We start from the raw sequence: 109,818 nt of genomic DNA, 5'->3' as shown, positions 1-109,818 counted from the left end.
CGACTCTTAAGTCATACATACTCTCTCAGTCTTGTCCGAATCTTTGTCACCCCATGGACTGTAGCCCACCAGGCTCTTCTGTCCGTGATATTTCCCAGGCAAGAATACTGGAGTGGGGTGCCATTTCCTACTCCAGGGGTAGGAACGGAACCAGCCTCTCTTGTGTCTCCTGCATTGGCAGGCGGATTCTTTACCACTGCGCCACCTGGGAAGCCCAGCAGTTATTATTGAGCCCAGCTCAACATATTTTAATTAATGCCGTCAAGCATTTTTTAAACCCCACATATTACGTTGTTTATAAAAATCAGGGTTTGTTTAAATTTGCCCAATATGTCAGCAGTTTATTTGCTTACTATTTCTTGCAACTCAACTCTTCTAAGAGTATTCTTATCTAACAGCATTTTGGGGCAGTTCCTTTAGTTCCTATTGTATGACTGACTTTGGTAAATATTTTATAAAATATTAAAAATAAGCATTCTCTCATTGTTGAAAAATATATTTTATTGTTGGTAGACATCTGTGTGTTTTTTTAAATAAACTTTTTTTCTATAATTATTTTACTTTGCTTTCATTTCTGATAGTTTCACGGAGGACGCAATTCTACATTGACATTTTCTCAGACCTTTGAAGATATTCCTTGTTTTCAGTTACTTTCTAATAGTTTTAGAATTTTCTAAAATGTCTAGGCTTTCTTTACTGGCCTATACTGGGCCCATTTCTTCTTTCCTCTTCCTTCATTCTTTGCTCTCTCTTCCATCCTTCATTTCTTCTTTAATAACTGAGCCCACTACATGGAGGGGAGCAAGGTAGTCGTCCGTGAGGTAGATGAGAGATGGAGAACGCAGAAGATATTGGAGTCTGGGGAAAAGGATGAGGAGGACATTCAAGCAAGGGTGGGCTGGCAGTTTGAACCTAGTGTGAACTGTCAGAGCTCAAGCAGGGTACAGAGGACATGTACAAAGGAGGAAAGCAGTGGTGATTAAAGATTACATAAGGGTTTATCCAGTAAGATTACATAAGAGTTTATCTAGTAATACATTGAGAATAGTGGGAATTAGGTTTCTCCCTGCTCTGACAGGAGTTACAAATATGGAAAGGGAAAAAGTATAACTAGTTGTAGGATTTGGGGTTGGCATTGTTTGTATCGCTGTAAACTCATAATTTCAATATATATAGAAATATAGATAGATGTGTGTGTGTGCGTGCGCACGTGTGCGTGTGAGTGTGAAGTCCTCAGCTTCATCTACAGAGCAGAGAGGGCCTAAATCAATGACAACCCAATAGCAATGAGAACAACTAGCACTCAGATCGTGGTTTCCTAATACCATTCTCCATTAAAAAGTCCCCTTAGGAAAATGGCTAATTCCAAAGGTAGGGCAGCAATAATGACTAGCCTAGAACATTTATTATGACAAAGTTATGGAAGTGTTCAAAAAACGATAGGTGTATGACAAAAGGACATAGACCAAAAAGAACACAGACCAAAGGAGACTAAAAATAACCTGACAACCAAATGATATATGCTATACCAGATGGAATCTTGGAACAGCAAAAGGACATTTTATGCATATCAGGATAAAACAAGTGATATCTGAATAGAGTATGAAGTTTAATGAATAGTAAAGTACCAATGTTGATTCCTTAGTTATAACAAATATGTCATAGAAACAGAAGATGTTAACAGTGGGGAAAACTGAGTGAGGAGTGTACAAGGAATTCTCTAAAACTGTTCTAATTTTTTTTAATTATTTAAAACTACAAAAAACAGAAGCCAGCTTAAAGATCTCCCACTGATCATGATTTTTATATCAATAATAGTACTTAATTATTAGTCATTGAATAAAATAAAAAAACCTTAAGTCTATATGGATATAAATAAATAGAAGCAAACACTTTGCCTTAGAGTAGAATGCCAGCTAATAAATGTAGCAGCAATAGTGGAATTAGAAAAATCTGTATTAAGCAACCATCATCACAATTATGTATTTAGCAAAGAAACATCAATACATGCTAAACCTAGAGAGTGAAATTTGATGAGGAATAGATATTTATTTAGTTTCAAAAGTACCTACCATAAAGTATCAATTCATTACAAAAGAAAACAACTTGATAGTGGTAAACCCAGCACGTATCACTTAATCAAATGATCAGAGTTACCATGACCAGCAATGAGAAAGACTGAGCGGGTACCACGTGATAGAATGGCGTGCAAGGAACATAGCACTTCTGTGATATTCCTGGGAAACAAAATACATTACTTGAATTTTATCATGAGGAAAAATCATACATCCAGGTGGAAGGACTGAAATCTTCAAAAGTATCAGCCATGAAAGTCAAGTAAAGGCTGAGGACTGTTCAGGTAGAAGGAGATTAGGAAAATAATGTCAACTAAATATGTCAACATGATCACAGATTGTACCCTTTCGCTTAAAAGGACATCACTGCCTGCCAACGCAGGGTACATGGGTTCAATCCCTGGTTCTGGAAGATCCCACATGCCTCGGGGCAACTAAGCCTGTGAGCCACAACTACTGAGCCTGCATGTCACAACTCCTGAAGCCTGTATGCCTAGATCCCATGCTCCACAACAAGTGACGCCATCTGCCACTGCAATGAGAAGCCTGCATACAGCAACGGGGAGTACCCTTGCACAGCAACGAAGACCCAGCGCAGCCAAAAGTAAAATATATTTTTTTAATTTTAAAGGATATTACTGGAACAACTGGCAAAATTTTAATTGAGTTGTTGGATTACATAGTAATAATAGATGTTGATTTTCTGATTTTGGTGGCTATATTGTGGTTTTATGGGAGACTATCCTTATTTGTAAGGCATTATGCTCTAAAGTATTTAGAAGTGATAAGGGATATGTCATCAACTTACCCTTATTTAGTTCTGGGGGTAGGGGGGATATTTTTACCATTCTTGAATGCTTGTAAGCTTGAAATTATTTGAAAAATTTAAAATGTATCTCTAGCATTAATTTAAAAGGCCCAAGTCATCGGTAACCCACCAGCTGATGCTTGCTTCTCTGAATTCTTGCTCCCACTTTGTGTCTGCCTCTAGAGATGTTTTTTGCAGCTTTATATTTTTTAAAGATTTTTAAAATATTGGGAGAGGATGGAATGAATTGGGAGATTAGGACTGACATACACACTACCATATGTAAAATAGATAGCTAGTGGAAACCTGTGGTATAGCACAGGAGCTCAACTCCGTGTGATGACCTAGAGGGGTAGGGTGGGGGAGGGAGGGGTATATGTATAAATATAGCTGATTCACTTTGCTGTACAACAGATACTAACACATTGTACAGCAGTTATATTCCAAAAATAAAAATATCATAGCTGGCATTTTTAGGTATTTCATAGCTTCTTCCGGCCATAATTTTAGGATATGCAGGCTGGCAGTTGACCAATAGGATCTATTTCCCCCATATTTAGTACTAGCATTCCCTGAGTATTTCACTACACACATGGCCACCAAGCTGGAGACTTCATTCTCCAAGATCCCTTGCAGCATGGTGCAGCCATGTGATTCAGTTTGGGCCAATGGGACATGGACAGAAATAATGGTACCACTTCCAGGTTATACTCCTTAAAAAAAAAAAAAAATGCACACTGGCTACCCTGCCCTTTTCTTCCGACTTGCTAGTTAGGAGATGATACCAGGAACAGTTGCCTTGACCCAGTGGTGGAAACCACAGGAGAATCTGGTAGAACCACCTTACCGTCTTGGACTATGTACTCCTAGACTGTTTCTTGAAAAAATGGTTAAGCTACTTATTGTGGTGGTTAAGCTACTAGTATTTAATCTTTGTTAAGGTGCTATCCTAACTAATAAAATTTAAATGAAAGGACTGACGTACCACCTGATCTGGGCGAAAGGTGAAAGGAAGAAGAATAGAGACTCAAAACCAAAATAAAACACTTCTGGTGCTGGCCAAGATGGAGTAAGCACACACAGCATTTCTCTTCAACTGACGGTAACTGAACAGAATATAGAAAGCAAGTAGGACTCTGAAAAGCAAACAATAGCAGGGGGATTAAGCAAGTCAAAACCTGAAGAATGATTAGCATAGTGATGAATTTACTGGTGAGTTTATTCCTCTTCTGGTTTGCCCTGAGGACAATCTAAGATCCAGAATGACACATAGAGCATAAACTCAAGAGAAAGCCCCTCTTCTGGCCAGAGAGACAGGAAAAGGGTTCCCTGTGAACTAGAGTGAGAAGGAAAAGCCTTTTTTTGTCCTTCTCCCCCACCCTGGCGTGCTCCAAGACCAGCTGCAGTCATGAACTGCAGAGTGACAGTAGTGATGGTGGTGGTGTTCCAAGTACCTGAGACGCTGAGAGAGCCTGTCTTCCTGGCCAGGGGAAGCAGGAAAAGGCACCCCACGGTCAGAAGAGTGTGGGACGAATCTCTGTTGTTTGTTTCTGTCTTGACACTTACTGCTCCTCTTCTGGTTTGCCCTGGTTTGCTAAAGCTCCAAGAAAAACTCTGGCTTTATAGACAGAGGACTAGAAATAAGAGACTGGAGAACGTTAAAGAAATTCCAGAGAGGAGAAATCTGGAGAAAGAAATCCCTTAATTCTATGTGTGAATCGACACAAGTCTCAGGTTTACTCCCAAGCCGCACATGGGAAAAACAGATCCAAAGAAACACAGGCTTTGAGAATTACGGAAGAGCCAGGCAGAGCCCTTGCAGTCAGGTCTGATTGACAGGGAAAGCTTTTGGAAGAGAAGAGGCTGACTCTTCTACCCACAGATGAGATAGAACTTGCACTATGAACATCAAGATTTTGCTTGGTCAAAAAAAAAGTCAACATCCTACAATGGATCTTAACAAGGTGGGGGAAATAGTCTGGTTACCAGTCAGGACCTAAACATTCCTCAGTCTCCTGGTCGAATACCATTATAATACAATCTCAACACTAATGAATTCCAGCCAACTACAAAGTACTATGAGAGGGAAGAATTCAATTAAAACTATGTTTATCAAACTGAAAATTATCTATTTACACTAGCAGACTGTTAAATCAGCTCTGTTCAATCTAATCAGAAATGTTTAATGAAATAAGAAATCATCAGTATCCATTGCAGATGGGTGGGGTAAGTAGAGCCCTGTAAACTTTTATCTCATTACGCATGTGCACAAGTTCTGTGTGTCAATATGAAATGTATTTCTTTTACTGAATCTTACTCAGAACATTTGGAAAACTACTGGAGTGTGTGTTTTCTAACAGCCATTCCAATTCCATCACACTATTTTTATGTAGGGTCAAAGAGGAAGGCAAAAGTGGGCATAGTTCCCTAGAACTGACAGGGCATTTTCAAAAGCAAAGTCCTTCACTTTGCTCACTTATGATAGTTTGAGCTTGTAATAACATTGAAGGAAAGCTGTTTAGAGTAAGAGTTCTTAACCTGTGGTCCAGGTGTTCTAGGATACCCCTAATCACATGCAACATGTTGTATATGAAAATGTGCTTATTTTTAGGAAAGAGTCCATATTTTCCATCACATTCTCAAAAGATTCCCGACTGTCCAAAACATTAAAAACCACTGAAATTGGAACTCCTTTGATACATTAAGCTGGTCTGGCAGTACCATAGCTCCAGAAATGATAGAACTTGAAGACAGTAATTCAAATTGATTTAGAAAAGACATTCTGTTTGAGTCTGGCCTAATAGCAGGATTGAACTAAAACAATATTAGCAGTTAAGATCAGTGAACAAGGTACCAAATTAGGAAAACTTGCTCCAAAAAAAAGACTGTGCATTCTTTTTTTTGTATGAAATCAGCTGTTTTAATTCAGGACTATAATAAAATTTGATTCTTAGAGACACAGATATAGAGAACGCACTTGTGGACACAATAAGGGAAGGAGAGGGTAGGAAGAATTGAGAGAGTAATATTGAAATATATACAATACCATGTGTAAAGCAGCTAGTGGGAAGCTGCTGTATAACACAGGGAGCCCAGCCTAATGCTCTGTGATGACCTAGAGGGGTGACATGGAGGAGGCAGGCCTGAGAGGGAGGGGATATAGTATACTTATGGCTGATTCATGTTGTTGTATGGCAGAAACCAATACAACATTGTAAAGCAATTATCCTCCAAATAATTTTTTAAAGTTCATGAACATCAAAAAAATTTGATTCTTAAAATGACTGAATGATTTTTAAAAATTAGCTTTTATAACCTACCTCACAAAACCACGTCTCCATCTTAGTCTCAACAGACAGGAGCACAGGGCCTTGACATCTGTTGCCATGACTCCTTGTCAATCTTTACCTAGCTATTTCCTATTTCTCCTTAAAAACTCAGCTCAGGCCTCATCTCTCTCAAAAGCTTTCCCTGTCAAGCTAACCTGACTCAAGGGCTCTACCTTGCTTTTCCAAAACAAGCAATGCACAGCACTATTAGGTATCTGCTTTGTTGCAGGGAGATTTTCCAAGTCATATCTCTGCACTATACCGTGAGTGCTCCCAATGCAGGCAAGGACTGAAGAGGTCTTAATCTCCAGGTCACTAGCTTGGTGCTTGACACAGACTGAGAGTCAGTACTGCTACCCAGGGTAACACATTATAAGTTCAGGGATTTCCCTGGTGGTCCAGTGGCTAAGACACACATTTCCAATGCAGGAGGTCCAGGTTCGGTCCCTGGTCAGGGAACTAGATCCCACGGTTCACAACTAGAAGATCCTGTATACTGCAACTAAGACCTGATGCAGTCAAAATAAATAAATACTTTAAAAAAAAATAAATTATAAGTTCAGTTCCTACAGTAAAAATATCTATGAATTTAAATCTTTTCACCCAAACATATCAAAATTGCCTAAAGTCTTTTTTTCTTTAACAAGGCAGTCTATTCATACAACACTATTATAGGAATTTATTATTTATTAGAGACAGAGAAGTATTCCAAGGGTGTGGCAGGGATGGGTTTTTCAAGCAAGTCAAGCAGTCCTGGGGACAGGCTATTGTTTCAAATATTGGGGATGATGGAACCCCCATGGAGGGGTCTTCTGGGGAAATGGAAGGAAGAGGTTAATACATGATGTAGGAGGGGAGAGCTCCAGACAGTTCCAGTCACCAGAGAGCATACTTGTTTCGATAGAAAAAGATAACATCAGCAATGAAATTTGCCCAATATCAATTTAAGTAAATACATTCCCCTTAATTAGTCAAGCCTCAAAACGTTCCTATTTTGTATTTGCAATAGGGCAAACAATGTTCTAGATTGTTGTTGTTTAGTCACTTAGTTATGTCTGACTCTTTGTGACCCCATGGACTGTATCCCACCAGGCTCTTCTGTCCATGGGATTCTCCAGCAAGAACACTGGAGTGGGTTGCCATTTCCTCCTCCAGGGGATCTTCCTGACCCAAGCATCAAACCCATGTCTCCTGCGTTGGCAGGCAGATTCTTTACCACTGAGCCACCATGGAAGCAGAATGTTCTCAGTGTCTTCCCACATGTTTCTTTCTAAGAAAAACGTTGCAGGCAGAAAGCAGTGTCTAAGGGACTTTCTGCCTAGCTTTTACATATCAGAAATCCCGACATTGCTCTGCTTTGTTAATTGTTTCACCTGAAGTGGTAGGACAGGATAGGGAGAGGAAAACCAAAGGGTAAAGGTAAGTGAAAAAAGTTTCGGTTAAGAATACATAAGCCATAGGAGGTGAAACGGAGGTTCAAGGAGGGGACATACATATACCTATGGCTGATTCTTGTTGATATTTGGCAGACACCAACACAATATTATAAATCAATTACCCTCTAATTACAAGCAAGTAAATTTTAATTTTTTAAAAAAGAAAATATTTTTTAAAAAGAGCACATATACCTTAACTGAAAATCAGTCCCTCAACACGAAGCTCTTCCTCAACCATAGCACATACAGCTTAAGAATGGATGCCAGGTATACATCTAGAAAAATGGTACTGATGAACCTATTTGCAGGGCAGGAGTAGAGATGCAGATATAGAGAACAGATTCATGAATACAGGGAGGGTAAGAGAGAGTGGGATGAATTGAGAGGTAGCAATGACAAATATATACTACTATGTGTAAAATAGACAGCTAGCGGGAAGCTGCTCTATAGCACAGGGAGCTCAGCTCCGGGCTCTGTGATGACCTCGAGGGGTGGGATGGGGATGTGGGAGGGAGGGAGACTCAAGAGAGAGGGGACATATACATACATGTGTGTGTCTGATAACACTTTGTGTTAGTGAAGACTAACACAACATTGTAAAGCAATTATACTCCAATAAAAAAAGTAATAAAAAAAAATTGGATGCAATGAGAAAAGAAAGTGGACCCTGGCAAGCTAGCCAGGCTCCCCTCACAGTATTCACTTATCCAAACCATAAACCTACGGTCAGTAGTGGTGCAGAAACGGGCAGAATGGTGGAATGGTTGGCCAGAAGCTCACCAAGGGAAAAATATCCCTGAGATCCCAACAAGTCCCAGGTGTGTCATCAACTAGAAAACTCCAGAAGCATTGCTATGACCACTTGAGGCAAATAGCCTGACCTACCTTTGGGAGGTTCACACATTTCCAGCCTTGGGAAAATCCAGGGCTGGGGGAAGCGTGGTTGATTCACCATCACAAATTGTTCTGCACAGTCAAAACTCGTAGGAAGTATTTATTATGACACTCTTCGTTATAGGTGAAGAAAAATAAAGGTTCCTAGACAAAGTCACAGAGGGGGTGGTGGGTTGGGTCAGCACTCCCCTTGCAACCACAGTGAAGCGGGGTTCCACTTCCCAGTCCAGGCTCCTTGGTGGGCCTGGGGCGGGTTGGGAGGGAGACAAGCAGGGAGAAGCCGTCTATAGGAATCCGATCTACTCCGAAAAGCACCAGAATGGCACAGTAATTTTTTTTCCTCTAAAGTAAAAATACGAAGTTTCACCATCACCCTTAAAAAAAAAAAAAAAAAAAAAAGACTTTCCCCAGGAGACGCAGGCCCAGACTCTGGGTTTTATACGAACAGCCGGGAGCCGTGCATGTACTTGTTCAGGGGCCACAGGTTGCTCTCGCCCCTGTTGGAGGTGCGCCTCTGGCACTGCTTGCAGCGCCGGTACTTCTCACATTGGTCCAGCAGGAAGAGCTTGTCGGAGGCCCTGTAGAGACGGAGGAAGAGTGGTCGTCGGCCAGCGCCCCTTGAGTCTTTGCTGCGCGCCTCGCCTGGAACCTGGAGCCAGGACGGCGTGCAGGAGCAGCGCCGGGTCCCTGCCCTCCAGGAGCTTCCGGTCCATCCGTGATCCCCCGCGCTTCCACCTGCTGGTCACCCCAGGAAGGGCATCTCCCGCGTCTCCTTCCCGGTCAGTAACAGGCTCTGAGTAGTACCTTCCCGTCTGACCCCAAGTCCTCTCCCGTCACCCAACCTAAACCCTCAGAGAACACAAGACCAGCCCCGAGTCACACAGTCAGCGCCAATGGGAAAACTCCAGGGCTTTGGTGTTTGCTGCTTGGCCCTGTGTGGGTCCTTAACCTGTCAGGCTTCCCAGGAGACAGCTTTTGAGAGAAGATCAAGCCATTGAGCTGCTGGTTATCAGCAAACAGTGAAGACAGGGAAGACTAGATTTCAGTGAAAAGACCCAGAGGGCCAGGAGCCTCTGGAGAGTGGAGGGCAGGAGAGGAAGTGGAGACAGAGAAAAAGGACAAAAGCAGTTGAAAGCAGAGATGAAGGGATGGCAGTGGCTGCTTTTCCACTTCAGCCATTTTCCTCCATGATGCAGGACAATCTCCACGGTGTTTCCTCCTACCCTATCAAAATTCCTGTACAGGTGGGATTCTGTGAAAAAAAACATCAATGATAATCCTCAAAGGAAAAAAAAGACGGCCTTATCAATGGGCAGGGGAGACCTACTTGGCTTCTTTTGGGGATAGGAAGGAGTATCACAGGCTAACTGCATACAAAGTGAAAGTGAAAGTCGCTCAGTAGTGTCCAACTCTTTGCCACCCCATGGATTATACAGTCCATGGAATTCTCCAGGCCAGAATACTGCAGTGGGTAGCTGTTCCCTTCTCCAGGGGATCTTCCTAACCCAGGAATCGAACCGGGGTCTTTTGCATTGCAGGTGGATTTTTTACCAACTGAGCTATCAGGGAAGCCAACTGTATACACGCGAACCTTAATTTTGCTTTTACTTTGTTTTCTTTTTAACACCAACCAATTCTTCCTCCCTGTCTGCCATCCACTTGAGTCCCTGCCCACAGCTTGGCCTGGGTCTTCAGGTGAGAGGTCCATTTTGCTGTGTCCGTGGAGCAGTCAGGCCATCCTGCCACTCAAACATATGTTGTGTCTCTATCCTTTATCGCGACATTAACCAAACCTTCTTCCAAAATCCAACTAAAATCTCCCTGACACTAATCTCATTGCCTTTTATCTGCTTTTTTCACAACATTAAGAAAACGGTTTAAAATATCCAGCTTCCCTTTCTCTTCCTCTTCTCTAGGCCAAACAACCCCACTTCTTTGAAATCTGTTTTCCACATCATCCCTCATACTTTCATTATCACAAAATATGGGTTCTGCCCATTAGAAAGATAGGTGAGGAATGCCTTAAAATCTAAAAGGAAAAGGTTAGTTACAGGTCAAGATCCACTGTAACAATTTTTTATGATAAAACTTTGTTGATAATTAGCAGTTGAATGTTACTTTGGTATTTTCAGGTTTTTGTAATGTTTGATTGTATAGACTTTGTTTCTTCAAATTTTTAACATTCTGTGAAATGGTACCTTACATGTGTAAAGCATTTTCAATTTTTAAAGTATAATGATTTTCTATCTTTATTTGATTCCCCAAATTCCTGTGTTAGCCAAGCCAGGCAAACGTTTAATTTACTCACCTTAGAAATAAGAAAAAATAAGGCAAAAAGTATTAGCTGCCTCTCCAAAGCTAGTGTTAATTCTTAAAAACATCTAGATTCCCTGACTCTAGATTGTAAATAGATAGCAGGGGAGAGTGAGCAGAAATATAATACATTTCAGGAAGGTGTTCTTGATTGGGCATCTCACTTTTCCGATTGCTAGTCTTAACCACAACCCCTTGATTCTGTTCTTATGAGGCCATTCCATAAGCCTAACATGTGTTCAGGCAGAAACACTCTGTTCCTATTTCCAGCTAATTATTTCCAAAGAGAATTTCCACCCTCCTCCCCTCTCCCCAGGCCTCCCTAGCCTCCACAAAAAGAAAACAAACCTATTACACAGAGGCAAAGATCAGGACAAAGTTGGCAAACATATAGCATACAACACAGCAGTCTCCGTCCCAGACCACAGCAGTATTTCCCACTGAACCCAGAATTCTTTCCTCCTCACTAAGCTCTCTAGGCAGTCAATGCTAATAAACTGAAGTTGACACTTAAAACCTATCTGTCATCCCAGGATTAGCAGGAACTAAACAAGATGCAGAGGGGATTTGCTTTGCAAATAAAACTTCAGGTGCAATCAGGTATTACCGCTCAAAAGCCTTCTCCTCCAAGTCTCGCTGCTTCTTCATGACAGCACTCCTTTCCCAATCATCCTGTAAGCTTTGGTTGATTCTGTTCACTCGCTCAAGCTCAGCATTTCTGTCTGCCAAGTGCCTAGAGAGAACAGAACAGTCTGATTCCATTTGTAATACTGGGAAAGGCATGCACCAGCCTGAGGAGCCCCATTCCTTTTATTCTAAGTTAAACAGAAAACTTCCTGGTTTTGTTCCCCACCCTTTGAAACAGACTAAGAGACATGACCACTGTAAAAACATGGTGAAACTCCTGCAAATAATTTATGGATCTAAGGCCTTTCATCATCAATCTGGGTTTAAATTAGTAGTATTAAAACCTCTTTCCAATTAAATTCAGCTTTTAAAGCCATCTATTTCCTTTGAGGCTAATTTAGCTGATCTGAAGATTCATCTCACATGGTTTCCCATACTTTGTTTCTTTCCTTTTAGTCCAGACTCTCAGCTGTCAGTAGCTGGCCCACCAGTTCTTCCAGGAATTTTACAAGACAATGCAGACAGGCATACAAATGAATGGTTAGAAAGGGGGAAAAAAAACAAATGACTAGGCAAAAGAAAGTGAATGGAGAACGGATCCAACATTGTGAAGAAGGTTTAAAAAAATAGTGTTTGATGAGGGTCACGTCATCAAAGAAATGACTGCAGTATAATATCTCCCTTCAAGTAGAGTGTTCCAGCATTCCCAATGTTGTTTCTACCACTGATCTCCAAAGACATACTCACGACTGTTGTGAATCACCCCAAACTGGCCTCAATATAAATGTGTCTCTTTCTTGCCAAGCTAAAACTCTTACAGTCAGTTCTCATTAAATTCTGGAAGGGACTTCACTGAATATGATTTAGCCTGCTGCTCTGAAGACTCTTGTGTTACAGGCACCAACCGCCACTAGGTGTCAGGACCCGCCAATAAAAATCTGTCACATGCTTTGTGCTGGTTTACTTATTCTAAAATAGCACGGCCACATTATCCTCTAACAAGGGTTGATTCAATAGCTATTCTGTGGTCATTATGCAGATTAAGTAGGATAATGTACATAAAGTGCCAATTCCTATCACACAATGGGAGGTCAATGACTGAATGGTACCTATTATATACATTTTTTCATAACCTTTTTTATCTTTTCAGTTTTTTTAATTGGAGTAAAAAAATAAACCACGTAAAATTGACCTTCTTAACCATTTCTAAACATACAGATATATGGTATTAAGTATATTCCCACTGTCGTGCAATCAGTGGGAATATATCTAACATATATAAAATACCTTTTTTCACCTTGCAAAATTGAAATTCTAAACCCATTAAACAACTTCCTATTTTTCCCTCCCCCAACCCCTGTCAACTACCCTTCTACTTTGTTTCCATGAATTAGACCACTCTAATTACTACTCTAATTACCTTATGTAAATGGAGTCATACACTGTCTTTTTTTTGTGGCTAGTTTATTTCACTTAACATAATGTCCTCAAGGTTCATCCACATTGTTGCATGTGTCAGAACTTTCTTTTTAAGGCTGCATAATATTCCATGTATGTGTATGCCACACTTTATCCATTCATCTGTGATTGGATATTTGGGTTGCTATTTCTTGGCTATCATAAATAATGTTGCTATGAACATAAGTATGCAAATATCTCTGAAAGAGTATGCTTTCAAATCTTTTGGTTTTATACACAGAAGTAGAATTATGGAATCATACAGTTCCAGAAAAACATCTATTTCTGCTTTATTGACTATGCCAAAGCCTTTGACTGTGTGGATCACAATAAACTCTGGAAAATTCTGAAAGAGATGGGAATACCAGACCACCTGACCTGCCTCCTAAGAAATCTGTATGCAGGTCAGGAAGCAACACTTAGAACTGGACATGGAACAACAGACTGGTTCCAAATAGGAAAAGGAGTACGTCAAGGCTGTATATTGTCACCCTGCTTATTTAACTTATATGCAGAGTACATCATGACAAACACTGGGCTGGAAGAAGAACAAGCTGGAATCAAGATTGCTGGGAGAAATATTAATAACCTCAGATATGCAGATGACACCACCCATATGGCAGAAAGTGAAGAACTAAAGAGCCTCTTGATGAAAGTGAAAGAGGAGAGTGAAAAAGTTGGCTTAAAGCTCAACATTCAGAAAACAAAGATCATGGCATCCTGTCCCATCGCTTCATGGCAAATAGATGGGGAAACAGTGGAAACAGTAGCAGACTTTATTTTTGGGGGCTCCAAAATGACTGCAGATGGTGACTGCAGCCATGAATAAAAGACACTTACTCCTTGGAAGAAAAGTTATGACCAACCTAGACAGCATATTAAAAAGCACAGACATTACTTTGCCAACAAAGGTCCATCTAGTTAAGGCTATGGTGTTTCCAATAGTCATGTATGGATGTGAGAGCTGCACTATAAAGAAGGCTGAGTGCCGAAGAATTGGTGCTTTTGAACTATGGTATTGGAGAAGACTCTTGAGAGTCCCTTGGACTGCAAGGAGATCCAACCAGTCCATCCTAAAGGAAATCAGTCCTGAATATTCATTGGAAGGACTGATGTTGAAGCTGAAACTCCAATACTTTCGCCACCTGATGTGAAGAGATGACTCATCTGAAAAGACCCTGATGCTGGGAAAGATTGAAGGCAGGAGGAGAAGGAGATGACAGAGGATGAGATGGCTGGGTGGCATCACCAACTCAACGGACATGAGTTTGAGTTTGGAATGCTGCAGTCATGGGGTCGCAAAGAGTTGGACATGACTGAGCAACTGAACTGAACTGAACAGTGATTCTAATTTTTTTTGAGAAACCACCACAGTTTGCCATAGTGGTTGTACCAATTTACATTCCCACTAACAGCAACACCACTTTTAGGAATTTATCCAATAGAAACAAAACAACCAGTATAAAGATATATAAGAAAAGTGTTTAATGCAGAATTGGTGTAATAGCAAAATACCTGGAAATAAACTGAATGTTCATCAATGGTGCAAAGGTTAAATTATAAACCATATTATATATTATAGATAGTATCCTGTTATTACAGAAAAATGAATTTTATATATATGTACTGGCAAGAATACACAGAAGAACTGTACAAAAAAGATCTTCATGACCCAGATAATCACGATGGTGTGATCACTCACCTAGAGCCAGACATCCTGGAATGTGAAGTCAAGTGGGCCTTAGGAAGCATCACTACGAACAAAGCTAGTGGAGGTGATGGAATTCCAGTTGAGCTATTTCAAATCCTGAAAGATGATGCTGTGAAAGTGCTGCACTCGATATGCCAGCAAATTTGGAAAACTCAGCAGTGGCCACAGGACTGGAAGAGGTCTTCGTTCCAATCCCAAAGAAAGGCAATGCCAAAGAATGCTCAAACTACCGCACAATTGCACTCATCTCACATGCTAGTAAAGTAATGCTCAAAATTCTCCAAGCCAGGCTTCAGCAATACATGAACCGTGAACTTCCAGATGTTCAAGCTGGTTTTAGAAAAGGCAGAGGAACCAGAGATCAAATTGCCAATATCCGCTGGATCATTGAAAAAGCAAGAGAGTTCCAGAAAAACATCTACTTCTGCTTTTTTGACTATGCCAAAGCCTTTGACTGTGTGGCTCACAATAAACTCTGGAAAATTCTGAAAGAGATGGGAATACCAGACCATCTGATCCGTCTCTTGAGAAACCTGTATGCAGGTCAGGAAGCAACAGTTAGAACTGGACATGGAACAACAGACTGGTTCCAAATAGGAAAAGGAGTACGTCAAGGCTGTATATTGTCACCCTGCTTATTTAACTTATATGCAGAGTACATCATGAGAAATGCTGGGCTGGAAGAAACACAAGCTGGAATCAAGATTGCGGGGAGAAATATCAATAACCTCAGATATGTAGATGACACCACCCTTATGGCAGAAAGTGAAGAAGAACTAAACAGCCTCTTGATGAAAGTGAAAGAGAAGAGTGAAAAAGTTGGCTTAAAGCTCAACGTTCAGAAAACTAAGATCATGGCATCTGGTCCCATCACTTCATGGGAAATAGATGGGGAAACAGTGTCAGACTTTATTTTTGGGGGCTCCAAAATCACTGCTGATGGTGATTGCAGCCATGAAATTAAAAGACGCTTACTCCTTGGAAGTAAAGTTATGGCCAACCTAGATAGCATATTTAAAAGCAGAGACATTACTTTGCCAACAAAGGTCCGTCTAGTCAAGGCTATGGTTTTTCCAGTGGTCATGTATGGATGTGAGAGTTGGACGATGAAGAAAGTTGAGCGCCGAAGAATTGATACTTTTGAACTGTGGTGTTGAAGAAGACTCTTGAGAGTCCCTTGGACTGCAAGGAGATCCATCCAGTCCATCCTAAAGGAGATCAGTTCTGGGTGTTCATTGGAAGGAATGATGTTGAAGCTGAAACTCCAATACTTTGGCCACCTCATGCGAAGAGTTGACTCATTGGAAAAGACCCTAATGCTGGGAAGGATTGGGGGCAGGAAGAGACGCGAACAACAGAGGATGAGATGGTTGGATGGCATCATTAACTCGATGGACATGGGTTTGGGTAAACTCCGGGAGTTGGTGATGGACAGGGAGGCCTGGCATGCTGCAATTCATGGGGTCGCAAAGAGTCGGACATGACTGAGCGACTGAACTGAACTGAAATACAAATTAATGGCACATTATTAGGTTAAAGAAAGTTTGGGTTGTAGAGTAATACATAAGATCTCACACACCTCATTTGCAAAATGGAAGGAAAAATATATAGTGTACATTTTTTAATACGTTTGTAAAAGAAATAGGAAAAAATGTAGAAGGCTAATCTTAACACAGACTACTTGGTAGGAGAGATTATTAGCCTTTTAAAAAAAAAAAATCTCTGCACTCATTCATAATTTTAGTGAGCATGAATTGTTATATTTTTAAAAAACAAAAACAGGAAAGTTTAAAGAAAAAAATGTAAAACAAGTAAAATTACATCAGCAGGCATCTTTGGATCACACAGACTAAATCATTTCTCTCTGAAAGAAAGTGACCTTCTATTTGCCACAGGAAGACCTAAATTCACATCTTGAGGTGGACTGAAGGTGGGCCAGTTGGAAAAGATAAGAGAAGTAAGAGAGACTGGAATAATCAGTAAAGGATATATAAACAGAAGACAGGGACCTGGCCCATACAGAAAAGGAAGTTTATGATCAGAGCTCCGACAAAAGAGATAACCAAGTAAAGACCACAGTTCATGTATGCTCAGAGCTCTGATTTCCAGAATGTTCTCACCTTCAGCACCCCTGCACCAGCAAACATCAGCACAGCTTACTATATGCACAGTTCTCTGCAGAAGGTATTTAGTGGAGGATGAGAAAGGATCTGAGTTTCATATCTTTGTGTTCACTTGAGCAGGGCAGCACATTTGTGACTCACATATAGACAATGCTGGGGTGGACAACTCTTTTCAGACATTGTCCTATACAGGGAAAGAAAACTATGGAAAGTTAACTTGAGGGAGAAGTAGGATCAAGAAAGTTTGTTTGTGACTTTGTGGTTATTGTTTAGTCTCTAAGCTGTGCCCGATTCTTTGCAACTCCTTGGGACTGTAGCCCGCCAAGCTCCTCTGTCCATGGGATTTCCCAGGCAAAAATACTGGAGTGGGTAGCCCATTGCCTTCTCCAGGGGATCTTTCTGACCCAGGGATTGAACCTGTGTCTCCTGCATTGGCAGGTGGATTCTGTACCACTGAGCCACCTAGGAAACCTCAACCAAGTAATACATAGTTCCAAATGGACATCCTTCTTAACCAAACCTGCAGAACCTAGATGTCACCTGTGAACTTAGCTGCCCAATAGAATCACCAGAAAGCTTTTAAAACTATGGAATGCTAAGTACTTCAATTTTTAAAAAAATTGGAGATTAGAGTACTTTTACAACTCTACAGTAAGAAAGCAAACAACACAAAATAGTAAATATAGCAAATAAATAATGTGATAAGAACAGGTATGAGACTCAAACAGATACTTCTCCAAACTTATGGTTACCAAAAGGGAAAGGGAGTGGGGGGGGATAAATTAGGAGTTTGGGATTAACAGATACAAACTACTATATATAAAATAGAAAAGCAGTAAGAGAACTATAGTCAGCATCTTATAATAAACCATAATGGAAAAGAATATGAAAAAGATCATTCATTTGGAATTCATTATTGGTTATCTTACATCATTATATATATATATATATATGCTTATAGAAACATGTATACATAATATTTCTTTTAAATGGGTCTATTATTAATTTAAAAGCTTTTGTCCATAGGTTGAATTGTAGGGACGAAAAAGATAGAGCATAGAACGATATTTTGCACATGGTAACACTTCAGTGTGTTCACTATTATGATTGCTTCTCTGGAGGGCATGAGAGGAGGAGGAAAGAGCCAGAGGTCTCACTCTTTGTGTGTCCTCTGAAGCATTAGCAAATCCCGCTTTTGGTCCACCAGCTGGTGCAGGATGGCTCTCCTCTTGTGGTTAGCAGCAGCCTCCATCTGATGCTTCATGTAATTCTGGTCTCTCTTTCGCTTTTCCACCATCATCTCACCCTCATTCTTACCAAAGATGGGCTTAGAAGAGTCTGGCTCAAACATGGGCAGCTGAGGGCATCTGTTTTTTATCTGAGGCAGGGACACACAGAATGCAGATTATGGTTATACCAGGGACTAGACGTCAGGAACAAGGCTGTGGCATAGCAAAAACCAGCACCTGGGTGGGAGGAACAAGGGCCTCAAAAAACACCAAATGGATAACACAGAAGGGCATTCATAACATTACAGGATTCACACGTATTTTTAGAATGCTATTGAAATACTGCATGCCTTTTTAGGGGAGGGTGGGGATTCCAGCTTTTGTATTTTTTCCCTATTACACAAAACAAAGTAGGAAAAATAATAAAGGAATAAAACTGCAAAAGTAGTTAATTGGTAGAACACACAGACACAAAAATCTGGATAGGAGGAGGAGCTTATTTACAACAAGGAAACACATGTAAATTACAGTAGTTTGCAGTGTATATGGGAAACGTTAAAAAAGTTAAACATGTGCTACATGGACATCACTGTTTACAGCAATATTAAAGGGGAGAGAACACTTATTTGGGGACAGATATACCCACAAGGTCCAGGTTTTACAGCATCCGGGCAATAAATGCACAAAACTGTATTACAGCTAGTTAATCAGTTTAAGAATCATTCCCAGATATGTCACGTTTCCAGCCCTTGGCAGTTCATTCCTACAGATTTCAACTACTCCATCCGTGGGGACCAAAAGCAGCCAGAAACACTGCACAATTTTAAAGTAATAATTGTCTCCTTACCTGGGCATCCAGAGCTCTCTTGTAACACTGTGTTTCTTCCATCTTATCTTTTATGTATTTGGCTCTTTGCGCAGCAAGTCTGGCAGTTACAAATAAGAGAAGGTGAGGGCACAGTTTGTTACAGAGTCTTTCGTAACACAGATTAACATCAACAACACATGTTTAATAAATATTAATAGGAATAAGAACCTGGTAAACAAAAAGTGATATTTTTTTCCTTCCAGGAACTTTTACTTTAAGAAAAGAGTAATCCAAATCCATAGGCTAGTAGACAAGGACAGCTGCTGCTGTTGCTAAGTCACTTCAGTCGTGTCCGACTCTTTGCAACCCCATGGACTGTAGCCCGCAAGGTTCCTCTGACCATGGGATTCTCCAGGCAAGAACACTGGAGTGAGTTGCCATTTCCTCCTCCAGGGGATCTTTCCGACCCAGGGATCAAACCCAGGTCTCCCGCATTGCAGACAGATTCCCTATCACTGAGCCACTGGGAAAGCCCGCAGACAAGGACAGACAGGTAGAGAATAAGTAACTGACCAACCATATTTTCCAAATGCACTGCCAGTAAGTCAGGCACCCCTTCTCCCCCCATGCTTAAAAAAAATCTAGATAGGAAAGCAGAAAATGTCTATAACACAATAAAATGATTCATCACAAGATTTATTTTTAAGAATGATCTTCCTATTGTAACACGTATCTGTTTTATGCCACCTCCACATGATCTGAAAAGTGAATAAAACAAAACATATGCATTTTATAGAAAACAGCTTTTCGGCCACAGAATCTAGCTGCTTATTTGTTTTGGAGGTCTCTCTCTCACCCCAGCAGCCTCCTTAATTTCCCTCCAGTAGCAGAAGTGTATCCCCTCTAGCATGTTTGAACTCTTCGGCCCTGGCCCTAACCTAGGTCTCTGATAGCCCATGCAGGACCAATCAGATTCTTTCGTAAAAATTTGGAATTGAGGTTGAAATTCATCCAAGTGTCAGCGGAATACAGACAATGTCAACTAAGGAGCTGTGGATATTAGCAGATGGAAAGCGTTTTTTACAAGGATTTTAGACCCTGGTTTCAGCCCTCCTGGGTCTCCCATACATTTCTGCCCTTGGGTTCCACAGGACCCCCTTCTTAGTTATAATAAAACTCAGTTTGCCTTGAGGTCATCTGGGAATAACGAAGCCTGCTCAAGACAAGTCCTTTCTGTCACCTACAAGGATTAGTGACCACAAAACAGTTCAAAATGGGGACTTCCCTGGTGGTATAGTGGTTAAGAACCTGCCTTCCAATGCAGGGGACACAGATTGGATCCCTGGTTAGGGAACTAAGATCCCAAATGCCACAGGGCACTAAGGCTGCAACTGCTGAATCTATAGGCCCTAGAGCCTACACACCATGGCTAGAGAGAAGCCCACAAACCACAACAAAGACCCAATGCAGCCAAATTAATAAAGTTTAAAAATAATAATATCTCGCTTCAAAATACTAAATGATACTCTGTAATCAAAATGATTATAAGCAGCCATCGTTACTATAATGATAGTTATAATAATGCTGGCTTTTTCATGTTTCCAATGAAGTGTTATGCTATGGTACCGGCTGCTAGCTGGGTTAATGTGCACAGCTGTACTAACGGGACTACCAGCGATGATTTAGTCCTACAGGGGAAGAAGTGTCCCGTGAGCATTCCAAACCCGTCTTTTCAGAGACTCACTCCTCTGTGAGCTGCACTTGTTCCAGGCGGTCCATCAGCTCTCCGTTTTGCCTTTGCTTTATGTCCTTTTCCCGTCTGTGATCCATTTGTCTCAGGAGACTTTGGGAATACTCCTCTTGCTTAAAAGCATTAATCTCAGGACTGAGTGGCCGTTTATCAAACAGGAAGGATTTCTAGAATGAAAGAAAAGCAACTCATTTATTCTAGAATCATAAAAAGCATCAAAGAAAGTGAAAGTGAAGTCGCATGGACTGTAGCCTACCAGGCTCCTCCATCCATGGGAATTTCCAGGCAAGAGTACTGGAGTGGGCTGCCATTTCCTTCTCCAAAAAGCATTAAAGAACAAAGGTAATCATTCGGAAGACTAAAGTCAACCAGAAAACATTAAGTTATCATATTTGCCCAGTCTTCAACATGGCAAATAGCTAGTGACCCACAGATTAATACAAGCGCAGTTAAGGATGAATCTGAATAGTACTGACCACAGCCCCATAACTGAGAGGGAGGTGAAAAGGGACTTCAAGGAGTAGGTCCTCCACTAGTACTTACACATTCATACTGAAAGAAGAAGGAATTCTGAGTGAGTGCAGAAACATCAACAGGAATGCAAGGGGGTGGAAGAAGGAGAATATAGCACCTACTTGGGCCTGGCCAATCTCAACACTGGGAACCCAGCCGTGACCAAGGGCAGAGATCAACAGAGAGCCTCACTCTCACTGATCCCACATGCTGGTGCAGGAGACAGCCAGTCAAGAAGCAACAACACGCAGATAATTTAAGATATTAATGTGTGCTATGACGGCTTCCTCGTGGCTCAATGGAAAAGAATCCACCTGCCAATGCGTAAGACGCGAGTTCCATCCCTGGGTCAGGAAGATTCCCCTCGAGAAGGAAATGGCATTCCACTCTAGTATTCTTGCCTAGGGAATCCCATGGACGGAGGAGCCTGGTGGGCTTACAGTCCTTGGGGTTGTAAAAGAGTTGGACATGACTCAGTGACTGAACAGCAACAAGGTGCTATGAGGTCTTCTTTATCATAGCAAGTAACTGGATGGGAACGGGGTTAATTGGTTATTAGGGAAGGCTTTTGCTAAGGTAGTGACTGGGTCACCTCCACTGCAAGTATCAGGGACCCATACAGAAGGAATAGCAAGTGCAAAGACACTAGATGAAAACAAGCAGAAAGAAGGTCTCTGTGGCTGAAGCATAGTGAGCAGGGGGAGAACACGGCAGGTGGGCTCAAAGAGAGAGGTGGGCCAAATCAGGGGGATGTGAGAGGTCAAGGTCAGGTGTTTAGACTTATTTTAATTCAATGGTAGGCCATTAGAGGCTCTATATGGAGAACGATCTGTTCTGGTGAACAGTTTTAAAAGATCACTTTGGCTTCTATGTGGAGACTAGATTGTAGGAAGGCGGACAGCGAGCCTAACTAGGAAACCATCACAAAAGTTGGACCTTCTAGAAATGCAGCTTGGGCTAGGGTCGGGTACCATTGAAGGTGAAGAGATGCTGGATACATTTTGGAGGTGAAGGCAAGTGGACTTGAAGATGGCTGGATGAAGTGAGAACAGAGGAGAAGGGATCTGGGATCACTTTAGGTAAGGGTTTGTGCAACTGTCTGGCTGGTGATGCCACTTGCTAAAATGGGAAGGCTGGGAGAAGAACAGGTTGAGAAGGGGAATCGAAACTTCTGTTTTGATCTTTTTCACTTTAAGTATCTACAGTTAAAACAAAGAGGAAATTCAAATTGGGCAGTGATAAACATATAATCTGAACCTTAAATCTACCTAAGAGGAGAGAGAGATTGGGCCTATAGCTCAAAAGCATGGTGCTCTCTCTTCCTCACTCCCTGCTGCCCCTGACCGGAAGGTTTTGCCTCCATTCACTTCTTGACCTAACTCCTGTATGCCAGGAAGTCTTCCCAGATCTCTGGTCTGGGTTAAGTGACTCCCCTCTCTGCCCTGTTCAAAGATTTACCATAGCATTTAGTTTATGTCACACTCTTGTCTCTTTCGGAGAAGGCAATGGCACCCCACTCCAGTACTCTTGCCTGGAAAATGCCATGGGTGGAGGAGCCTGGTAGGCTGCAGTGCATGGGGTCGCTAAGAGTCGGACACAACTGAACGACTTCACTTTCACGCATTGGAGAAGGAAATGGCAACCCACTCCAGTGTTCTTGCCTGGAGAATCCCAGGGACAGGGGAGCCTGGTAGGCTGCCGTCTATGGGGTCGCACAGAGTCAGACATGACTGAAGCGACTTAGCAGCTTGTCTCTTTAAATCTGTTTCCCCCATTATCCTGAAATGTCTTTAGAGAGGGACTTTGTCTTATTCTTCATCTTTGTATTCTTAGCTACTAGTACAGTGGCCAGCACAAAATAATTCAGTGAAATGTTTGATGTTAAATAAAGAAAATCTATTTTATTAGATGTACATCCAGAGTGTCACATTACCTAGACAGTGAGGTAAAAAGAAGCAAGAACAAGCAGAAATAAAGGTAGGCACATCATGATTGAAAACAATTAATGGCAAGGCAGGTGGCTCACCTCCATCTGAAGCTGGACTTCTCAAACTTATTGTGTCCAACTCTTTTGCGAACCCATGGACTGTAGCCCACCAGGCTCCTCTGTCCATAGGATTCTCCAAGTAAGAATACTGGCGTGGGCTGCCATGCCCTCCTCCAGGAGATCTTCCAAACCCACAGATTGAACCTGCATCTCTTACATTGGCAGGCAGATTCTTTACCACTGAGCCACCTGGGAAGCCCCTCTCAAACTTAAGGAAGCTACAAATCACCTAAATGTATTATTGAGTAGATTCTCATTCTGTGAGGTGTGAGGTGGCACCCTAGATTCTGTATTGCCAGCAAACTCCCAGGAGATATTTGTTCTCTATTTAGATCATCTGATCCTGGGGCAGGAATTTAATACACTGTCTCCTAACCCCACCTCCCCCAGGTCCCAGCTGAGAATTACCATCCTTGACAAGCACTATAGTGACCAACAACAGGAACTGTATTGTGAACGTGAACATGTGGAGACAGACACAGGACCACTCCTGCTTTAGAAGGAAACTTCAACCTTGCACAGCCTTACCACTTTTTAAAAATGGCACAACATGCAAGATGAGTAGACCCAAATGCTCACAACTAGGGCAGGTATCAGCAACAGAAATTTTGAAAAGATTCTTACATAAAATTCAGGTTTCTCATTCTTGTGGATTCTTATAGCTTCAGCAACTCCAAGATTATAGGCAGCATTCTTTTGATTCTGTTCTCTACTAGCCAGACTTCTCATCTTTGAAAAAAATATCATTACATGTTGAAATAGAGTCTTTAAAAATTTAATTCTACTACATTAAAATAACCCAAGTAAGGTAGGAACCTGCCTTTGGGAGGTAATGGTACTTTCTGATATGTTTATAATTTTTTTTTTTAAGTGGGCTTTTGTTTCCCATTCTTGGACTCTAGGCACCACTTCTACAGGGACAGTAAGAAGGAAGAAAGATTTCAGGAATGGTTCCCTATGATATCACAAGAAGGCAGTAGGGCCAGTTATTGAAAAGTTCAGAAATCAGGATAGAGCAAAGGTGAAGGTGCCATTCCACCTTTACTCAAGATAGGCCATGAATCTGAAGGAAAAAGACTTGCCTGGGGCTATATTTTATGATAAATCAAAAATAAAGCCATATACATCCAGGAATTCCACCTTTAAAACTCAGTCCTTAGGGAGTGGAAAAAAATCAGTAGCAGGTGCAAACACCAACTGCATGGATATTCATCCCCGGGCTTCTTATTATTAGTGAAAACTTGGACATAACCTAAGTTCAAATTTAGCAGTAGGTAAATGATTAAATACACTACCGTCAAGCTACACGTTGGAGCTTTTTAAACGGCATTTGGTAATAATGTTCTCCTGCCCCATGTTAAACACTCCTTACCAGAAGTGCGGAAGTACCTGCTCTTTGAAGATAGTCTCTTGGTCTTTCAACATGAGATACTCCTGGATGACTCGCTCATCTTCCATCTCTCTCCTCCTCCTCTCCTCAGTGTAGTACAGTGGGGAATTTCGCTGTGCTCGTTGCAAGCATATGTAACACATTTCCTATAACATCGAGTTTCAGGGCAAATTGATTTTTACCTTTTACTTTTTTTTTGCTCTGCATTTCCTTCCCAAGCTCTCCAAAGGCTAGGGGTGTCAAGAAGTAGACTTCATAAAAGGATGTATTCATGGTATTATCCAAATGGAACTTTTCAGAGAGGGCCCCGCAAATATTCCAGAGGATTTATTCAACTCTTACTTGAATAGCTGTGTTTAAAGTAACTGAAAATTAGAGATTTCCCAGACCTATTTCTGTTAACTAGTGGATTTTGACTAGTAGATAATTTATCACAGTCCCATTATAGGTCCTGTGTACTTGAGCCATACCCGTGTATTAAAGAAAGAGCAATTCCTCGAATTATCTTTGAGAAGCAGAAGTCAGAAGGAGATTCTGTCTGGGCTCTGTCTCTTTGAAGACACTGTACCTGTCCTGCCCTATGATGGTCCTTGCAAGAAGTGCCTGGAGAAATTTTAGGCTTCATTTCATGATCATTTTTCAGTCCACCTGGAGATGATACACTATAAAAACAATGCAACATTAATTAATATTAATGTAGCCTGACATCAATTATAATCAATGATGAATGATAATTTTAGAAACAAGTATAAATACAAGAGGGCTTCCGAGGTGGCACTAATGGTAAAGAACTCGCCTACCAATACAGGAGACATAAGAGATGCAGCTTTGATCCCTGGGATGGGAAGATCCCCTGGAGGAGGGCATGGCAACCCATTCCAGTGATCTTGCCTGGAGAATCCCATGGACAGAGGACCCTGGTGGTCTACAGTCCATAGGGTTACAAAGAGTCAGACGTGACTGAAGTGACTAAACATGCATGCACACATAAATATAAGAAAATAAAAAATATCTCAGCAGTTTTCTTTAGAGTATCTACATGTATAGAGATTAAAAACCTAACCTTTATATCAGATAAACTCAGGTTCAAAACCCGGCTTTCTTTATTAGAAGTTGACTGGCATTAGACAAACTGGATAACTGTACAAAGTCTCAGTTACCAATTCAGTGAAATTGGATAAAACTTACTCATTCTACAAAAATTTGTTGAGTGTTTACTAGGTGTACTGCTCTCAGCATGGGAGAGGCAGTGAAGAACAAAACACACATGCAAAAAAAAATGCTCTGTCCTCATGGAATTAACATGCTGATGGGAGTAGACAGTCAGTAAACAAGACGAATGAATTATATAGTCTGTTCGATGGTGATAAATACCATGCAATGCTGGAGGAATGGAGTATTAAATCATGAATACAATGGCCAGGGAAGTTCTCACCAGAACGGTGACATCTGAGCAACTTGAAGGCAGTAAAAGAATAATAATAATCAGATATCTGATGGAAAAGAATCTAGTGGAGCAAATGAGTGCTAATGACTAGAAGTGGGAGCATGCCTGTGTTCAGTGTGGCTGGAGGAAGTAAGAGAGAGAGATCAGAGATCAGGCAAGACATTGAAGGCCATGGTAATGACTTTAGCTTTCACCTTGGGTGAGAATGGGAGCCATATCCAGTATTAGCAAAGCTACAGAGAACACAGCAATTCTTCATATTTCTGTTACTGGGAAGATAATTTTGGGTATCATCTACCTGAGGGTAACTGGTGCATGGTACCATGCATGCTAAGTCACTTCAGTTGTGTCCAACTCTTTGCAGCCCCATGAACTGTACTCCACCAGGCTCCTCTGTCCATGGGATTCTCCAGGCAAGAATACTGGAGCAGGCTGCCATGCCCTCCTCTGGAGGATCTTCCTGACCCAGGGATCGAATCCACATCTCTTATGTCTCCCTGCTTTGGCTGGCGGGTCCTTTAAAACTAGCACCACTTCAGAAGCCCTGAAGATGATTGGTAATGCATATCAAAAACATGAAAAATGGACTCATCACTTATCTCTGAAATTTCACTTTAAAGCTTCTTTCCTATAGAATATGCAGGTGTGTGTAAAGAATTATGTGATTATATTTGTTTCAACATTTATAAAAAACTAAAAATCATCTACGTATACAGGAGATTTGTTGAACAAAAGGTTTAATAAATGAGATGAGCAATCATTTGTTCATGTTTTAGAACATTTAAAGCCATAGGGAAATTTTCACCACTTAAATTGTTACGTATAGCAAAGGTTCATATGATATAATCTCAGTTTTCTTTAAAATGTATGTACATGTTTCAAGTATAAATACATGTCCATGTTATAATATAGATGCATTGAAATGAAGGATATACACCCATAACATTACAGAAAACTTCTGTTTGGTGGGGTTATGGGTGATTGTTTTTGTATCTCTTGCTTTTCTCATTTCTTCCAAAATTTCTTTGACAAATGCATATTACTTTAGTAATCAGCACACAAAACAAAAACAAACAAACAAGAAAAAAACATTGGTTGTTTGGTCAACTTCTATAGGAAAACTTTACTACTAATCACTAATAATTAGTAATTAGAATCCCAAAGGAAATCAACACTGAATATTCATTGGAAGGACTGATGCTGAAGCTGAAGCTCCAACAGTTTGGCCATCTGATGCGAAGAATTGACTCATTAGAAAAGACCCTGATGCTGGGAAAAATTGAAGGTAGGAGGAGAAGGGAATGACAGAGAATGAGATGGTTGGATGGCATCACTGACTCGATGGACATGAGTTTGAGCAAGCTCTGGGAGTTGGTGAAGGACAGGGAAGCCTAGTGTGCTGCAGCCCATGGGGTTGCAAAGAGTTGCACAAACTTAGTGACTAAACAACAACAAAGCCATGTTTAGCAAAAATGCTTTCCAATTGGATCTAAACATGAACCTGTGTCATATTATAATATCCATACACAGAAAACAAGAGAGGTTTTCCCAAATTCATAAGGGAAGTTAGATGTTTTCTCCTCTGTGCTGTTTTGTTTCCACCTCTGTGGTAGAATTTATCCTACTGAATCATAATTTATTACTCTGGTTTTCCCACAGGTTGTGAGTGCTGGTCATCATTACCACCTTCATCACCTGGCGTGCAGGTGTATGCTAGATGCTAGAATGTAGTACCAGGAATAGTGGATGAAGGAATGAATGAAAAAATGAATGCTTATTTAAAATTCCCTACATCAAGATAGGGTGTGAAAATATATTTAGTAAAATGCAACAGAAAAAAATACCCAGTGCATTACCTTTCAAGGTTCATATTCTTCCCACCACTCCCATTCTGCTCCAATTTATTTGGCAAGCTGACATTTGTCCCTTTGGCAGGAGAGACAGCTGGTCTATCTTGAGCTGTCTTGGGTGATAAAATCTCTGTAGAATGAATGAAAGCAAGTTCCTTTCAACTCTAAATCAGTGGTTTGTATGTAACACAGATATTAAAAACTCATAATTTTACTTGGGAAATTTTTCACATAAAATGCACTTTCTCATTTTAAATTATTGTCCCTTGCTCTAGTGTGATTAAAATATCTATTTTGCTGTATACTTATTACATGTAAAGGCTCTGGCTGGGCACTTTAAAAAATACAAGAGGCAAGTCTCTGCCCTTGAAGATCTTTCAATAAATATAGTTGGAGAGGAAAAATAAGATACAAACAGAAAACACGAGAGCTTTCATTTGTGGAGGTCTTTCCACCTGCCAAAAATACTAAGTGTTTTATACACATTATATACGTAGCAACTCAGGACAAGGATGCAGCATATCTGAATGTCAGATAAACAGTGCCATCTTTAACAGTCTGACAGAGGAGATGAAGGGAGCCAGTTCAGAATCCATTGATGAGAGAAGTTTCCATGGAGGAAGTGAGATGTGAAACGGCTACTAAGAGAAACAGAGACACAGACATAGAGAACAAACATACAGACACCAAGGGGGAAAGGGTGAGGGGTGGAAGGAACTGGAAGATTGGGGTTGACATATCCCAATACTACTACACTATGGTACTATACTATGTACTACTGATGCTATGTGTAAAATAGATAAGTAATGAGGACATGCTGAATAGAACAGGGAACTCTACTTAATGCAATTACTGCGGTGACCTGAATGGGAAAGAAGTCCAAGCAAGAGGGGATACATGTACAGATACAGCTCAATCACTGTGCTCTTGAGCAGAAACTAACACTGTAAGGCAACTATACTCCAATGAAATTTAATTTAAAAAGAAAAAAAAAAAGGCTGATAAGAGGAGAGTAGGATTGGGATAGACATAAGAAAAGGAAGGGAATTCCAGGCAGGAGAAGAGTGAACAAAAGCTTGAAGTCAAGGAAGAGCAAGGCATGTTAGAATATGAATAGACAATTTAACTCTAGAAAGAGTCCATAGGAAACTGACAAGTGAAGCCAAAAAATGAAAGTGTGCATCAGGCTAAAAGCTGATGTGTAACCCTGTAGGCCACACATCACAAAACCAACATTCACAAGCCAACATTTACCCATTGATAAATGTTTTTTTTGGCCTAGTTAGCTTTTTTTTTTTGAATGTCAATTAGTAGTGAACACTGGACTCAGTGGGAGAAGGCAAGGGTGGGATGATTTGAGAGAATAGCATTGAAACATATACATTACCACATGTAAAAGAGATGACCAGTGCAAGTTCAATGTATGAAGCAGGGCACCCAAAGTCTGTGTTCTGTGACAACCTAGAGGGGGTGGGGTGGGGAGGGAGGTGGGTGGGGGGTGGTTCAGGATAGGGGGACACATGTATACCTGTAGCTGATTCATGCTGATTTATGGCAAAACCATCACAATATTGTAAAACAATTATCCTCCAATTAAGATAAGTTAAATAAAAACAATTAATAGATTTCACAAGTCAGGATTTCTGCTTCTGTTGAAAAATCAGGCAATTTGCTACCACTTGGCTTACATTTCCACAAATCAGTAATCTGCTAGAGGAATAAGTCTCCAAGTATATAGTCTGGCAACCCCTGGGAATTCCCAGGAGTCTTTCTAAAAATCTTTGAAGTCCTAGGATTTTCCTCACATGCTTCAACCAAAACAATATATTACAACAGATATGAGAATCTGCTATCTTCTATAAATCCAGGTGTCAAAGATGTAAAACTACCACTCTTCATTTTTCATAAAAAATATTGATGCTAACATGTCTCCCTACCATGTGACACCCAGCCCAGTTCATGCATTTATGTTACCTGCCTGTATCTTGCAGGCAGCTGAGTTTTGAGTAGTGGGTAGTCAGCAAAGAGATCACAGTCTAAAAGTCTAAAAGTCTGAGTGTCATAAAGTGATTAGGGTGAGATACAGGATTCCAGGAATAGGAGATGTTTGTTAGAGAGAATACAGTGATTATTCATGAAATGAACTTTATTTTGGCCCTATTGCTAAGCAATATGACATGGCTCACAAGTAGTAAAGAGTCACAGATTATACCCAGAAATCAATGACCTACCTAGGACACCTTCTTCTTTGTCTAACTGGTCTTTTAATTTGTCCTTCCTCTGTCCATTCTGTCCACCTTCTTCTGCAATGGTCTCCATAGGTGGTTTCTTCTCCATCTCCTTGGGCTCAATCCTGGGAATGAGTCAAGACGTGTCCATAGGCAAATGTGTAAATCTCTTAATTCTGAGAAGCAGCCAAGTGAGCTGACGGATTCTGAATGAAATAAGCTTACGTGTCTCAAGGTGGGGAAGTGCTTTTATTTGCTGAGTACGAATCATGGACTCACTCTCTTTGGGTTTAAGCCTGGGAGCCAACCAAGGCCCTCCCCCCACTATACTGAGGACCCCAAAGAAGCTCTTATATAGCTAAACTGCTCTGAAGTCCTGGATTAAAGTTTTTGGGTTTTGTTTCAGCTTGAATTCGTTTGTCCTTTCTAGCTCTGTAAGCAGATGCCACAGTCCTGAAACAGTGGATGGTGGCCGCTGGATAACTTGGAGGCATGGATTCAGGGCCTGGTAGGCAGGGTATGCCCAGAAGTGAGCACTCCTCTCCTCCCTCTTCCTCCTCCTCACTGCTCCATCCTCTCCCCAGGCAAAAGTGAGGGGCTTACAAAGGTGAGGGGGAAGGAGTTTGTTCAGTTGATGTGAGTAACTGCAGCTTTTCTCTGGTCCCAGGAATGGGGTGCTGGGTTACAGGTGGGAAGGAAGGGTGGGGCAGGCATAGTGCTTGCAGTAAATTCAGAGGCCAAGCTTCACATAAAGGAAACGCCTACAGTTGCTTTGAGGATTCAAGTCCTCCTGTCCATTGCCCGGCTCTCTTAACGGACAGGACCCTCCATCTTTCCCTTAACTAACTGCGATTATTTCCCTCCTGGAGTGCTTAAGCCAAACTATGTCCAAGGGGACAGCCAAATTTGCCTCCCAAAATATAATCAAAATAAAATTATTTTGAATCCATGGACTTATTTCTAATGGGTAAGGCAACATGCTGCAGTGGAAACAGCACCGAGACAGTCAGGGGCCACAGTTTTATTTCCGACTTGGCCCCCCTGCTGTGTAATCATTTCATCAGAAGATGAAGGGGTTGGACTAATTAATCTTTAAAGCTTATTCTCCCCCTCATGCTGATTATGCTGAGGTCTGTATCATATAGCTTTTCCAGGAAGGACTGGTTCCAAACCAACAAATGGAAGAGGATGTCACAGACGGCCCCCTCAAAAAATGAGAAAATACTCTGAGACACTGGTTACTATTTCCCAAACTTCCTTTACCCAAAATTCATAGTAGTTACTGGCACAGCAATTAAGATTAAAAATATGATTAAGAGCTCATAATGGGTAAGTAATGACCAAACTGGAAATAAAACCCAAGTCTCCTGACTCCTATTGCAGTGCTTTTAATACTGCGTCCTGAAACTGCAAATGTGACTGTAGCCATGAAATTAAAAGATGCTTGCTCCTTTGAAGAAAAGTTATGACCAACCTAGACAGCATATTAAAACGCACAGACATTACTTTGCCAACAAAGGTCCATCTAGTCAAAGCTATGGTTTTTCCAGTAGCCATGTATGGATGTGAGAGTTGGACTATAAACAAGCTGAGTGCCAAAGAATTGATGCTGTTGAACTATGATGTTGGAGAAGACTCTTGAGAGTCCCTTGGACTGCAAGGAGATCCAACCAGTCCATCCTAAAGGAAATCAGTCCTGAATATTGATTGGAAGGACTGATGCTGAAGCTGAAACTCCAATACTTTGGCCACCTGATGTGAAGAACTGACTTATTTGAAAAGACCCTGATGATGGGAAAGATTGAAGGTGGGAGGAGAAGGGGATGAGAGAGGATGAGATGGTTGGATGGCATCACCAGCTCAATGGACATGAGTTTGAGTAAACTCTGGGACTTGGTTATGGACAGGGAGGACTGGCGTGCTGCAGTCCATGGGGTCACAAAGAGTCGGACACGACTGAGCAACTGAACTAACTGAAGTAACACTTCACTTGTTAAAAAAAAAAAAATTAAAACTACATGCTGAATGCCTAAAACTAACACAACACTGCAAATGAACTATACTTCAATAAAATTTTTAATTAAAAATAGAATTAAAATTACAATTAATTTTGCTCCTTTATAAAATTATAATACATATCTCAAGTGGTTGTAGTAAACATTAAATGCAAGAGTATTAAGAAAGTGCTTAACAATATCTGGCAACTAGTAAGTGCTGCATAGATGATTGCTATTATTATTGTCATTATTATTATCATTGTTTTTATCATTATCATTATTATAATCAGCAGCATCAGAAGCCATCAGAAACGCTCACTATGCTGTTGGGGTGAGGCTGTACCTTGTCTTTCTAGCTCCTTCCGTGGTAAAAATCAAATCTTAGACAGCTGTTAGTCTAGAGTGCATGATGAGGAAGGGACTAGGTCAGAGGAAGGGGTGAAAGGTGGAAGAAAGCCTAGTGGATGAGAAAAATTTTACTGATACTTGCAAGGACTAAGGTTGGTGAGAGGTAGTAAGAAAATTCCCACGTAACCAAGAGTAGTTTTTTTTAAAAAAAGAGTATTCTAAGTGTCCGTTGTTTTTTAACTTAACTACAGAAAGTGAACGCAATAAACTTATTTGCTGGAACACTGAGAGAGAGAGAGAGAGCAAGAGAGAGCTGCACTAGATGGAGTGTGAGCTAGAAAACTCAGGAGCGAAACACTGTCCAACTCCGTCAACAGGTCGGCAAGGATGGCCATGCCCAGAGGCACCTATGGAGGAAAGCACTGACCTTGGAAATACAAGCACGCTGCTGGGTTGCTTCCCCGAGTTCTCTCTGCTGGACAACACTGAGTCCACCGTGTTGGGCCTCTGGAGACAGGGAGAAAGACAGGTTACCTTTGGGCTGTGGTCCAGCACACAGACAGTCAGAGCACAGGCTGCTCGAAGGCCTCAGACCACCAAGATACTCGCCACTGTTATTTCTGTTTAGGGCTCAAAGTCTAGAGCTTAACATCCAATGAGGAATGATCTCATTTATCAAAGAAGTCATCTTGCTTGGTGCCATCCCAATTTCATTGATGCTGCCTTTTCTCAAACCATTTCCTCCTTGGAAATTGCCCTCAGGGTTGACAGCTCCTCATCTTCAAGAGGACAGCCAACTTCTTGAAACTCTCGGGAATATGCACAAGCTGGCTAGTTCCACTCTTGACCTAAACAACTCTAAAACTGGGTAGATGAGAGAAGGACTTTGGAGTCACCTATCTTCATGTTTAAATCCCCACACTGCTAACAGCAAGAAGATCAAACCAGTCAATCCTAAAGGAAATCAACCCTGAATATTCTTTGGAAGGACTGATGCTGAACCTCCAATACTTTGGCCAGTTGATGCAAAGAGCTGACTCATTGGAAAAGCCCTGATGCTGGGAAAGGCTGAGGGCAAAAGGAGAAAGGAGTGACAGAGGAGGAGATGGTTGGATGGCATCACCGACTCAAGGGACATGAGTTTGAGCAAGCTCCAGAAGATAGTGAAGGACAGGGAAGACTGGCATGCTGCAGTCCATGGGTCACAAAGAGTCAGACATGACTGAGGAACTGAACAACAACCACAGCTGTAAAGCTTTAGACCCTAGATATGTGGGATCAAATTCACAGGACTTTTAGGAGGTACTATATATAAGTGGCTAGCACATAAAAGCACTCCACAAATAGTGACTATTACGATTATTATATATAATATATATTTATTATAATCTACAAATTGTATTTATAATATAATTTATAAAATATTTAATAATTGTATATTATGTATAATAATCACATTATTAAATTATACTAGTATAGAATAACATGTAAAATTATTCTTTTTGGATTAATGATCTAGTTTACAAAAAGCTTTGAAGGAGATTCTAAAGATTGAAGTTTTAAAAATATTTTGAGCTAAAACAGCATCACTGAAATTAGCACACAACTTCCTAAGAGAACTCTTCTACAAGACAGCACTCAGGTTTACGTTATGGAACATTTAGGGGGAAAAACAGTCACTCTCATGACTTTACAGCAGTTTCCCAAAATGTGTTTTACAAGCATTAATGAATATTGACTCAACCTAAAGTTCCATGATAAATACTTTCAGGCAGTTAAAGCCGCTTCTTTCCAGCCAGACTTCTCAGGTCCTTTAGCATACCTATGTGCTTTGGCCTATAGAGCTTTTTTTATAGGAAATCCATCAAGAGCAGTTCTTTTGGAAAACTCTCCTTAAAAGGTACATCTTAGAGTACAGCAGGCCAAATGAAGCATTATCCTGTCTTTTAAACATGTATCAAAGCTTGCAGAGTTCTGCAGAATCCCTGAGGGTGAGGCCTTGTTTCTGATTTTGCAAATCCTGCCCATGTTTTAATGAAAATGAGAGGGTGATACTCGTGTGTGTGTGTCTGCACTCTGCACACACGAGGTTGGCATCCCTCTGAGTCATCCTGTATGAAGCCAGAATGTGGAGAAAACACCAAGGGCCTAAGTAAACACGACTCCATCTCCTAAACCTCTATCCCAGAGCACCTCAAAAGGAGAAATTAGAAGGGAGAATTAAACCATATGTATAACATTTCCTTTCGTAGCTTTTTCATTTAAAAAAGAAAGTCAGGCTTTTGTTCTTACAGGTCACAAGATTATATAACATTCATGATAATCCAATTCATCCATACCAAGTTAGTACATTCAGATTCAATTAGTTCTCAACAAGGACCTACTTGTATATATAGCATCTAGAACTCTGCTCAATGCTAAATGGCAGCCTGGATGTGAAGGGAGTTTGGGGGAGAATGGATACATGTATATGTATGGCCAAGTCCCTTCGCTGTTCACCTGAAACTATCACAACACTGTTAATCAGCTATACCCCAATGCAAAATAAAAGGTTTAAAAAAAGAGTTTCAGTTAGACCTGTTGAATGATTGTTTCACTGCCTCCTTAAAGTCTACAATGTCCAGCTTAGCATGAGGTTCACACCATCTATACCAGTTAAAATGGTGAGTGGTCAACTATGAAATTTCTTCTAAACAATGCAAATTAAAAGCTGAATATACACTTCTATGACTTGAATTAGATTTTTCTGTAGATTTTCATTAAAATAAAGTGTGTAATCAGTAAAAAAAAAAGAGTAGTTAGGAAGTCTTGGCTTAAATTTCAGTTCCACTGCTGAACTCCCAGACTTCAGGTTCCCACACAACCCCTCTGAACCCCATTTTTCTCACTGGTAAAATCAGGATAATAGTTGTGGTTTTATTATGTTTTGAGAATAAAATGAAGTAATATATGTAGAAGAAAACTTTTTAAACTATAAGGTACTATCCTATAAAATGTTCATAATTACGAGTTTCTACTACTGTTTATAATTTTTCAGTTGGCATTGACACAAAACTTAATTCCTTAACCCATCTACCTTTTTTGTCAAAGAGTTAATCATCTATAAACAAGCACTTCTTTGACTTGGGGTAACTGCCATTTAAAATATGTCATCCTTGTTGTTGTTTTTGTTTAGTCGCTGAGTCCTGTCTGACTCTTTATGACCCCCTGGACTGTGGCCCACCAGGTCCCTCCGTCCACAGGATTTTCCAGGTAAGAATACTGGAGTGGGTTGCCATTTCCTCCTCCAGGGGATCTTCCTGACCCAGGGATTGAACCCTTGTCTCCTGCATTGGCGGGCAGATTCTTTACCACTGAGCCACCAGGGAAGCCCTTGTCAGTCTTAAAGATCACACATTTACAGATTCAGAAAGGGATTAGGAGAAGGAAAACATTAATTTACATTTGCTAGGGCTTTCGCCAAAGCCCCGCTTCCATCCATTGTACAAAGGAAGTCCTTATAGAATCTCATTTTGACTTTGCTGTCTTTGATCACGAGGACCCCGATTCCTTTGAACGTAAACTCCACGTTTTGTTTGATGGAAATGGATCGTGATAAAAAAAGCACCGTCTCCTTCACACATCCTTCCACTATATCTCTGCTAAATGGACCCTCCAAGGATATCATGACAAAATTAAGTGGAACTATTGGGATATCACCTAGAGGAGAAAAGACAGTTGGGATGAGAGGAAAGAATTGGAGATTATAACAAAGACATATCATACACACTCACAAATAATCACTTGATTCTCACTTAATACTTAAAAACAGAACTGTACCTGTGAAGTCTTTAGTTGTACTCTATTAATAGATAATGCTCAATTAAATTTTCCCTAAAAGTAGAATGTTTTTGCTCAGAACAAGAACAATTAGCTTTCTAAACAGTGCTCCAGACAAGCTTTTCATTTTCTCTTGTTGAAAGAGAAAACCCACACAAAGCAATGAAGACCCAGTGCAGTCAAAAATAAATAAATAAATTTTTCAATGGTCGAAAAATTCATCAAATTTACCATATAGAATACAGGCATAAAATTCTAAGTATAGCTGGTTGGTATTTGTTTTTCCAATATATCATTTTCCAGTAGAAAGTTACTTTGCAAATTAACTTTCAGAGATGTTAACATAAAGGCAAGTTCTAGCCTTTTCACCTGTTGGCATTGGGGGTAGACGAACTCTCTTCATCCAGATATAAGCCTGATGCAGGAAGGCATGATAATGAAAATCAAAAGGAACACAACCAGAGATTAGGAGGGAACCCACCCCCACCCCCACCCCAAGTAACCAGAGCAGGTATCACACAAAGGCACACACTGAAACTGGAATGCAAGTATCCTGGGGAAGGTGTCATGTCTCCCCCGACGTCTCTAGCATCTGGGACAAGGCCTGACATGTCGTTGGCCCTCAGTAAATATTCGTGGAAGAGGAAAAGGAAGGAGGGAAAAGGAGGGAGAAAGGGAGGGAGGGAATAAGGAAGCAAAGGAAAGAAGGAAGATTTTAGGATGTGAGAGGTGTATAAGGTATTAAGTCTTTACAGAATTATTAACCTTCTAACAACGTTTACATTTTAATAATTTAGATGATATACAATAGATATACAATAGAACAGTTGATCTTTTCCCAGTTGATATTAACTGTGATTCTTCCAACCAGTGACCCTAATTAACTTTCTCTTGTTTACAATCACTTTTAATTTTTTAGATCTGAAATATGAATAAAAATCTATATGACTCAGTGATATGGCTTTTATATAAATTTGCCTTGATGTCGTATCTGGCCTTGAGCTACTGAGGTTGAAAATGACCTACAAGAAGATTGTATATTATTCCCTACCTTGGCCCCTCCCTCTGACAAAGGTACCACATGAAAAGAGAGCTTCTCAAAGCAGAAACCAGTAAAGCAACAACTGGCCATGCATTGCCCTTTCATTTTCATCCCCAGGCTAGTCACATTCTGGGAAAGTCTTTAAAATAAAATCTATTTACCAGGAGTATATACTCTGTTTTGTTTGAGTCCATGGATCTGTACTAACTTCTCTGCCATGATAAACACGGGCCTCTGAATTAGGAAAATCTTCTTGTTTCCCACCTCAAGCTTTTGTCTCATGAAAGTGAAAGTTCCAAGTCCCGGAATCTGAACTCCCTGAAAAGACAAAGGGAAAAAAAAAAAGCAACAAAAAGGATTCACTGAAATGTAAAGAAAAATAATCCTTAGCACTGTTATCCCAAAGCACATGAAGAAATTTAAGCTTCTGCCTTAAAATTCAATGCTCTTTATGACCCATTACAGCTTTAATATTTCACGACTCTAAGTTTTCAAAGAAGTATAAAATGTAATATCTCAATCCACAGTGCTTTTCTGATCCGTCATCTCCATATCATTCAAAGGCGGTGAGGACTAAGAAAACATATATGGGGACTTCCCTGGTCGTCCAGTGGCTAAGACCCTGCGCTCCCAGTGCAGGGGGCCGGGGTTTGATCCCTAGTGGAGGAACTGTGTCCCACAGGCCACAACTAAGGCCTGATATAGTCAAATAAATAAAAATTTTTTAAATGTATGGATGCCATCGCTGTTTTTAATCTTTATCTAAGATTACTCTTGTCCTAAAAAGAGATGGAAATACCAGACCACCTGACCTGCCTCCTGACAAATCTGTATTCAGGTCAAGAAGCAACAGTTAGAACCAGACATAAAACAACAGATTGGTTCCAAATCGGGAAAGCAATACGTCAAGGCTGTATACTGTCACCCTGTTTATAACTTATATGCAGTGTACATCATGCAAAATGCCAGGCTGGATGAAGCACAAGCTGGAATTAAGATTGCTGGGAGAAATACCAATAACCTCAGATATGCAGATGATACCACCCTTATGGCAAAAAGCGAAGAAGAACTAAAGAGCCTCTTGATGAAAGTGAAAGAGGAGAGTGAAAAAGTTGGCTTAAAACTCAACATTCAGAAAACTTAAGATCATGGCATCTGGTCCCATCATTTCATGGCAAATAGATGGGGAAATAATGGAAACAGTGACAGACTTTATTTTGGGGGCTTCAAAATCACTGCAGATGGTGACTGCAGCCATGAAATTAAAAGACACTTGCTCCTTGGAAGAAAAGCTATGACCAACCTAGACAGCATATTAAAAAACAGAGACATTACTTTGCCAACAAAGGTCCGTCTAGTCAAGGCTATGGTTTTTCCAGTAGTCATGTATGGATGTGAGAGTTGGACTATAAAGAAAGCTGAGCACCGAAGAATTGATGCTTTTGAACTGTGGTGTTGGAGAAGACTCTTGAGAGTCCCTTGGACTGCAAGGAGATCAAACCAGTCAATCCTAAAGGAGATCAGTCCTGGATATTCATCGGAAGACTGATGCTAAAACTGAAACTCCAATACTTTGGCCACATCACCAACTCGATGGGCATGAGTTTGAGCAAGCTCTGGGAGGTGGTGATGGACAGGGAAGCCTGGCATGCCAGTCCATGGGGTCGCAAAGAGTCAGACACGACTGAGTGACTGAACTGAACTGACTGAAATTGTGTGACATTTAAAATTTTAATCTCTTGCCATCTGGGGGAGAGAATTTCTGCTTCCTCATTCTCTTTCTCTTTTTTAAAAAACGTTTATCTATTTATTTACTTGTCTGCGCGAGATCTTAGTTGTGGCACACAGGATCTTGATCTTTGCCTTGGCTTATGGGATCTTTTAGTTATGGTATGCAGGATCTAGAACCCTAAACAGGGATCGAACCCAAGCCCCTGGCATTGGGAGCATGGAGGATTAACCACTGGACCACCAAGGAAGTCCCTCTCATTCTTTATGGTAGGTTTAATGTTCCTCACTTAAAATCAGACAAACCAAAACATCCAAGATATGTGCTGTAGTGTGGTGATCTTAGTTGATGCGTGGAAGCAAAAGGTTTTGGCTCTCACTCTAGGTCTCTGTCTTCCTGGAAACATCATAGATCAAAGGTTACAAAGTCAAATGCTACAGGAGCCAAGAAAGGATGCAAGGGAGTGAAGGTACTGAGCCAGAGAATGTGATGGCTAAGGAGTGCATGCCCCATCTAAAGGGGAGAGACCCTTGTCAGCTTCAGCCAAGTGTCACATGTACTGAACAAAAACTGATTTTGTTAATCGGCTGATTTTTCAAGAAAAAAAAATACGAAAATTTGTACAAACTCTCCCAATTTTAAGTTCTGATGACTAATTCAAATTATCAGATGAAACAAAATAGATTTCATGGATGAATTCAGATCAAAGGCTGTCATACTGGGACCTCTAAGTAGGATATAAGCATTTCACAATATCCCAGCACCCTCCAAACTCCCAACATCTCTGTTCAGTTCTGTGGCATCCAAACTCAAGACTTGATGGGAAGAAATAGCCCAGCCCTGGACAAAGTTTCTCATTTTTGGCAAGTAGAGTTCAGTCCCTGACTGCCTTCTTACATTTCAATTAAAATCCATTCCCTGCAAGGAGGCAAGACAAGAAGCATCATATCCTTCTATAGCCACGCCAGGAACTACCAGATCACAGATGAACAGAATTCATCTACTTCCTCTATACACACCTGGACTGAGCAGCAATACATTTCCTATCACTGGAACAGCAGAACTTTCACATTCGTTACCTAAGGGTGAAATCCGTGTTAAATCTACCAACCACAAGTCCTAAGTGTGAGCATCATAAAATCACAAGACTGCAGGTTACACTGGATGGCTCTAAAATCTGCTATCTTGCTCCCAGCAAAACTATTGGAGACTAAGGAGGAAACATTCTTTGATGTCCTATATTAAAATTAAAGTATAAATCTTACCTTGTGTAAGGATAGCTGCCGTTCCACAAATTCTGACACATTTCCCCAAATAGTAGAAACTTCTGAAATCCAAGGTAAATAAAATATAATGTATGAATAATTTATGAAAGCAAACCTGTGATAGTATCTTAGTGTTCATAAACAAAAATGTGAATACGAAATACAGAATAAATAATTTATATTATTTATTTTAAGTAATAAATAATAATTTCTAATTAATTAAAATTAACAGAAAATAAAGTCAGTCCCCAGAGTTAATTTTCCTAATAAGCAAGTTCAGTTCAGTTCAGTTCAGTCGCTCAGTCGTGTGCGACTCTTTGCGACTCCACGAACCGCAGCACGCCCAGCCTCCCTGTCCGTCACCAACTCCTGGAGTCCACCCAAACCCATGTCCATCGAGTCTATGATGCCATCCAGCCATCTCATTCTCTGTCATCCCCTTCTCCTCCTGCCCTCAATCTTTCCCAGCATCAGGGTCTTTTCCAATGAGTCAGCTCTTCGCATCAGGTGGCCAAAATATTGGAGTTTCAGCTTCAACATCAGTCCTTCCAATGAACACCCAGGACTGATCTCCTTTTGGATGGACTGGTTGGATCTCCTTGCAATCCAAGGGACTTGCAAGAGTCTCCTCCAACACCACAGCTCAAAAGCATCAATTCTTCGGTGCTCAGCTTTCTTTATAGTCCAACTCTCACATCCATACATGACCACTGGAAAAACCATAGCCTTGACTAGACGGACCTTTGTTGGCAAAGTAATGTCTCTGCTTTTTAATATGCTGTCTAGGTTGGTCATAAGTAAAGTTAACTCCCTTTAAATTCCAAAAACGTGAAAGAGGAGGCGAAAGAGAAAGAGAAGGTGGAGGGGAGGGGGAGAAAATCTTTCTAGAATAAAAGGAAATGTCACATCTTGCCCTTTATTGTATAAATATAGTTGTTGTTAGTTGTGTCAGACTCTTGGCGATCCCATAGCCTGCTAGGTCTCTCTGTCTCTGGAATTCTCCAGACAAGAATACTGGAGTGGGTAGCCATTCCCTTCTCCAGGGTATCTTCCTTACCCAGGGATCAAACCCAGTCTCCTGCATTGCAGGCAGATTCTTAACCATCTGAGTTAACCTAGTGTTATCTAGCCTTTTCTTTTTTTATGTATATGTATTTATGTGGCTGTGCTGAGTCTCAGTTGCAGCACAAGGGATCTTGAATCTTCATTGATAAGTATGGGACCTTTAATTGTGGCACACAGGATCTTTTTTTAGTTGTGTCTTGTGAACTCTTAGTTGCAGCAGGTGGGATCTAGTTCCCTGACCAGGGATTGAACCAGGGCCCCCTGCATTGTGAGCATAGAGTCTTAGCCATGTTCACTGGACCACCAGGGAAGTCCCTAATCTACGCTTTTCTTAATGACCCATTCAACAAGCTTCTAAGAGTCTACACCGTGCCACTTGATTAACATGAGCCTTCATTCTCACACCATTCCATAATACAGGAAGGAGGCCAGGGGCCACTAAGGCATGAAAGACTATTGTCTGTACATTAACTGTTTTTGCACTTCTATTTCTGCTTCATCCTTGACTCTGCTTTTCACTCTCAGCAGTCACCACTGGACTCTGGCCGTCACTCCTCTCTGCTACAAGTGCTCTGCAGGCTCCCCACCCAGTGTTAATTCACTGTGTCTGATCAGCTGTGCTCTTGATTTCAACAAATATACTAACATTATGTCTAAAATAATAATTTTTAAAAACAGACTTTTGGGTAAGGGCCCAAAGGGCTTTACTTTGAATTGGGACATAGACTTCACACTCTCTACTTTGAATGATCAGAGGGAGGCTTTCTATGCTTATTTTCTTGTTCTGAGCTATGTTCCAGAAAAGCCATGGTAGAATAATATGTAGTTGCCAATTACTAAAGTGTTAATGTATGATATGAAGGAATATTCTGGGTATAACTAATACTCATAAATATAGAAAACCATGTCTGTGTTGACATTTCCATTCCAAACTTAGTCATGAGTATATTACAGATATTTTCCACTAGTGAACTCTGTCTGCAAATCAAAAGAGTGCTGTGTTTTAATTCTCAAAAGAACAGATCAAGAACAGTGGCAAATACCAGCTTGCCACTTCACGGCATAGATGCAGTTGGGCACAAAAACCCATTCTTTCCCCATTTTAGAAACTGCTTGATTTACTCTTGTAACTGTTTTTCCTAATGGTTTAAACCACTACCTAAAGCGGAAAATTGCACTCATTTAATCCTGTGTATCAGGGTTATAAATATTTTTATTAATATGCCAGAGAATGAACAGGATAGGCAATGAGAAGTAGCAGTGACTCATGGGTTTACCTAATGGCTCAGTGGTAAAGAATCCATCTGCAATGCAGGAGATACAGGAGACACTAGTTTGATCTTGAAAGGGTAACAGGCAGGAAGGCTAGGGGGTCTCCAAACAGAGGAAATAGACTGTAAGTGTCAGACATTTTTTATCTCTTTCTTAAGAGGCCCGAGCAGACAAACTACAAGTGTCAGATTTTTTTCCCTTCTCTATACAAATTTAAAAGGAGGTTTCTCTTAAAATTTTGTGTTGCCATGATGACACCTAGTTCCACCTGAACTTAACTTTTCTCAAACCTTGAGCTAACCAATGTGTTTTTCTTATGGAAATATTTTTCTTAAGCTATGTTAATGAACTATGTATTTACCTTAGACTCTGTCTTTCTCCAAGTCGGTTCAACTTAAGACACAGAACTGATAAGGGCTCAACAAACCAGTATGTTTTACTCTTACATTGTTTCCCTAATCTATGTTAATGAAACTGTATATTTACTTAGAAACCTGCCTTTCTTCAATATTCATGTCAATCATTTTATGGCCTGGATGACTCACCTGGTACCAATGTTATCTCAAAATGCATGTTGTGAGTGAGGGACCTGGTGCCAGTCTCTGAGTTTTGAGACATTTCCTTTCTCTAATTAGCAATCTGCTGGTAGCTATATAACATCCAGCTAAAGACTAGCAGGGGCACTCTTTCTGCCCCTTCTGATGTCTATGTCAGAAACTTTTCTCTATCTCTTTTATACTTTAATAAAACTTTATTACACAAAAGCTCTGAGCAATCAAGCCTTGTCTCTGGTCCCAGATTGAATTCTTTTCCTCCAGAGGTCAAGAATCCCAGCATCTTTCACGACTCAGCAACAACCTTTCAATCCCTGGGTTGGGAAGATCCCCTAGAGGAGGAAATGGTAACCCACTCCAGTATTCTTGCTGAAAAATCCTATAGACAGAGGAGCCCGGTGGACTACAGTCCAAAGTCGGACACGACTAAGCATGCGTGCACAGATGGAAGTGACTCTTATGAGCCTTGAGGAACAAGTTGGGTGATGGAAACTCACTCACCAAGAAAACTAGGGCTGCGTGCTACAGTGAGCTGGATGCCAACTCTGCCCTTCACTCTAAATAATGGATATACAGTTTATTAAATATACTCAAGTATTCCTTCTACTCTGTCCCATTCTACTGTATTTCCCACTCCTCCTCACCCCTACAGACAAAAGAATTCTGTCTGCTCTTGGCTGCTAAGAATTAACAGTCTCAACTGTTTCCTAAATTCAAATTTTCATCATGACTAAAAATATTTAATTCACTAATGATACAGAATCTCAGTAGTCAGACTTACATGAAGACTTTTCAAAGTCAAAACTGTTAAGCCTTTCACCTAGACTCATGAAATGTAGCTCACATTTCAGGAAAACAATCTATACCAAAATGAAATGATTTAATTAGGTCCAGGAGAAATTGTATAGCTGGCAACCAGACCCTACTGAAAAGACCTGACTGAGCTTAATTAGAAATTTGAAGATCCTCTTTCCTCATTTGAAAGATACATTCAAGTCCAACTGTGTCATTTTACCCTATAAAATCAAATGGGGTGGGGGTGGAGAGCCTCCCTAGTGGCACAGTGGATAAGAATCTGTTTGCCAATGCAGGAGACACAGTTTCCATCACTGATCTGGGAAGATCCCACATGCCGTGGGGCAGCTAAGCCCATGGACTACAACTGCTGAGCCAGTGCTCTAGAGCCAGGGAGCTGCAACTACTTAGCCCATATACTGCAACTACTGGAGTCTATGGGCTTCCCTTGTGGCTCAGCTGGTAAAGAATCTGCCTGCAATGCGGGAGACCTGGGTTCCATCCCTGGGTTAGGAAGATCCCCTAGAGAAGGGAAAGGCTACCTACTCCAGTATTCTGGCCTAGAGAATTCCATGGACTGTATAGTCCGTGGGGTCGCAAAGAGTCGGACATGACTGAGCAACTTTCACTTCACTTCACTTCACTTCACTGGAGTCTGCACACCCTACAGCCTGTGCTCAGAAACAAGAGAAGCCACCACAGTGAGAAGCCCTTGTGCTGCCCATAGAAAGCAGCCCTGGCTGGCTGCAACTAGAGAAAAGCCCACGAGCGATGAAGACCTGGCACGGTCAGAAATAAATAAATAAAATAATAATTTCTTAAAAATCTAATAGGCAAAGTCTTATAAAAGCAGAGCTTATTATTCTAAGCTGAAATTTGATAGTTTTCACTGAAGGAAAAGGAAAACATGCACATCATTTCCTTCAGGAAGCTTGAAGCCTCTGTAATTCAAATGGAATAGACCTGGAAATCTTGCAGACTGTGATTTCTAACTTTGATTTTTTCCATACTCCAAAGTGTCAGGAAAAGAATCACTAAATCTCAAAAGAAAACTACTTCTAATACAGTCTAAAAAGCAAATTAAAGAATATGCTACTTTTATATTTTTAGGAATGCTGAGATTATTATTTATTTTGACCAAACACTGAAATACCAAGAACCACAAGAAATCATCCCTGGATGTACCTTCCATATTCAATTCAACCTTCATTTAACTTCAGATTCTAAACAGTTTGTGCATTCAAAACCATATTTTTAAACACAATGCCAAATGTATTCCAGGTAGGAACACTTTTTCTTATATATATGATCATTATAAAAAAAAAAGACAAGTGCTCATTATGTATATTACAGAATAATATATACTTGAAATAGATACTAATATCAAAAGGAAAAGGTAAGTCCCCTAACTTTATAAAACATCTTATAAAACTAAAATACTGATATACAAACAGAGCAAATTATTATAGAGTGATTTAGACAGGGAAACATTCCCAAGCACAGTGCAGTAGAAAGGCCACACTGTGCTGTGTGTCTGAAGACCTACAGCCTTCCCACCTCCACGGATTGCTCACTGTGCAGTCTTCAATAGTTTCCAGCGATCCACATCTGTAAAATGATGATGGTTCCCTCTAAGTACTATTGCTGTTGTTTAGTTGCTCAGTCACGTCCAACTCTTTTGTGACCCCATGGACTGTACCCCGCCAGGCTCCTCTGTCCTTGGAATTTCCCAGGCGAAAATACTGGCATGGGTTGTCACAACTACTGAGCCCTTGGGCTGCAACTACTGAAGTCAGTTCGCCTAGAGCCTGTGCTCTGCAACAGAAGACAGAGCAATGAGAAGCCCGAGAACCGCGACAAAGAGTAACCCCTGCTCGCCACAACTAGAGAAAGCACGGGCAAAGCAATGAAGACCCAGTGCAGCCAAAAATAAATAATTAATTAATTAAAAAAAATCTCAGTGTCACTTTGGAGTTACTCTTCCAAGAAACTGTGTTTCTAACCAAGCCTGGTAAATTTTCTATAGAAGATGTCAAGTCTTCTTCCAAACACCCACTTCTTTTTTTTAATCTCAGTTTTTTGTTTTTTTAACTTTTTTGGCTGCCACAAGCAGCATGCAGTATTCTCACTTCCCCAGCCAGAGACGGAACCCATTCACCCACTCTCCTTGCTGTAGAAACCCAGAGTCTTAACCACTGGACCGCCAGGGCAGTCCCTTGATCTCACTTTCTTAACACAACCCCGAGATACCATGGGCAACAAAAGTAGCCTTGCCTTTGCCTGAATTCTGAGAGGGAGCCATTTGGGGTGGTTGTTTATAGCCAGCATTTATTGAGACTTACTCCACGCTAGTCCCTGTGTGTACATTATCTCATTTAATAAAAACCTCCTCAGCTGGCCCCTTTCTCTCATTAAAAAAGTCAATAAGGGCTCAGGGCCGGGGCAATGGGATGACCCAGAGGGATGGGATGGGGAGGGAGGTGGGTGGGGGGTCCAGGAAGGGGAACACATGTAAACCCATGGCTGATTCATGTCAATGTATGGCAAAAACTATTACAATATTGTAAAGTAATTAGCCCCCAACTAAAATAAATAAATTTATAAAAAAATAAAAAATTAAAAAAAAATTAAAAAGTCAATAAACAAAAGTGTCTTAAGACTCAGTGCTCCCAAATGCGGGTGGTCTGGGTCCCATCCCTGGTAAAGGAAGTCTCTCCCACATCGAGCAAGTGAGTTAGCAAGGGGCAACTAAGACCCAGCTCAGCTAAAGAAACGGAAAGAGTCTTTGGACATCCACCGTGAGTCGTGAGTCGGCTGTGATTACCAGCTGCTTTACAAGACAACACGGGCCCTTCAAGGCCCTCCAGAGACAGGGGCTGGGGAGAAGCCCTTAGCTTTGCCCCAAACAGGTAAAGGTTTGTCCCCAGCCCCCGGCCCCTGTCGCCTACCCTCCTGGCTCAGCGAGGGCAGCGTGAGTAGCAGGTGCCTGCCGACGTCCTGCAGCGAAGGGACGATGGTGTCCAGCATCTCTGGTCCCCCGTCGGCTGGATGCTGCGTCTTTTCTTCTTTAGATGGAGTTTACACAAACGAGGTTGTCCCACTCTTCAGCCCCACCTCCTGGGAAATTTGGATGTACCTTAAAAATTACCAAATCTTGATTTTTTTTTTTCTTTCTTAAACGTTTTTTTCTTGCCGTCCCCCACCCCCCGCCCCCGACTCTGGCTCTCCCTGAAAGGTTCCCACCACAGGAGCTCAGAGAGCTGTTCGGGCACTTGAATTAAAAAGCGCAAATCCAAGCCCTGGGGACCGCTAGGAGGCTCATTGAGAGATCAGCCGGAGCGCGGAGCGGGGGTAAAGGGACCGCGGGAGGGCGGGCCCGCCGAGAGGAAGGGAGGAGCGTGTTGCTAGGACGCGACAAAGGCTCTCTCCGTTGCTAGGGAATCAGAATAGGGTCGCGGCCCAGTCCCCTAAGGTGTGTCTGGTTCCAGATGGCCCGGTTGAATCAGAGCTCCAGGCAGAGAGAAATTGGGAAGTAACAATGTTTTTTAACTTTTTTTTTTTTCCTTTCCTTCTTACCCTGAGCAGCTAAGAGACGTGTTGCTTTGGTAATCACCCTGGACAAATCTGGAAATAAGCGTTTGTCCTGAGTGATGGACTTTTTGAGTCTCTGGGTCTGTTTGAGGGTTTGAGTGCGAGCTGGAATATATTTGTCTCGTGTTTGGTTTTTCCTAGACTGCCCTCCTAGAAAATGGGGGGCAGGAGGACTGGGGAGGGAGTCGACTTTTTTTTCATTACAGTCAACTTCTCCTCCTTCCTTCCACACTTAATGAATCTCCTCCTGCAGAACTGTTTTCATACTCTCTCCTCTGATGACAATGAATTAGCACAAAGCAAGCACACCCGTGTAAACCCCATTCAGGTCAAGAAATAGAACTCCACCATTACCATAGAAATGCACCTCAATCCCCCTTCCGGCATTATTCCAACAAATACCATCAATTAATTTTACCTGTATTTGAACTTTTAGAAGCATACAGTATGTATGGTGGTTCTGTCACTAAACATTGTGAGATTCCTCTGTGATGTCTGCAGTAGCAATTTGTTCATTTTCACTGTTGCATATTATCCCTTTGTGTGACTATTGCACACTTTATTTATCCATTCCACTGTTGAGGGAGACATGAATTGTTTCCCTTTGGAGCTATTCAGGATAATGTTGCTGCAAACATTCTTGAACAAGCTTTTTCTTTTTGGCTGTGCTGGGTCTTGGTTGCTAAGTGCTGCTTTCTCTAGTTGCCGGGATCAGGGGCTACTCTCTAGTTGCCCTTCACCAGCTTCTCATTGGGTGACTTCTCCCTGTTAACTCTCATATTTGAGATATGAAGAGAATGTAATAGCAGTACAAGGCGGGGAGGTTACTTCTGAGATGACTGGTCTGAATGCTTAGCAAAGAGGTTTGGGATTTACTTGGAAGGTATAGATGGCTCCTGAAGGCCTTGGGATAAAATGACGTGATCACTCACACAGACTATTACATTCTTCAGTATTAAAATGGAGTTGGTATTTCAATATGTGGCATAAAGAATCTATATGTCAGATGGAAACTATTCAGTTGATCCTCAAACAGCACAAATCTGAACTCCCCGGGTCCCCTCGCATGCAGATTTTTTTCCCTAAATATATATGCTATAGTAACACAGATCCTGGAATAGTTGAATCCATGGATATGGAACAGCAGATATCAGGGTGGGGGTAGAGGGGCATGAGGGATACTTGACTGTAAAGTTGGGGGGGTTCCACTAGGGGGAGGGTTGGCACTCCAAACCTCACCCCCTCCCACTGTTCAAGGGTCAACTGTAATCAGAGAAATTTCTGAGAGAGATGAGGGAAAGCCACCCAATAACTAAAAGCATACGAGCATGTCTTGGGAAGATTGACCCCAGAATGATTGATGTCATTCGGGGTGACAGCTGTTTATAAACATTTGACAGATGAAATGGCAAAGATGTAACACAACTGAAGAAAGGTAAATTAGATAATATTACAAATGAGAATACTCTGAGACTAAGCTATGGAATGATCTCCCAAGGAAGAAATGTAGGAAAACTCAAGTCAGGCTATTTAAAAAAAGAACATGTCAAGTAATAGATAGCACACTATCACCATTCTACCTGGTGCACCTGCAGGATAAAAGTCATATGATAGAACTTTCCCATGTTTAATAGATGTGACCTCAATGAATAATAAATATGATAATGATACCTATGTATATAACATTATTTATTAATGGATGCTAAGTTAATGTTTATGCCATACTCATCTGACCTGAAGCCAATGGCAACCCACTCCAGTACTCTTGCCTGGAAATCCCATGGACAGAGGAGCCTGGTAGGCTGCAGTCCATGGAGTCGCAAAGAGTCGGACACGACTGAGCAACTTCATTTTCACTTTCCACTTTCCACTTTCATGCATTGGATAAGGAAATGGCAACCCACTCCAGTGTTCTTGCCTGGAGAATCCCAGGGACGGCAGAGCCTGGTAGACTGCCATCTATGGGGTCGCACGGAGTCAGACACAACTGAAGAGACTTGGCGGCGGCAGCAGCATCTGACCTGTCATTCTTATAAACATTTTGCATGTTTATTTCCCCATTTCAAATAAGAAAAAATAAAAATTTTGGCAATTGAAGACCTGAGTTCACACCTGATGTTAGCATAAATAATTTGTATGACTGAAAAAATGTTAATACTTCAGAGCTTCAGTTTTTGATTCGTAAGACAGGAATAATGAAAATAGAGGAAATTGCAGTACACTTAAGGAAACCATAGGAGGGACTTCCCTGGTCATCCAGTGGTTAAGAATTCACCATCCCATGCAGGGGACACAGGTTGCATCCTTGGTCAAGGAACTAAGATCCCATATGCTTCAGGGCTATTAAGGCTGCGTGCTGAAACTAGAGAGAAATCCGCACAATGCAATGAAGATCCAGCATGAAGTCAACTAAGATCCAATGGAGCCAAAAATTAAAAGAATAAATAAACAATGGGAAAAATTAAATGAGAAAAAAATTTTGGCTTCCAAACATACTAAACTTGGAGTTAGTACTGCAGGTTAGTCAGATATAGAAAGACAAATATCATACGCTATCACTTATATGTGGAATCTTAAAAAAAATAAAAGAATACAAATGAACTTATTTATAAAACAGAAGTAGAGTCATGGATATAGAAAATAAACTATGGTTACCAGGAGATAAGGGGATGGAGGGATAAACTGGGAGATTGGGAGATTGGGATTGACATATACACACTACTATATATAGAATGGATAACTAATAAGAACCTGGTGGGTAGTACAGGGAACTCTACTCAATACTCTGTAATGGCCTGCATGGAAAAGAATTTAAAGACAAAAATAAGAGTGTATGTATAACTGATTCACTCTGCTGTACACCTGAAACCAACACAACATTGTAAATCAACTATGCTCCAATAAAAGGTCTTTTAAAAAAATGAGAGAGCGGAAATTCCTTTGTGGCACTAGTGGTAGTAAAGAACTCACCTGCCAACGAAAGAGACTTAAGAGACGCAGGTTCGATCTCTGAGTCAGGAAGATCCCCTGGAGGAGGGCATGGCAACCCACTCCAGTATTCCTGCCTGGAGAATCCCATGGACAGAGGAGCCTTGTAGGCTACGTCCATGGGGTCGCAAAGAGTCGGACATGACTGAAGCAGCTTAGCACACACAGCACAGAACCAGTGGTTAGGCGTTTTCATTGCTTAGAGTCTGAGTTCAATCCCTGGTTGGAGAACTATTCCCACAAGCCATACAGGGTGACAAAAAATAAAAAACGACAGAGAAATCAAGATATTCCCAGATAAACAAAAACTGAGGATGTTTATTACCCTTAGACCTGCCCTGCAAGAAATACTAAAGTGAATCTTGCAAATTGAAATGAAAGGACATTTGAAGTAACTCAAAGCCATGTGAAGAAATAAAGATTTCAGTAAAGGTAAGTACATGGGCAATTATATAACCTAGTACTAATGCTGGGCTTCCCAGGTGGTGCTAGTGGTACAGAACCTGCCTGTCAATGCAGGAGACGTAAGAGACCTGGGTCGGGCAGATCCCCTGGAGGAGAGCATGTCAACCCACTCCAGTATTCTTGCCTGGAGAATCCCATTGACAGAGGAGCCTGGAGGGCTACAGTCTATGAGGTCTCAAAGAGTCGGACACGACTGAACAACTTAGCATGCAGGCACTCATGCATTACTATTGTAACAATGGTCTGTGATTTCAGTTTTAGTTTTCTACATGATTTAAGAGGCTCATACTTTTTTTAGAAAGGAAATTGACTATCTACAGCAAAGACAATAACAATATATTTTAGGGTTTATAAAATATATGAAAGTAAAATGTATGTCAGCAATAGCACAGAGGCTGGAAGATAGGAAATGGAAGTATGGAAGTATATACTTGTTGGGTTCTTATATGTAAAGTGTTCTCACTTGAAGATAGACTGGGACAGGTTAAACAAGTGTACCACAAATACAACAGAATTGTAACAAGTAAGCCCCCTCAAAATGGAATGTAAAAATCAGTTAATCCAAAAGAAGGCAGAAAAAGAGAACAAAGAGAACAAAAGCCAGACAAGACAAGTAGAAAACAAATAGCAAGATGGGAGATTCAAAGCCAGGGCTTCCCAGGCGACACTAGTGGTAAAGAACCCGCCTGCCAGTGCAGGCAGGTGTAAGAGACACAGGTTCAGTCCCTGAGTCAGGAAGATCCCCTGGAGGAGAATATGGCAACCCACTCCAGTATTCTTGCCTGGAGAATCCCATGAACAGAGGAGTTTGAAGGGCTACAGTCCATAGGGTCACCCAGAGTCAAACACTACTGAAGTGACTTAGCACGCATGCACACAGGTTCAAATCCAACCATATCAATTATCATATTAAACATAATCTGAGTGCTCCAAACACACCTAATTAAAAGGCAGATATCATTAGATTAGTTAAAAAGCAAGACCCTACTATAGGTTGCCTATCAGAAACACATTCAGAATATAAACAAATAGGCAAAAACTAAATGGGTGGCAAAAAGTATACCACACTAACACTAATCAGTAAAAACTAGAGTGGTTATATTACCATCAGACAAGTTAGATTTCAGAGCAAAGGATGTTACCAGAGATAGAGTACCATTTCATAATGATAAAGGGGTCAATTTATGAACAAGAGATAAAAATCCTAATTCTTACGTCCTAATTATCCTATTACATTTATGCTCTTAATAACAGAGCTTCAAAATATATGAAGCAAAACCCAATAATTTGAAGATTACCAGTTTTTTTAGTTTCTTAGTACAAAGATGTGATTTTTGTGTTTGTTAGTCTCTCAGTCATGTCCAACTCTTCATGACCCCATGGACTGTAGCCTGCCAGGCTCCTCTGTCCATGGAATTCTCCAGGCAAGAACACTGTAATGAGGAGTGCTTTCTTTCTCCAAGGGATCTTCCTGACCCAGGGATTGAACTTGTGTCTCCTACATTGTAGGCAGATTCTTTACAGTCTGAGCCACCAGGGAAGTCCAATACAAGGACATACCTGTAATTTATTATTTTATATAAACTTTCAACTCAACTCAAGCTATAATAATAACATTTCTCTTGAACAAGGACATTACCTATAGAGAATGAATAAACTTTGATGTGCTGATACAAATTACTTCCAAATTTTCCCACAAAAAACAGCAGACCCATATGGCTTTAATGGTGAATTTTTCAAAATATTTAAGGCAAAAAAAATGCTGAATTTACAAATACTCAAAGAATAGAAAAAGAGAGAAGACTTCTGATCTCAGTTTTTTAAGATCAGTAAAACATTCATACCAAAACTAAAATAGACATTACAAAAAAGAAAAATTACAGGCCAGTGTCTCTTTCGAACGTAGATGTAAAAATCCTGACAAAATATCAGTAAACAGGATTCCAGGGATACAAAAAAAATATAAATATATGTGATTCATCACAGCCAAGAGGGGTTTACTCCAGGAATAGAAGGACAGTTTAACGTTTTAAAATTCCATCAGTGTAATTCACAACATTAACAGAATTTTTAAAAATATGGAGAAAGTGCAGTCATTCCAACAGATGGAGAAAGCACATTTGATAAAACTAAACATGCGTTCACAATTTCAGAAGGAAGAATCCTCAACAAAGTAGAAATGGAAGGAAATAGGATTTTTGAAAAATTATCTAGTAATAAAATCCCATAGATAAGGACTTACCTGGTGGTCCAGTGGATAAGGCTCTGTTCATAGTGCAGGGGGCCCAGGTTCAATCCCTGGTCAGAGAACTAGATGCCACATGCAGCAGTGAAGATCTTCTGTGCTGTGACTAAGACCCAGTGCAACAAGATAAATTTTAAAAATTTTTTATTTTTTTTAACACCATTTTCAATGGTGTGATAGTCAAAGCTTTCTCCCCAACAAGATGAGCACCACAGCTTTTACTATCAGTGTGCTGGAGGCCCTACATGGTGCTATAAGACTAGAAATAAATAAAAGATACACTATTGGAAAAAAAGTACAGTGATTTTTCACTCACATTTTACATGACTGTAAAAACAAAATCTGAAAATATATCAACTATTAAAATCAATAGTAAGTTTACCAAGAAGCTCTTTAGATATAAGGTTAAGGTATAAAAGTGAAGTGAAAGTCACTCAGTCGTGTCTGACTCTTTGCAACCCCAAGGACTGTACAGTCGATGAAATTCTCCAAGTCAGAATGCTGGAATGGGTAGCTATTCCCTTCTCCAGGGGATCTTCCCAACCCAGGGATTGAATCCAGGTCTCCCGCACTGCAGGAAGATTCTTTACCAGCTGAGCCACAAGTGAAGCCCAACGTATAAAAAACAACTGCATTTCTATGTACCATCAAGAAATGATCAGAAAATGAAATGTTTAAAAATACCATTTATATTAGAAGGAAAAAATCAAACATCTAGGAACAAGTTTAAGAAAAGTTTCATAAAGCTAATGCTGAAAACTGTAAAATATTTCAAGTCTGTACTATAGAAAGAAATTTAAAATGACCTAAATAAATGGAGAGCAAAATTATGTTTATGAATCAAAAGACTGAATATTGATGTAAGTTTTCCCCAACTTGATGTATAGATTTGACATAAATGCAATCAAAAGCCCAGCATGAATATTTGGTGGCTACTGACAGGCTGAATCTTAAATTTATCTGGAAATACAAAGAACCTAAAATAGCCAAGACTATTTTAAAGATGAATAAAATTGCAGAACTTATGCTATCAGAGTTCAAGATTTCTTATAAAGCTGCAGTAATTAAGACAACAGGCTTCCCATGGGGAGAGGTGGTGAAGAATCCAGCTGCCAAGGAGGAAACATGAGTTCGATCTCTGGGCCAGTGAGATCCCCTGGGGGAGGAAATGGCAACCCACTCCAGTATTCACGCCTGGAAAATTCCATGACAGAGGAGCCTAGTGGGCTACAGTCCATGGGGTCACAAAGAGTCGTACATGACTTAGCAACTAAATAACAACAACAAAAATTAAGACAGTGGGGCATTAGTGCAAGGATAGACCAATATAACAAAACAGAGATCAGAAACACCCTATATTTATAGTTACTTGGTTTACAACAAAAGTGTCATTGCAATTCAGCAGCGAGCTGATAGTCTTCTTCATTAAAAAGCACTTTAACAAATTCATATTCACATGGGAAAAGCAATAAACCCTACCTCACATCAAGCTCCAAAATTAATTCAAGGTGGATCATAGATCTAAACATGAAAGCTAGAAAATAAAGCTCTAGAAGAAAACGTAGGAGAGTAACTTCACAGATTTCGAGTAGGCAAAGATTTATTATACATAACAGAAAAAGCACTGACTTTAAAAGACAAAATTCTTGAATGTGACTTCATTAAAACTGAGAACCTCTATCATCAGAACACATTAGCAGGAAACTGGATAGACAAATTACAAACTGGGAGAATATATTTGTAATAAATATATCTGACATATCTGATAAAGGATTATATCCACAATATATAAAGAGCACTTCGTAGATCAATAAGAAAGCTTTTAAAATTGACAAAATACTTGAACATGGACTTCTTACAAAAGGAAGCAAAACAGACATACCTTATGATGCATCAATTTCACTAAGTATATCTTCCCCTAAATAACATATCAAGTACATATGTCTATAAAAACTTGTATAAGAATATTTTTACCAGCTTTACTCCTAATAGCCAAAAAATAGCAACAACCTAAATACCTGTTAGTGGGTGAATAAATAAACAAACTGTGGTGTGTTCATATAAAGGACTATGACAACAATAAAAATAAGAAACTACTGACATACAGAACACAGATAAATCTTCAAAATATTATGATGAGCAAAAAAAAAAAATGCAAGAGTACAAACTATAGATTATGTGTATTTGAACCTGAAAAATCAGCAAACTAATTTATGTGATAGAATTCAGAAAACCTACGTCTGGGACCCACTTGGTGGTCAAGTGGCTAAGACTCCATGCTTTCAACGCAGGGGAACCAGGTTTGATCTCTGATCAGGGAGCTAGATCTCCCATGCCACAACAAAGATCAGAGATCCCATGTGCCACAGCGAAGACCCAGTACAGCCAAATAAACAATAAATAATTAGAAAAAGAAAAAAGAAAACCTACCTCTGAGAAATAGAGAATCAACCAGAAGGCAGCACAGAGAGTTTCCTCGGGGGCTGAAAATGTTCTGTATCTTGATCTGGGTGGTGATTACACAAGTATATAGACCTGTAAAAACACATAGGTGCTTAATATTTATTTTACTATATGTACATTAAACTCTAATTTTAAAAAGAGTACAGACCAGCAAGGCATATATTATTTAGCACATGGCATGCACAACGTTTACACAGCATATTCTTTGGTATCAGGAGATTTAAAAATTAAATCTTCCTAATTCTGCCTAGGAACACAATAAATTCTATGGACAGAGGAGCCTGGTGGGCTACAGTCCATGGGATCTCAAGAGTCGGATACAACTTAGTGACTAAACCACCAGACAACAAACTAAACAATTAAATAGTTGAATCCATAGTTGAATCTAAATGTATGTGTACATATTTCACACCTTTAGGCTTTCTCAAGCCTGCCCACCTCTTTGGTGGTTCTCTCTTGTGTTAGAATATCCCTCCAAATGGCTATCATGTCCTGGTGCCCCAGTCTCAGCTGTTAATCGGGAAACTTCCCATCCCTATCTGCATAAGTAGATTCAGGATCCCTCATCTGGGCTTATGTTTCTCATTTCCAATAGGAGCTCAATATTTCTTGAATGAGTGAGTGACGTGAAAGTCGTGTCTGACTCTTTGTAACCCCATGGACTATACAGTCCATGGACTTCTCCAGGCCAGAATACTGGAATGGGTAGCCTTTCCCTTCTCCAGGGGATCTCCCCAACCCAGGGATGGAACCCAGGTCTCCCACGTTGTAGGCAGATTCTTTACCAACTGAGCCGCCAGGGAAGCCCAATAATACTGGAGTGGGTAGCCTATCCCTTCTCCAGCAGATCTTCTCAACCCAGGAATCAAACTGGGGTCTCCTGCATTGCAGATGGATTCTTTAATTTCTTGCATTGCAAGGCGGATTTCTTTAATGATTGCTACACAAAAGCACTTTGCAAACAGCAGGCGCTTGGGAACTTCCCCAGGATCCATGTTTCACTCTTTATATGTAAAGCGCCATCTGGTGGTGAAAGAGGGTGACAATATTTCTAAGTCACCAAGATATGCTTTCCATACTCGGAGCTTTCAGAGAGCTTTAATATCATGTTAGACAAAAAGTCACCATTACTCATATACAGACCTACCTACCGTCAAAAATTAATTTTCCTTGAGTAAATGTTTCCTGCTGATTTTACTTCTTCCCCATTTTCTCCCATCCTTACTCCTCATCCCTTTCTCCTACATTTCAACTGGTTCCTTGAAACACAGTTTCAGTTGGCATTTGTTTTTGTTTTGGCTGCCTCAAGAGCATCAGATTTCCTTTTGGAATTCATCCACCCAGACTGTGGGTAATCTTGATGCGGCAGTAATTCCTGGTGAGCACATTCCATTACTGGAGCGGACCGAAACAGATGCTTGCCCTGCTTGACTCAGCAGACCAGGCACGTGACCCAAGCTCAGTTATCAGATGCTTTTTCTTAGGCAGTTGAGCCAACGACAGAGACAATAGAAAAGTATGGAAGATACACACTGCAGGGGTGGTATGCTCTACTCACTCTTATGCTTTACAAAGATTGCCAGGGTTCCTAATTCCTAGTCCCTCTGCAGTCCCCATGATTCCTGCCCATTTCCAGTGTGATCCTCCTAGCTCCCACTACTGTGAGCTTCCTAATAGTCTTGCAGTAACTCCCTTCTCTTTAAGTTAGCTCAAGTTAGTATCTGTGGTCTTGTCTGCTTGTTGTTGTGGTTTAGTCGCTAAGTCGTGTCCAACTCTTTAGCGACCCCATGGACTGTAGCCCCCCAGGCTCCTCTATCCATGGGATTTCTCAGGCAAGAATCCTGGAGTGGGTTGCCATGCCCTCCTCCAGGGGATCTTCCTGACGGAGAGATTGAACTCGTCTCCTACACTGGCAGGCAGATTCTTTACCACTGAGTCACCTGGGAAGCCCCCTGTCTGCTTACAAGTTTGTAAAACAGCTAAATATCAGACTAGAGTGTGTAGCAAAACAGGCCATCCATCTTCTCATCCCATTTTCAGAGAATAAACTTGAGGATTAAAGAGAAACACTTAAATCCTAGCTTTAACTAGTCAGGGGGGCTTAAACAGAGCCATGTGCAGGTAATGTGAGGGTCCTTTGAAATGAAAGCCAGAAAAAGAAAGGGGCAAATGTCAATAGGAAGATTAGACCCTTTTAATGCAGATTAGATCAGATAGTCCTGAAATGAAAATTAATTCTCGTAATAGCACACTAATGCAAGATATTTTAGGAGAAAATGAGCTGCAGCCATGAAGCACTCAGTGGGCTCCCCCCATAATCCCCCTCTTAACAGAACCACTCTCCCTGCAAAGATGAATGGAGGGAAAAAACACATGTACACATTCACTGAGGGTATTATGCAAGAGAATTTGTGATATGCAAAAGCAGCTAGGGGCTAAAATATCTTTATTCTGTGGACTGAAGAGTGGCTTGCCAGAAAGACCAAGAAACATGATGAGTGTCTCCTGAGTTATTTTGTCACCTGATGACTTATTCAATGAGATCCTTCTCTGGTCTTACGCAAGGCAGGAAGCAGTTAGCTAGACCAAAAGCTGGATGTCTGCTCCCTGCCTATGGACACCCATGTGATTTTGGAAGACGCACTTGACCTTCTGGTAAAGAGCAGTTTAACATTCTATAGTGGTCTAGTGTGTACTCAAAGAACCTATTAGGAAAAGGGAAACAGATCCCTGCTCCACAGCTGCTGAGAGTTTGTCAAGTCTTTCTTTCCCAGATCATGCCTTTGGTATATATAAAACGTCATTACCATACCTAAGGCCATCAAGATTTTCTCTTATATTATCTTCTAGAAGTTTTATAGTTCTGCATTTTGTACTTAGGACTATGCTCCGTATTAGGTTTGTTTTGTGAAGAGTATAAGGTCTGTGTCTAGACTGATTGACTGATTTTTGCATGTAGATGTCCATTTGTTCCAGAACCATTTGTTGAACAAATTATCTTTGCTCCATTGCATTGCCTTTTCTCCTTTGTCATCAGTCAAGTATATTTATGTGGTTCCTATTCTGTTTCACTAATCTATTTGTCTATTCTTTTGCCAATACCACACTGTCTTGATGACTGTAGCTTTACAGTAAGTCTTGAAGTTTGTCATTGTCACTTCTCCAATTTTATTCTTTCCTTTCAGTATTAAGTTGGCTCTTCTGGGTCTTTTGCCTCTCCATGTGAACTTCAGAACCAGTTTGTTGATATCCACACCATAACTTGCTGGGGTGTTAATGGGATTGCATTAAATACATAGATCAAGTTAGGAAGAACTGTCATCCTGAGAATATTGAGTCTTTCTACCCATGAACATAGAATATCACTCCATTTACTTAGCTCTGATTTCTTCCATGAGTTTCATAGTTTTTCTTACATAGATATTGTATGTATTTTGTTAGATTTATATCTAGGTATTTCATTTTGGGGGTGCTAATGTAAATGGAAATATATTTTTAATTTCAAATTCCACAAGCTCTTTGCTAGTATATAGGAAAGTGACTAGCTTTTATTTATTAACTTTGTATACTAAAACTGTGATATCATCACTTAGTCCTTCTAGGACTTTTTTTGTCAATTCTTTCAGATCTTCTATGTAGACAAACATGTCATCTGCAAGCAGAGAGTTTTATTTCTTCCTTCCCAATGAGTTTGTCTTTCCTTTTCCTGTCTTGTTGCATCAGTTAGGACTTCCAATATGATACTGAAAAGGAGTGGTAAGAGGGGGACATCCTTGTACTGTTTCTGATCTTAGCAAGAAAGCTTCTAACTTCTTACCCATAAGTATGATGTTAGCTGTAGGTTTTTTTGTGGATGTTCTTTAACAAGTTAAGGATATTGCCCTCTATTCCTTGTTTGCTGAGAGTTTTTAATCATGAATGGGTATTGGACTTTGTCCAGTGTTTTAGTACATCTATTGATATGATCGTTGGATTTTTCTTCTCTAGCCTACTGACATGATAGATTTTATTAATTGACTTTCAAATGTTGAAACAGCCTTGCCTAAAACTTGGTCATGGTGCACAGTTCATTTTATACGTTGTTGGGTTCGATTTGCTAATATTTTGTTGAGGATTTTTGCTTATCTGTTCACAAGAGGTCTGTAGTTTTTTTTCTTATAATGTCGTTGTCTAGTTTTAGAATGAGTTAGGAAGTATTTCTCCTGCTTCTATCTTCTGGAAGATTATAGATAATTGGTATAATTTCTTCCTTAAATGTTTGTTAGATTCACCAAGTGAACTCATCTAGTTCCTGGTGCTTTCAGTTTTGGATGGTTGTTAATTATTGATTCCATTTCTTTAATAGATATAGACCTATTCAGATTGTCTATTCCTCCTTTTATTTCTCCCTAGTGGTCCCCAGGCTTTGAGGGACTCTTGCCTATACCTATCTTTTCCATTTTTCTCAAATCTCACTAAAAAGTACACAAGTATATAAACCACACTAAGAAAATAAAATTCCAAACAAGAAACACATGTTGATGCAGCCCTATTATTTACGCATTTTTCCTTTAAAAATACACTATATATCTAGTATTCAAATAGTTATTGCTCATTTCATAATTCACAGAAAGTCCTAAAGATATATAATGATTTGATTGCTCTTTGATCATTTTAATAATTTAATTTGTAATACATAGTGAACACACAGGATATACCAGGTACTAGTTTGTTTTGTGTAAATCACCTCATTTGTACCTTACCACAGCACTCTAAGGCAGATACTGTTGTCACTTTGCATTACAGATTAAGGAAACTAAGACAGAGAGGTTAAGAAACTTGATAATATCAAGTAGTACCTGACTCTTTGAAACCCCATGGACTGTAGCCCGATGGTAGAGACAGGTTTTGAACCTCAACCATCTGGCTCTAGAGGCCATTACCTTGACCTTTACATAATAAATTTGTATAATACAGTTTTATTGTTATATATGTACCTTTGCAAAAAGAAAAACCTTTGTGGGGGAAAAAAAAGCTACTTGCTAGTGCTATTAAGATCTAAGATAACTGCACTTCCTGGTTAGAAAATATTAGTTTTTGATCAATTAAATAAAGGAAAGTTTAATTTTGTGATGGTTCAGATCTCTGATACGTATTTGGTCCATAATACGTCCTAAATGGAAAAAAAAAGTAACAGTAGGCCATGAAACTATTTCAATAAATGCTTAAATCAGAACGTTTTAATAATTTTTATTCCATATTTAGACCTATTAAGCACTGTGATTTTTGGGCTCCAAAATCACTGCTGATGGTGATTGCAGCCATGAAATTAAAAGACGCTTACTCCTTGGAAGGAAAGTTATGGCCAACCTAGATAGCATATTTAAAAGCAGAGACAAAAAAAAATAAAATAAAAGCAGAGACATTACTTTGCCAACAAAAGTCCATCTAGTCAAGGCTATGGTTTTTTTAGTGGTCATGTATGAATGTGAGAGTTGGATGGTGAAGAAAGCTGAGCGCCGCAGAATTGATGCTTTAGAACTGTGGTGTTGGAGAAGACTCTTGAGAGTCCCTTGGACTGCAAGGAGATCCAGTCAATCCATCCTAAAGGAGATCAATCCTGGGTGTTCATTGGAAGGACTGATGTTGAAGCTGAAACTCCAATACTTTGGCCACCTCATGCGAAGAGTTGACTCATTGGAAAAGACCCTAATGCTGGGAAGGATTGGGGGCAGGAGGAGAAGGGGACGACAGAGGATGAGATGGTTGGATGGCATCACTGACTCGATGGACATGGGTTTGGATAGACTCTGGGAGTTGGTGATGGACAGAGAGGCCTGGCGTGCTGCAATTCATGGGGTCGCAGAGAGTTGGACACGACTGAGCGACTGAACTGAACTGAACTGAACTGAAGCACTGTGAATCTTAAGAAGGGGGAGATTATGCTGTTTCTTAAAATATTTGACCTTAGAAACTTTTTGTCACAGTATCTAGCAGATTAGTAGTTTATGAAATGCATTTTAAATGATACTGATAATGTAATATTGAAGAAATTCATGTTCATATTACATGTGATATTCACATATCATATTCAAGAATTAGGGTATAAGTTTAAGTCTTGGGAAATATTATTCCCTGCTGAAAAAGAAAACCGAAACACCTCTCATTCCTCAATTTCTTCCTTTGTAGGTCCTTCTGAAACCCCCAAGTTGGAAGCCACAGGGGATATAAGACTATTTTAACAAGGGAAGCACTTACTTCTCCACAAAGCATACTGCCCTCATACCTTGTTCAGTCTTAAAAAATCTATTGAGCATCCACTATTTGCCAATGATTAAAAAAGAGAGTTCCTGACCTCAAAAAGATAAAAATGAGAAGTAAATAGCCAATAATAAAGTAGTGTGATTAGGTGTCACAAAATGCTGTAAGAAGGGGAATCAGAGAAAGCTTCTCAGGGGAAGTGAAATCTAAGTTAAAACTTACGGAAGGATTACCAAAGCAAAGGGAATGGAAGAACACACCAAGGGGAGCCGAAAAACATGTGCAAAGGCCTCCCAGCTACACACACGGTGGAGCACGTGCAAGTAGAAGTGGGGGGAGGGGATGAGTATTAGAAAACTGAAGAGGGTAAGGAGGATCAGTAATAATTCCCTACTTCATTCTGAAATCAATGAGAAATTATTGAAGGATATGAGGCTAGGTATTGAGATGACCAGATTTACACATTATAAAGATCACTCTGGCAGCAGAGCAGCAAACAGATGAGAGGAAGGAAGGATTAAAAGTAGCAAAGAGATTCTTGAAGAGACTCAAGGACAGCCTAAACCTTTCCTGTTCAAAATATGGTTACGGGCGCGGCAGGACCAACGGCAGTTTCACCTGGAATCTTGTTGAAGTGCAGTCCTACCCCAGACCTGCTGAATCAGAATCTACATTCATAAGCTCCCCAGGTGACTTGCTGGTACAGTCGAGTTTGAGAAACACTGGCCCAAACTGGCTAGAGGATGCAGAATTAGACAAGAAAACAAATTTAGGAACTATTTGGAGGGAGATGTGACTGTACTCACCTAGCATGACTGTTGACTAGATAAGGTGGGAAGGAAGGAGAAATCAAGAATTTAAACTCCGGGCAACTAGCCTGATAGGAAGTAATACCATTTCCTAACATAAGGGGTACAGGGGACAAAGAGGTGAGCTCTGTTTCATTTATGGGTTTGATTTTGACGTTCTTACATGACATGAGGCTTTTCAGGAAACAGCTGGAAATAAGAGTCTGGACCCTAAAAATTTCACATGCTCAGTCTAGATTTAACACGTGACCACTATGATAACGATCAAAGGAAAAATTCATCTTGAGATCGGTATGAGCTAATTTCAATAACAAAAACTTTTTAAAGAAAAATAGAACCTGTTAAGGGGAAAGTGTAGTTATTAAACCAAAAGAAAACTCAAAAAAAAAAAAACCCCAAAACCCTTCTGTCAGCTCTATGCAATCTCTAGTAAATCATGTATGGCTTATGAAAACACTTTAATAAATAAAATGAAAGGAGATATCCTTAAATGTCACAAACAACTGCTCATAATCCATGACCTGATGTATTATTAACAGCTAACTAAAAAATTAACTCAACAAAAAAAGAAACCCAAAATATAGAAACTAAAGACCATCACTCTAACTTAGGCAATACATGTAGTAGTTTATAAAGATTTTCTTTTTAAACTGCGGATATTTTCTTAAAGTACTAAGAATTGAAACAGAAACTCCAACTTGCCCACGACTTGCAGAGAGAAACTTACATTGAATCTTAACATATAAAACAAACCATCTTAAATTAATGCAGACCCTTATATTCTAAGAACCCAAACAAACTGGCCTAATATTAACCACACTCAGGTTTATGTGTTTTAAAGACCACTGACTTCCAACAATGTATCCCTGCCTAGATGATCCAAGACTAATTCTGGCTCCCCAAACCTCTCCCATTACAGAAGTCCCACTGTTGCCTCAGTTTATTCTCCCTTGCTGCAGCCGAACTTTGAATAAGGGTGTGCTCCTAGTGGTCTTCATGTTGCAGAGCTTGACAGGTTTAGATCCCACTAGGATCCTGGCTGCTCTGGCCTAGACCCTCTGGACGGGAACGTGCATTTTTGAAACCCCTTTCGTTTCCCCCAAAGAGTCACCCTTGTGCTAAACTTGAATTCAATGGTTTCAATGAGTTCTCCAGTGAAGGGTTTTTGGGTTTTGTCCTAGGAATAAATTCCCCCGGGACTCAGCCTATCTGATTAAATATATACTCATTTTCCCTGGTGAAAAGTGAAAGCTGCTCAATCATGTCCAACTCTTTGCAACCGCATGGACTATGCAGTCCATGGAATTCTCCAGGCCAGACTACTGGAGTGGGTAGCCATTCCCTTCTCCAGGGGCTCTTCCCAACCCAGGGATCGAACCCAGGTCTCTCACATCACAGGTGGATTCTTTACCAGCTGAGCTACCAGGGAAGCCCCTGGTGAAGGTCTGCCAAATCTCTGATTTACTGTTAGCCGTCTTGCCTATTGTCTACAGTACTGCTACATGTCTAAAGAAGTTCACAGAACATAAGACAGCTACAGACCCATTAAACCTGTCTTCCAAGCTTACTTTCCAAGAACCGGTAAGTTCACAAGGTCTTGATAACTTGGCATCATTTGGGCAAACTTTTAAAAGTTTGACCTTTTTAAGACCATAAATCAATACACTTCAGTCTTGTCTGTGTGTGAAAAACTGGCTCTGGGAAAGATATTCTCTTTATATTCTCCCTGTCAAGGGACTAGAAAACTGCTGGGTAATGACTAGAGACTCACGCAAGCAGTCCTTTCCCTTTTAACTTAAATGATTGTTTGTCCTATGGTTCATTTCAAAAGAATCAGAACTCCTAACAGAACTCTTCCATTTTCTCAGTTTGCATATACCTTTCTCCATGACAATTTCACCAAAGCCAATTTAGAATTACAAGTGGCCACTTTGGGAAACTTTTGCTCATTTAAGAAGTACATTAAAAACCAAAAGAGGAATGAATCCGATGACAAGGACTCTTACAATCTATAGGAGCTCCTGTTCTGATTGGTTTATGTGACACATTCAACATAAATCTCGAGAAATAATTCAAGAAACTCCAAAGGGAAGGGGAAAGCCTTCTAATGCTTTACATTTTTGGCTCTTCTAAGGAAAATATTTCTGCTTCAAACATAGCATGAAAACATTTTAACTGCTATTAGTTAAGCAAATAGTTACAAGAATAAAAGCAAGACATTCAGAACTTTGAAATGTAATGTAAAGTCTTTTAAATTTGATTTATGTATGCAGGTTAATAAATTGTATTAAAGAAAAAGTTCATTAAATACACCTGAACACAGATGATTTTACACAGTTAATAAATAATATCACTTTTTTCCCTTATCACAATGTAAAAATATTCTAGTTTGTACAAAACTAGGATGGTTTGGGTTTTTTTTCCCCATGCCCTACAGTCTCTAAATATCTTATACAGGTTTTATGGGTTAACACTGTTTCTCACAAATTATTTATTACTACAAAAACCTAAAATTGTGCTTAACAAAATGGAATGGTTATACGTATCTTTTGAGAGAGATTAAATTTGTGGAATTCTAATGCTTCCATTAAGACTGACATAAGGACTTCCTACATCAGCCTAATTTTTAATTTTCAGAGCCTCAATTATCTTTAAGAATATTAATAAGTATATGGACTTCCCTGGTTGTCCAGGGACTAAGACTCCTCGCCTTCAACACAGGGGGCCTGGGTTCGATCCCTGATTGGGGAACTAGATCCCACATACTGCAAGGAAGACCCAGTGCAGCCAAATAAAGGAATACAAATTTTTTTTAAAAAATGAGTATTAATTTGATAATCTTGGATAAGTAGACAATATAATTTCACTATACATGTGCTCTTATTTAATAACTGGAAATACAAGGTTAAAAGGAACTTCAGATGCCCTTAGATTGTTGGTATGCATGTATATTTTTGAAAGAATATAAAAAAATTTGTGTAGGTGAGGGGATGTCCATGTAGAGTAATAAACACTTTTTCTACATAGATAAAAAAAATTGTCTTAAAAAGTATCTGGTTGTGTTAAGACTATAAAACAGTACTTTTGGTAAAGATAAAGAGTATACAGGTAGAAGGTTTGAGGGGTGAACTTTATTTGTCTGAGTTTATAATGAGCTTGGAAATGATTAATAAATGTGTTAAAACTACTGACAAAGTTGTTTTAATATGAGGGTATTCACAAGGGTAGGATCATGAAACCATTACTAGATGTTGTTTCACAGAAAACAAATAAAAGTGAAATTGTAGATTTTTTTATAGATAAGACAGCAACAAAGCTATCTGTGCTAAGAGTTTTCTCCTATCATGATTAAAGAATACCACTCTAATATTTTGATACACTCAATCATATTTGAAAAAAGTTCCCCACTTTTGAAAATATTGAAGTTCCTAATAATCTCAGTCACATATTCTTTGATCTTTTATGCTTGTGCACCAAAATTAACAAAAGTAGGCTATGTTTCAACAAATGGTTTTGGGACAACTGGATATCCACATGCAAAAGAATGAAGGTGGAGCCCTACTTCACACCATTCACAAAAATTAACTCAAAATAAATCAAAGACCTAAATGTAAGAGCTAAAACTATACAACTCTTAAAAGAAAACACAGGAATAAATCTTTACAGATTGATAGAATGTCTTTTCTTGGATATGACACACACAAAAAATATAAGTGACAAAAGAAAAAAGATAAATTAGACTACACCAAAATTAGAAACTTGTGTGCTACAACTATTACTCTTATCAAGAAAATGAAGACAATTCACTGAATGGGAAAAATATTTGCATAATCATGCATCTGACAAGGGATTCATATCCAGAATATATAATAAACGATTATAACTCAACAATAAAAAGACAAATAACCAAACTTAACAAGGAGCAAAGAATCTGAATAGACATTTTTCCAAAGAACATAAACATATGGCCAACAAGCACATGAAAAGATGCTATTATTAGTCATTGCATGCACGCATGTGTGTGCTAAGTTGCTTCAATCACGTCTGACTCTTTGCAACCCTATGAAGTGTAGCCCACCAGGCTCCTCTGTCCATGGAATTCTCCAGGCAAGAATACTGGAGTGGGTTGCCATGCCCTCCTCCAGGGGATCTTCCCAAACCAGGGATCAAACCCTCCTCTCTTATGTCTCCTGCATTGGCAGCCAGGTTCTTTACCACTAGCACCACATGAGAAGTGTGTATTAGTCATCAGAAAAGAAGTGATTAGTCATTAGAAAACTGCAAATCAAACAGGAGATACCACTTCACATCCATTAGAATAGTTACAATCAAAAGACACAATAGCTAGTATTGACAAGGACTTGGAGATACTGAAATCCTCATATACTGCTCATGAGAAAGTATAATAAAAGCTTTGGAAAACAGTTTAGCAATTCTTTAAAAAGTTAAACATAGTTACCATGTAACTCAGTGGGGCTTCCCTGGTAACTCAGCTGCCTGCAATGCAGCAGATCCTGGTTCAATTCCTGGTTGGGAAGATCTCCTAGGGAAGGGATGGGCTACCCACTCCAGTATTCTTGCCTGGGAATCCCATGGACAGAGGAGCTGGTGGGCTACAGTCCATGGAGTTGCAAAGAGTTGGACACAACTGAGCGACTAAGCACACATACATATACTGTTCATGGCAAAGTATAATAAAAGCTTTGGAAAAAAGTTTAGCAATTCTTCAAAAAGTTAAACATAGTTACCATATAACTCAGTAATTCCTCTTTTAGGTAACTGAAGCCAAATATCCACAGAAGAATTATACATGAATATTTACATGAGCATTACTCATAATCACCAAAACCCGGAAATAACCCAAATGCTAACCAATTGACATATGGACAAAACGTGATATAATCATACAATGTAATATTATCAGCAATAAGAAAGAATAAAGCTCTGAAACATGCTATAACATGGTCAATTCTGAAAAATTATGCTAACTAAAGGAAGTGAGTCACTAAAGACCATACATATATGATTCCATTTACATAAAATATTCAGGAAAGGCAAATCCATGGTGACAGAAAGTAGATTCGTGGCTGCTCAGAGCATTGGGGATCCTGGAGGCTGGAGATTAACCACTAATGTGCATGGGGTTTCTTCTGGGGAGATGAAAATGTTCTAAAATCAGATCATGATCATGGCTGCACAATCTCATTAATACACACACACAAAAATTGAATTATACACTGAGTGAATCTGACGTTATGAGAATTATATAATAATGTTTTTAAGCAGGCAAATGTTGAAAGCAAGTATACACACAAAGGTTATATAGAAAATGCAAAAATGAATAATTATTTGATCATTCCAATAAGTCCATAAATCTAAAATCTACAAATGAAAATATCTTGCAACTATGGACCTACAAAGACAGCCATCCTCCAACAAAATTATTGACTGTCAGTTTTCAATTAATACTTTATGTATTGCATTTTGATGATGCAGTAACCAGATAGTAGTAAAGTAGAACCTATTAGAAATACACCTGAAATCTAGAATCAGCATTTATAAGATGGATATGCTCCAGGTTCATACATGACAACTCATGTATAGCTAGTTAAATTCAGAAGACAATGCCCTTATTGGGTACAAATATCATCAAAGCATGAAAATATGAAACACATATTTGAGTTTGTTATTTTCTAACTATTTACAATTCTAATAAAACCCCTTACTATCTTTTAAATTTTTTTATTCAATAAATTATTCAGTGACTTACAAGCATTTTAAAAAATGCATCCATTGGGCACAGATGATATTACTATTTTTCCCTGTATACTGATACATATATTGGCTTAGACTATTTCTTGCCTTTGGATATTTTTAACTCAAATTTGTATCTTGTGTCCTCTGACAACTCTCTTATGATTTTCCCTTTCCCATACTGAGGCATAAAATCACTGCTGTTTTTCTTGCCTAAACTCTGGGCCTCTTTATAGAAAAAACGACAATAGGCAAAATTAGGTTTGCGTGGCACTCTAAAATTTTAAATAATTGAAAACTATTCTAAAAGCTCTTTTTAAAAATCAAACTTAAAAAAATGGACAAATCAAAAGAGTTCAGCCTTCCTAGATTAAACTATGTGTAAGTAAAAATTAATAAAATGTTTCAATGTGTCTTTGTTCCTTCAAGCTGCTGTAACAAAATAACCACAGATTCAACACCATATAATCAACAGCAATTTGTTTCTTACAGTGCTGGAGGCTGGAAGTCCATGATCAAGATGCCAACATGGTCAGCTGAGGGCCCTCTTCCAGGTCACAGGCATCTCCATACATCCTCACACGGCAGGAGGGACCTTTTGGAGGAAACTGGTCTCAGGAGTTTAAAGGAACAGCTATTAAATCTTTTACTCTGGAATTTGACTTTGACTCTAAACCTGTCAAATTCCACTGTGAAAGATTTAATAGCTGTTCCTTTAAACCCCTGAGACCAATTTCCTCCCAAAGGCTCAATTTCCTCCCAAAGGCTCCTTCTGATAATTTGAACTTTCCTCATACCATTAGCCCCAATCTTCATTATTGCAAAAACTGTACTCCAAGTCAACAAAGCACTGTCTGCTAAATCAAGAGCACCAGGGATAGAACAAATGCTGGACTTATTCTCACCATACTGGTCATTTTCTCCAAGATTTTCCAGACTTCTGTGCAGGAACTAAGCTCCACTAAGAATGTGTCCACCTCAAGGAACAATTATTGGTTTACTGTTATAATAATGTATTTCTGATATTATCTGTAACTCATCAGAAATTGAAACTTCAATACCAGGCTTTTGCCCACATCTTACAGGTAAATAATTTGCCTGCCAATGCAGGAGACACAAGAGACACAGGTTTGATCCCTGGGTTGGGAAGATCTACTGGAGGAGGAAATGGCAACCCACCCCAGTATTCTTTTGGGGCTTCCCTGATGACTCACATAGTAAAGAATCTGCCTGCAATGCAGGAGATCTAGGTTCGATCCTAGGGTTGGGAAGACCCCGTGCAGAAGGAAATAGCAACCCACTCCAGTATTCCTGCCTGGAGAATCCCATGAACAAAAGCTACAGTCCACAGGGTCGCAAGAAGTTGGACGCGACTGAGCAACTAACAACACTACACCCAAACTGGGTATGACTACCTACTCCAACAGCAAGAACAATACAATGAGAAAAGTAATCCAAACTTTGCCTAATGCTCTGCTGTGGAAGCCCATCAAACCAGTTTAAATACACTACCCCGGGCTGTCATGGACAATCACATAGTCTTTATATCCTCTTGGCAAGCCAAGGGATAGTTTGTATTTAGTTAATACTTCCTGTCATATCTCTATAAAGATCACCAGACAGGTGAGATCCTGGTGGTATTTGGTCAATGGGAATCACCAGCGTAAGTCTAAGGTTTTCCTTCTGAATGAGACACAAAGGCTTTTACATAAAAGTAATAAATCCTATATTCTATACAAAAGTGCCTAACAACATTATCAATATTAAATAAAACCTGAACAGTATTAATTATGGCAATTGTTAAAAATGTATGAATTTGCTGATATAAAAAGTGACAACCAATTTGTTAACTGAAAACTTTTCGGAGGCACCATGAGGCTTATAGGAGCTTAGTTCCCAGACCAAGGATTGAACTCCAGGCCACAGAAATGAAGGCTCCTAGTACTAACCACTGAACCGCCAGGGAACGCCCCTGAAAAAACGTTTACTCTAAAGAAATACTAACTGAAAACAATTTCTCCATGTGTAAAAATGTATATTTGATATGTTTTTCCAAAACTCTCCAAATTTTTATATGTTTGATTTTCATTAATTAATTTAGCAAATTCCACTGTAAATATAAATGAAATATTATAAATGCAATGTATTTGGCACACTATTGTGAATATGCTTTATTTTTAAGTAAAACATGAATCATAGCCCAAACAAAATGTTTTACCTCTTGAGTATTTTAAGATTAAGGGAAAAGAGTCATTAATGATGAACATGTTTTCATTTTTCAATGTTTTTAATTTTTTATAAAGATCTTAATTAAACTTCAGTCACTAAGCAGTTTTTAAACTTAGGCTTCATTGATCCTTTTGACTTCATGCTTTCAAATAGTCATTATCTTCAAAACATGACAAATTTCAGAATCCATTAAAAATTATTTTATTCAAATTATGTTTTCCAAAAGAGAGGGTTCTGTGCTAGTCGTCTTTGAAAATTTTCATACCTACAAAAGAAAAAACATCTTTATAAGAAATTTAATTAGAATCTTTCATAACCTGACAACTCATCAAAAAGCAAATAACTTTACATGTCACTTCTAAAAAGCCAAGATTAAAAACCTAGAAAGTTAAAAAGTTAATTTGGGAGCTTAATTATTAATGTATAAGAAGATAGCAAGCATAGTGATTTAACTGGCTGTATCACAAAGCACACATAATACATTTTATTATCTTCGGCATATCTGAGAGCTAGAAGTGACCTAAGAAAAAATGAAATCTAACTCCCCCACCCTCATTTCATAGATGAGAGTGATTTGCTCAAGGTCACATAGCTACATGATAACAAAGCTCAAACCTAATACATTCCAGACCAGTCCATGCTACACCATGCTACCACTTCTCAACAGTCTCCCTATGCGTCTCCCTAACACTGGGATATTCAAAGTGAAAAGAAACATCTATAAAAGAGAAACAGAGAAAAGCTGAAGAAACAGATTTATTAATCATTCATGTACAGGGTACAGTATAAACCACTCTGATGTTTTATACATGTTTATTTTAGATCAAGACTTTCTAAACATAGGAAAACAAGTTTTCATTGATATTTCAAGCCTCGTATATGGTACTTACAATTCAAGCATATATATATATATAAATAAATAAAAGATAGAGACCTTAATTGTGGTCCCTAAAACATAAGCAACTGTATTTTCTTGTCTTTATAAACCCCAAATGGCTACTATATAACAGAATATTATTTGGGGCAGAAATTTTTCCTAATCTGAACTCTAAACTACATACTATTTAATGGCATGCAAATGTTACTGTAGGCTGATATCCACTATAACAGAAAATGTTTAAATGTCAAAGAAGAAATACATTCACAAGCAAAATACATATATGGTTACTCAAAGCCTTAATATGAGAGCTACATAATGCCCCATACCATTTCAGAACCACATTTGCTGGAATGAACATTTCAGATGGACTTGGTGTCATCTGGGCCTGAGAGACAGCAAATGATGAAGCAAAATTGTAGAAGTTGTCCAGCATCTTTTGTGTGAACTAAAAGTTAATAATAAATAGATTAATGGGTTGTACTAAATACCACAATATTTTAAAATATTAAATTCTAATATTTTTAATTAAAATGCTGTTGCAATAATTTGGTTTAAGGACTAGGAGTTCTAAGTCTAATGCTGACCACTAAGGGAAGTCATAAAATGACACTATGGCACAAAAGCATAACTATCTGCCTTTAGTACCATCTTAATATCTCAAAGAATTTCTATGCCTTTCAACTATTTTTAAGTTTCTAACATATTCATTGTATTAAAAAAAATTTTTTTTTTCCTTCAAAATATCTTCTTTTATCTCCACCTCTGGAGATTCCCCTCTCCTCAAATACCACCCTGGTCAAATCAACCTGTTTTCTCATACAAAATAGTAACCATATCTAAGAAGTCTTTTTCTTGCCAGAAAAATTTTTTTAAAAAGGAGCAACTGGTTACTTGCCATCAATTACAAAGACGATACTATTCCACTTCTCTCTCCTGGCCTGTTTGTTCTCACTGACTCAAATGGGCAAATCCACTAACACCCTCCAGGTCTCCTTGGTAGAAGCCAGAAGTAGATGGATTTACATTTCTTGGGCATCAAATGGGTTTAAGCACTAAACCCAAAATTAATGAACTACTAACAATGATAATGTCTTGAGAAACCTGTATGCAGGACAGGAAGCAACAGTTAGAACTGGACATGGAACCACAGACTGGTTCCAAATAGGAAAAGGAGTACGTCAAGACTGTATGTTGTCACCCTGCTTATTTAACTTATATGCAGAGTACATCATGAGAAACGCTGGGCTGGAAGAAGCACAAGCTGGAATCAAGATTGCCGGGAGAAATATCAATAACCTCAGATATGCAGATGACACCACCCTTATGGCAGAAAGTGAAGAACTAAAGAGCCTCTTGATGAAAGTGAAAGAGGAGAGTGAAAAAGTTGGCTTAAAGCTCAATGATCAGAAAACTAAGATCATGGCATCTGGTCCCATCACTTCATGGGAAACAGATGGGGAAACAGTGGAAACAGTGTCAGACTTTATTTTTTTGGGCTCCAGAATCACTGCTGATGGTGATTGCAGCCATGAAATTAAAAGATGCTTACTCCTTGGAAGGAAGGTTATGGCCAACCTAGATAGCATATTTAAAAGCAGAGACATTACTTTGCCAACAAAAGTCCATCTAGTCAAGGCTATGGTTTTTCCAGTGGTCATGTATGGATGTGAGAGTTGGACGGTGAAGAAAGCTGAACCCCGAAGAATTGATGCTTTTGAACTGTGGTGTTGGAGAAGACTCTTGAGAGTCCCTTGGACTGCAAGGAGATCCAATCAATCCATCCTAAAAGAGATCAATCCTGGGTGTTCATTGGAAGGTCTGATGTTGAAGCTGAAAGTCCAATACTTTGGCCACCTCATGCGAAGGGTTGACTCATTGGAAAAGACCCTAATGCTGGGAAGGATTGGGGGCAGGAGGAGAAGGGGATGACAGAGGATGAGATGGTTGGATGGCATCACCGACTCGATGGACATGGGTTTGGGTAGACTCCGGGAGTTGGTGATGGACAGAGAGGCCTGGTGTGCTGCAATTCATGGGGTCGCAAAGAGTCGGACACGACTGAGCGACTGAACTGAACTGAACAGTTAAATCTAAGTGGAAGATTGTGTGCATGTGTGCTCGCTTAGTCGTGTCCAACTCTGCGATCCCATGGACTGTAGCCTGCCAGGCTCCCCTGTCCATGGGAGTTTCCGGGCAAGAATACTGGAATGGGTTGCCATTTCCTTCTTCAAGGGATCTTTCCAACCCAGGTAAAGAACCTGGGTCTGCTGCATTGCAGGCAGATTCTTTACCTTTTGAGCCATTAGGGAAGCCCAGGAAGATAGATGGAAATCTTCAAATATGCCCCACTATAAAGAGAGCCCAAAAGGTCAGCTACTATTTTATTTTGATACCTGTTTTTATCTCTTTGTTCTTTAAAAATGCCTGGCACACAAAATGTACACAATAAATATCTGTGGAATGTACTTTTCTATATATTAAAATATTTCATAAAAAATACATATGTTTAATAGAAAGGTCAAATAATTTATTATAGAGTTAAAATGTCTTCTTGCCCCTCTCCAGGGATAACCTCACTTTGGCATGTATTTTTCAGACATTTTTCACATACAATCTATATGGAATAACTGTTGAGTATTGCTTTGCAACTTGCTTTTTTCAGCACAGTTTATTTTTAAATTACAGACAAAAATTTTAAAACCCAGACTCTGTCATTCTTAATTCGGCCCATTCTCAAGAGATTGCATGACAAGTTGGCTCTTAAATTCACAGCCACAGTTCTTAAAAGTATGCTGTCCAGCAAGCCCAGAAGGTTTCCCTAGTCCATTCATGCTCTTCCTCTCCTAGAAGACTTATTTAACAATCCTTTTGGTTTAGATTGTACTGGAGTGGGTTTCCATGCCCTCCTCCAGGGGATCTTCCCAACCCAGGGATTCAAGCCAGGTCTCTGACATTGCAGGTGGATTTTTCACCATCTGAGCCACCAGGGAAGCCCTTGGTTTACATTTCCAATATTTCCTTTCCCCTCAACCTTAGCTGATGATCTTGCTTCCTGTTTCACTAGAGAAGGAATCAAGAGAGAACCTGCACAAGTTCTCTTCAGCACGTTTACTAACCTGGTGCGTCTCTCTATCCACACTGTAAACATTGTCCATTATCCTATTACCTCCTAATACAGTCTACTTCCTACTCAAGGATACCACTTTCACAAGTGTCCCCACTCTCCTGCATCATCAATTTTTCTCTCACAAATGCTTTATTGTTGTCAAACATGATATAATATCTCCTATTCATGATCCTTTTGTAGTTCATGAGCGTGATGATTGGGTGTTCACGCTGTTGCGTGACATGTGCCTCCCTGCAAACCTTGTTACGACACCGGCACATTACCCGTCTGACGTGAAAAAAAAAAGAAAAAAAAAAATATATCTCCTATTCAAAACAGAAAAAAAAAAATTTCCTTGTCCCCACAGCCCTCAAGCAACCAGACCACCCATCTGCTGTCCTTTGTAACAACACTCACCAAGAGTCATCTATAGTCACTATTGCCATTTCCTCTTCTCCAAGTCACTCAACCTCACTCCAAACTCCCTTTCCACCTCTGTGAACTCTTGTCAAAGTCTTTAATGACTTCTACCTTGTCAAGTCCAATAGTTAATTCTTAGCCTTCATTTACTTGATCCATAAGCAGTCAATACCACTGATCACTTCTTCCTTCTTAAAAACCAGTCCAGAGAATTGTATATATCTTATTTATGTTGAATTGATTCGTTGTGTTTTTCAGGTCTTCTACTTCTCTGTATATTCATTCCATTAAGTTTTGAGTTTGATATTGAAACCCCAACTAAAAATATTTATCTACTTAAAAAAATAATTGTAATATATAGTGGAATTATATATAACTTTGTTATGTATTTTCCAAATCTCCTGTACATGTGCTATCATATCTTAATAATTTATAGTAGAAAAAAAAAAAAAGTACTTCTCTTCCAAAATCTACTTTGGATGTTCCTTTCCATTTATTCCTCCTGATCTCTTAAGCATCTCAACTTTGAAATGGCCTCAAGCTCTGTCACTGGCCAATTTTTCTGTTTATAGTTATTTCTCAGTGATCACATTTCCTCTACAACTTTAAATACCACCTCTACACTGAGGGCACCCAAATTTTTATCTCTCATGAACCTGCCACCTCCAGCTATGTATCTAATAGGCATCCCAACACAGTACAACCAAAACTCAACTCCTGATTCCACTCCCAGCCCATATTTGTTTTTTTGCACAATATTCCTGTTTTCCAGCTCCTGGAACCAGCATCCTCAGAGCCATAGTTGATGTCTCTATCTCAGACTTCACATGTGATTCACACTGTGAAGACAGCATTGGCCCCATATTCAAATCATCTCCAGAAGACTATCAGCTACTTTTCACCACCTCCATTTGTACTCCCCCATTAAACTCTCACCGAGCTTTTCACAAGTCTCCTAACCACTCTTTCTACTTCCATCTTTGTCTCACTACAGTTTCTCTCCAAAGATGCAAAAGTGATCCTTTAAAAACGTAAGTTAGATCATATTACTCCCCCGCTCAAAACTTTGTTTTGTCCTCCAAAAAGAACTTAAGCCAAAGTCCCTACAAAAGCCAATGAGACTCCATATATGGAATTTCATTATGGGAGATCCGCTTCCCCCATAATCTCCCAACTTCATCTCCCATCTCTCCCCCTTGCTCACTCTACTCCAGCCACAAAGTTTCACTCTATTTTTCAAACACAACAGATTTCTACCACTGGGCCTTTGTATTAGCTATAACTCTGCCTAAATCATTCTCCCCTTCAGGCCTTTGCCTTACAGGTTAAAAGTCAACCCTGATGAAATTATGTGATTTTAAGCATCATAAGGACCAGAATCTTGCTTATCAGGTTCACAACTGTATACCCACAGCCTAGCATATTAATTGTGGGAGGAAAAGGGGGGAAAAGCTAATATTTAAACTCATTAAAAAAATCACTTTGAGCTATTTTATCACTGTAAAAACTAAGTATCATCAAAGCATTTACGAATTTTAAAATACCTATATAGAAGGGAGACAAACTGAAAATATTCATGGAAGCCAATAATTTATGTCATACGTGTTTACTTTCATTTTTACATGAATTCTACCACAGGCTGTTTTCTGAAGTATAGAATGTGATTTGTAAACTATTTTAGAAAATGAAAGGTGCATTCCGTTACCTGAGTGAATGAGTCAACTGAAGACACAGCAGCATTACCCACAGGAGTCTGCTGAGCCAGACTGTCCAACAATTCCACTGAAATCCCAATCTGAGCAACAGATGGAGTTCGGACAATATTCATGGTTCCAAACGGGTGTTGGCTTCCTTCTCCTGAAAGAAATTAACATGTGCCACATGTTTCAAACTTAACTTATATACATATAAATTCCTTCCTAGAGATGTGAAGAACCGCTGATTTATATGCACCAAGAAGTTCTATCACCTGAAAGTTTGTCTTTTCTCAGATAAATGTAAAAGGATGCCTCTGTGTGTTAGTTGTTCAGTTGCACCCAACTCTTTGTAACCCCATGGATCGTAGACCACCACCAGGCTCTTCTGTCCATGAGATTCTCCAGGCAAGAATACTGGAGTGGGTTGCCCTCCAAGGGATATTCTCGACCTAGGGACAGAACCTGGGTCTCCTACACTGCAGGCAAATTCTTTACCATCCAAGCCACCAGGGAAGCCCAAAAGGATGCCTAGTTCTTACCATATTAAGAAAACTGAAATTTTCCCCACCAGAAAATAGCTGTTATTTTTCTAAAAACTTATAAAATTATTACAGCTAGAAATGGAAATTAAGAGAATGAGAAAAATAAATGAGGATTAGATAAAAGATTCTCAATGCTGTGATGAAAGGGTATCTTTTAAGATTTTCAGGATTAGTTTTCATATTTTCTGATTATTCTACAAAGAAAGAGCTTTCAATTGCGATTATGAACAAAGATATGACATATTTTACTAAATCATGACTCACTGCACTCAACACCTGAGGATCTATTATCAAATAGGCAATAAAGAAATTTGCAGCTTATTCAGAAAATAATAATTTTCCACTTTACAATATATCATTTATAAGTATATGTATAATACATCATAAATATATAAAACAGATTACATGTGTATTTGATATACTTCATCCTCTAAGTGTCAGCTAACTTAAACATGAAAAAATATAGGTCAGTTTTATTAATCCATATAAAACAATCATGAAAGAAGAAAAAAATACAATGAATAGATTAGTGGTTTATCTGCTCTTTTAATAGGACTATAAAATGTCTAAACTAATACTACACAACGAAAATCTGGGACAACATGCATTCCTAATAACTAGAACACTCACTGAAAGTATCAAAAAACTCTTCTTAAATTTTCAGAAATATGAATACAAAAACTTGCAACCGTATGCTTCTGTGTTTTAAAAATACACACACACTTCACTAAACGTGACTGGTATAAGATATTTTCAGTATTTTAAGACTATTTTTAATTTCCTCATATTTGTAAATTTTCCAGGTTTACTTCTGTTATTTCTATCAATGTGGTCTGAGAACATACTCTGCAATCTTTTAAAATATAATAAGATTTGTTTTGTGGCCTGATGTGTCAAGGAAATGTTCCATGGGCACTTGAGAAGAATGCATATTCTGCTGCTGTTAAACAGAATGTTCTGCTACGTCTAGTTAAGTTTATAGTGTTGTTCAAGTCTTCTGTTTCTTTGATGATCTTTTGTCTAGCTGTTCTATCCATATTTAAAGTAAGGTATTGACGTTTTCAATGATTGCTAAACTGATTATTTCTCTTTTCAACTTTGTCAATACCTAATTTATGTATTCTGAGGCTCTTTTAGGTGCACACAAATTTGCAATTGTTACATTTTTTTGAAAGACTGACCCTTTAATTTCAGTTTGCATATATATTTTTTCATCCTTTACTTCCAACCCATTTATATCTCTGAATCAATAGTTGAATCATGTCTTTTAATCCATTCTGCAAATCTCTGTCTTTTAATTGGAGAGATGAATTTTGTGTTAAATACTTACCAGTATACCATTTTAACTCCTTTATCATAATTTTTATATTCTTTAAATGATTGCACTACAATTACAACATCTTAATTTATAACAACTCTACTTTGGATTAGTATCAGTTTCAGTATACAAAATTTAGTTAAGTTTCAGCATACAAAATTCAGTTTAATTTCAGTATACAAAATTCAGTATACAAAAACTTTGCTCCTATGTAACTGCTTCTCTTCCTTATGTTGTATATTGTCACTAATTACATCTTCATACATAGTATGACTGTGTTGTGGTGTTGTTAGTCGCTAAGTCATGTCCCACTCTTTTGTGACCCTGTGGACTACAGCCCGTCAGGCTCCTCTGTCCATGAGATTTCCCAGGCAAGGATACTGGAGTGGGTTGTCATTTCCTTCTCCAGGGGATCTTCCCAACCCATGCATTGAATCCACATTCTCCTGCACTGGCAGGCAGGTTCTTTACCACTGAGTCACCAGAGAAGCCCACTATATCCATAAGCAAACATTGTTTTATGTCATTGTCCTTTATATCAACTAGGAAGAGCAGAGTTACAAAGTATGTATTAATACTTTTATAATTATCTGTGTAGTTACCTTTACCTGTGTTTTTACTTAACGTGTATTTGAATTATGTCTCGGGTCTCATTTCAGCTTGAAGGACTCCCTTTAGCATTTCCTGTATCTGGGAATATCTTTATTTCTCCGTCATTTCTGATGGCTACAGAATTCTCGATTGACCTTTTTGCAGCACTTGTAGTATGTCAGCCTACTGCCTCTAGACTCAATGTTTCTGATGAGAAACCATCTGTAACTGAATAAGGACCCTTGTACACAATGAGTTGCTTCTCTAGTCAGTTTAACATGTCCTGAAGCTAATCCTACTCGAGTTTGTTGAGCTACTTAAGTGCAGATTAAAGTTTTCATCAAATTTAAGAGTTTTAGGGCAGTATTTCTTCAAGTATTCTTTCCAACCCTTCTCTCTCTCCTCTTCCTCTGGGACTCCCATGCTTGATAGTGTCTCACAGGTCTCTAAAGCTCTGTTCATTTTTCATTCTTCTTTCAGCTCTTCAAATCAGATATTTTACCTATTTTCAAATTCACTGATTTTGGCAGCCTACTCAAATCTGCTACTAAAACCCTCTAGTCAATTTTTCATTTCCATTACTGCACTTTTCCACTCCATAGTTCAGTTCCTTTTAAAATTTTTTTCAATTTTTCTTTTCTCTATTTGATGATATATCATTCTCCTGATTTCCTTTAGCTCTCTGAGCATGTCTGAGAAGTTTCCTTAAAGTCTTTGACCACTAAGTCCAATGTCTCTACTTCCTAGGTAGTTTCTAGGCATTTCTTCTGTGAAAGGGGCTTGTTTCTTGTATGCTTCATAGCTTTTTGTTGAAAACTAGATACTGAAAAATTGACAACTGTAGCAATTAGAATGTTTCACCCTTTCTTAAGGTTTATTTGCACTGTTTGTTGTAGCTGTTTCCTTGTTTAATGATTTTTCTGAACTAATACTATAAAGTCTATATTTTTTATCATTTGTGACTACTAAAGTCTCTTATCAGCTTAATGATCAGCTAGCTAGTGAATGGAAAGAGATTTCCTTAGAAGCCTGGAACCAAATTCGCCCAATGTTTTGCAGGTGGGGTCCATGTGTTAAGACATGGCTTCAAAACTCATGCCTTCAAGGTCAGCCAGCAGTGAGACCTTAGGACCTTCTTAGATATTTCCCAAGCATCTGCATAGCCCTGGACACCCACGTGGTCATTTAGATTCCCAGGGATTCCCGGGTGAGAGAATTTCAAAGCCCTTGTTTCCAAAGTATCTTATTCCCAGCCTTCCCTTCCAAACTTTTTGGTTAGTCTGATGTTTGCCCCAACTGTTGACACTTCCTCAGACATCAGTGATCTGTAAATATTTGTAATGTATATGCAAGTATTACATTTGCCTGTAAACGTTTTTGACAAACCCTTGCAAGAAGTCACTTTAGCAGTGGAAGAGTTCCAAGTTAAAAGACATAAAGGCAAGCCTTTTGAATCTATCCTTCAAAGAATCACAGAACAAAATAAGTTAATTACAATTAATTGTGAATGAGGTCCATTCAGCTCCTTCTGGTATCAGTACCAATCCAAGAACGTGGTCTGTTACTTTCAAGGCTACCACTGAGCAGAGGAACAAGGGTTGGAATCAGAGTGGATTAAAATGCCACAAAGCTCATTGTTCTTCTCACCGAGATTTGGTGTTTTTTCTTAATAAACATCTCTCTGGTTGTGACAAGCCTTTGGTTAGTTTCCAGAGCCCTGAAAAAGTTGATTCTGAGAGTTTCTGCCAGTTTTTTATTGTTCTTGGTGTTGTTGCTTTTATGGAGGGATGAACTTTTGGAGTCTCTTTCTCCATCATTTTAAATGTTTTAAGCTGATAATCATGCTAAGTCCAGAAAATGCACTGCTATTTGTCTGTGTAACAGGTTCCAGTGATCTCAATCAAGGAAAATGACTCAATAATTTGCCTTAGTTATAATCACCCAGGGAGTGGTGAGCCCAAGCAGAAAGCCTTGTCATCTCTAATCTCCATCTTTTATTATACACAAGCTCTCGGCAAATGAGTGGGACCCTAAATAAAGCTGTCTAAGATCCACTGTAAAAACTGGGGCTAAGGAAATATTCTGACTTTTTCCTTTCATTTTAAAGCTCTCTGGAACTAAGACAATGTAAGGGGGGAAAATAAAACTCCAAGTCTTCAATAATCTTTAATCAGTATTTTCAAAGAAATCTACTGTGCAATTAAACCATTCCTTTAGTCAATTTTATTCTCAAAACGGGTCTGACACAGTAGTTGACACCCTCCAAGTACAAAAGTTCTCGTTTGCAAACCATAAAATAAAATACTGGGAAGAAACACTGGAACATAATATACAAACTTACAGTGAGTGCTTAATTTTGTATATGAATTCATGATAGCCAAAGTCAAAAGAAAAACATGATCAGTTACACTGAGTCTTATAACAAAAAATTAAAAAGCAAAAACAGCAGGTAAAGTAAAACATCTGGTCTTCAAAAAAAAAAAAAAAACCATTGTATAAAGTCCTCAGTAACATTCCAAAGAAGCAGCAAATCTTTTAAGGCTGTTTCTCAAAGTACCCCTCCTCACTAGCCTAACAAGGCACAACTAAAGAGGAGAAATCATATAGGAAACTAGTGCTTTACAGTTAGTATACAAGGAAAAGCAGTCATCATCATTTACTATCTGGGTCTAATTGACTCTTTTAAAAAATACATACATTTTAAGTCATTTCACAAAAAATGTTTGGAAGAACGGCACCCCACTCCAGTACTCTTGCCTGGAAAATCCCATGGACAGAGGAGCCTGGTAGGCTGCAGTCCATGGGGTCGCTAAGAGTAGGACACGACTGAGCGACTTCACTTTAACTTTTCCCTTTCATGCACTGGAGAAGGAAATGGCAAGCCACTCCAGTATTCTTGCCTGGAGAATCCCAGGGACGGCGGAGCCTGGTGGGTTGCCGTCTATGGGGTCGCACAGAGTCGGACACGACTGAAGTGACTTAGCAGCAGCAACAAAGTACAGCAAACTCAAATACACACTCCAGACTTCCCACATATGCCTGGTATTTAAGTTACAAATAAAACGAGCCACATTCTCTGAATACAACTGTTCATCAAGGGTAACTAATAAATGTGGAATATAGCCATTTTATAAATCTGACTCCTGACTTTAAACACATCTCTGTTAGGTTCAAGCTTATCATTACTTCTGGTCCTTCTTCTAGTATTGTCAAAGTGCAATACTTGAAATTTTTAATGGCTCATAATTTGTTGAAGAATGGCCACCTTCTCTGATTTGTAATTTGTAAATCATTGTCATTTTTAGATTTATGAACATTTAGAACAATCAATCCAATAAGTTTTTCATTTCTTCATTTATTACCTTCTCATCATCTCTGCATTGCATTGGCAAAAAAAATCCTTTAGATTTTTAAGTAAATATAGAAGATATATTTTTCATTTTCACCAAGAACTTTCTTGAACCATGGGTTCACTGTTTTGTCCCACCACCTTCCACCATTTTTCAGGCAACTTCATGATTCCATCTTCCCGAAATTTTTTATCTTTTTGAGCAAGAAACTATTCCAGATGCCTTTTATAGTCTTTCAGGGAATTGAAGTTTTTTCCATTAAGAGAATTTTGTAAAGACAGAAATAAATGTAAATCTGAAGGAGCAATGTCTGTGAACACGGTGGATGAACCAGAACTTCCCAGCCAAGCTCTAACAGTTTTTGCCTGGTCAACAAAGAAACGAGGTCTTGTTATCCTGATGGAAGATTATGCATTTTCTGTTGACAGATTCCATACAGTTTCCATCCAGTGTTGTTTTCAGTTGTTCTAATTGGGAGCAGTACTTTTTGGAATTAATCGTTTGGTTTTCCTGAAGAAGCTCATAATAGAGGAGGACTCCATTCCGATTCCATTATCTATACAACGTCACCTCCTTTGGATGAAGATGGGCCTTTCATGTGCTTGGTGGTGGTTCATTTCACTTGCCCCACAACCTGTGCCGTTCCACATTATTATACAGTATCCACTTTTCATCGCTTGGCACAAGTTAAAAACGGAACAGTTTCATGTGTCAGGAGAGAATCACATGCAAAAATACAGTCAGGAAGGTTTGTCTCACGTAAGTTGTGTGGAGCTCAAATATCAAAGTGATTAACACAACCAAAGCGGGTGCTATGTCCACTTACAAACTGTATTCAGTCAAATTTGGAGCACAAAGGTAAGAGATGAAAGAATACCAGCACATATCTTTCAACCACATGTGCAAGATTTTGTCACAAAATACTACATGATTAATTCCTCCTTGCTGAATGACTAAATGAGTAAGAATATCATATTTTCTTTTGGTCCTCAGAAATATACTGTTCAATCATCAATTTTTTATTTAAGAAAATTCACTGAAATCATCATTCTTTTATTTAAGAAGATTCACAGTCCTGAGATTTTTCTTATATGATCAACCACACCACCATCATAAGAGTCTAGAAGGCTGCTATTTGCCTCTTGGTATTTATTTTCTGATTCATGCAATAAATGTAAAATTTGTTCCTCTGTCAATTTTCTTCTCTTTGCCATTAAAAATATGAAAAATTATTAATTCCTAATTCTGTCCAATAAAAGCAAAAAGCAGACAATGAAGATGGTGTCTCCAGTCTCCCTTTATACTTAGTGAAAGATGACATAATTCTTCGGGCAATACAATATGAAAACTGACTGAGGGATAATGCAATAGCAAACTAAGGTACACATGTAAAATCTGGCCCATAACCTAATGTAAGACCTTGGAGCGAAGAACAGTTTTTAGATTTTTAAAGGGTTGTTTAAAGAATATGTCACAGAGACCATTTGTAGTGCACAAAGCCTGGAATATCTACTATCTTAAGTTTACAAAAATGTTTGCCAACCTCAGCTTCAAGTAATTCCATCATTCTTCTTCTTGTCATTTCAGCCTTTTTTACCCCATAGTTGAGAATAACTAATGAATAATGATAAATAATTCCTTGGATGAAATAGCAAAATATTTCAAAATATAGACAAAATAAGATCATTAATATCCCCAAATGCATATTAGATTTATAAAATGATCCAATGGACCCATTTGGTAACTGTAAGATAGAATGAACTTAAAAACAGATAAGTAAAATAAATGCTTTCTGTTCTTTGAAAGACCCCTACAAAAAAATAAAACTCATGAAACATCAATCTAAGAGTTACAACTGTCCCCTAAAAGAAACTAAAAGTGAGTCCTGTGGTTAAGATATTTTTAGTGTGCAAAGAGATGAGGACTGAAGAAAACTGTTATGCCAGAAATAAGCAATTTACTATGAAGTGACATTTGAAATCTGACATATGCTAAAAAGCTACAGAAAAATAGCTTAATTATGCTTGCTGAAAATCCTCTTAGTATCAAATATAAATATTTAGAAATCACAAATATATATTCCTAAAACTTCTGCTTCATTTCTATAGATAGCCTGACAAGCCTGAAATACCATTTTTCATGAATGCATATTTTGAAAGCTATGTGACTTCCAAAGGTTTATCAACAATAAATCTCTTAAACCAGATAAAAATGCTAATTTACCTGACATTGAAGTATGTCTAGAATTTGGATGTCTGAAATGTATTTGAACAATGACTATTTACCAGGTATCTAAAGTCCATCTCTGTGCCCTACACACTCTAAAGAACATAAGGTAAAAGACACAACATTCCCTACTCTCAAGGCACTTTCATTCTCATAAAGCAGTAACTTAACCTTTCTGAACAGTTTTCATTATCTGGGTGACTTTTAAGATACCTCCTAGAGCTGTTTTTCCATAATATTATAAACACATAATCATCACTTCTTGAGCACCAACTATGTGCCAGGCGTTATCTCTAATGTTCCCCAAAACACACTCACCGTAGGTGTTATTATCCCCATTTTACCTGAATTCTCTAAGGTTAAAGAACCTGGTCAAGATTACCCAGCAAGCAATGCACTGGGATTCAAAGAGGTCTAGTAAGCTCCAAGGCTGATGCTTATTTCTGTTCATTATCCTGTTTATACCAAATTCTGTAATATGAACTCTACACTGATTTTTACTCATTACTTACTTTACAATAAGCATTCAAGAAAGCAAGTCAGGAAGTAAAAGGTTCCCATTCTGGCTCTAGTTCCACTGCATATGAATAGACTGATCCTAGTGGTATCTTGAGGGGGGGGGGGGGTAACAAGCTCAATCCAATTTTAAAATGAAAACTAGAATCAATTTAAACGTTTCTTCTTGGCAACTGAGCTCGATGCATGAAGCCAAAGCGGTAACATTAAAATCCAAAGCAGTAACATTAAAATACGGCAGCAAGCCCCAAAAGAGAACTATAAAGAAGAAAGTGAAATGATTTATAACAAACTCTAATTTTAACATTCCTTGAAAATTCTTTGGTGCTAAGCCTTTTTTCGTGGATGCTAAGCCTTTTTTCATGGATAGTCTTAGGTGCAAGCCTAATTTCATGAAAGACAAAGGCTGAGCAATGGTGTAGAAGTGTGACAATTAAATGCAATGCACAATACTGACTGAACCCTAAATAGAGGGAGGAGGAAAGTGCTACAAAAGGCATTACTGGGAAAACTGGCAAAACTTTAATGCAGAATACAGACTGAATTAGTGTTAAATTTGCTGAATTCCATCATTATACTGTGATTATAAAAGAATATTCTTGCTCTAGGAAACATATGCTAATGCATTTAGCAGTACAGGGGTATGATATCTATAACATTTTCAAATTTTTCAGGGAAAAAATATCCAGAGAATCATAAATAAAATGTAACAAAATTAATGAATATGGCTCCTCTGTTCATGGAATTCTCCAGGCCAGAATACTAGAGTTGGTAGCTGTTCCCTTCTCCAGGCATATTCTTTACTGTCTGAGCCACCAGGGAAGCCCAAATGAATACGGAAGAAGAATGTAAAAAATTATTTACACTATTCTTACAATTTTTCTCTTAATTTTGAAATTAGTTCAAAATACAGTTGCTTTAAATCTCTACTGCATATACCTATGGCTGATTCATGTTGATGAATGGCACAAACCAACACAACATTGTAAAGTAATCATACTCCAATTAAAAATAAATTTAAAAAATCCCTACTGCAAAAAAAATTTTTTTAAGTATCAGAAGTGATACGTCTAGAAATTCATTCCAAACACTACTCACAGCAGGGCCCTAGCCAAAAAAGAAAAAAGGTAAAGCCCCACCATAAGGTGCCTAGTTGAGGTGCGTGAAACACAAAATACCAGCCTTCTCTCTCATCAGAGTATTCTAAAAAGCTCTACCACCTTCATTACTCTATTTTATTCACATAAATATATAATTCCTCTTTATAGCACAGGTGAGTTAATCAGCAATTTCTTATTCTATTAAGTACAATCACATATTAAAGTGCTAAAGACACAATATAAAATATTTCAGTTCCACGTAAGTGTTCTTATTATATCTGACCTAGGGTCCTACTCCCCCACCTGCTCTTCCAATCTCGGCCTCTTCTGTTTCCCATTCTCCACATAATTCTCCACTGCAGATGTCACTGGGATTCTCCCTGACTGAGGCACTGAGCCACTTCCTCATTGTATCTTGAAACACTTTAAAATAGTTAACCTACAGAAAAAAGGAAGGTTTTAAGTTGAACTTAAGTATGTGTATGAAAGAATATGTAGATGTGGCTTAAACAAACTCTTCAAATAGTATATGAACTCTACAAATATTTACCTTTGACAGACATATGCATATAAACACATATAAATATACATAATATAAATTTTTACAGTTACATATTTTTGGTAAGAGAAACTGTTTTCACCTTCCAAGTTCAGAACTAAAATTTTTAATCTTAAAAGATACTGTACTCATGTTCTTTATATAGCATGAATCAAAACTTCTTAAAGTCAACATTACATGGCATTTCATTATTCATATATTACACATTTTAACAGATGTTTATTACAAGTGAACACCAGTACTCAGCTGACTACTATATGAATGCTGAGTTTTTTGGTGCATCTTACAGTTTAATAAACGCTAATAAGGCTAGATACGAACTTCAGAACTCATATAAGCCATTTTAAGAAAAACCTTCCAAAAGTAATGTAAAAAATATTCAAAAAGTACTGTGAGATCTGATAATCATTATACTGTACAACTAGAAATACTTACATGGATGTGGAAAGTAAATTTCTAATTCTAATTACAGATACCTTTTGGGTCAACGAGATGGACACACATCACAAAGTAGTCTATCTCCCAAAAGACCTCATTAAAACAATCAGAGATGCAGCCCAGGGAGAAAATCCCCAGTACAGCCTGGACCTGACCATGAAATGCTTCTCTGGACTAGATTCAGTCCAGAGCAAAGGTGAGCAGATAATCTTCTGTCTCTGTATTCTACTCTAAGGATGTGAAAATTCTGAATCTAGGGGAAAAAATGTAATGTAGAGTATTTATAATAGATCTTTTGACTTATTATTATCCATATCTGACTCCCTCACATGCTACTAAGAGTTGCAATAGTGAACTTCAGTATGAAGATAATGAGAATGGTAATTTAAAATAAATCACCAAAATGTGATTTTGCTTTTTCCGAAATGTGATTTTTGCCATAAAGTTTTTGTTGTCATATTCAGAATTTCACTAAATGGGCTAACATAGCAGGGAAAAGTAGAGATGACACCCTAAAAAAATGACCAATTCAGGTTCAGAGTTGTCAAATACAGATTTTATTTTGTCAATATTAATTCATGGTACAGTGTAAAAAGTTAACAACACGTATCATAATTCTTAGAGGAACCACCGAAAAAATACAAAGATATAAGCAAAAAACAGTGGAAGAAATATGAATTTTAAAAATACTCAATCCAAAAGCCCTCCTTCCCAAAAAAGGAGGAAAAACAACTCGCAGATAAAAATTTAAATCTAACCATATCAGTAACATTAAGTATTAATGGTCTAACCACCTTATTTAAAAAGCAGAGATAGTAAGAGGTTAAAAAACAAGCACACCTATGTACTGTTTACAAGAGACAAAGATTTATATCAAAGATAAAAATACAGAAAAACATAGCACGTGAACACTAATCATAAGAAAGCTGGAGAAATTATATAAATTTTGACAAAGTAGACATTAAGACATTACTTTAAGATGACTTTTTAAAGAAGCATTACCAGAGAGACAGGGTATTTCATACTGATTAGAGGCTCAATTCATTATCAATCTTGGATACTCATAAAACGAAGGGAGGAAGAATAGAGAAGAGGAAGAGAGTTATGGCTTTTCTTTCTTTTTTTTGCCCCACTGCCCCCTTACTGTTCCTATTCAATATGGTGTTCAAAGGACTGGGCAATGTAATAGCCAATAAAAAGAAAAGAAAAGGCATAAAAGTTAGAAAGCAGTAAAAAGTCTTTTTCATTGATACTATGATCATCTATATTGAAAATTCTAGGATACAACCAGAACTATTAATAAAGGGAGTTTAGCAAGATACTCAATGTGCTACCCTTTCCTTCATCCTTCAGTATACAAAGTCAATAAACAAAAACCAATTGTATGACACCACCAAATGCCAGCAAGTATGTGGAGCAACAAGAACTCATACACTGCTGGTGGAAACGAAAACTGGTATAGCCACGTGGAAGAGAATGTGGCAGTTTCTCATGAAATCAAACATACTCTTACCATAATATCCAGCATTCATGCTTCTTAGTATTCAAAGGAGTTGAAAATGCCTATATACACAAAAATCTACACATGAATATTTACAGTAGCTTTATTCATAACTGCCCAAACTTGAAAGCAATCAAAATAACATTCAGTAGGTGGAAGGATAAACTATAGTACATCCAGACAATGCAATACTGCATGCGTGCTCAGTCATGTCTGACTCTTTGCGACCTCAGGGACTGTAGCCCACCAAGCTCCTCTGTCTATGGGATTCTCCAGGCAAGAAGAGGGTTGCCATGCCCTCCTCCAGGGGCTCTTCCCCACCCAGGGATTGAACCTGCATCTCCTGCATTGGCAAGCTGATTATTTACCACTTGCCACCTGGGAAGCCCTAATGCAATATTACTTAGCACTAAAATGAAAATAAGCTATCAAGTGATGAAAAGACATGAAAAAACTTTAAATGCCTATTACTGAGCGAAAGACGCCAATCTGCATGAAAAGATTTCACTTGTACAATGCCAACTATATGACATTCTGGAACAGACAAACCTAGAGACAATTTTTAAAAAGTCAGTGGCTGCCAGTGGGGAGGTGAGGCAATGTGGTACATAGGCAGAGCACAAAAGATTTTTCAGAGCAGTGAAAATACTCTGTCTGACATTATAACTATAGACATATATCCTTAAACATTTGTCCAAGCCTATAGAATGTACAGTACCAAGAGTGAACTCTAAGGTAAACTGTGGACTTCAGGTGATTATGATGCATCAATGTAAGTTAAAAGAAAAAAAGCATTCCGGTTAATGATGTTGATAATAGGACAGACCTAAGCATGTGTGGGAGCAGGGGTATATGAGAAATCTCTGTACCTCCCTCTCAATTTTGTTATAAACCTAAAACTGCTCTTTAAAAAAGCCTATTGTTTTTGGTTGTTTTTTTTTTTTTTTAATTGTACTTCTATATACCAGTAATAAGGGCTTCCCTGGTGGCTCAGCTGGTAAAGAATCCACCTGTAATGCAGCAGACTCTGGTTCAATTCCTGTGTTGGGAAGTTTCCCTGGAGAACGAATAGGTTACCCACTCCAGTATTCTTGGGTTTCCCTGGTGGCTCAGATGGTAAAGAATACACCTGCAATGTGGGAGACCTGGGTTCGACCCCTGGGTTGGCAAGATTCCCTGGAGGAAGGAATGGCAACCCACTCCAGTATTCTTGTCTGGAGAATCCCATGGACAGAGGAGCCTGCAGGCTACAGGCTACAGTCCATGGGGTCGCTAAGAGTCAGACACGACTGAGCAACTAAGCACAGCACAGCATACCAGTAGTAACTGGAAATTTAAAGTAATTTGAGGGGGAAGAAAAAGCCAAAAAGGCAAACAATAAATCGGTAAACTATAATCTATCAACAAAATGTAATTCTATACTATTTTAAACAAATAGGAAAAAAAGGACCATATACTTCACATCTGTGTTTCTGAAAACCTTTTACTGCATATCATCTTTTGTTTTAGACACATGAAAATCTCATCTTGCATTCCCTCTTCAGCCCATCTAGAGACCAGAATGTGTCTGTTTCTCACTCTACAGTATCTGATTGATGGAAAAGGAGGGTTCAAGAGAGAGAGAGAGAGGAGAAAATTAAACAGTCAATACTTTTTAACACATCAAAACTTCATAAAAATTTAATTCCATATGAAATAATATTAAGTGAAAATGGCGGAAAACAGCAGTTATAAGCATATGAACTATATCTACATATAAAACAATGCATAGGAACGTGAATGTAGGTTTTTCCTTAAATTTACTTTGGGAAGTGAAAAGATCTGTATCATTTAGAATAGTGAATAAAAATCTGGGTATCTAGACTCTAATCCCTGCTCAATTTTAGAAACGCTCTGAAACTTTCTAGATCTCAAGTGTCTCAACAGTAAATTTAAGGATTGGATGAAATTATTTCTAGGGCCTTCTATTCTAAAATTCCATGGCTTATTCTATTATACTGGGCAAGGATATGCTCTATTAGTTTTCTGTAGTACGAAGTACCTTTCTTATGATTCTCTAACAACTGCCAAGACAATAAGGACCCATTATCCACACTCAGGACACTTTTCCCAGGCCTCCTACACATTTACTTAAAAGGCCATTTTAATCCAGGAATTCAGTCCCACTTGTAGGTGTGTCTTCTACAGAAACACAGTGCTAAAAAATATGTACAAAGATATATGTAAGAATATTTATTAAAGCATTGCTATAAACAATTTTTTAAAAATGGAAATAATCCAAATTTCCATCAATGAGGATTCAGTTCAGTTCAGTCGCTCAGTCGTGTCCGACTCTTTGCGACCCCATGGACTGCACAACTAATCAAAGGGGATTAATAAAATATTCATTTGGGTACTGCATAACATACAATTGTTTGAAAGAGGTACATCTACACATACTGCCTAAAAGTTAACAGTATTTCTAAGTGAAGTATTTAATTTCTCGACATCTAGTCTCTTGAAAGCCAGAGGCCAATAATATCCACCTCTAAATGTTGTTGTTAAAGAATAACGAGATAATACATATGAAAGCCTAGCACAATGCACTGCATGAGCAGATATTTAATGTTACCCTTTCCTTCATTCTTTCAACATCATAAAATCTTCATAATTGGCTGCTCTGGCTCTAATCTCAACAAAATTTTCCAATCCATCCCAGACAATGATTTTCCTAAAACGTCATTTTAAAAAATATTCTCCTGCTCAAACACTTGCCTACCAGAGGAAAAAAAAAAAGAAAACCCCACATGGTATAACCATCACACAACAGTTCCACTTTACCTTTAAACGTTACTCGCATCCCCATCTGAGACTTTCCAAATAGAAGTCTATCATCCTACCTTTACAAGTCTCCTCCTCACGGTCACTTGAAGGTGTGGTGTATACTACTGCTTTCACAACTCTGCTGACCTCCATATGCAATCAACTTCCCATCCTCCCACTTCCATCCCAACCAAGTCTAGTCATGCTTCAAGCTCATGCTCCAGACTAATCTTCCACTGAGCCATTTTCAATTATCTCAGTTCACTAATCTGCATCCTATGAATACTGCCTTGGAGTGGTTTTTAACATTCACATACAGATATGGAGACCCTAAACGAAAGCAGTCATCAATTTGAAGTTTGTGTGCTAAGGATGAATAGATATACAACAAAGTTTGTACATAAGCAAGTATTTTTTCTTCTGTAATTTGCTTAATGGAAATGTCTAAAGCAATTTCTAGCATACTTCCCAAGCTTTTTAATAATTAAAAATTATAATACAGCAAAAGACCTATAGTGCCTATAGCTACCTACTTTTTAAAATATAAGTTCCACACAAATTTTATTTTTGTCAATACTCCCTTTTTTTATGTGCTGATCTGAGTTTGCATACAATTCCTGTAAAAGAAAGAATTTCTTTATGTAATATTCCCAGTATTTCATAATTTTTACTAAGTTTTTAATTCAATGTCTCTTCCACACTAAACACCAAGCACAGTGTATCTAAAGATAAAAACTGCAAGACTGATTTAAACTTTCCCAATGATCTAACCACCAAACTGTATCCTCTAAGCTTGTGCCTTTTATTTATTTACTATTTTAAGGATTTCTAGATCCCATGAAAGAAGGAAGAAAGAAGGGAAGTTTCTTTTCGTTTCTTAATATCAAACCTTCCCTTCTACATTTTGAGAGTTTAGTACCATCCTAATTCTCAATCATTATCTCAGATTGTTCCAGCATCAGCCTAAAAAATGTATTCATTGTGTAAACTCCTTTTCAGAACCCAAGAATCACAAAGAATCTTCTATCAAAATAAAACTCACAGTAACTGGTTTTAAGATCCCCTACCCACTGAAATTCTCTCAACAGAGCCCTCTGCTCCTGACCTTCTCCAACCAAAATCTTTCAATGCAAAATTAAGAAATCTGTTCATCATCCAAAAGAGAAACGCAAACACTACTAAAGTTTAACATGAAATTTGCTTCATTAGAACTATCCTCCCTACTCCAAAAAATTCTGCTAGATTCCCTAATAAATTCTCAGTTCAATCACAATTGCCTAAAGTTTCTTCAACAAGTCTCTCTTCCATCCTGCTGTGCTAATTAGCTAGATTTCCTCAATGTAATAAAGTTTATAAAAGGCATCTCAAAGCTTCAAAAAGATAAATCCATTACAAGTCTACCTATTCTTAAATTGCAGTAATATGCAATTCTCAAATTTAAATTAAAAGTCTAATCTTTTCTGCATAAATTAAGAATTCTAATATTTTAAACACCCAAAAAGTACTTTTCCAAACATACTAGCAAAGAACCACCACAGCATTTTATCATTTGTCTAATGCTGATAATCACTCAGTTCAGTTCAGTCGCTCAGTTGTATCTGACTATTTGCAACCTCATGAACTGCAGCACGCCAGGCTTCCATTTCCATCAGCAACTCCCGGAGTTTACTCAAATTCATGTCCATCGAATCAGTGATGCCATCCAACCATCTCATCCTCTGATGTCCCCTTCTCCTCCCACCTTCAATCTTTCCCAGCATCAGGGTCTTTTCCAATGCGTCAGTTCTTCGCATCAGGTGCCCAAAGTATTGGAGTTTCACCTTCAACATCAGTCCTTCCAATGAACACTTAGGACTGATTTCCTTTAGGATGGACTGGTTGGATCTCTTTGCAGTCCAAGGGACTCTCAAGAGTCTTCTCCAACACCACAATTCAACAGCATCAATCTTTGGCGCTCAGCTTTCTTTATTGTCCAGCTCTCACATCCATACATGACTACTGGAAAAACCATAGCTTAGACTAGATGGACCATTGTCGGCAAAGGAATGCCTCTGCTTTTTAATATACTGTCTAGGCTGGTCATAGCTTTTCTTCCAAGGAGCAAGTGTGTTTTAATTTCATGGCTGCAGTCACCATCTGCAGTGATTTTGGAGCCCAAGAAAATAGTCTTCTCTCACTGTTTTCATTGTTTCCCCATCTATTTGCCATGAAGTGATGGGACTAGTGCCATGATCTTAGTTTTCTGAATGTTGAGCTTTAAGCTAACTTTTTCACTCTCCTCTTTCACTTTCATCCAGAGGCTCTTTAGTTCTTCTTCACTTTCTGCCATAAGGGTGGTGTCATCCGCATATGTGAGGTTATTGATATTTCTCCCAGCAATCTTGATTCCAGCTTGTGCTTCATCCAGCCCGGCGTTTTGCATGATGTACTCTGCAAATAAGTTAAATAAGCAGGGTGACACTATACAGCCTTCACGTACTCCTTTCCAGCACTGTTGGAACCAGTCTGTTGTTCCATGTCCAGTTCTAACTGTTGCTTCCTGACCTGCATACAGATTTCTGAGGAGGCAGGTCAGGTGGTCCAGTATTCCCATCTCTTGAAGAATTTTGCAGTTTGTTGTGATCCACACAGTCAAAGGCTTTGGCGTAATCAGTAAACCAAAAGTAGATGTTTCTCTGGAACTCTCTGCTTTTTTGATGATCCAACAGATGTTGGCAATTTGACCTCTGGTCCTCTGCCTTTTCTAAATCCAGCTTGAACATTTGGAAGTTCACGGTTCACGTACCGTTGAGGCCTGGCTTGGAAAATTTTGAACACTACTTTGCTAGTGTGTGAGATGAGTGCAATTGTGTGGTAGTTTGAACATTCTTTGGCATTGCCTTTCTTTGGGATTGGAATGAAAACTGACCTTTTCACAAGAGACTGACCCAGACTTGCCTGTGTGTCCAGGAGTCTCCGGCAGAGGTGTGGGTCGACAGTGGCCTGCTGCAGAGTCGGGGGCAGTGAGTGCGGCAGTGCGTGCATGGGACCTTTTGAAGGAGGTTGCCATTATCTTCATTACCTCCACCAAAGTTTGGTCTCAGGTCAAACAACAGGGAGGGAACACAGCCCCGTCCACCAACAGAAAATTGGATTAAAGATTTACTGAGCACGGCCCCACCATCAGAACAAGACCCAGTTTCCCCCTCAGTCAGTCTCTTCCATCAGGAAGCTTCCATAAGCCTCTTATCCTTCTCCATCAGAGGGCAGACAGAATGAAAACCACAATCACAGTAAACTAACCAAACTGATCACAGGGGCCACAGCCTTGTCTAACTCAATGAAACTATGATAATCACTAAGTCTCTATATATTTTAAGTTGCTTTATTTTTCTTTAATAAAGCATTCTGCCTTACTCAGTATAAATATTGCCTTGAAATTTCATTTCATAATTAAAACTATCAAAAGCCATGTTATAGTTTTGGAAATGATGAGAAATAATTTATTTTTTAAAAGACAGGAGAGTAAAAGAACTATATTTACTATCAAAATGGAAATAAATCCATTTTCCTGTAATGGATTAGGTATTATTCTAGGACTGTGTTTTGGACTGTTTTATCTAATTTCACAACAGAAATCATAATGTCACTGACTAATTACCATTGTTAAGGTTTTGGTTAAAGTAATCATATTAACTAATTTTTGATTGCTAAATTTTCTCTAGACTGGATGAGATAACACAATAAGGAAATGTTTGGGTTTTTATGATCTCTGAATATATGTCCACTGCCCCTCAACCTTTTGGGTGTCACAAGAAAAAAGGGAAAAAGATAGCCGAAGGCGATAAAAGTATGACAGGAGAAAGCACTTTTCACTATTCGCAAGGCGTCTCCTTCAGGGAATATAGTGATGATCATAAATGAAAGAGACACTGAACCCCTTTCCAACTCAAAATGCTGGCAAAGCTAGAGCAAAGAGAAGTGAGGGTAAGGTGACAACAATTGACCATTTATTAATAATTAGTATGTCTTCAAAAACAACCAAGGGTCCTGGTGTACTAGATGATGGCCAATATTAACCTTAATCAATGCATGACTCTGGGTACAAAATAAGTCTGCATTTTCCAGCTATGCAAAGGTTAACAGTTGGTTGACTACTAGCCTACTGCTATACAAATAAAACCCACCACTTTGTTTAAGGCATTGCTACCATGTAGGAAATGGCAATCCACTCCTATATTCTTGCCTGGGAAATCCCATCGACAAAGGAGCCTGGGAGGCTACAGTCTCTGGGGTCACAAAGAGCTGTACACAACTGAGCGCACGCGCACACACATGCATCAAGTTTCAAAGGCTCTTAACACCCAAACCAACACTGTTCTCTCTCTCTTGCCCCAAGTTAGCTGCTTCTCCACTTACACTGCTTATTACTATACATTTACCAGTATCCATGTAATCTTCTAGCATGTTTTCCAACTAGTGATTTGTTTAAACAAACTATATAATAGTATCTATTTCCATTTCTCTTTCCTTTTTAAATCAATACATATTTGTACAAACAAATATAAATATTCACTAGTTTATGCTTTACTTTAAAATAGAGCAATGTGAGAGCTCCCAAGTGAGATGGATGCAGAAAAATGTCATTACTTCCTCTTTTTAACAAAAGGTGTTAGAACGGTTAGATATGCACTTGCAAAAAAAAAAAAAATTGAACTTCAATGTGTACTTTGCACTAAATACAGAAATTTATTCAAGCTGGATCCCAGATATAAATGTAAAATCTAAAACTAAAAACATCGAGGAGAAAATTTTTATAACCTCGCATTAGGCAAAGATTTCTTAGAGGCAACACTAAAACCATAATCCAGAAAAGAAAAATTGAAAAACTAAACTTCAACAAAATTAAAAACATGCTCTATGTAAATCAACTATACTTCAATCAAGTAAATTTTTTAAAAAGACGCAAAGGAACAAATCATTAAATAAGATATCTGTAAACAAAACAAAAACAAAAAAACCCAACAATTTATGCTATATAAAACGCTGTAAAGAGACAAACCAAAAACCAGAAAAAAATTTCAAATCACATCTCATAAATAACTTGTGTCAAGAATATACACAGAACTCTCAAAACTCAATAATATGAAAACAGCCCCATCTAAAAAAAAAAAAACAGATTTGAACAAACACTTCAAGGAAGATACAGAGAGAGCAATAAGCACTTGAAAAAATGCTCGTATCACTAGTCATCAAGGAAATGCAAACTTAAAACCTAATGGGATACCATTATACAGCTATTAGAATCCCTAAAACTGATCATGTGTGGGCAAGGCCAGGGAGGAACTAGAACTTTCAAACACTACAGACTGATATGTAAAACAGTAACCATGTTGCAAAACAGTCTGGCAGTTTTCTTAAAAAGTTAGCACAGAAGTACCCTATGATCCAGTCATTCCACTCCTAGGTATTTATCTGTATTGTATTGTGTGTACACACTCAGTTGTGTCCAACTCTTCACCACCCAATGGACTGTAGCCCACCAGGCTCCTCTGTCCATGGAATTCTCCCGTCAAGAATATCAGAGTGGGTTGCCATTTCCTATTCCAAGGGATCTTCCTGACCCAGGAATCGAACCTGCACCTCTTGCATCTCCTGCTCTGGCAGGCAGATTCTTTACCACTGAGCCACCTGGCTAACAGAAAGGAAACCATATGTCCATACAGACTTACACACAAATGTTCACAGCAGTTTTACTTTTATGAGCCAAAAACTGAAACAATCCAAAGGTCTATCAACAAGTGACTGGATACACAATGGTGGTATACCACATGACTACCCAGCAATAAATAGTAATGAATTACTACTGTGGCAAGTTACTCCACAACATGGATGACTGAAAAAGTAATTGTCCTGACTGAAAGAAAACTCTAGAAAATGCAAGCATTACAGTGACAGAAAGCAGATCAGTAGTTTCCTGGGGTAGAGGGGGAGACAGGAGGGGATTACAAAGGAGCACTAGGAAACTTTTAGGGGTGATGGATATATTCATTATCTTGATTGTGGTAATGGTTTTACAGATGTAAACATATATCAAAATTTATCAAAAGGTACACTTTAAATACATGCAGGTTAGCTGAACTGTGTGTGTGCTCAGTCGTATCCAATTCTTTGCACCCCCACAGACTGTAGCCCGCCAGGCTTCTCTGTCCACGGGATTCTCCTGGCAAGAATACTGAAGGGGGTTGCCATTTCCTCCTCCAGGGAATCTTCCCAATCCAGGAATCCAACCTGAGTCTCCTTAGGCAGATTCTTTACCGCTGAGCCACTGGGAAGCCACTTATCTGCAGGTTACTGTATGTAAATTATAACTCAATAAAACTACTAAAACTGTTAGTAACAAAAACAGCTAATTTTCTTCTGTTCTTTGGAAGACTTCTTTACCTTTTTTTTCTGGCCTTAGTTTCCTGACCAGGAATTGACCCCAGGCCCCCCACAGTGACAGCACAGAATCCTAACCACTGGACTGCCACGGAATTCCTCTGGAAGATTTTTTTAAGAATAAATAAAAAGTCATAAACTATCAGTATCTGCCTAAAAGAAAAACTGAAAAACTAAAACTAGGTCCAATCGATCCTGATGATACACGAATGGTTAGAACAGATCGAATATAAATAAACACACACAAGTCCATGATTTCATAATTCTTAAAACTTCCTACTTCTGGAGTACATTAGGGAATCATTTTTTGAACGCTAGTAAGAAAGAATCCACCATTTATCCTGCCTCATAATGACACTATCTTAGGTAGCCAAGAGTAGATATGCAAGTATCCCTTTACAGCTAATCAAGTGTGTTGCGACTAAGAATATAATCACTTTGAACTAAAAAATCTGAAGCACTGCATATGAATGGATGCTGATTTCCCCAAAAGATAGATAACTATATATATACATATACTTCCATATCAAAGAACACACCACTCCATATAATAAATCTCACCAATATTTTTTTTAATGTATTTGAATGAAATCTGATCAAACCTCTAAATCCAACTACTTTACTGGAAATAGAAATCAAATATACTAAATCTTTGATTTTTATAAAAGATACTTGAGAGATCTGTCAACGATTAATTGCAATATAGGGACCTTACTATTTAGATGCTGACTGAAGATATTTTTAAAATTTAAAATATATTAAAAAAACTTGTGAGACCACTGGAAATCTGAACACTGATTAAATGTTCAACTCAATATTAAGAAATTATTTGTTCTTAAGTGTTGTAACACTATTATAGCTATGTTTCCAAAAAGGCCTTGTTTTTAGAGACACACACTAATATATTTAGATTACATTCTGGAATATGTTCCAAATAATATGAGAGAAGTGAGTGGGACTATAAATAAAATAACAGTATCCATGAGTTGGCCATTTTTAAAAAATCAAAGAATAGTTGATTTACAACACTGTTAGTTTCAGTTATACAGCAAAGTGATTCAGTTACAAGATGGTCATTTTTGAAGCTGTGTGATGACTATAGAAGGGTTCAATATTCCATTTTGTTTGCTTTTATACATTTTAAATTTGCCATAATGACAAGTTTTAAAAATAAAGATACCTTATTGAATTCACTTTGTAACTTTCATATGTACATAGATATAAATATCCAAATAAATAAACTGGCTTAGGCCAAATTTCCTCTTTCATATTTTCCTTGTCCTTTTTGATAAAGAGGTTATATTAGCTTCAAAATCTGAACTGGGTAACTCTGCTTCTTTTCCTATTCTCTAACACATTTATATAAGATATAAACAATCTGTTTCATAAAGGTGTAACTGAACTTTTTAACCCTTTCAGTCTGATAGTTGTATGTAGAAGGGAAAGGTGTACTTTTAATTGCTCATTTTAATTTTTTTTGATATTTTATCTCATCATGATTTAAATTTGAGTCAGTTTTATTTAGTGTATTTTTCTAGAATATAGCCAATTTAATATGTTCCTTTGCTGTTCTCAAATGTACTGGCATACAATTTCTTGTATTACAATTATAGTTATGTCTCCATTTTCACATTTTCAAAAACACCGTGTCTTCTTTTTCCTAAATATACCTTTTCAGTAGCTCAATATTTGTCTTTTCAAAGGATCCAATTTTTATTTCATTAAGTCCCTCTACTGTTCCTTTGCTTTGTTATTAATTTCTATTCTTTAGCATTACCATTTTTGCATCTACTTTCTTAGGTTGCTTAAATACTTAGCCCACTCGTTTCCATCTCTTTTCAAATACACCCATTTACACCTATGAGTTAATCTCTTCAGTACTACATTGAAGAAGGACTCACCCAGTCGTGTCCAACTCTTTGCGATCCCATGGACTATATAGTCTGTGCAATTCTCCAGGCCAGAATACTGGAGTGGGTAGCCTTTCCCTTCTCCAGGGGATCTTCCCAACCCAGGGATCAAACCCAGGTCTCCCGCATTGCAGGCGGATTCTTCACCAGCTGAGCCACAAGCGATGTCATGTTTTATTCTGTAGAGGCCTGGCATGCTGCAGTCCATGGGGTCGCAAAGAGTCTGACACGACTGAGCGACTGAACTGACTGTAGAAGATTAATTTCCAGTTATTTCTTCTGCGACCCACTTAATTACTTTAAAATATTTTTAAATTTCTAGACATGACAATGCTTTATCTTTTGATTTGTAATTAGACTGCACTGTTGGCTGCACAGTGATAATCTCCCATTAGCTACAACCTGCTTCAATGACTTGCTATAAGGTCAAATTTCATAAATGTTCTGTGCACTTAAAAAATGTGTACTATCTAATTATTAGTTTCAGGGTTCTATAGCACCCCAAGATTGTTATTTCTTTATTCACATGTTATTTTTTTATTCACATTTTCATTCCTTACTATTTTATTTACTTGATGTATTAATTACTGAAAAGTGTGTTAAAAATACTGATTATAAAGTTCTCCGTATTTGAGGTTATCTTTTATATTATACACAAATTTATGACATTTACTTTTTCCTAGATATATTTAAGTCTTCCTAGTGATGATCTCATTCTTAAAGAATGAACCTCTTATTCCTTGATAATGCTTTTGCATTAGTCTCATTTTTCTTAAACACATCTATGACAGCTTCAGGGGGGTGGGAGTCCTTGCGTTAGAATATTTTAGATGCATTATTGATAAAGATCCATTGAATAGACGGACTTTTGTTGGAAAACTAATGTCTCTGCTATTAAATATGCTATCTAGGTTGGCCATAACCTTCCTTCCAAGGAGTAAGCGTCTTTTAATTTCATGGCTGCAATCAACATCAGCAGTGATTTTGGAGCCCAAAAAAATAAAGTCTGACACTGTTAGCACTGTTTCCCCATCTATTTCCCATGAAGTGATGGGACCAGATGCCATGAACTTAGTTTTCTGAACGTTGAGCTTTAAGCCAACTTTTTCACTCTCCTCTTTCACCTTCATCAAGAGGCTCTTTAGTTCTTCTTCACTTTCTGCCATAAGGGTGGTGTCATCTGCATTATCTGAGGTTATTGATATTTCTCCCAGCAATCTTGATTCCAGCTTGTGTTTCTTCCAGCCCAGCGTTTCTCATGATGCACTCTGCATATAAGTTAAATAAGCAGGGCGACAATATACAGCCTTGACATACTCCTTTTCCTATTTGGAACCAGTCTGTGGTTCTATGTCCAGTTCTAACTGTTGCTTCCTGACCTGCATACAGGTTTCTCAAGAGACAGGTCAGATGGTCTGGTACTCCCATCTCTTTCAGAATTTTCCACAGTTCGTTGTGATCCACACAGTCAAAGGCTTTGGCATAGTCAATAAAGCAGAAATAGATGTTTTTCTGGAACTCTCTTGCTTTTTCGATGATCCAGCGGATATTGGCAATTTGATCTCTGGTTCCTCTGCCTTTTCTAAAACCAGCTTGAACATCTGGAAGTTCAAGGTTCATGTATTGCTGAAGCCTGGCTTGGAGAATGTTGAGCATTACTTTACTAGCATGTGAGATGAGTGCAATTGTGCGGTAGTTTGAGCATTCTTTGGCATTGCCTTTCTTTGGAATTGGAATGAAAACTGACCTTTTCCAGTCCTGTGGCCACTGCTGAGTTTTCCAGATTTGCTGGCATATCGAGTGCAGCACTTTCACAGCATCATCTTTCAGGATTTGAAATAGCTCAACTGCAATTCCATCACCTCCACTAGCTTTGTTCGTAGTGATGCTTCCTAAGGCCCACTTGACTTCACATTCCAGGATGTCTGGCTCTAGGTGAGTGATCACACCATCATGATTATCTGGGTCATGAAGATCTTTTTTGTACAGTTCTTCTGTGTATTCTTGCCACCTCTTCTTAATATCTTCTGCTTCTGTTAGGTCCATACCATTTCTGTCCTTTATCGAGCCTATCTTTGCATGAAATGTTCCTTTGGTATCTCTAATTTTCTTGAAGAGATCTCTAGTCTTTCCCAATCTGTTGTTTTCCTCTATTTCTTTGCATTGATCGCTGAGGAAGGCTTTCTTATCTCTCCTTGCTATTCTTTGGAACTCTGCATTCAGATGGGAATATCTTTCCTTTTCTCCTTTGCTTTTCGCTTCTCTTCTCTTCCCAGCTATCTATAAGACCTCGTCAGACAGCCATTTTGCTTTTTTGCATTTCTTTTCCATGGGGATTGTCTTGATCCCTGTCTCCTGTACAATGTCACGAACCTCTGTCCATAGTTCATCAGGCACTCTGTCTATCAGATCTAGTCCCTTAAATCTATTTGTCACTTTTACTGTATACTCATAAGGGATTTGATCTAGGTCATACCTGAATGGACTAGTGGTTTTCCCTACTTTCTTCAATTTAAGTCTGAATTTGGCAATAAGCAGTTCATGATCTGAGCCACAGTCTGCTCCTGGTCTTGTTTTTGCTGACTGTATAGAGCTTCTCCATCTTTGGCTGCAAAGAATATAATCAATCTGATTTCAGTGTTGACCATCTGGTGATGTCCACTTGTAGAGTCTTCTCTTGTGTTGTTGGAAGAGGGTGTTTGCTATGACCAGTGCGTTCTCTTGGCAGAACTCTATTAGCCTTTGCCCTGCTTCATTCTGTACTCCAAGGCCCAATGTGCCTGTTACGCCAGGTGTTTCCTGACTTCCTACTTTTGCATTCCAGTCCCCTATAATGAAAAGGACATCTTTTTTGGGTGTTAGTTCTAGAAGGTCTTGTAGGTCTTCATAGAACCGTTCAACTTCAGCTTCTTCGGCATTATTGGCCGGGGCATAGACTTGGATTACTGTGATATTGAACGGTTTGCCTTGGAAACGAACAGAGATCATTCTATGGTTTTTGAGATTGCATCCAAGTACTGCATTTTGGACTCTTTTGTTGACCATGATGGCTACTCCATTTCTTCTAAGGGATTCTTGCCCACAGTAGTAGATATAATGGTCATCTGAGTTAAATTCACCCATTCCAGTCCATCTTAGTGCACTGATTCCTAGAATGTCGACGTTCACTCTTGCCATCTCCTGTTTGACCACTTCCAATTTGCCTTGATTTATGGACCTTGGAAGGAAGGTTATGGCCAACCTAGATAGCATATTTAAAAGCAGAGACATTACTTTGCCAACAAAAGTCCGTCTAGTCAAGGCTATGGTTTTTCCAGTGGTCATGTATGGATGTGAGAGTTGGACAGTGAAGAAAGCTGAGCACCACAGAATTGATGCTTTTGAACTGTGGTGTTGGAGAAGACTCTTGAGAGTCCCTTGGACTGCAAGGAGATCCAATCAATCCATCCTAAAGGCAATCAATCCTGGGTGTTCATTGGAAGGACTGATGTTGAAGCTGAAACTCCAATACTTTGGCCACCTCATGCAAAGAGTTGACTCATTGGAAAAGACCCCAATGCTGGGTAGGATTGGGGGCAGGAGGAGAAGGGGACGACAGAGGATGAGATAGTTGGATGGCATCACTGACTCGATGGACATGGATTTGGGTAGACTCCGGGAGTTGGTGATGGACAGAGAGGCCTGGCGTGCTGCAATTCATGGGGTCGCAAAGAGTTGGACACGACTGAGCGACTGAACTGAACTGAGTCAAGGCTATGGTTTTTCCAGTGGTCATGTATGGATGTGAGAGTTGGACTATAATGAAAGCTGAGCACAGAAGAACTGATGCTTTTAAACTGTGGTGTTGCTGAAGACTCTTGAGAGTCCCTTGGACTGCAACGAGATCCAACCAGCTCATCCTAAAGGAGATCAGTCCTGAATATTCATTGGAAGGACTGATGCTGAAGCTGAAACTCCAATACTTTGGCCACCTGATGCGAAGGGTTGACTCATTGGAAAAGACCCTAATGCTGGGAAAGATTGAGGGCAGGAGGAGAAGGGGATGACAGAGGATAAGATGGTTGGATGGTATCACCGACTCAATGGACATGGGTTTGGGTGGACTCCAGGAGTTGGTGATGGACAGGGAGGCCTGGCCTGCTATGGTTCATAGAGTCACATCGAGTCGTACATGACTGAGCGACTGAACTTAACTGATTGATAAACATCACTATAATTTGTTTGCTGTCTTTAAATGAAATCCCATCCCAGAGTCTCCATGCTTTCTCTGGTAAGTTTATTCTGTTTACATTTATTTTGATAACTGACATGTGAAATTATTTCCACAGCTTTGTTTTCAATATACCATGCATTTTCTTTTTCTTTCCTTTTTTTACGTTTTCCTTACAATTTTAACAGAACTACTTGAAAGTAGAATCAATTTTTTTTAATTTTTTTTTAGAATCAATTTTATTACTCTTTCTAAACAATAGGACCTCAGAAAGCTTACTCAGACTACTACCGTCCTTCAATTCTTATGCATTTATTTACTGTATTGTTTTATATAATCAAACTGTCCCAATTTGTGTATATGTTTACCAATTTCTTTGCTAACTTTGACTCTTTCATCCTCGTCTACATTGTGGATTCAGTTTCCTTCTATCAAAGTTCAACTACCTTCAGCAGTTCTTTCAGTAATGGTCTATCAGTAGCAAACTCTCCATCTCCACCTGAAAACGTTCATTTCTCCTTCACTGTACAATGACAATAACCAATGAAGGTTATGTTATTTTTCCTCAGCACTTTGAAATACTAATCTAGAGATCTTTTACCTTTACTCATGCTGTTGATAAATCTGCTGAACTAATTGCTGTTCAGTCACAAGTGTCTTCTCTCTCTGGTTCCTTTATTAGTTTCTCTATATATTTACCACTCAGTGATTTCACTAGAGTACTGAGTTGTCCATATTTTTTCTTACTTATAGAGTGTCCAGTTTTAGGCACAGACACAGTAAGTGATTTTAGAATGACCATTTTCTTAATTCTCCCAGAGTTTTCAGAACCAATACCACACTATATGTATAAGAGGAATTAATTTACTACATACAGTGGATGCCCTAGGACAATGACTGTCAAACTTTAGAAGGCAACAGAAACACGTAGGAAAGCTATTTAAAAACTTGGACTCCATCCAAATCTTCTGATTCAGTACGTCTGGGGTCCTACCATGTATCCCCATTTCCAACGAGTTTCCAGGCTGATGCTGCTGGTAGGGGAATCATGCTTTAAGAACCACTTCCTTAGGGATGAGGAATAATTATCTCAGGGAATCCCCACTCAGAAGGACTGCAGGAATTTGTTGTTTCTTAAATCTAGAGATTAGTCTTTACCATCAATCTAAACCATGTTTAGCTGTAAATATTACCCTTTCTCATTTTTCCTCACAGAAATTCAACTATATAAATAACAACAGCTAACAGTTCATCATCTGACCAGAAATGCTCCAGTTCATTATTCACAGCCCTCAAGGTAAAAACAGAATTTGACCCTATCATTCCCCTACTCAATTGTTCACTGGCTCCTCTACAACTACAGGGACAGTTCTTCATGGGGGCACATGTGCTTCAGAGTACATGGAAATTTTTTAGTGTTTACATCATGCTTATATTACACACACTTTTTATGACACCATCAAACAGGTCTGTGATCAAAGCATGTTAAAACTTGCTAACCTATTAAATTCAAATGAGTCAGTGTGATTCAAAAGCTTTTCAGCTTTTCATGACCCATGCCTGCATCCTATACTCCCTGCCTTGTGCCATTCTGAGCACACCACGATTTCAAACTTTTATCATTATATCCATATTACCTCCAACCTAGCAAAGAATGCCCAACAGGCCTCTCATGGGCCTGACAAACACCTACTCATCTTCTCAAAAGGTTTAATATCACCTCCGCCCAGAAATTTTCCCCAATACTAAGGGTTGCCTACTTAGTTGCTCCCTTTACCGATTCTCTCAGCACTTTGTACAAACATACACAACTACTTTTCAACCTTCTAAATAACGGTCCAAACATGTTGTCTAAAATACGACTTTTCCTTAGACTCTATAGACTATTTCTAGGAGAAGATATATTTGTAATCTAAGACTTTTCATGTTTCTTTTCATCTAGACTTTCAAAGGAACCAGACATTCATTGGGAGTAAATGTACCTAGTTCTATTTTCAGTTTCTACACAAAATATCTCAACCATGTAAACAAGATTTGTCCCTCTAAGATCTAGCAACTGTAATAGCAATAAAACCAACACAACATTGAAGGGGTAATCAAATCTAAGAACTCAAAAATCTTCATAGAAAAAAAGGACTCTCATATTTCCTACACAAGTCTACTCGGTTTACCTGTTTAAACACTGATGTATATATACTACACATTTGAGAAGATTCCTCTCATTATTCATTAAACACCCTCTCATTCAAAAATATCTCTTTATAAAGGTATACACCATATAAAGAGAATCACAGTGACTGGTTCTCTCCAGGGGCAAAGGATGGGAGTATGAGGTCCCTTCACTTACCATTTTTCAAATGTGTATCATCTGATTTTTTTTTAAGCAATGTTACACATTACTTTAACAATCAGAAAAATATAATGAAAAGTGAAAAAAGCCATATTCTATGCTATGCTATTTAAGAAAAAAGTTTAACTATGAAACTATTTTAATATATTATTCTTACCAGATTTAAGACCTGAAATTTTGAAGATGGCACTTGGTTTCCCATTCGTGACAAATCCTAGGAGTTGCCATACTGGCATTCCATTTGAATCAGGATAGGAAAAGTAGACAGAGCCTCCCATTCCTTCAGGAAATGGGATTGTTCCCAGCATAAAAACCACAACATGGTTGATATTTTCATAATCAGGCAAGTCAAAAACAAATTTATCCTCTGCCACTTGCTGTGCAGCTGTTTGCACCTAGAAAATAAGAAATTCACCTTAGTTCAATAGTTTGATAAGTTACTATAGCCCTTTTAGTGTTGCTGTAAGCTCTGTTAACAGATATAGTTGACTACTGTCATCATATCAAGCCTAACACTGGGTGAATCTGATACTCTAATTATGGAATTACCAAATACACCAGAGAGTGCTAACTTTAATAGAAAACCTAAAAATATGTATCTAACCTTAAAATGATTTAATGAATGCAATCTTTTAAAAACATGACTAAATTATTTGAGAAGTGCCCAGAAAAGACTTTACTTACATATTAAAACACTACAGCTTCAAAATGTTATAAAAATGAAACACCACACCATAAAAGCCTTATCTTCTAGTTTGAAGGTAAAGAATCTCCAGGTAATTAAAATGAGTAAGCAATCCAGAAGTTGTTACTGTCAATCCTCATTATTTGCAGATTCCCTATTTGTCATTTTGCCTACTCACTGAAATATATTTGTAACCCCCAAATTACTAACCTTCAGTTTAAATACAGAGAATAAAACAAAGGAAGAAAGAACATAAACCAAACTGCCCATATTAGTATTAAATTCAATTTTATCAGTTTTTGGCATGCACACAATCTTAAAGGCATACAAAATTATGGTATGTACAAATCCTCAAGCAAAATAATGCCAACTTTGTCAAAAGCACCAGACATTCTGTTAATTTGTATTATGACACTCTAATCCTCAACCTGAGGTAAAAAAGGACCTCTTTTACTTAAGAAAAGTTTTCAAGGAATGAAAATTGACTTCATAATTTTAGATTAGATGGACGTTTTTAGTAAAAGAATAATGTTAAGTGTTGAGGTCCTCTAGGTCTCTTTGCCCTTTATTTCGATTAACATGTTCAAATATTGCAGAATTAAAGAGTCAAACACTGTGAAAAAATGTTGCCATCAAGAACCCCTCCTGGATATCCATTACAGAGATGAGGTATTAGGTAAACAGACAAAAGCACTGCTGTAACTAAATTCCTTGCAAATCAGTTAACAACACGAATTCTGTAGGGCCTTTCTATTCTTCAGAAAAACACACACATTTTAAATGTCATTCATTAATGAAATTCATCTGAGTTCCGCGGGTGGTCTTGTCAGTTTTCCTATCAGGGGCAGGTGCAATCCAAACTTATCTCACCAATATTATCTACTACCATCGCCAAAAGGCACCTCTCAGCCATTTAAGGGACAAATTTTCTGAGAATAGCCATCTCCAATTTCTCTCTCTAGTTCCTTACACTGTGTACAGACTACATTGTTAAAAAGAAATTGATGAAAAACTTAACAAAGAAGCTGCAACATTTAACAAAGCAGGGAGAAAACATAAAAAGAACTCTTGGTGAAAAAAGAATCAGGTCTGAAATGAACCTGAACGGTTTCTACGGAGGCAAGCAACACCCTCCAGATTATTCCTCAACAATTCCAGGTACTTATCTTATTTACCTAACAATTCATCAAGGAAGGCAATCTTTTTTTTTTTTTTTTTTTACCAATAAGGAAACTCGCTGCTCACATCATTTTGGAGTCATCACAGGCACGGCTCCTGATTAAGTTTCACGAATTTCTACCAATCAACTTCAAATTACGTTAAGCCTATTTTTATTAGAGCCCTTCCAAAGGGACCCAGAAGTTAAACATTGACCGAGCATCTTAACCTTCGACAGGCTGGACGCTACAGGCTAGATCAAATGCCAGTATTTACCTCGAATTCCCTTTCTGAGCTCAGGCGAGTATTTATACTGCCAACTGAGCTTAAGTTCCTCAACTGCAAAATGAAAATGAGAAGCACCACCTCACGAGCTACGGCTAAAGTTTGCGGTGCCAAACAAGCGCTACAAAGGAGGCTGAGATGAAGCGCAGTGAACAAAAGGCGTGCGCTGCCTAGCGTTAAGGCACACTCAAGAATTGGCAGCGAATACTGGGACTACTGTCAAGAGCGCTGGGGGCAAAGAAGGACGCAAATCCAGCCCCCACGCTCACGCTCTCCGCCGGAAAGCAGATGGAAGAGGTCTTCCCCGAATCTGGCGCACCCCGCCTCCCCGGGACCTCGCCCTTGGGTGTCGCCCCCTTCCTAAGACCACCCGACCCCTTCCTCACCAGCCTCCCCGCCACCAAGCAGCCGAACATGGCGGCGGCGACTCCGTTCGGCCGGCAGGGACCCGAGGCCGAGGACTAGAAGTCCTGGGGCTACTGCCCTGCTCGGGCCCAAGAATCTTCCAGAACGTGGAGTAGGGCGCCTGCCCCTCAGCTACATAGCGACGAGGCCAGCGGCACAAACGCCTTCTGCCCCCGCGACCTCTGACCGCCCGCTTCCTAACCAGCGCGCCTCTCAGGCGACGAGTACTTCCGGGGCTTTAGACAGGTGGGCCGGATCGGGCATAAGACTACAAGTCCCAGGAAGCCCTGAGCGGGCTTCCGGGAAGGGAGTGCGGGGGATATGCCCTTTCGATTGGTAGTCCGCACTCAAATGACCAGTTTCAAAGCAGGCTGGAGATGTTGCTCACGTTTGTGTAACATTTCAGCGATTACATTGCATTTTTACAATCACTTCTCTGGATCTTCACAAAAACCGTGTGAGTTGGTTATTATTATCTGCATTTTGTGGGCGAGGAAATTGCCCAGAGTGACCAGCCCCAAATCTTCACACAGTACTCAGGGATGGAGTTTAAATCCAAGTTCTGATTCAAATCCGAGTTTTTTTCTGCTATCAGTCAGTCAGTTCAGTCGCTCAGTTGTGTCTGACTCTTTGCGACCCCATG

The 109,818-nt window shown here is 39.0% G+C and overlaps 2 protein-coding genes, 1 long non-coding RNA gene and 1 other non-coding gene across 9 annotated transcripts; 1 reads left to right on the top strand and 3 right to left on the bottom strand.

Moving 5' to 3' along the window:
• Positions 1-8,629: 8,629 nt before the first annotated feature.
• On the bottom strand, positions 8,630-47,264 carry CCDC81 (coiled-coil domain containing 81). Of its 5 annotated transcripts, none has more exons than XM_081536353.1 (17): positions 47,166-47,264; positions 46,871-47,058; positions 43,629-43,684; positions 40,237-40,298; positions 37,404-37,560; positions 35,824-36,080; positions 32,809-32,888; positions 30,040-30,161; positions 27,815-27,938; positions 25,080-25,173; positions 24,511-24,657; positions 23,746-23,850; positions 20,556-20,728; positions 18,851-18,929; positions 17,932-18,152; positions 11,463-11,588; positions 8,630-9,120 (listed from the first exon to the last, which is right to left on the bottom strand). In XM_081536353.1, exons 5-17 carry the CDS (start codon positions 37,522-37,524, stop codon positions 8,979-8,981), a joined length of 1,791 nt encoding a protein of 596 aa, XP_081392479.1. In that variant the 5' UTR covers positions 37,525-37,560; positions 40,237-40,298; positions 43,629-43,684; positions 46,871-47,058; positions 47,166-47,264; the 3' UTR covers positions 8,630-8,978. The 5 variants fall into 5 exon arrangements, with proteins under 5 accessions (XP_081392479.1, XP_081392478.1, XP_081392476.1 ...); XM_081536352.1 differs by lacking the exon at positions 43,629-43,684 and adding an exon at positions 39,991-40,050; XM_081536350.1 differs by lacking the exon at positions 43,629-43,684.
• Positions 47,265-65,832: 18,568 nt separating this feature from the next.
• LOC145524333 (uncharacterized) lies at positions 65,833-69,191 on the bottom strand. Its single transcript, XR_014067406.1, has 2 exons — positions 67,400-69,191; positions 65,833-66,839 (listed from the first exon to the last, which is right to left on the bottom strand). It is a non-coding gene; the product is annotated as an uncharacterized LOC145524333 (long non-coding RNA).
• A 1,432-nt stretch (positions 69,192-70,623) lies between these two features.
• HIKESHI (heat shock protein nuclear import factor hikeshi) lies at positions 70,624-109,390 on the bottom strand. Of its 2 annotated transcripts, none has more exons than XM_081536356.1 (5): positions 109,157-109,390; positions 106,800-107,037; positions 76,818-76,969; positions 71,913-72,031; positions 70,624-70,971 (listed from the first exon to the last, which is right to left on the bottom strand). In XM_081536356.1, the coding sequence occupies exons 1-5, from the start codon at positions 109,184-109,186 to the stop codon at positions 70,917-70,919; spliced, it is 594 nt and encodes a 197-aa protein (XP_081392482.1). In that variant the 5' UTR covers positions 109,187-109,390; the 3' UTR covers positions 70,624-70,916. The 2 variants fall into 2 exon arrangements, with proteins under 2 accessions (XP_081392482.1, XP_081392483.1); XM_081536357.1 differs by having other exon boundaries at positions 71,913-71,971.
• Positions 74,882-74,986, top strand: LOC145524972 (small nucleolar RNA U13). Its single transcript, XR_014068000.1, has one exon. It is a non-coding gene; the product is annotated as a small nucleolar RNA U13 (small nucleolar RNA).
• Positions 109,391-109,818: the final 428 nt, after the last annotated feature.

This window comes from Giraffa tippelskirchi, chromosome 10 (genome assembly GCF_054371585.1).
Source record: "Giraffa tippelskirchi isolate mGirTip1 chromosome 10, T2T-mGirTip1v1.2.pri, whole genome shotgun sequence".
NCBI classification, from domain to species: Eukaryota; Metazoa; Chordata; class Mammalia; order Artiodactyla; family Giraffidae; genus Giraffa; species Giraffa tippelskirchi.
Note: the sequence above shows the minus strand (reverse complement) of the source record. Positions and strands in the feature narration are given on the sequence as shown.

Bases quoted from the DNA above. Each gene is read 5' to 3' on its own strand.
- CCDC81 (XM_081536350.1), bottom strand. From the start codon at position 46,949: ATGCTGGACACCATCGTCCCTTCGCTGCAGGACGTCGGCAGGCACCTG. The intron at 40,299-46,870 runs GTAGGCGACAGG...CTTGGATTTCAG, and splicing joins GCCCTCGCTGAGCCAGGAGG to AAGTTTCTACTATTTGGGGA. The intron at 18,153-18,850 runs GTAAGGAGACAA...TCCCTGCCTCAG, and splicing joins AGAGAGCTCTGGATGCCCAG to ATAAAAAACAGATGCCCTCA.
- HIKESHI (XM_081536356.1), bottom strand. From the start codon at position 109,186: ATGTTCGGCTGCTTGGTGGCGGGGAGGCTG. The intron at 76,970-106,799 runs GTAAGAATAATA...AATTTCTTTCAG, and splicing joins AATTTCAGGTCTTAAATCTG to GAGAAGGAAGCCAACACCCG. The intron at 70,972-71,912 runs GTATGGGGCATT...TTTCTTTTGTAG, and splicing joins GCAAATGTGGTTCTGAAATG to GTATGAAAATTTTCAAAGAC.